Below are 137749 nucleotides of genomic sequence, written 5' to 3' on the forward strand. Positions count from 1 at the left end.
CTATGCTTTAACCACTTGGGGCACAAAACAGCCAGTCATCCAGGCAGGAAGCAAAGAGGCAAACAGAAGGGAACTCTAGGCTAAAAGGCTGAGGTACTTCACAGAGAATTATTGACAATGTGTAAAGTATTTCTGCAAATCGCCGAAAAAAAAGTATGATGCTCTTTATTTTAAATACTTAAAAAGAATCCCCACCTGAGGATATGTTTATTGATTAGAGAGAGAGAGAGAGAGAGAAACATCAATGAGAGGGAGAAACACTGATTGATTGTCTCTCATGGTACCCAATCAGGGATGAGACCCGAAACCTAAGTATGTGCCCTGATGGGGAATCAAACCTGCAACCTTTTGGTTTTTGGGAGATCGCTCCAACCAACTGAGCTATCTGGCTAAGTTTGTATGATGCTCTTAAAGCAAACCTCTGACCAACTTAATTTTCCCAGAATTGTTACCTTTTTCCATGTATATTTTCCACAGAGCCACTGCACATGAAGGCTTAATGCCTTTTGGATATTTTTAAAGAATTTCCAAATATTTATCTATTTAAATATCTATATTTTTAAGTAGCAAAAGAAAGATTCACTAATTGGGTATGCTGCAGGAAAGTTCAATTCATTACAAATCACCTGGGAGCTGCATGTGCCATTCCAGCTGTGGAGAATCAGGCCTTCCCAGGGAACTAATGAGCCTTAGCTTCTGCATTAAATCGGTGCCTGTCACTTAAAATTATACACGGATGTATACACACCTGCATGCAGGGTACATTATTTATATGTAAATAGTACGTATACTAGACCATTTTTTCTTAAAGCAATTCATTTGCTAGAGGCTTTAAAAAGCTATCTTGCACTTTTAAAATATTTTACCAGAGCCCAGATCTAAAGCTATTTCATCGATCACCAAGTAATGATAGAATGCAAATCCTTGAAGTAATATGTGCTACAAAAATACCATGACTGTTTAATTAAACCATACCTAGATTTCTGAGCCCAAGCTTACATGTCTCCAAATAGCAAGAGCAGTCTTCACCCCTCCCCTCTCCCTCCCAACCCCCCCTCCAAAATATATTAACACATTCGATTCTTTTTCCCTTTTCTCGCTTCATCAGTGCTGATATCCAGCTTCCACCATGGCTATTAGGACTACTGAGCACAGCCACATGACAGGATTTGTAGACTCCCGATGGCTAAGACAAAAACAAAGGCATAAATAAAAGAAGTAGGCTGCAATTTCTGTGGGCGAGAAAGGGTAGGGATAGTTCTAGACGCAAAGGCTGGCTCCCTCCACAGGAAAGCCCAGATCAGGGAGTACACTGACATTCAGATTACAGTCCCCCAAATCAGCAAGATTTAGACTTTTCGAGAACAATGATTCTTTTTTGTTTGTTTGTTTGTCAGTTGGTTTCCATTCCACTCTGTTTAAAAAATGCGTACAACTCCCTCACCTCCCCATATTTTTTAAACAGTGTAAAATGCCTATAAATAGAGGAGGAAATGATGGCCCATGTTTCCTCTAGAATTTTATATATATATATATAGAGAGAGAGAGAGAGAGAGACAGAGAGAGAGAGGGAGAGAGAGAGAGAAGTCTATATAGTGGCACGTCTCCTGCATCCTTCCTTTATGGGCGTTGCCATGTGATTGGCCTCATAAAATACAGAGCATCCACCGAAATTTCCAGACAAATGTTTATTCCCATAATTTACAACATCTGTGAAATGGGAAAGCCTAAAAATAACAGTAACAGAAATATTTAATGTAATGCCTCTAATTATAGAGCCCAAGAAAAGTTTTGGAACAAAAATGACTAGGACAATTTTAGCAACACCAGAAATCCTGAAGTTCCACACTTAGCTGATGCAGATTTTAAAATCTTCACTGTTACAATTTTAAATTTTCTTTGGGAGTTGAGTATGATATATTGGTGTCAATATACAAAAAGCATACGTGAAATAGATTAGTCTGCCGTACAAAAAATTTAGTAAGCAGTAAGTTTGCCTTGTTGGAAAATTGCCTCTTGGGGGGGGGGGAATTTTTCTCTGCATACCTGTAATGTCTTTTGTTCCAAGTTTTATTTATTTACTTATACAAACTTAATCTTAGACTTCTAGGCAAGATGGCAGCATAGGCAGACATGGCTCCCTCTTCACTCAATCACATCAAGATTACATCTAAAATATAGATCAACCATCACTCAGAACCATCAGAAATCGAGTTGAATAGAAATCTGACAACTACGGAATTAAAGAAACTACCTCCACCCAGACCGGTAGGAGGGGCGCAGATGTGGAATGGGCTAGTGCCAGCCTATGTGTGGTGGATAAAAACTCAGGAAGGATACCTTGGGAGCAAGGGGTCCCAGCCCCACACCATGCCCCTTAGTTCAGGATTCCAGTGCCAGGAAGATAAGTTTCCACAACTTCTAGCTACAAAAACCAGCGAGGTTTGAGTCAGTGGAAGAAACTCCTAGAGCCCCAAGCAGTTCCTCTTAAAGAACCCACACATGGACTCACCTTCACAGACTTGTTCCCTCTGAGCTCCAGCACCGAGGTAGGAACTTGAAAGGCACCAGTGGCACACTGGGATAAACTGAAGTGGCCAGCATCAGGTGAGCAGAGGCCATTTATTGTCCCCTTTCTAAACCCTCCCCTCAATAGATCTGGCAAGGTGATGCCATATCTGAAACTCCATCAACCTGGCTAACACTGTTTGACCGGCCTTAGAGATCCCCAGAGACTCAACTCTACTCTACCCAAATTATGGACCCGCCCAAGCTGCTTTTTCCTATGAATGGCTGGTCTTGACTTGTACTGCCGAACCTCCTAAATCCTCTCAAACAAGCAACAGCTGGCCTCAGTGAGCCCCACGCCCAGCATTTGCAGCAGCCAGCCAAGATTCACAGATTTGCTTCACCCGGGACTGTCCAAGCCCAGCACAAGTAGCAGCCGTCTCAGAGTGCTGTATAGTTCAGGCTGGGTGGCCCCAGGCAAAACACGGGTGAGGGCTGACCGTGGCACAGACAAGAGTCACCCAGTGAATGCCTGAATGAGTGGAACAGCAGATCAATGTCTCTCTCTCTTCCTCCCTGCCTCCCTCTCATGCTCTCTCTTCCCACTTCCTCTCTCTCTAAAATCAGCAAAATAAAATTCTATCTAACTTCTATGGTGAACTAAAAGACATTTTAGAAAGATCTCCCTGTCCCCAGTGGGATGCACGTGATGAAAAGCAAACGTGTGTGTGCATTTACAGCAGCATTTTTGATCCCACAGAAAACTGCAAACAACGTAAATAAATGCCCGTCCCCAGGGCAGCAGCAAACCAACCAAAATACAGGAGATAAATCATACAACCTGGGTTTGTTTACCTTTGGAGATTTTAAAAAATTGTGATAAAATATACATAACAAAATTTTACCAGCTTAGCCATTTTAAGCACATAGTCAATGATACACAACCACTTAAAAATGAGGTTGATGTGTGTAAGCTAAAATGATATAGACACTGAAGATATGTTGTTGCATGGAAAAAGTACAACACAGAGCAGTGCATATCAAATGCAACTTTTTTGCTTTTTATTTGAAATACATTTAAAAATAAGTAATGTACAGAGAAGAATTTATCACTCATAAACTTAGTCTTGAAACTGGCAATTCATTTTGGCCCCCAGATTTAGGTTTTGGGGTTTTAAAATTTTTTATGTTTAAATAGGGGGAATTCTTTCATTCGGGAAGAGCTAGTATAACTGATATTTGAAAGGAGAAATGACAGGAACAGAACCAGAGAAAAGGGCAAGGGGTGAGTGGGCCACCACGGCCTAGTGAAGCCACGATCCCATTTCCCACCCAAGGTAAAAGCTTCCCAAAAACAATATGTAAACAAGCCACTCATTACATCTTTAACCATCATCTGCTTTTTCAAATATCTGGTCTACATGAAAAGAAAGACAAGAAAGGCGAAAAGAAGAACAGAAGTAAACTAAAAACAACCCTCTCGAGAACAACAGCAAAAACCTCAAGCCCTTTTTACTATGCAAGACATGAGGTCAAAAGCACACGGGACAGTATCACCTTTAAACAATGGAAGGAAATCATCCACACAAGACCTTAATAGAAACTTCCGCTCTGAGGCTTCCGAAAATGCTGAAGACAGGGACCTGGGAATGATGCTGCCACCTTGGAGGCCACCCAGCTCCGTGGAGAAACGGTGAACAGCAGGTTGGATGCACCTCAGTGAGCTCTAGCCAGATGCCCCCCGTGGTCCGGGTGGAGACTGATGCTCAGGGCCAGGCGGTGCCTGACCCCCAAACTGAGCCACTTCCATCCCAGGTATCTGTTTGTCTTATGTCCACCTCACATTTTCAAACAGGAAGCACTGTCTTTCGGTAGTTTGCGTTTCCCATTCATCACAGAACATAACAAAGTACAAACACTTTGGTGTCCTTGATTATCAAGGCCATTTCCAATGGACCTTCTAACCCAGGCTTGCTCCATAAGCAAAAGGGGACACATGCGGATGAGAGGCAACATGTAGCTACTTGGTGGAGGGAAACAGCTCAGCAGGTAGGAGGCTTCACCAGTTTGCCACACACTGCCTCCGTGGGCCACGTCTGTACATGACCACGTGACCTCGTGCACACCCCAGACCTCCTTGCCTCTGAGTGTCAGTCATAAACCTCATCAACCATCCAGAGGCAGATCCAGAAGGCAGAAGGGTGAGAGTGTACCTGGAGAGACCGGTGCTAATCGATACTTAGGGGCGAGGTACCCCGATATTCCCAGAAGTGACCAGAATGACCACAGCTTTGGAACTGGAAAAAAACAATTTTTCTGAATGTAACAGTCATCCTCTGTTTTCCTTTTTATGGAACACAGAGCTGCAAATAGTAGCTCTTAAAATTGGTCACATATCTTTTGATATGTATATGTGTGTGTATATAAAGAAAAAGAAATTCTAGATAATTTTGAAATCATATGTCCTTCATCCCCTATCCCTTGCACCTAACTCACCTCTTAGAATCACAAGTTTCACCTGATCTTATTCATCTATTCCTTCAGACAAATATAAGTAACATGAATACAATATTATTTTGTGTGCTTTTTCACACTTGCCTAAATGTTATAACTTCTTCAACCTGCTTTCTTATTCTGCTATCATTCTGAAGCTCATTTTCTTCATTTGACATTGTTCTGATTGTGAATGATAATTGTGTTTATTTGTTAAAAGGATTAGTGTATATGCTTGGTTTTGCAAGACACCTTCCTGGTGGGGTGCACATGGCACCGTTAATAGTATTCACGTCCAGAAAGAAACACACGGGGGGAGTGTTTCAATGGGGCTAGGCAGGACTTTTTCTTCCATTTTACACCCTCTAAAGTGTTCAAAATTTTGTATAATTGTTAGGATTCCAATAAAATAATTAGTTTAAACACGTAAAATTTTTATCCTGTTCATGTGGCAAGGTACGTTCACGTGGCAGGTTGTATGGGTTAAATAATCTCCCTTTTACGTACTACGTCGTCCATGTGAAATGACTCCGGAGGGGACATTGCGCGTTATGATGAGAGCAGCAGAACTGGGAGAGAAGTTACGCGTTCTCAGGGTCCAGGGCCAAGGAATTACTCAAAGGTCACTCAACTCGTTTAGTTTAGGAAAACTGAAGAAACTCTGCCTACTGGGACTGCGTCAAACTGGAACGGACAGAGTGAAAGCGCTGCGTGTTAGACGTACCAAGAAAACACGCACTGGAACGGGAGGGCGCCCTCGGACTCCACGTCCTGCTGCTGTCACCAGCAATCACGTGCTTCGCTCATTTCAGTTTTTTTCTACCGTAAACTGAGAAGACACAGATTTCTCATGCATTAAGTCTAAGTCTCTGTGGAAGCTCTCGTACATGCCAGGCACTGCGTTGGGCACTGGAAATGTAAAGGGGAACACGACGGAGTCCCTCCCTCACAGAATTCCCAGCATCGTCCCAGAGGCTGGTTGACATTCTCGGAGTCTACTCTCCAAAAGCTAGAAACAGGCCGAGTGCCCACCAGGCAGTCTGCAAGTTCGGGCGTTTTCCTGGACGGACTCGGTGATGCTAAGTCAGAGGCCAGGCGACAGCGAAGAGAGTAGTTACTCCACAGGTCTCCACAGGAGTCGTGGGACCCAGACAGAAAAGGTCTCTACTTCTGTGGGACTTGGGAAACTTGGCTGCAGCTGGGGAGCGGCAGGGTGAACTAGAAAAACCACAGCCAGGACTGTAGAGAAAACCTGCAAGAACAATGTGCCAGGAGGTAAACAGAAGAGGGTATTTGAGTCTTTTAACGTGAGATAAATTAAACGGGGCTATTCTATATTGTAATAGTGTATAGTTTGCAATCCCCTTGAATATTTTTTAGTGTAGGAACTTTAAAATGGCTGGCCACATCAACTGTCTCAATGGGTCCTTCTCCATGATGGAGCTAGAGTCACTTTGGAGGGAGAAATCTCCCCTTTCATGTGGAAGTGGACAGTATGGTCACTGCAGTGATGCTGTGAGTCACCCAGAGGTTTCCACGTGCTGGGGACAGAGGGCTGCTCCAAGGAAGGAGGTCATCCTCAGGCCTCTCAATAAAGGATTTGCCACCAGAGGTAGAGCCAAAGTTGACAATGAGCAGAAAAGGGCTGACTGATCTGAAATTAGGTGTTGAAGCCTATGATATTAAGAAAGTAAATTAGTATCTTATAAAATGGGGATAATAATACCTACTTCAAGGGATTACCATGAGGAAGAATAAATTTTAAAATGTGGATATATGAGCTATAGAGGACTTTACAAGCATGAAGTTCTTTATTATTATTATATTATTATTTGGTGTTCTAGAAGATACAGGCAATATATTGGGTTGACCAAAGAGTCCATATGGGTTTTTCCCATAAAATAGAAGACACACTTTTCATTTTCACTAATAACTTCATTGATCTGGATATTTTGAGTATACAGGCTATCTCCCACTATGGGCTTCTGGCGAGGAGAGGCCAGTGGTGCTGCTAAACACGTGCCAGTGCATAAGGCAGCCCCACAGCCACTGCTTCAGTGCTTAAAAAATTAAAGGGCCCTGGCTGGTGTAGCTCAGTGGATTGAGCACAGGCCTGCGAACCAAAAGATCCCAGTTCGATTCCCTGTCCTGGCACATGCCTGGGTTGCAGGCCAGTTCCCAGCAGGGGCCAGTTCCCAGCAGGGGCCAGTTCCCAGCAGGGGATGCACCAGAAGCAACCATACATTGATATTTCTCTCCTTCTCTCCTTTCCTTCCTCTCTAAAGATAAATAAATAAAAAAATAAAGACAATCCTTGGAATCTTAGAGATTTAAAAACAAAACAAACCAGCAAAGAATTATTTGGTCAAAACGTCAGTAGTACAAGAAACTTTGCAAAACACTTTTGACATGTTCAATCAATCACAGCATCTTCTCCATACCCTGCACAAATCTTTTTTTGTGTTTCAGTTGCATTTTTACCTTTCTTTTTTTTAAATAAAGATTTTATTTATCTTTAGAAGGGAAAGGAAGGAGAGGGGGAGAGAATATCAATGTATGGTTGACTCTTGTGGGTCCCCTGCTGGGAACCGGCCTGCAACCCAGGCATGTGCCCTGACTGGGAATCAAACCATGATCCTCTAGTTTGCAGGCCCACGCTCAATCCACTGAGCTACACTAGCCAGGGCAATTTTTACCTTTCTCGAAATAATAAAGCATAATATGCCAACAACGTTACGTATCTTCTTCCATTTTCAATATTAAAATGGCTGTACAAAAATTCACCGATTTTGATAAGCTTTTTTTAAGTGCACGCTGATATGGCAGCTGTCACAATACCATGTAACAAAATTGGTTCAAATGAGAGTAAAGACAAAATAAAAATTACTATAGCCATTATACAGAAAAAAACTAAACAAACATTTTGGCCAACCTAATATTTCTTAGAATTGTTCCATTCCCTGGGCTCATGAAAAGGTGCCAAATGTGCAGTTGGCCCTGTCTATCTCAAGTTTCATCCAGGGTCTTCTCTCTTACTTATTAGTAAGAAGAATTGTCATTCCTCGAGGGTGTATTCAGTGACATAGTTCAGCAGAGGTCAGGGCACATTTAGTGAAATATGGTTTTGACAAAATCCAGGAGGGGAATTCAGATGGGCATTTAAGTCAGGAAACACACACACCAGAACTTTAAAAGCTTGTATGGAGTTTGGCTTATGATGGTAAATACAGAATTACAATCTCTATGTTCTTCGAGCCCTTCTCTGTTACTCCTAATTATAGAAAATATATTGTCAGGAGTATCTAAAACTCAAAATCTTCTAAGATAATAATGGCTATAATAAAATTTACCTAGTATTTAAAAAATATCCCTATAGTCTTTGTCATAAAAGATAGTGTTCAGTAGGTACACATTTAGAGAGAAATGAGCTCAAAGATAAAACACTTTTGAAATAGTACGACTCTTCTTTTCTGTACACACAGACAAGAAAAGCGATTTCTTAGCTCAATACAACCAAGTGCCTCAAAAGATTTTCCAGCATTTCAATGATGAGATGCTTTATGCATACATAACTGAAATGTAACAATTTCTAGTCATTATTTAAATGAGAGACTTGAGTATATTAACAATTTTGGAGAAATTTACATAAAAAGAAATCTTTACATTTTATAATTATCCAGTCCACAAAAAAATTATGGAAAGTCATCTGGGAAACAGGGCAGAACAAATAAAAAGAAAATGAAATAGAAGAAAACTAAAAATATGAAAAACAAAAAAGGGAAAGCTTGTCATTTGAAGAGGATGAGCTGCCATAATTCATGCTATAGCTTCTGACAACATTTCTCAGAATTTTCTGTGCATTGGATCCATGCACCTATCTTTGAAAACAGCTCCAGGCTAGAGAGTTCTCCCAAGGGACTCCTGAAACCTTAGGTGATATGGGATAAGCTCAAGCCCAACAGTTAAGATCAAAGGGAGGAAATCTCTGAAAGACAGTCATGGCCAGACTAGCACAAGTTGTAGAAACAAGGGACAAGAACGGGGACCACATGGAAAACACCCTCCGGGTCCCCACTGAGCAGCAGTACAGGGACAACAGGGCATCGCCCATGTCACACCAGCTGAGATGCACCTGGTATTAAATGGCCCTGGGAGGAATCTTAACTTATCCAAGTTCAAAAATGAAAGTTTCTATTTTTTGCTCAAAAACTTCTATTAATTTGCCCTACTAACAACTCTAGCACCTACTAACCCTTGCATGCATTTGTCCTGGTAGCTAACAGACTCTTTCTAAGACCTCTTGGTTATTAGGACAGGGTCATTTTTGTTGTTGTTGAAAGTTAATCTTTCCCACTTAATATTTCTATCTCTTACCTCCAAGGTCTCTTCTCATGCTCCTCCTCCTTTTTCCCGTTACCCAGCGTAGACTAGCTTGAGGATCCGGAGGCTTGGATAGGAGGACGTGGGAGGGGTGTGAAGGCAGGACAGGTGGAGATAGAAAAGTGTTGTGTCTTTATGAGGCTACACAAAGCAAGTTAATTTGCTTTTATTTTGCTCTCAAGGGGACAGCCGTCTGTCCATGGTAATACAGTTGCTTTCCTTATTCTTTTTTTTTAGATTTTATTTATTTATTTTTAGAGAGAGGGGAAAGTAGGGAGAAAGAGAGAGGGAAAAACATCAATGTGTTTCTCTTGCTGGGATTGAAGTGCACCCCTTGCTGGGGACCTGGCCTGCAACCCAGGCATGTGCCCTGATTTGGAATCGAACCACAACCGTTTGATTTACTGGCCTGTGCTCAATCCACTGAGCTACACCAGCCAGGGCTGCTGTCCTTATTCTTTTTTTACTATAGTTTCATTGTCTAGACTTATCCCAAACAACTTCCACAGGCACCATAACCCAACACTGGGGCCTCAGTCACAGACACACACATGGAACTTTAGGGACAATCTTGTCCTTCCTCCACCAGACTATGCCACTATGTCAACTTCCTTCCATTCGAAAACACCAAGCCCAGTGGCCAAGCAACCACCCAATCAGGAAATAAGAAAAACCAGTTTTCCCTTTTTAAATGAAACTATAGACCTTAAAAGTTATTCTCTTAGCTGGAGAATAATTAGACACTAGTACTGTACCTCCAAGGATGGGGTGGTGGGAAGGGTTTATTCCAGTGTAGGTAGTAAGGTAGTACATTATCCATAGAAAATTTTAAAAATAATAATAATATTGAGTTGAAGTCAGTATGCCTTTTGTCATTATCATACACTGACAATTCTAAGCAATATCAGTGATAGAATACTTCTCCCTGTAAATATGTTTTGTTGGTCTAAGTTCTAAACAATTATTGGTGGGCCAGAGGTGGGAGGAGAAGGAAAGAAAGCTTCAAATTCATAGATTTTTATTGCTTATTTTTAATAAATATTTATTCTGTATGGAAGTTAATTTGCAGCACTCCTAATTAATCAGCTGGCTCCCAGCATACAAAGATTCTGTAAGCCTCATTCCTTTCCTAAGTAAGATCATAAGGGTTCAGTTTGGACAAAACCACCACCGTATTTCTTATTCCCATTCTTAAACAGTGATTCAGATTTAAATAATGATAGCACACAACAATTGTAAAGAAAAGGAAATACAATTAGTCTAAGCAGCCACTTGGAGTTTTTATTTGTGTTTAAAATGTAAAAAAGTGAAACCGCAAACTGTGAGGTATGCTCTATCAGGTCGATATGTGCAAATTTCAGTTTGAACATGCACTATTTTACTGAATTTGAATATTATAGTTAAGGAATTGATATATATTCTCCTTTTTAAATTCGCCAACTGAAGAATAAATCAATAAAATAAAACATTAAATCAGTGGTGCCATTCGGTAGTGGCCGATATTAAGAAGCATAATACTTAGGAATTATTTTTGCTTGTACCTGCCACGTTTCACACATTGATCCAACGTGCAATGTGGTCAGATGCATCTGTATCAAGGATGGTCAAGTTGAAGTAAAGGAGTCATTCTTGAACTTCTTTGCTATTTCTGGGAAATTGTTGCTAAGCCCGCAGAAGAGATATTGAAACAACTGAATGATGATGGATGAGCGTAATCATCTGTCATGGACAATGACATGACAAAGCTGAAATTATGACAGAAACAGTGGTGACAGGCACCAATCAGAGAAATGACTCCCATTTCTCATATATGTCTTGTGAGAAGCACTCTGAACCTTCACAGAGCTCATTTCCTTGGGAAGGGTTGCTTTACGTGTGGCTCTCTCTGGGAAAAAATTTATTCATTCATTTAATTCTCTTCTCCTTGATGGAAAACATTGCAGAATGTGTGTAGAACACTGCAAAGACCTCCCAAGATTTTTAGTGGTGTGCTCATTATAAAGCTGTACAGTCAAAACAAGTTTGAAAGGTTAGTTTTAATGTCCAAAGTACTGTGCAATCCAACAGAAAATGTGGACCCAAGAGGATTAGCTTAAAATTTCTCCCTGTTGCATGCATTTTTTCTTTTCTGAGGGTTTTTTTTTATGAAGTTAATTAGACCCCAAAATATTTTCAGACGGCCCCCAAGTCAGCTTTGAACGTGGCACAACAGCAAGCTTTAAAATTGTGGGCTGAAGATTACACAGAAATTCTGAAGAAGGCTATAATTATGCCATGTAACATTGAAAGAACCAAAAACCCACCAAAATGGTATTGAATTAAATACATCTGAGCCGAAAGAAATACGCAGAAAGAAATCTTATCTGCGTTTTCCTTATCTGACCAATGCAGAGCCTTCTGAGAATCAGATGTCACCGAGGCAACGATCGTTGGGCACTGCAGTATTTCAAAAAATCCCGTAAACAAGCTTTATCAGAAATTTCCATGCTTTGAAACTAGATCAGTGGCCCCCTCCTCTTGCTAAGTTAGTGTATGAACCTTTATTTCTAGATGTTGCGAACTATTCCCACATGCATAATCTATTTTTGTCCTGTTAGTCTGTCTTTTCTCAAATAATTCACAGGACCCCTGACCTTTTGGACCTAAGTTGGTAGATAAAAAGCGTTCACTACCAACAACATAAAGAAAATGAGTATTGAAACAGAAAAAAAGTCAAGTTTTAGAGAATGACAGGAGAAATATGCTGGTCTTACATTGCAGGAGATGTAAAAATAGTTAGGATTGAACCACTTCATTGTTCTTATCAAGAACTGGACTTTTATTCTAAAGCAAGGGGTCAAATAATGCCTCTGATTTTTGCAGAAGAAAAACTTTGAAAGTTTTTGCAGAATATTATATAAATTTATGTTGAATTTACTAGTAAAGATGTTTTAGTAATTTTTTTTCTGATTGAAGATATTTGAAAGCTAGAATAAATCCCAAATACATTATGACATGCTCAGTACTACAATTTCTGGAATTTATTATCAAATGGGATTTTTATGAATTCTGCTGAAGTTATACTTAAGAATTTTTACTACTGTATGTATATGTATTGCTTCATGTAATAAAAGGCTTTGAAATTAAAATTAAGTAGTTTTCAACCAGCCATGAAAGAAGATACATTGACGAATTTGGCAAAACAAGAAGATGTGAAGATGTGTTTTGACACTAAGTTTGAAAATAGAAACTGCAATGTTTTTCATACCATGCCAGACCAATATAAAGATATAATTTTCCCTTTTATCAAAACAATGCATTAACCCAATGAAAACATATTAATCCATTACTTTTTCTATTTTCCTGAAATATTTTGTTGATATTTAATTTTTTCTACTGACATGATTATGTTTATAAACATCAACAAAGTATTTTTCACTATTTGCATTTTTTTCCTGTTGATTATTATTTGTTTCAGTTTGTGATCATTACTGAAATAATTTTGTTACGGAGAGGAGAGGTGGACAAAAAGCTATTCTGGGTGTCAGATATTTCAGGTGAGTCTCTAACCACTGCTTGAGCCCTTCCTCCTCAACCCCCTCTCACACACTTGCCTCCCCCCCAACCCCCCTGCTCAACCCTCCTGCTGCAGCTTCTCCTGCCTCCCTCTAGGTCATTCCATTTTAATCAGGGAGGCCAAGGTTGAAATAGAGGTTGTGTACCTACAATGTCAATCTACACACCCTAAGACACACTTCTACTTATTCTTAGAAATAGAATGTGGGAGTACTTAGTACTATTCGTCCTCAGAATTGACCTTTGTCTTCAACTCTGGAAAACTGGAGAGATTTTGATCAGCTCCTCACATCACCCCATATTTTCTTTTCTTTTCTTTTCTTTTCTTTTCTTTTCTTTTCTTTTCTTTTCTTTTCTTTTCTTTTCTTTTCTTTTCTTTTCTTTTCTTTTCTTTCCCTTTCTTTCTTTCTCTCTCTTTCTCTTTCTTTCTTTCTTTCTTTCTTTCTTTCTTTCTTTCTTTCTTTCTTTCTTTCTTTCTTTCTTTCTTTCTTTCTTTCTTTCTTTCTTTCTTTCTTTCTTTCTTTCTTTCTTTCCTTCTTTCCTTCTTTCCTTCTTTCCTTCTTTCCTTCTTTCCTGTCTTAGACTTCACTGTTACCTAAACAGAGCTCTTGACTTCCTTCTTAGAACCTTTTCAAATTAGGGTTGTTTTGTATTAAAAGCTGAGGGATGATTTTTTTGGTTGCATAAATGTTACAAAAACACTTTTTCTCAGCAAAATAGCACAGGAAAAAAAATAAAAAGCCAATTCCTAAAGGAGACATTGTGAAGTTTTTAAAAATTTTTTTCAATTTAATTTTTTATTTAAAATTATATTTTATTGATTATGCTGTTAACAGTTGTTGCAATTTTCCCCCTTCCACCCAACACCCCAACTCCATCAGGTAGTCCCCACACCTTGGTTCATGCGCATTGGTCTCGCATATAAGTTCTTTGGCTACTCCATTTCCTGTACTGTACTTACATCCCCGTGACACCACACATTTTAGAACAAATAAGAGATCAGTTCTTGAGTCACTTTATTGGACTTGATCATATCAGACTGACATTGCTTGATAGGAACATAAATGATTTTAGGTTAATGAGATAATTGAGACTTTCCCTGAAAACAACTTTTTAAAGTTCTCAGTTTTAATCCAACTATTGTACATCTTATACATGTAGTTTTATAGTAGAAAGGCAGAGAAATTTAAAATAAGTGATAACGCAATTTTAATGCACAGGAGAAAAAATAGGATTAATTAACTTCTCTGCAGCTGCTATAACACTGATAGGATTTGTCAGTAACGGGAAACTTTGTTTCCATTTCCAGTTGAAAAAGATAAAAATGGTTCTGATATGCAGTGTTGTTTTGCAAAGACTTATTCTTATTAAATTAGGTTTAAAAACTTGGGACTACATGACATAAATCCTCTCTGAAATCATAAGTTACTCTCAGGCAAGTCATATTTCAGTTTCTTCATCTGTTTTTGCTCCCCCAGCCAGAAGTATGAGAGTTTGAGGGTGAATGATTCTCTTTGTGGTTCCCTCCTGGGGAGAAGTCGGCAGCTCAGGACTGCAAATGAGAAGCTGAGGCTGGTTCTTGCCTAATGAGCCAGAAGGCTGGGCAAATGAAAGACAGCTTTTGTTTTTCTTTATATCCTGTCACTGATTGGTAATTTCAGGGCTTGAGATCAGCGTGTACTTGATTTTCTCTGTGTAAACTAACCCCTTCAGGTGGAGCCCATGAAATTACATTGCAGAATGGGAAAGAGGAAAACAAGATTATGAAGCTTAAGCGTTTTTTGCTTTGGAAGAAGTTTTATACATTGTTTAATGATTTCTTATAACATATGCTGCATGGGGAAAAAATTAGAGCTTTTGTTTGTCTGCTCTCCACTGAAAGAGAATATTGGTTTTAGTTCACCAACACAGGGGCAAGAAAATTAGGAAGATGAGTTCAATTATGATTGATGGCTTCTTGAGAAAAATCTCTAAAATTATGCATTTTTATCTTTATATAAAAACCTAGATTTGATTTTTTAAAAGTATTCCAGCCCCAACCAATGTGGCTCAGTTGGTTGGAGCTTTATCCCATAATCAAAAGGCTGCCGGTTTGATCCCTGGTGAGGGCACATACTCGTGGCAACCAATCAATGCTTCTCTCTCTTCCTTCCTCTCTCTCTTCCTCTCTCTCTAAAAGTAATGAAAAAAAAATGTCCTCAGGTGAGGATTAAAAAATAAAAAAGAATTCTAAAATATTTAAAGATTGATTCTTCAAAAGAAAATGCTTAATTATAAAGGTGATGGACAGATCCAGTATGATCTTGATACAGCTGTAATATTGTTTTTTTTTTATTGGACTGTACCACCAACATTAAGCCATTTCCTTCTTATCATTTTTGAAATATCAATACTTGAGTGAAATACACGAAAACCTGAAATAAATATTTTCACACTTAATTAAAATTGGCTTCCAGGTGCACAAGTCACAAACCACCTGGTTTGAATGCCTCAAACCTTTTTCTAAATATCTTTAACTAGCCTTCCAAATCAGTGTTTTCCTAATGTAAGGAAAGAATTGTGAAACTACAAATAAATATTGAGCAGAAATAATATGTAAGTCATGTTACTTTTATTAATTTATGGTTAATGAAATCAACTGAGTCTGTGATCAGATTTTCCCAAAAAAGTTTTTTTTAATTTTATAATTCTAAAAAAGACCCTAGTCCTTTTGTCAGCATAGGTAACTAATTATTTTTTTAAAGATTTTAGTTTTTCATTTTTAGACAGAGGGGAAATGAGGGAGGAAGAAAGGGAGATAAACATCAGTGTGTGGTTGCCTTTCACATGCCCACCACTGGGGACCTGGCCTCACAACCCAGGCATGTGCCCTGTCTGGGACGCAAACCAGCAACCTTTTTGGTTTGCAGGCCAGTGCTCAATCCACTAAGCCACGCCAGCCAGAACTGCTAGGTAGTTATTAATAAAGGAAGGAAGCGAAGGAAATTGGACACTAAGCCTCATTCACTAGGAAGCCATAGCACTCACAGGCTGTGCAGGGAATCACTACATCCTCTGCAGAGGGGACATAATTCCTGAAGAAGACAAAAAGAAAATGGTTACTGGTTATTAGCTGGGACTACCAAGGCAGGGATGAAAATAGCTGTGGAAATTTTTTTTGAGCACATGCACAATAAAAATCAAGAAGCCTCAGGGGTAGGTAAGTGCATGCTTTGTAGAAACCAGATGATGTAACTATATTTTGGGTCATGCACAGTAGGAGCCAAAATGGCAACAAGAAAGGCAGAACTGAATATGAGAAAAGAATCAGATTGGATGAGGGCACAGACACCCATGAGATCCAGGAAAGGAATTGGTGAGGGGAGGGCCCAGCACAAGCCACGGAAAACTCAGGAAGTAGGTTGGATAGTTTGAAAGCAACCCTGATCATTCTTAAAAACAAACAAAAATATATGGAGATTGTCAAGGATCTCGGGGCAGTTGCTACTGGAGCCTGCTCCACCCTCTACATCCCCTAGGGCACATTATTTCCCTTCACCCTGATAAACCTTGCCACCATATCTTAAACTCCCATGTACTTGTCCTTTGAAATTCCTTTCTTGACACCACAAGAACCCACTTTCACTGGCAACTCTGGCCACAGAGCTGGGATCAGCTAATCCTCCTGCTTTTTCCTTCTTGGCAACAGTGATTGATCAAGGTGTGAGTCCATGACAATGCAGGTCATTGTCTTTCCCTGGAGTTGATGAATAAACAGAGGAAAAAATCGCTTCTCGGCCTTTTGGCTAAGATCAAGTGTAGTAAACAGAGGAAAAAAGTCCTCTCTACCTAGCTGGGTTACTAAATTGGGACTGCTAGGGGGATGGGTTTCCTGCTAGGAGATGATCAACAGGAGACAGAGACCACCAATATAGATGAGAGCTAGGGGAGATAAAGATGCTTGGCCTCCGTGATCTCTAGGACACATCTCTCAGCTCAGCCCCTGAAGCACTGCCTTTAGCTTTGCCATTTACCAAAGCAGTTGAGCAATGAATCATCTCCTTTGCTGCTTAAAAATTACTTGAGTTACTACAACTTGCAAGCACAAAGTCCCAACTAATATATGTACCATTTTACAGCACTTATTTTTGACTTGTGCTTAAATTTAGTTTTAATTTACATGGGGAAAACTCACTTGTTTTGGATCTGCAATTATATCAGTTACGTCAGCTTTAGCAAGTACATAGAGTCAACCCAATCACCATAACAAGATACAGGACAGTTTCTTCACACCTGAAAATGCTGATCCTTTATAGTCAATCCCTGTGCCTGAGCCCGACCCCTAGGAACCAGTGATCTGTTCTCCATTCTAATAATTTTGCCTTTTCCAGAACATTATATAAATGAAACCATATGATATATGGTCTTTTGTGTCTAGCTTCCTTCACTTAGTACGTCTTAACCTAAAAGTAAAAAGTCCTTTCAAAGTAAGAGGTAATAAACATGTATTTGAGATCCAAGAATACCACATCAGAACACACAGGGACTGACCAGCTTTTTCTTAAAGGGCCAACTAGTAAGTATTTTTAGCTTAGTGGGCCCTATGTTCTCTGTTGCAACTATTCAACTCTGCCATAGTAGAGTGAAAGCAGACACAGACAATACATAGATAAATAGATGTGGCTGGACTTGGCCCGTGGATTAAATAGTTTACTGACCACTGACTTAGTATTATGCATTTGGGGTTCATCCTTCTTGCTGCCTGTATTAATAGTTTGTTCCTTTTGATTGTTGAGTAGTGTTCCATCCTGTGGATGTTCCAAAGTGTATGTGTCCATTCAACAGCTGAATAGCATCTGGGTTGTTTTCAGTTGTTGGCAATTATGAATAAAACTTATCATTTATATACATTTTGTATGTATACAACATACAACATTTTGTATGAAATTAAGTTTCATTCTCTTGGGTAAAATACCCAGGAGTGAAATTGCTGGACTGAATAGTTGTTGCATGTGTAGTTTTATAAAAAACTATTTTCCACTGTTGATATTTTTTATCTTTTTCTTAGATAAGTCCCTTTAACATTTCATATAATAATGGCTTGGTGATGATGAACTCCTTGAACTTGATCTTATCTGAGATAGAAAATAGATAGGGGGAGAATAAGAATAGTAGGGGAAATATAGAATCTAAAGAACTTGAGACACGTGGTCATAAACTAAAAGTGGGGAATGGTGGGGGAGGGGTGTGCAGGGTGGAGGGGAATGAAGGAGGGGAATAGAACAACCGTAATGGCATAATCAATAAAATACATTTTTAAAATAAAACTATTTTTCAGAGTGGTCATACAATTTTTACGTGCCTACCAGCAATATATGGCAATTGCACTCCTAATTTTGCTAGCACTCGGTATTGTTAGGTTTTTTTTAGTTGCCTTTCCACTAGGAGTGTCTTGATATCTTATTATTTTAATTTCAACTTCCCTCATGGATAATGATGTTGGATGTCTTTCCAGGGGCTTATCTATGTTCTTTACTAAGGTGTTTTTCAAATCTTTTGCCCATTTGTGTGTGTGGTGAGGGAGTTATTTCTTTGCTTTCTTTTGAAAAGTTTTAAAATTCTTTATCTATACTGGATGCAAGTTTTATGTCCTATGAGTGATTTATAAATATCTGCTCTGTGGCTTGTCTTTTCAGTCTATTAACATTGTCTTTCACAGAGCAAATGTTTTTAAATTTTGATGAAGTCTGGTTGAATATTTTTTTCTTTTATAGTCATGCGTTAGAGTCATATCTAAGGTATCTTCCTCTCATTTAGGATTATAAAAATATTCTTTTATATTTTCTCCTGAAAGTATTATAACAACATATTCTACAATTATGTTTATAACCTATTTTGGGTAAATATTTGTATGAAGTATGTAATTTCAAGGTTTTTTCTTTGCATATGACTAATGACCGTTCTTTCTTTGTTGAATTACCTTTGCATCATTGCCAAAAATCACCGGATTGTACTTCAGTTGGTCCACATCTGGGCTGTCTACTCTGTATCACGGGTCTACGTGTATCTCCTTTTGCCAGTACCCCACTAGCGTGTTCACTGTAGCTTAATAGAAAATCTTGGAATCGGGGAGTGTGCCTCCCCCAACTTTGTTTATCTTGACAAAATTGTTCTGCTTATTCTAGTTTTTGTTTTTGCCTTTCTAAATAAGTTTTAGATTTTTTTTGTTTTGTTTTGTTTTTGCCACCTAAAAACATCTTGTCAAAGTTTTGTTTAGGGTTTTGTTAAACCTGTAGATCATTTGGGGGAGAGTTAACTTCTTAACAGTATTGAGTGTTCCATTAACATGACACGTCTTGATTTATTTATGTCTGCCTTGATTTTATTCAGCAGTGTTCTTTAGTTTTCAGCTTGGAGAACCTGCAAATATTTTGATTTATACTTAAGTTTAATTTTTTGAAAATGACAATGACAGTTTTTAATTTTTCATTACTTGTATATGGAAATGCAGTTGATTTTTGTGTATTAACTTTGCATGCTGTGACATGGCGCACTCACTTATTATTTCTAAGAGCTCTTTTGTAGATCTCTTGGGGTTTTTTTTTACAAAGCTACCATGTTATCATTGAATAAAGACAGTTTTATTACTTTTTCTAGTCTTTATGCCTTGTATTCCTTTTTTTGCTATTTTGCACTGTTTAAAATTTATAACATTATACTAAATATAGTTAGAATTAAATATAGTTAGAAAGGATATCCTTGCATTGGTCCCAGCATTTGGGAGAAAGTGTCCAGTCTCTCTCCACTGAGTATAGTGTTACTTGTAGGGGGTTTTGTAGATGCTCTTTAGCAAGGTGAGGAAGTTCCCTCTATTCTTAGTTTGATGAAAATTTTTATTATGAATCTCTATTAATATGATTAATTAGATTGATTGATTTTTTATGTTGAATCAACTTTTTGTCATAGTGCTTTGCCTTTCTTATATATTATTGGATCCTATTTGCTAAGGATTTATTGAAGACTTTTGCATCTTTAGTCATGAAAGACATCATTGTGTGGCTTTGTTTTCTTGTAACGTCTTGGTCTGGTTTTGGTATTAGAATAATAATGGCTTCATAAAATGAGCTGGGAAGTGCAGCCTCTTCTATTTTCTTGAAGAGAATTTTTCAAAAGACTATAATTTCTTTTTTAACAGAGCTTCTCCAATAAAACCTCTCAGGCCTGGAATTTTCTTTGTTAGAAAGTTTGCAACATAAATTCGATTTTCCAAAAGATGTGGTACTATTTTTGAATGACTTTTTGTAGCCTGTATTTTTCAAGCAATTGGTCTACTTCATCTAAGTTAGAGAATTTATGGAAATAAAGATGTCATAGTCCATTATCTCTTAGGGTCTGTAGTAATAGCCCTTCTTTCATCATTATACTGGAAATATTTTTTCCTTGGCCAGTCTGGCCAGAGTTTCACCCATTATTTTTTAAAATTCTGGTTTTTACTGCATTGATGTCTTTTCGTTGTTTTTCTCTTTTCAACATCACTGATTTCTGCCCCTATTATTTTCTTCCTTATTCTTGCCTTGCATATAATTCTCTCTTATTTTTTAGTTTCTTCCACAGAAAGTATAGAGCATTAATTTGAAACTTCTTTTCTAACATAAGACTTCATGCTATAAATTTCCCTTTAAGTGTTGCTTTAGCTGCAGTTAAAAATTTTGATGTGGTATTTTTATTTCATTCAGTTCAAAATATTATCTAACTTCCTTTGAGTCTTCTTCTTTGATCCACATAGTTTTTAGAAGTATATTTCTTGAATTTCTAAATATTTGAGGGTTATCTAGATATATTCTTCATATTGATTTCTATTTAATTCTATTATTGTCAGAGAACATATTTTGTATTATTTCAATTTTTTTCAATTCATTGTTTTTATTTATTTATTTTTAGCCAAGGACATGGTCTATTTTGGTGACAAGAAGAAGTGTTTCTACTATTGTTGACTGGAGTGATCTTTGAATAAATAAATATTTTTACAGGATATAGAATTCTGGATTGATAATTATGTTTTTTAGCATTTTAAATTAGATATTCAGTTATTTGAATCCTGTATTTGAATCACAGTTACTGTCCCTGTATAAAAAGACTGTCATTTTTCTCTGGATCCTTTGAAGATTTGTTTTTTTCTTTATCTTTGCTTTTCAGCCGTTTGATTATAATGTGCTTGGGTGTGGTTTTCTATGGGTTTATTAGGTTAGAAATTCACTGAACTTTTTGAATCTGTAAACTTATGTCTTTCACCAAATTCGGGAAGCTTCCATTCATTATTTTTTCAGATATATTTTCTTCACAGATCTCCCTTTTCTCTCATTCCGGGGTTCCACTGGCAATGACTTAGACCCTTTGATATTGTCCACCACAGCCATGAAGCTCTGTTTGGAAATCTTTTTCTTTTTCCATTCTGTTTATTCTGCTACTGAAAAGAAATCTAGTAAATTTCTTTTCAGATACTCTATTTTTCAGTTCTAAAATTTCCATGTTTTTTATTGCTTGTAGTTCTCTGCTCATAATTTATACTTTTTATTTATTTCAAAAATGTTCACCTTTACCTCACAACACACAATATTTATAATAGTTGCTCTTAACTCTGATAATTCCTACATATCTATCATCTTGGGCTTGCTGTTTTTGTTTTTCTTAAGATTTTATTTAATTTTAGAGAGGAAAGGGAGGGAGAAAAAGAGGGAGAGGAACATCAATGTGTGGTTGCCTCTTATTCATCCCCAAGGGGGGCCTGGCCCACAAGCCAGGCATGTGCCCCAAATGGGACTCGAAGGCCAGAGCTCATCCACTGAGCCACACCAACCAGAGCAGGCTTGCTGTCTTTTGATTATTATTTCCTTTGATAATTATTTGGGTTTTCTTGTCTTTTTATATGTTGGGTAAATTTATACTGTATTCTCGACATTTTGAATATTATATTGTGAGACTCGGGTTCTTTTAAAATCTGTGGGATAGTATTGAATATGTTTTTTGTTTTGTTTTGTTCTGTTTTGTTTTGTTTTGCAGGCAAACAACCCAGAAAGGAAAGATGGCATGTTCTGTCTTACCATTTGTGGGCAGTAGATCCAATTTTATGTTTTCAAAGCCTATCTGCATGAAGCACTGAGGGGTTAGTCTGGAACTTGAGTAGTAAGGATAGATCAGGGTTTTATTCTCAAATATTTTACTAATTTTTGCATCTGTTCTGTACATTCGAAGCTTGGGAGTCAAACTGAGACTTGTAAATATAGAGAATTAAGGGATTCCCTTCTCTGAGGGTGTAATTCCTGGTACTATTATGGAATTCCATATATCTGAGGTTGCCCTTGGGATGGATTTCTGAGAGAGAGAGATTGAGAATGAGAGAAAGGGGGTGGGAGAGGAGAGAGAGCATGTGCAAGAGGAAGCCATGGCTGGGTAGACTATGGGTAAATTGGTTAGACTATGGTCCTGATTCCCCTACATTGTGGGTTGATCTCTGGTCAAGCCACACACCAGGAGCAACCAACGAATGCATAAATAAGTGCAACGACAAGTTTATGTTTCTCTTTCTCTCTCTTCATCTCTCTCTCTCCCTCTCTTTCTCTTTCTAAAAAAATTGAAACAGAGGAGGGGAGAGAGAAAGAGGCCCCCACAGAAGTTCCTTTTTCTGATTCCTCTAGCTGGAGAGATTAGATGTCTCTGGGATTTTAGGTGCTATAGCAGAGCAGCTTCACAGTGGGAGCTGGTGCAAGGCAGAGACAAAAAGAGGATCACAAGGAGGAACCCCTAGCCTATCCTCTGGCGAGACAAAGGTGGTTACTTTGAGTTGCTCCTCTCCAGCTGCACCTCACAGTTTTCAGACTTGGCTCATTATTAGGTCAGAACTGTCCAATAATGAAGGGAAAGAAATACAGGAAAGTGATCATTGGGCTGGTGGTTTGTGCTGCAGGTTTTGATTTCCTTCCCCAATTAGCCTGCTCTGTGTACCTTTCAAAGTCCCCAGGCAGTTACTGTTTGTATTCTGTCCAGAGTTTTAGTTATAATCAGTGAGAGACAGACTGGAGTGAGTTTACTCAATCTTGACCAACATTGGAAGTTCACATTGCTTATTTTTAAGGCTAGTCCTCATACTTCATAAATTATTCTAGAAATTGCTATGTAATCTTTTTCCCTTTTCATTTGGAAACTCGTTTTTACATCTTTTCCTAGTCCTTCTGCATATGATATCCCATTAAATCTGTCCAATGCCCTACTCAGATTGGGGTCTCAAACTGACGTTTAATAATTGTACCTATAACCTGAGACATATTTATTTTCTTTTTAAGTTTGATTTGGATGCTAGTAAATAGTTAGCAGTTTTCAGAAGAAAATGCTAGCTATATTGTATGGATTTTGAATTCCTTCATGAAATCTAATCACAAAAAACCACTAAACATTCATTATTTCCCTGATTTTCAAACTGGCAGAAGAACCAAACTGTGTTTGCACCCCCTGCTTTCCCATCATCCATGTTCCTGCAGCCTCTTAAAAACACAGCATGGGTTATACTCAAAATTTTCAATGTGTAAATCAAGAGAGCTGAACTTTAGTCCTAGTGCTACCATTGACTGGTTGTGTGACCTTCAGTAGTTTATTTAACTTCTTGAACTTAATATCCTCATTTGTTTAATGGACCCACTGGACATCATGTCTTTAAAGCCTTTCTTTTCCAAGGTCTGACATTCTATGAATTTTTAAGAGATGGTTGAAAATAGGATATGCCAAATGTGAGGCCCAAATGGAGAATTAGGAAATCTCTACCATTCATAGCACTGAGTGTGATAAAAAGGTGGGTAATCAGTACAATTCTGTTTTTAAAATAGGCAACAATCACTGAGTAATGAATCTAAATTTTTAAGAGGTAGTTACTATCCAAATTAGATTACAATTTGAAAATGCATGATCTGCAGTTAAGCTAAGGACAAAGCATGAATAATTCTGAATTTATGATTGCATTGGCATAACAGTATTGGATTTGTAGTGAGGCTGTGGGTTGTTGACAGATTTTAGATGGCTGAAAGAGGATAGCATTCCTTGGAAAGCAGAGTTAGTTATCATATGTTAAATGCAGCTACCCCTTCCCCACCCCCCACTCAAAATCTTTGGGAGAAGGGAAAAATGAAAACTTTCCAATGTACAAAGCAGAGCTGACATATCTGGCTAAAATTTTAAAATTTAAAAAATATATGAAAAGCAAATAATAATACTAAATAGGTATATGAATATTACAAAACTGTCTAAGCTTTCATTAAAAAAAACCAGAAAATTCTGAGAAACTGTGGCAAAAAATTACCAATTTATGAACATATTAATGTCAGACCAACTTGTGGGATTTTTGCTAATTTTAGTCATTCTCTTCCCTTCCCCTCTCACATTTTTATACCTTAGAAATTTAAGTAAATGTTATTTTACTTGGTATCGACTTCGCAACTTGCTTTTTTGTTCATTTTATCTTATTGACATGTGCTGTTCCAGTTCATTCACATGGCCTACATTACTCTTCACCATTGAACATGCTGCAGACACTTACCCATTCCCTGGGTATGGCTGTTTCCTCACTTACACTGTTACAGAAAATGCTGTCTTGTTCCTACCTTCTTATTTCATATTTTTTGTTTACTCATGTTTTTATTTTCTTTAATTTTCCTCTTGCTATTTTGGAAGCTATACCTTGTATTTTATGCATAATAAATTACCTTTTATTTTTAACTATAAGTATTTAACTATGTATTTTTCAAACAATACCCAAAGTTTTTCAGTATTTCAACCTTATTCTTTTATAGGACCCAGATCTTACCATGTGTTAGCTATTAGTCGAACATGACCCTCCTTTCTATCTAGTTTTTATCTAGTTTTTTTTCTAGTTTTAATTTTTTTCTAATTTTAATTTATATCTAGTTTTAATTTAAAATTTTTAATATAGAAAATAGTAGAAGTAGCATGTTCAATAGTTAATTAAGACTTATTTTAATCCCCTTTGTGGTAAATTTTGTTTCTTATAATTCAGGTTTTATGAATTTCTTTCTTTCTGCATGGTACATCCTTTTATAATTCTTTAGTGAGGGTTTATAAGTAGTATACTTTCTTAGTTTAGTTTGAAAATATCTCTAGTTTTATATCTCAATCTTAAATAACACTTTATCTAGGCTTAATATAATTCTAAGTTGATAGCTATTGTCCCTTTAGCACTTTAAGGATATTAGTATATTATCCTCTGTCATCCATTGTTGCCAGTGACAAATATGTCGTCTCTAATTTTCATTTCTTTGTGATAACAGCTAACATTTTTTGAGTGCCTGCTCTGAACAGTCTGCTAAGCACAAAATCAACTCATACTGCAAACAGTGCTATGAGGTATATTTCTAATGTTATGGATAAAGAGAGCTTAGAGTTGAAGTATCTTGATCAATAACCATAACCAGTTAGTGGTGGAGCTAGAAGTGTGTATTTAACTTTATTGTGTCCAGTACTCTGAGCATGCTTTCGGGTCCATAAATCAGGCCCTTAAACTCTGCAGAACTGTTGGCTCAGATCTCTTCAACACTACTTTGCCACTATTCCCTCCTTTCTCTCTTGCCACACTCCTATTTTGGCAAAGGCACTGCGTGTGCATGGTTGTGTGGGTAATGCATTACACAACACCTGGGGCACCATTTACACCACAGGCTATAAGCCCTTATTTCCAACCAATTCACCTAGAGACATTTTTGTCAATTCCCAATCAAAGAATTGATGTTTAAATGAAAAAATCTCTACTACATGTTTATAAATAAGCCATTAGATATCTTGTACTCCAGGAAAGAATATGGTTTCTGATGATTAATTAACAAGAAATTCAGGTAAATTTCAGCTTTCTAAATAATAATAATAATGACAATACCTTTCTCTTGTGTTGTGCTCTCCAGTGTTAGAAACGACTCATGTAGAATGCATTATTTAACAGATTCTTACCGTAGTCCTGTGAGATGGTTTGGGGGTATGGTATTGTTATCCACCACCCTCTGCCTCCGCCATTTGATAAATAAACAGACTAGATCTTAGAAAAACCAATGGCTTCCTCAAGGTTACAAAGCTATTGAGTGACAATTGGACACTTGTTTTCTGAATCTCAAAGTGCTCATGACACTCTCAGAGAACTAGCGATGTGCACGGTAAGGTGCAAAACCAAAGGAAGACCTATGGAAATCAATGAAGTCTGTTACACTGCCACTGGCTTGTCATTCCAATTATTAACTTGACATAAAGCAGAGATTTTCAACCTTTCTCATCTCATGGCACATATAAAGTAATTGCTAAAATTCTGTATCACATAAAAAAATATTACATTTATTGCCAATTTCACAAAAAATAGGTATAATTCTGATTCATTCAAAATGAATGATGGCTATTGTTGTGTTAGCCATTGTTATTTTTTTATTGGACAAGCTAAGGAAAAGAAGATCAGTGCTTGTAACTAAATAGTCAGATATCACACATTTAAAAAATCTTGCAGCATTATCAGGGGCCACAGCTCACCAGTTGAAAATTGTTGCCATAAAGTAAAGTGAATTAAGTAACACAATAAACTGTGGTACAGAGTAAAAAGTTTTGATTTGACATGGAATTACTTAACATAATATAACTGGCAATTTCCCATGACTGAAGGATGAAGTCTAGGCAATGTAACCTTTCCCATCTTGGCTCTTCCTTTCATATCTTTGGCCACTGTCTTTATTATTCTTTATTATTTCCTTATTATTCCAGGCACTGTAATTTTTCAACATTCTTAAACACCTCAAGATACTTTAGAGCTTACATTTCTCTTCTCTCTGGTTTCTACCTCCCCAGCCCCTCTGTAGAGCCCATGGAGCAAGGAACCACCTATGAGGTTACCATGGACGAGATGACTTCTCTCCTGTTCTGTGCCTGCTTCTTTCCTGCTAACCTAGAAGTTCCTAGAGAGTGGGGCCTAGTCCTTGAGTGTGAATCCATAATCCTTAGTGTGGGATATGGGTCATACACAATAAGTGTCCAGCATTTTGTGAATGAATGAATAAGTGGAAACACAAAAAGTAATTTTAGATGTAAAATTTTTATAAAGTATTACAGTTTGAAAACATTTTTTATATGTCAATATCTAACTTTTTATTTTCAAGCTTTCTGAAAACTAATGCTGAATTAATTTATGTCAAATAGTGAACAAATTCACTAATGAATACTTCACTCATAACAATAAAATAATGCAATACTTCCATGTGTGTTTAATAACTACTCTTATTTTAAAATTCAGTGCATTTTCATGTGCAATTAACTGTTAACCTTCACTGGCATTTAAATCTCTAAGCTCACAAACTTAATCCTTAAAGTAAATGTAATGTAAAATCTTTAAAATTTGTCAGAGAGTCTGAATGAAAAAGTATGGGCAAATATAACTTGTCATGTTAGATATTGATTCCATCATTTCTGACCTGGGAAAATAAAATCGATGTTTAATATGGCTGTGGATGACAAATGGTGGCGGCTAAATGAGCTTCCTGTGTGCATTCATTCTGATGATAAGTGAAACAAAAGGGATCCACTGTGAATCACATCTGTGGCTCAGTTGATTAAACCTGCCTGTGCAGTCACAGTGTGACGGAAATATCATGGGATCCATGATGAGTTGCTCTTCCAGATGCCGTTTGCCCGAGGGAGCAGCAGGCAGGCAGCTCTTCCTCAGTTCAGTGATTTTACTGCATATATACAATTTTAGCCAAGTGCAAGAGAAAATACTCAGAATAAGAGCAGCACTAGTAAGATAGCCAATACATAAATGACAGATGTCTGTTTCAGAGAACCGGGATGCAAGGAACTGGGCAGCTCGATAAGTGTGAAGAAAAGAGCAGGGAAAGCAGGATTCTATTACATTGTCAAAGCCAGACCAGAGAAAAGAGTGTCTCTGCTGGCTTTGTAAGCAGGCAAGGGAGGAAAAATACAAGCAAATATTCGACGAGAGAAAAATGTAGAAGGACTCTTTCACCTGTCTCACAAGTATACCATGCCAGATTAGAAGAGGAATTTAAGAACTGTAGGGGAAGGCAGTGACTACTACAGTGACTGAAAATTCTGTTATGTACTTGTTTGTGTAGTTTACTTCTCTTCTCCATTCAGCAGGTATTAATAAGGATCTTGCTAGGATAGGTAGAGAATGCAATGGGAAGAGGTCACATCTGAGCTCAAGTTTCCTTATTTGGCTACAATTCACTTTGCCATTATCAATTTGATTGTATTTGGGGATTATAATGAAGATCATCTGATTTCTGCATGAACACATTTCCCCACAGAATCCAGAGAATTCTATATTCTCTGGATTCCATTATTATTATGTTATTATGGAGATATTTACTTTTGGAGACATCTATCATCTTTTGGGCCATAGAAAAGTTGTTTAGAAAATGATTTCTTCAAGTGCCTGAGCATTAGTATCTGTTTCGACAGAAGGTAAGTGTTCTGGTGTTTTATTTACTCATATCAGTGGCATCAAAGTCATTTTCACTGGGGGCCACATCAACTTCACAGTTGCCTTCAAAGGGCCGAATATTATTTTAGGACTGTATAAATGTAGCTACTCCTTAACTAGGGGTAAGGAGCTCTACATTAGGCTCTTTGAAGGCAACCATGAGGCTGATATAGCCCCCGGTGAAAATGACTTTGACATCCCTGGTTTATATGTTCAAATCCATCAATGTACTTATTTCCTAAGGCTTTTTACTAATCTGGTATTCTCCCAGTTCATTTTAGAAATCTCTTTGAGACATGTCCATTAAAATTGAATTATACTTCCTCAACAGGTAGGTAAGATATTATTAATACTAGGTGTCAGTAACTTATAAAGTCTTTTCAGCTTTTATTCTAACATATCCATGAAAACAGACATGAGTCTGTACATTCATGGACTACAGTATCTGCTGAATGGAAATAGGGGGCAATGTTCTTTTTGTGGGATTCTGCATTTGTGAGTTTTCAGAGCAGCTGTATGCAAATATGTTAACATAATCACTTTACAAGTTAAAAATGAGGAACAGAGAAGGTAGGGGAAAACATTAAATATAAGTAAATGCTTGAGGAAACATATGCAAAAAATTATTACTTTTTGATGTTAAATAGTTTACTACCTAACTTTTCTTCTAGAAGCTTTGTGGTTTCAAGCCTTACATTTAAGTCTGAATCTATTTTGAGTCTATTTTTGTATATGGTATAAGAAAGTGGTCCAGTTTCAATTTTTTTGCATATATCTGTCCAGTTTCCGTAATACTACTTGTTAAAGAGATTGTCATTACTCCATTGTATATTTCTTCCTCAGTCATCATAGATTAATTGGCCATATAGGCTTGCATTTATTTCTCAGCTCTCTATTCTGATCCATTGATCTATTTGTTCTTCTTCCAGTACCATACTGTTTGATTATTAAAGCTTTGCAATACAGTTTAAAACCAGGGAGTGTGATACCTCCAACATGGTTCTTTTTTCCCAAGATTGCTTTGGCTATTCAGGGTCTTTTGTGGAATGTCATTGGTGTTTTGAAATGTATTGCATTGACTCTATAGATTGCTTTGCATAGTATGGAAAAGAAAAGCAAAAATAAATAGGAGCTCATCAAACTAAAAAAGTTTCTGCATAGTAAAGGAAACTATCAACAAAACAGAAAGACAACCTACTAAATGGAGCAGTATATTCACAAATAATATATTGGATAAGGGGTTGATATCCAAAAAATATAAGAAGCTCATAAATCCCCACCAATAATAAAAAGTAAATAATTCAATGAAAAATGTACAGAGGGCCTGAAAAAACTTTTCTCCAAAAAAGACATACAGATGTCCAACAGATGCTCAACATCACTAATGATCAGGGGAAATACAAGTAACAACCACAGTGAGATACCACCTCACATCAGTAAGAATGGCTATTATCAAAAAGCCACAAATAATATATGTTAGTGAGGATAAAGGGAACTTTGTCATGTTGGTTAGATTGCAAATTGGTGCAGCGACTATGGAAAACACTATGGAGATTCTTCAAAAAACTAAAAACAGATCTACCATATGACCCAGCAATTCTACTTCTGTGTTTTTATCCAAAGAAAATGGAAACACTAATTTGAAAAGATATATGTACTCCTATATACAATGAAGCATTATTTATAATAGCCAATATATGGAAGTAACCTAGGTATCCGTCAATAGATGAATAGATAAAGACAATGTGAGATTATATGTGTGTGTGCGTGTGTGTAATCTTTTACAGATTCACAGCTTGGCTTTACCTGGGAACCTCCAAGCCCAGCACAAATAGCAGTCATCTCATATTGCTTTATAGCTCAGACAGAGTGGCCCTGGACAGAACACAGGTTGGGAATGATCCTGGGCTGCACCACCCAGGAAACTCAAGAGACCACGTTGGAGCTCCACCATTCTGTCCCTGCACAGCTGATCCTCCACAGAGGGTGGAGGTTGGTGGTAAGTGCTCATAGTCAGTCCTTGCATCTGAATGGTCTGGGTAAGTCACTCCCATTGATTTGTCAAGAGCGACCAAGGCTCACCTATAAGAGGAGGGTGTACTCAGCCCATGCTAAGGGTGTACTTTGAGTACCCGGCTTGGGTGGTAGGGGAGGCTGTGCCACTGGACCCTACAGGACACCTACTACATTAGGTCACACTACCAAGACATGGAGTCAAAGCAGTTCTACCTAATACATAGAAACAAACATAAGGAGGCTACCAAAATGAGGAGACAAAGAAACATGACCCAAATGAAAGAACAGATCCAAACTCCAGAAAAAGAGCTAAATGAAATGGATATAAGCAATCTATCAGGTGCATAGTTCAAAACACTGGTTATCAGGATGCTCAAGGAACTCAGTGAGGACCTCAGCATCATAAAACAGATCCAGTCAGAAATGAAGAATACATTAATTGAAATAAAATACAATTTACAAGGGAACAATGGTAGACTGGATGAAGCTGAGATTCAAATCAATAATATGGAACATAAGGAAGTAAAAAACAATGAATTCAGAGCAAGAAGAAGTAGCCTCTCACACAATTTCAAGAGGTCAAATGTTCACATCAAAGAGTTGCCAGAAGGAGAGGTGGAAGAAATTGGAAATCTATTTGAAAAAATAATTAAAGAAAACTTCCCTAATTTGATGAAGAAAATAGATGTGCAAGTCCAGGAAGCACAGAGAGTTCTAAACAAGATGGATGCAAGAGGCTCACTGAAGACACATCATAATTAAAATGTCAAGGGTTAAAAATAAAGAAAGAATCTCAAAATCAGCAAGAGAAAAGTAGTTAGTTATCTACAGGGGAGTTCCCATACGACTGTCAGCTGATTTCTCAAAAGATACTTTGTAGGCTAGAAGGGATTGGCAAGAAATATTCAAAGTCATAAAAAGCAGGCACCTACGGCCAAGATTGCTCTATCCAGCAAAGCTACCATTTAGAATCGAAGGGCAGATAAAGAGTTTCCCAGATGAAAAAAAAAAACTAAAGGCATTCATCATCAGCAAACCATTATTACATGAAATGTTAAAGGAGCTTATTTAAGAAAAAGAAGATCAAAACTATGAACAATAAAATGGCAAAAAATACAAATCTCTGAAAAACTGAATCTAAAAACCAAGATAAGCAAACTCGAACAGAAATGGAATCATGGATACAGAAAATGTGTTGATGGTTGCCAGATGAGGGGGTGTGTGGGGAATGGGTGAAGAGGTTAAGAGACAAAGAAGTACAAATACATAGTTACAGAAGAGCCGTGAGATGTGAAGTACAGTGTAGGAAAGGGAGAAGCCAGAGAACTTATATGCATGGACCATGACATGAGCAATGCTGTGGGGATTCACTGAGGTAGTGGAGGGTACCGGGTGGAGGAGGGGCAAAGGAGGCAAAATTGGGACAACTGTAATAGCATAATCACTGAAGTATAATTTTTTTAAAAAGAGGAAAAAAAGAAAGATGTTCTCACAGGGGAGTTATCTTTAAGAATTAGCTAATTTTTTGAGGGGCAGTCAGTCCCTCTGGAGTCAGCAAGGTCCCAAGGAATTGAAGTATCAGAAATTAAAAGGCATGGTTACTACACCAACTGGGTGGAATTAGTGTCTATGTTAATGATATAGACATTAGTACTAGAGGAGATCATTAATTCAACCCTTAATAAGGGTTACAAAAGGAGTGGTTGAAATAACTTAATGAAGACCAATTAGAATAACAACTATAAACAAATTACTCTAAATTATCTTGGGCATAGTTCTCTCCTATAAACTATGAACACTATGTAAAACACAGTGCTACTTGTAACTTCTAATGTTATCTCACTGGGAATCCCTAGAACCCTTAACAGTGTGGCTAAAGAAAGTTTTTTGGGTTTCATCTTCTCTGCTTCAGTCCTGGTATCTGATCACCTGCTGAACCTATCTTTTTCATGTCATTGTGTTGACAGGGTCATTTCTTTATATTTCTTATTATTCAGTTCAAAATTTTTCATTCTTTAGATCTATTATCATAAAAAAACTTAAATTTTAAAGAATGCAAAGTTTCTCCAGTTGTACTTCTACAAATGTTATTGACCTTTTAAAAAAATGTAGTTGTTGCTCTGGCTGGTGTGGCTCAGTGGATTGAGTGCCGGCCTGTGAACCGAAAGGTTGCCAGTTCAATTCCCAGTCAGGGCACGTGCCTGGCACATGCATGGTCGGGCCCCCTGTCGGGGCTGTGCAAGAGGCAACCGATCGATGTATCTCTCGTGCGTCAAGGTTTCTTTTCTCTCCCTCTCTTTCTACCTTCATTCCCCTCTCTAAAAATAAATAAATAAAATCTTTTAAAAAATTCAGTTCTTCATGAAAGGCCCACTGACAATTACTAGAGAATCATTTTGATTTTCAGAGTGACAGAATTCCAGTGGTTTGTGTGGTAAAAGTTTTTATCTAATACTAGGTCATGAGATGAATGACAGTTCCTTTGATCAGCCTTCAAGTTTTACCTTTCATGTTCAGGACTAACCCTTTGGACTGCCCCTTGTGTAGTCTGCTTCCCTGTGCTCCACGCAGACTCACTTCGCCTGCGCTAGGAAATCGGCTACTATGTGGGGGCTTTAGTGTGTTTTCACAAGGGGGGCGGGTTTGTTGGTGACATTATTGCATTCTTCCAAATCAAGCCCCATGTTCAAATTCTGTTTCTGCCGTTTACCAAATGTTCAGCAAGTTAATCTAATCTCTATTGGCCTCCTTTCTCCCTCTATAAAATGAGGTTCATAATAAGACTCTTTTTATAAGGTTGCTGTGAAAATTAAATGAGATAGTGCACATAACTCAGTACATCACCTGGTATATCATAAATGCTTCATAATTATAATTACTATCATATATCCCCAAATTTTTTAATTCTCACCCAAGGACATGCTTATTTATTTTACAGAGAGGGGAAGAGAGAGATCTCCAATAGAGAAAGAGAGAAACATCAATATGAGAGAGAAAAATTAATCAGTTACTTCCCATAGGTGTCCCAAAGGGGGATTGAACCCAAAACCTAGGTATGTGCCGTGAGTGGGAATCGAACCCATAACCTTTTTGGTGCATGAGATGACACTCCAACCAACTGAGCCACCAGGCTGGGCACATCTCCCAATTTTGGTCTTCCTGTATTTTAAGCAGTTTTGTAAATTACTGCTCTCATTTATTATGTTGATTTACTAGTTTAACACTCAAATATAACTTCATTTTTGTGTTGCCACCAAGTACTAGCTACTGGACCCAGAATGCAGAGATGCCACAGTCTCTTCCAGGTTTCCTCTCATCAGAAGCTGTAAGGATTCCTGTTCATCAGGACCTGCAGTGGACAGGGCGGCATTATGACTTGTGAGTCCTCTCCTCCATAAAAAATATTATTAAAATTGTACTTCATGATTTAATTGGTAAAAAGACAAGTGCAGTCCAGTTTGTGTTAGTTATATTTCCATCATTTATGTTAATTTTTCTTCGGATCTTAAAAGGAATTAAAATTCAAACATTTTGTGGGCCCCTGAAATCATCATGTACCCTGCCGTGTCTTCTGCTGTGTATACAGGTAAGTCAGGCCTAATGAGACTCAGACCACAGTGAGAGTCAAGAAACCCCAGTGATGGCATTTCTGAAAACACAGCTAAAGATACTGCTACAGCTGTTTTGTTAACAGGGACAATAAAGCTATTGCCTATAAACCATTCTTGTAGTAATATATTATAGAATGACAAAGGTGTTAACCCCCCCTTACGACCACCTAGTTTAAGACCCGTGGTTCACACGTGAAAAAAAAATAAAGACTCAGTGTCCTGAGTGCTCAGTGTCCAAGTGAATTCATAAAGAGCTCCTGCTAGAACCAGTTCCCCTGACTCACCAGGCTTCCTTTTTTTCACCACACTATTCATTATTCTCTCAAGCTTAACTTGAACGCATGCCAAAATGTAGTCAAAAATCATCTCTTTTGTTTCCCCAGGAAAGCAGTACTCCTGATACTATATACTTGCACAGATATTTATAGACTATTGTGAAATTGGACATGAGGTATTATTTGTGGGGCGGGATTTGAAATCTCTCCTTTCACCACTGCATTACCAGCAACTATATTCTGATGTAAACTGACACAAGGTTTAAAACACAGTAGTTCCTTCTTGTTCAGAGAAGATACCTTCCAAGACCCCCAGTGAATGCCACAAACTACGGATAGCACCAAACCCTACATAGGCTATGTTTTTCCTATGCATACACACTTATGATAAAATTTAATTCATAAATTAGGCACAGTAAGTGATTAACACCAATACTCATAATAAAAGAAAATATTCCCAATACCCAACCTCTATTTCTATAGTTCATTGTTTTTGCTAACTCTTAGTTATAGTGGTTTATTTACTCCTGAATTTAGTGGTTTGAAATCTGAGGTCATGTTTTCTGGGACACTTCCTAGAACATGTTTCCTTGAGCATTCTCTGGGACATTTGTTGGTAAAATTTTTGTGTGTGTTCCAGGTTTACAACATCTACAGTAGAGAGGAATTCCATGTCCTACTGCTTGTGACTGTGTTTGGAGCAGCTCGGTCAGAGCCAGTTCTCACCTGTGTCTTGTCCCACAGTCCCTTTCATGCAGGTTGGTGGCCTGGTCATGACATTCCTGGAAGAGGCCTCCTTTCGAGGTGGCACCTTCCTGGGGTTTGCAGTCTCTAGGATAGGAAGCAAAGTCAGGAAAAGGGGCACTGACATTTGCCAGGTGATTATTACATGACGAGGTCCAGCCTGGGTGTTTTACATTTGATCTACCTTCTGACCTGGAAAGTAGTTACCAATATCTCCTGTCTTGAACCCTACACCCCCACCATTGGATAAGTAACTTGAACAACCAGGGAAAGCTAGAGATAACTGGTCTCCTGTACATGCTAACCCTCCTAGCTACCATTTTCTTTTAACCCATTATTTTGGAGTGAATTTAAACCTAAGATAGCCTTTGAGGTTTTAGATCCAAGTGTCTCAAAGATCCACTTGTATTTGAATGTTACCTTCTCTGGCAGAATATTTCAAGTGGCCCAGTAACCATGATTCCAACTTTGCTATAATATACAGGTTAATTATATCTTTGTGGAAATGCCTAAAGTTTGGTTTCTGTGCCTGAGAGACTGTGTTGCTCTACAGAAGTATCCACAGACATTTCTGAGAAGTGCCCTAGCATTTCAAAACCTTCCTAATATGGAGAGGTCAATCCTCTTGTGTGCAAACCGTATTTCCATAGGATAGTTTCCATATGGATCATCCTCATGTTAACATATTAAAACAGTATTTAAGATGAAATATTTAGTCTAAGTGGAGAGGTGATGAAAACAAAGCCCAGCTGTTGTGTCTATGCACTTGGTTAAAGAAACAACAACAAACAACAGCTGGAATCTATATACTATTTGGAGGCACAGCTGAAGATGTGCTTTTTGTATGAAATTGGCCCTTGGGAGAAAAGAACCTTTGTATTTGTGTGCAAATGAAGTGAAAAAAGGGAGAATCTTGAAAGCTAGAAACTATCTTCAGATACTTGAGAGGAGTGAAGAGTGAAAGCTTTGAACATTATGATTACAAGGAGTCCTGATAAACCCTGGAGTTTTAATTAAGTCCTGGGCACTGGCAGTGCGGCCCAGACCCAACTTGTACACATGTTACAAAGTGAGTATTAATAGAGCCACTGAGGGTGTGAACGTGCCCTGCACACATTAGAGCTGTGCTGTCCGACCAAGATGGTAGCACTAGCCAGTTGTGGCTATTTAAATTTAAATTAAATACAGTTCAAAATGCAGTTTCTTGGTTTCCCTGGGTGCATTTCAAGTACTTGGTGCTCACCCATGGCTGGTGGCCACCATATTGACCAGCACAGATTGTTCACATCATTGCAGGAAGTTCCTCTGAACAACACTGTACCGGACACTCAATCAACATCTGTTAAATGAGTGCATGCGTACCTCCCCAACATTTGAAGGGGGAGAAAATGTACCACTTTTATAAAAAGTTCAACTAGTCCTTGTAAAGAAAACAAAGTTCATTTGGAAAAAATAACCCAGTGGTGAAGTAATAGAATGTCTTTTTAGGAAGTGTAATGCCATGGTTTAGCTTTCCGTGATAAACCATCCTCTGCAATCTTCAGTTAAGTCTATTTTCTTCAAAAAAGGCTCATGCGGGATTTATTTTTAGGAGCTCAGTGAAGCATCTGTGACACATAACACTTGAGTCAGTGACAAATCCCACATCCAACAGCGGTCCCATTAAATTATAATGGAGCTGAAAGATTCCTATCACCTAGTGGTGTCATAACGTTTGCACAAAGACAGAATCACCTAATGATGCATTTCTCAGGAAGTATCTCCACTGTCAAGCAACGCATGACTGTATTTCACAGGAGGGTGTGGAAGAGAGGACGTGGGGAACGAGCAGTCAGAAGTTGAGAGCTCATCATAACATATACCCACCAAGAACAGATAGGGACTTTAGGGAATTCCACAGGTTAGGCAACTAGGCTGACGCCAATTTTAGCTTTAATTAAAGTACTTTGGCTGATCACTAAGCTGCACTTGAATGCACTATGTAGGCCAAATCTGGCACACTACCTGAATTATAAAGTTTGTATGCTAAAAGTGGCCTTTAGACCTTTCAATGATTATAAAAATAAATCAAAAGACTATTTCATGAAACTGAAAATAATATGTAATTCAAATTTCAGGGTCCAAAAAAGTTTTGTTGGAATATGACCACCTCGCTTGTAGATATATTGTCTATTGCTGGTTTCATGCTACAATGGCAGAGTTGAGTGGTGGTGACAAAGACCACATGGCCTGAGAAGCTTAAAATATTTACGGTCTGGCCTTTTGTAGGAAACGGTTGCCAACCCTTGTACTTGTCATCAATAGCGAGAAAAAGGATCTGCATCGCAGATATCACTAAACATCGAGGTCAAGAATGTGTTACACAAAAGTACGGCTCCTTCACGAGGAGCCAGAACCAAACAGGTTTTAGTAGATTACAGACAATGGGAGGAGCAGTGAACTGCTTAACAGGAAAAGACCCTCTGCATCAAATGTAAACTGCTAAATTTTTATTGATGATGACAGCAGAAAACTGGACAGATAAACAAAAAACTGTATAACTTAAAGCAATAAAGCATCTTTCTGGGGATCAATTCAACATCACTCATTTTTCATACCTCATAGGCTTATTTTCAAGTTCAAATGCAAAAATATATATAAAATGACTTTGTAATATGTGTCATACTAGCATTAAAGTGTAATTCCTACTGATAAATAAGTATGACTATTAAGTTGATTCTGAATACTTACTGAAGACAGAGAAGATGATGATCAATACTTCACAGAAGAGTTGATAGACAAAGTGTTCCAAAATACTTACTAAGAATATCACTGAGTTGCATTCGGGGTCAGGTGACCTCCATACATCAGGCAAATTCCAAGTATGACAAGCATTCAACTAAATGGGCAACTGCTGTGTGCTCACATGCTGTCCCCTCCCTCCAGCCTGTGGACCCTCCCAGCTGCCTACAGGACATCAGGCAAACGTCCATATGCAAGGCAGAATAATCCTGCACCAGATGCTACCGGTCATTTTCTCAACAAATGCCTATTTAGTGACTCCAATAGAAAGGCCCATGGCAAAGGCAATGAGAGGGAAGAATGGGAAGCCTAAATTGTGGCTCCTATTCTCCAAAATATATATTCTCCTTGGGAAGATAAGAAAACACATTGCATCGTTGGTGATAATCAAGTGGCAAATGAGACATTCTGAAAACAAGTTCCAGAGTTATTTAGAAAAGAATGAACTACGAAGAGCAGAAGTGATCAAGAAAGACCTCCTAAAGAAGGAAAGAAAGAGCATAAAGGCTGATAGGGATGAGGGGAGGGGAAGAAAGGCATTCCATGGGGAAATGGACCCGCAGTGGCTTAGCACTGGGTGGGAGAAAGCCACCCACCAAAAGAGCAGAGGTCAGCAGGGGTGAAGAGTGGGGATGATGGGGAGAAGCTGGAGAGGAAGCGGACAGGGGTTTGGGGATACCTACTCAACATCCGCCACCGGGCTCAGTCACAGAATTCCTGTATCTTGTGAGAACTTCTTTTTGGCCTTGCAGCTAATTTTACTGTTAAATTCCCTAATTAGTTAACTGTTTGCCATAGTTTCTTTTAGTTTATTTTCATATATAGACATGTCAGATGCGAATGACAATTTCATTCTTCCTTTCCAAGCTTCATACCTCTTATTTATCTTCCTTATTAAGTTGACTAGAACCTCAAGCAATGTTGAATAGCAGTGATGATAATGAACTCGGCTCTGTCTTGCTCCTGAATGTAGGGAGAAAAGTGTTGTTTCACTGTTAAGTATAACCTTTTTTTACCCCTTCCCCCTAATCCTGTCCCTTTTGACAACCACCAGCTTGTTCTCTGTATCTATGGGTTAGGCAAGTAGAATTAAATTATTAAAGCTGAAGGAAACTCTTCCGGAAGTAAATTTAAAAAATACAAACAACAACTTCAAATGAAAAGACAAACTGCTAGCTTGGTAAACATTATTGTGTAATTTTAAGATGAAAAAACACACTTAAACATCTAGCCTCTTAAAAAGGTTATTTTAAAAACCATGAAGTTTAGGTCAGTTCTGCAGTGAATACTAATAAGTGGCGAGTAGTTATTCTGGTAATTTCTCCAACTCCATAAATTCAACAATATTGCAATGTCAGAATAAAGGGGTATGTTTATTTGTCTGCTGAGAGCACCACTTCCTGAACCCTAATTAGAGGGCTAGGCATAAAACACTTTTTTTCTAACCAACCTAACATAGATTGAGTTGAGATACTGTCCAGGGAATATACATTTAAGTGGAAAAAGAGAAGTCATTTTAGGTAATGATTATTTTTGATTATTAAATGTCTCCCTCTTCTCTGCTTAAAATTGGATTGCTCTGAGAGAAGTGTTTATTTTAAAGCAGGAAATCAAGAATGGGAAGGTAAATGCAGCAAACTTCCAGGACTATTTTGAATACAAATAAGGAGCCCAGAGGTGGGACCAGGAGACGGCACGACTGCAGTCACAGTCCACCTCAGGCAGGGCTCCCTGCACAGCAGATGCAGCTGCGAAGTGGCCGACTATGGACCTGTCTTAGGGAGGCTCTGCCCAACCTGACAGAATGTGGAATTCAAGAGACTAGAATGATCTGATGGAAGGAACTCTGTTTTGCTGAGAAGAGTGTTTATGAACTGCATGTCACAACCCAATAGTGGACTGTGAAATTAAGTTACTGGGTAAAAATGAGAATGTCATGGACTGAATTATGTTCTCCAAAATTTATCTGTTGAAGTCCTAATCCCCAGCACTTCAAAAGGTGACTTATTTGGAGACAGAGCTGTTAAAGAGGGTCATTGGGGTGCGTGTCTCTAGAAGAAGAGGAAATTTGGACACAGGAATGCACAAAGACTACATGAAGATACAGGGAGAAGATGGGCCCCTGCAAGCAAAAAGAGAGGTCTCAGGAGAAACCAACCCTGCTGACATCTTTTTTTTTTTTAATCTTCAAGGGAAGGGGGAAGGAGAGAGGAGAGAAACATCAATGTATGGTTGCCTCCCTCGCGTCCCGTGCGTCCCCTCCCCTAGACCGGCCCAACCTCCCTAACGAACCGCGATCGTGGTTAGGCCCACTCAATCCACTGAGCCACACCAGCCAGGGCCCCTGCTGACATCTTGATGTCAGACTTCTAGCCTTCAGGAAATTTATTTTTAGCTTGCAAGAAAATTTCTGTCATTCTAGCCATGCAATCTGTGATACTTTGTTATGAAAGCTCTGCCAAGCAAAGACACAGGAATTTTAGAAATGAAGTACACTGAATTAAAGATGTCAGGGAGCTCTGTACATGGGGAGCTCTGTAAATAATGCAACCTTATTATAAGTATATAATGTGTTTGTGAGTGTGTGTGCGTTAGTGTGTATCAGGTCTTGATATGTGATGTATTTGTCCATATGGCTGATAGTTAAGAAGTTTGAAAGCCTCTGCTTTAGAATATAGTAGGTGCTCAATGTGTTTGCTGAATGATCACCCTGTCAGGTTCCTACTGGGGCTCACTGATAGATTTCTGCTCTCTGTCCACCTTTCTCTGTGAGGACTTCTCTTCTTTCACATTACTTCTGATATCATATTGTGATCAGTTAGCCTAGATCTTCTTTTATACTGTCATGTCTCTGACCCTGCCTTAAATAAAGTTCTATTTTTCACAAGGACTTATTCCTCCCTGATTTGTATGGCTTCTCTTCTGATTGTTTTTTAGAACTCCTACAAATGGCTAATTTTGCTCATTATTTGTGATGTAGTAGACATCTGTTATTTTCATCTGATCAGCATTGCTTCTGTCATCTGACAATAGCCCTCTGACTTTTTTGGAGGGGAGATAGCCCTCACTACTCCATGAGGTTCTGGTAGACTCTCCTTTAGACTGGGCATGTGACCCACACTGGCCAAAGTTTCCTGGCATTTGACATAGAGTCCATGAGAACATGGAGCTGTTTCTTCTTTTAGCTTGAAAGATCCTCTCTATGGAATGAAGCCAGATAAGACTCAGGAAGAAAGCTGGAGAGAAAAACTCCCAGCAACACGGCTGGAGTCTCCAGATGCAGCCACGCCTAAGGCCTTAAGTTCAGTTCTCAAATCAGTATTCTGTTATCACCGCTTGAATTTAACAATTCAATGGGTTGGTCCCATTGGCCTGCCTTCCAAAGTCATCCTTGGGCTACAGTTGACCACAAGTATGGGTTGTGTGAGCTGGTAATTGACACCAGGTACCCAGTGAGGAGCACTGGTATGGAGACCAGCGTAGGGTTAAGAAGAGACAATGGGAGCTGGAGTCAGCACCAGGAAGAAGACATAAAAACTGTGGGAAATGACAGTAAACAAGTAGTGTTACATGGATGGAAACCACGTCTGGGAGGTCTCCCTACAGGGCCAACAACTGAATTAAACCAATTAGCAGGCAATTTAAAAACTTTTTGGATTTATGTTTTCTTTAGAGTAGGGAATTATTTTATGTAATGATTGAGTAAAAATAAAGACTCCTCCAAGTCCTGCATTTTTAGTTTAAATTACTTTTTATAAAAGAGCACAAAAATTATGAGAACAAAAGGACAGCTTCAAATCAAGTTTCAGTGAGTTATTCTAAAAGAGGAGAAGGCAAAATTAGACAAAGCCAGTCACTCAGGCGTCTGAGGTTTTGTCATTCACCTGCAAGGAAGCCTTCCTGTGGGCTTTTCTTCCTGAGTGGAACAGATCCACAGAAACAGACAATTTTTGAAGACACTAAAAAAATAAATTACTGTGATAAAGAACCTCTCTGTGTAGCTCATGGGCTGTGAAGCATTAAGACACTACAAGGACATGATGAAGCCCCCCCAGTTTCTAATGCACCCAGGAGTGAAATGTGGAGGGGTCTCCAAGCAATAGGAGACCTAGTGCTCGGAGAGTGCCCAACACACTGTGTGGCAGGAACGGCCACTGAGAAGCTATTAGTTGTGCAAGACAATAGGCAGGATGAACTCCATACACCTGCTCTTAATGAGATGGCAAAACACTGAAGACGATCTTAATGATCCAAGTTTAAGAGAGTCACCCATCTCTATTACTTAGGTCCAATTTTCTTCTCTGTTTTCCTTCTGTGAAAAATTTCACAGAGCTTCTAACACCTCTGATCTCTATTTCTCATTTTTCCTTCTTGTTTTCTGAGCTTCCCATGCTGCAGTTGGCTTTTATAAGATTTCAGCTGAAGCATTCTCCTTTTCAAGTGGCTTGTCTGCTTCCATGAGAGTTTTGAAAATCACACCTGCTTACTATAAGCCCACTTGCCCCCACATATTTTTTTCTTCAGTAACTTTCTACATGCGTTTACTGGTCTTATTCCATTTGTATTCACTCTCTCCCAATTTCAGCAATTCTTTCTTATATATTTTTTGCATGCAAATAATTAAGGAACTTACCCCAGACTTCCAGAATATCAAGTCCAAAGGATGTGGTATGGTAGTTATTTCACCAGACTTTCCTTTGAAACTCTTCTCCCTCTCAGCTTTCCATACAATACTTTCCACTGGTTTTCCTACTTCTCAGGGTGGTCTTTCATTTCCTGTTCTTCCTGAAGTATCTTATCACAGCCACTGTGGGGTCCACCGGTAAATTTAATCACCTCTGTGTCGCACCAGCACCTCAAACTTGTAGTACAAACAAGCAGCCTCATCATCTCCTGCATTTTTGTTAACTACATCCAACAACCGGGCCAGAAAGTGTGGGTGTCACCCTTCTCCTCCCTCTCCCCAACAGCTAATAAGGCATTTCCATGTCCATGACCCTAGCTCAAGCCCTCTCATCTCTGCGTGAACTTTCTAATTAGTCTCTCAGCCTCCATTCTTACCCACATCACCCTTGCCTACACCCCATCTTCTCTTCTCACTGCTAACCCTGTAATTTTCAAAAAATGCAAATATCATTCTTTGACTTGCTTTAAATCCTTTAATGCCTTCTGAATTCTACAGCAGTGCTTCTCAAACCTCAGTCTGACTCTGAATCACCTGGGAGCTTATTAAACATAATTTTGCTGCTGCTCCTTGGACAATACTTTGAGCATCAAGAGTTCCTGGTTCATGTCCAAATGATAAACAGGGACCCCTTATAGTCTGCACCCTGCTTAACTCAACGCTGCAACTCCTGATGTTGACCAAGGAGCTCGTGATGCCTCCGTCACTCCAAACCTTCCCTCCACCTGCGTCCGGAGACTCTCCCAGTTTCCTAGCCACATCTCTCCTATCTTCTGTCAGTCAGTAAAATAAGCCCCAGCTGGGGATTAGTCCATATTCAAAAGATAAAAATCAAATAAAATTTCCCCGATAGCATGGAAATACGTGTGTTACAAGCTCTTTGTGTGAAATGGTTCAATAACATCACATTTCTTTCCCATTTCTTAACAATTCACTTTTGAGTCTTTACCATGGTAATCTTTTTTTCTTAATGAAAATCTCACTAAAATTTTATGAAGCCAGTGGTGAGAGAACAGACTATATTAAGAGCCTTATGAAAAAAATATATATCTTCCTCCAGATATTGCCTTTTAATATTTTCATTGGATTATCAAGTGCTTATCTTCATTCTGGCTTTACAGCTTGCTTTTCTTTTATGATTAGAAGTGTCTAATAAAAAGGTAGATTAAAATGCATTTGGCTGTATGGCCAGGGTTGAACATAATTTCCTATACCACTGGGAAGAAATGTTTATGCAAGGAATCAACCTTGGCTTTTTTTAAAGCCCAGAAGAGATATTATCATAGGAAGGACAATCTCATAATAGAGTTGAGCCATTAGGTTCAGGCTCAACTCCCACTACTTCCAGCAAGACAATGCAACATATTAATCCTGGAAATTGCTAAGCTATTTTACACACTTCTGTATTTTTGCATATGCTGTGCGCGCTGCTTAAAATTCCTTTCCTGGACTTCTGCCAAGATGGAGGGGTAGGTGGAAACACCTTGTGTCCGTGCACAACCAAATCTAAAAACAATAAAGTTTTAACAATAATAAACGCAACCAAACCACACAGAAAATCAAATACGGAGTCTGAAAATAATGAACTGCTCAGCTAAACCGGTAAGAGGGGCGAAGCCAGCAGTGGAGCAGGTTAGGCAAAAAAGATCCCCCAACGCAGGCGGTGCACAGGCAGCTGAGGGCGCAAAACCCAGGTGCTGGCTAGCTACAGGTGGAACCCAGGGAAGAGGCGTGGCTGGCTGTCAGCAGTCGGTAGTGCATTTTCACGCAGATAAACCAGTGAAGAGGTGAGTGTTAAGACAGAGCACGCAGGCCCCAGCGGCCAGAGCAGGGCAGCGGGCTTGCACATTTGCGCTCATATAAACAGGCGGGGGCAAGTGGAGGGGACCACCATTGCTCCCTCTCTGACCCCACCCCCACATACAGCGTCACAAACCAGTGACCCGGGTGGCCCCACCCTGGTGAACATCTAAGGCGCTTCTCCTCATATGTAACAGGCACGGACAGATAAAAACATGGCTCGAGAACAATTCAGAGCTCCAGAGCCGATAAATCTAAGCGATGAAGAAATAGCCAAACTTTCAGATGCACAGTTCAAAACACTGGTGATCAAGATGCTCACAGAACTGGTTGATTTTAGTCACAAATTGGAGGAACATATGAAGGCTAAACTAATTGAAATGAATGGAAATGCACAGGAAACCGATAGTAATGGAAAGGAAACTGGGACTCAAATCAAGGGAGCAGACCAGAAGGAAGGAAAAAATGACCAAACAGAAAAATATGAAGAAACAAGAATTCAAAAAAATGAGGAGAGGCTTAGGAACCTCCAGGACATCTTGAAACACTCCAACATCCCAATTATAGGGGCTCCAGAAGGGAAAGAGAAAGAGCAAGTAGAAAATTTATTTGAACAAATAACAAAAAAGAACTTCCCCATTCTGGCAAAGGAAATAGACTTCCAGGAAATCCAGGAAGCTCAGAGAGTCCCAAAGAAGTTGGACCCAAGAAGGAACACATCAAGGCACATCATCATTCCATTATCCAAGATTAAAATGAAGGAGAGAATCCTGAAAGCAGCAAGAGATAAGGGGACAGTCACCTACAAAGGAGTTCCCACCAGACTCTCAGTGGATTTCTCAAGAGACTTTCCAGGCAAGAAGGGGCTGAAAAGAAGTATTCCAAGTCATGAAAACCAAAGACCTACAACCAAGATTGCTCTATCCAGCAAAGCTTTCATTTAGAATGGAAGGGCAGATAAAGTGCTTCTCAGATAAGATCAAGTTCACGGAGTTCATCCTCACCAAGCCATTATTATATGAAATGCTAAAGGGACTTACCTAAGAAAAAGAAGATAAAAAAACATGAACAGTTAAAGGACAGCAAACTCACAGTTATTAACAACCACACCTAAAACAAAAGCAAATTAAAAGGACAGCTAGATCAGGAGTGAACCATAGAAATGAAGATCACATGGAGGGTTAGCAACAGGGGAGTGGGAGAAGGAGAAGGGGGGAGAAGGTACAGAAAATAAGTAGCATAAACAGTAGATAGAAAATAGCTAGGGGGAGGGTAAGAATAGTGTGTGAAATATAGAATCTAAAGAACTTGAGACATGTGTTCATGAACTAAAGGGGGAGAATGGTGGGGGAGGGGGTGTGCAGGGTGGAGGGGAATGAAGGGGGAAATAGAACAAATGTAATGGCATAATCAACAAAATAAAAATATATTAAAAAAAAACAACTCCTTTCCTTGCTCCTGTAGCTAACTCTTCTTGATCTTCCAGAATTAAGTCAAATGTTACCTGAATGAGGGAGCCTGAACTGATCGCCCCAGCTGAGCTAGCTTCTTACTGAGTTTCCTACAATTACCACCATTTGTAGTGCTTGAAAATCTGATTTACTTGTATGACCCTCATCCTCACCCATTTAGAGGCAGAGACTTACATCTGCTGTGCCTGGCTGAGAATATTGACTTACAGGGTGCTTCTGGCGGGCAGAATCCTCCCAAAATGCCGCCTCCTAATCCCCTGAATCTGTGCGAATGTGTAGCTTTCTGGCAAAGAGGACTTCGAAGACAGAATTAACGATCTGTAACTGGAAAGTGTATCCTAGATTATTATCTGGGTGGGCCCAATGTAATCACAGGATCCTTTTAAGAGGAAAGAACACTGAAAGTGTCAGAGACAGAGGAGGTGTGAGGTGAAAGCTGAGGTGGACTGATATGGCCTTGAGCTAAGGCAGGCGGGCAGCCTCTAAAAGGTGGAAGAGGCAAGGAAAGGAATTTTCCCCTAAAGCCAACAGAAAATATTGCATCCCTGCCAACAACCCGATTTTACCCCAAGACCCATTTTGGACTTCTAATCTCCCCAATTGTAAGATATATTCTTAAGAAACTAATACAGTGCTGAATCAATGTTCTTCTTCAGAATCCACGAATAGAATGTTTCTGGGCTCATTTTCTCTGTCTTTCTGTTCTTTTTTCTACCTCCTCTTTCTCCGTGAGCTGCAAAGGAAGCTGCAGCAGATGCTCTGATACCTGGCCAAGGCACCTTCCGCACCCACAGGCGTTTAGCCCCTTGCGCTCCGCAGGTCCCGCTGGGTCAGGACTGCACGGGGCTACCTACTATATCCCTCCGCCAAAACGTAAAGCCATGCTACTGGCGCAAGTCTCTGTGGTTGGTGATGTGAGATATTTCATCTGGGCCACTGCAGTTTACTTTAAAATTCTCTGGGACACCTTCAGAATGAGAATTGCAATAAGGTAGATTCAAACACGACACCTCTTGTCATCAGCTCCTGCTCCCCACCAGCTCTCCCCCGCCCCGCGCCACCTCCCAGCCACAGAAGGCAGGACCACCTACCTCCACCGAGAAGCCAGATTTCCTGACCCACTTAGCCGTTCTAAAAAATACTTCAAAGATTCCCCTTTCTTAGGCCTTTAGTACCAACTGAACGTATACGGAAAAAGACTTCTTTTTCAAATGTAGATTTCCTGTTCACCGATAACTTCACAGGTTTCTTTAACTGCTAGGCTTACAGTTAAAATGCAACACCAAGTCCCTTCTGTAACTCGTACGCTGCTGACAGGCCTCTAGGTGTCGCCACCACCCAAGTCCTGTAATCAAAGGGTTCGTGGCCGTTTTAGTATTTTTAAAAAGCATTATCCAGAAAAAAATACATATAATATAGATTTGTTATATAAATATATATTTTACCTGTTTTATATAATATATATTTTTCACTCGTGTGTGTATAGTAATCACAGAACATTGCCATTTCCTTTGTTTCATTCTAACCCTAATGTTCTGTGCAAAGTTCAACCTAAAAGAGTAAATGATGTACCCGAATGTTTTTCCAGTTTATTTTTGTTCTGTTTTCACACAAGCAGTAGAACGACCCGGTCTTTGATTGGCTATCAGAATACTCATGAAAGATGCACCCAGTTGCATTGATCTCTTTGGAGGACACACCGTTGCAGGGCTTTCCCTCCCTCTGGATTGCATACATTTTGGGAGGCTTCTGTGGGTTGATTGGGATTTCAAAGCAGGAGTTGTTCATTTAGAGGTCGGGAAATAGCCTCAAGTTCACTACTCACTAACATTTGGTTCTTCTACATTCTGAAATTTGACAACTTGTAAATGTAAATTTATTTATGGTATATCGACTCTGAAATAAGAGTGCCAAATGGGAGAATTTAGAAGGGTTCAGAAAGCGTGAAACACTGCTCTCCAGTACTGCCTTTCTGATTTTGTAATGTGCTCTATATGGCTAAATTGTTTTGATTTCAAGACATATGATAAACTTGGACAAAAATGATCAGTTCCTTCCTACTTTTTCTTTATGCTAGAATTGCCTTCTTTGTTCACGTGTCCTTATTTACACTGTGGTGTTGCTACCACTTCTGCAGTTCCACTGGCCACCCTTTCCCTGCGATTCTTCCTGTTACTGACTTTGTAATTATTACATTGTACTTCTGACGACTGCTGTAGGTCACATTTCACAGGCTAAGAATTAAAAGGCATAACTGGAAAGAACGTTCTGTTTAAAGATGGTCCTTGCCTCTTTTTTTTTTAACTAAGATTTGGTAGAATTAAACACTGAAACAAATTGCTGCTATGTGTATACTACACCCACAAATAAAAATGAAAGCTTCTAAATCTTATATTTAATATTTATGCAGTCATTTTCTGACAGCCTTGACTGGAACCAAAGCTATTGTTAGGCAAAGAACTCTGACTACAATCAAGGTTATTGTAAGACAAGAGAACATGCTGTTTTTATCATCCACCCACTTGCTCTACCCAAGAAAAATGCTGAACAGCAGTTAGCGCATATTGAGGCCTCCATCTAGTTGCTGCTAAACTGGCAGAACTCTGTCAGGTTTCTAAAAGCAATTTGTATTGTTTTCTGACTTTGGAGCTAAAATTAAGAAAGGAGCCCAGGAAGACCAGGATTTTTCCCTGGACAGAGAAACAATCCCATGGTTATATTAGTGACTAAATTGGCTATGCTAGTTGTTGTTTTTTTTAAATTTATGTATATAAAAGGATATCGATCAAATGGGAAAAGTGTGTAGTTACATAATAAAAGAGAGTATCTGATTTTGGTCTTTTTTCATTATAAGCTAAGTAATGATGCTTCCATTGGATTCTTGGAGAAATTAGAATGTATATTGAACTAATACTTTTATAAAATAACAGACCCAAACCTCCCTGGCATACCTGTTAACAGGTGACAAAGTCTGGGCAGGTGCAGTAAAGGTAATTAATTCCCAGAACTAATGCCAATGTCACTACTGATTTACAGACGCCTGTAAAATCCATGCCATGGAACCTCACAATTAACAGGGTGTGGAGGCTCTCTCTGCAGGTCCTCACTACCACAGAAACCATTTCCACATGTGGGCTTGGTGATGGTGGTTCCACGGTGACATCAACACTGTCAACTTCCATGAGGCAGCCAACATATTCCCAGCAATGTTCAGAGTGAGGCTGCTGGTCTGAATACGTTGCTCTTGACTTTGTAAACCTGTCTTAAATCCACACAAAACCCTCAAATACTGAAGAAAGTATCAGAAAATGGGCAAATCCAGCATTTCAGCAGCAATAGGAGAGGGTGTGAGAGTATCCTGGACTAGCCATCTTTTGAAGGTAATTACTTTCTCAGTAAAATTAATTTTTCTTTCACTTAAGGCTCACTTAAAAGTTAATAAAGGAAGGATATCTGGCAGGATCATCTGTTTCTCCATCTACCAACCCACTTAATAATCACTAACTGCCACAGACTGGGAGTGTGGGAATGCACAGAATCATTGGATTCGATTGTATTGGGCACCTGCCAATTCCCAATAACCTGCCTTGTTTTCCAGAGATAGTACCTTTTAGGGTGAGTGAGTAGATCCAACTTTACTGAAGATTTAAACTTTTTTTCTATTTGTTAAAAAAAGATAAAGAGCTAATAGCCAAGGACTTTATAATATTGGGGACTTCCAGTCAAGATGGAGGTACAGGTAAACACGGCTGCCTCACAAGACAGCATCAAAATTACAACTAAAATATAAAACAACCATCACTCAGAACTATCAGAAATTGAGTTGAATGGAAGTCTGACAACTATGAAATTAAAGAAATCACATCCCTCCAGACTGGTATGAGGGGTGGAGACATGGAATGGGCTGGTCCCACATCCACATGTGATAGATAAAAATTTGAGAGGGATATCTCAAGAGCAAGGACTCCAGCCACACACCAGTCTCAACAGCCCAGGGTTCCATGCCAGGAAGATAACTTCTTAGAGCTACAAAAAACCAGCAGGGATTAAGTTGGTGGAAGAAACTACTCGAATCCCAAGTTCCTCTTAAAGAAACCCAGGGTGGAGGAGAATAAATGGGGTGGGGGGGGATGGGACAACTGTAATAGCATAATCAATAAAATATATTTAAAAAATAAAAAAATGTTTAAAATTTAAAAAAAAGAACCCACACACTGATTTAGACTCACTTCCTCTGAGCTCCAGCACTGGGATAGCAGCTTGAAAGGCAGCAGTGGCCTACAGAGAACAACTGAAGTGTCTGGCATTGAGGTGGGAGCTGGGGGAGAGCCTTCTCTTAGACAGAAAGGCATGCAGAGGCCACTGTCCCTTTTATGAGCCCTCCCCGCACAGAGGCTGGTAGGCTGGTGCCATATCTGAGACTCCATCAACCTGGCTAACACTGTTTGCCCCTTCCTGGAGACCCCCAGAGACTACAATCCATCCAACTTATGGGTCCACCCAAACTGTTCATTGTGACTTTTCCATATGATTGGTTGGTCTTGTCTCATGCTTCACAACTTCCTAAATCCTATTAAGCAAGCAACAGCTGACCTCAGTAAGCCCCCAACCGCCATACCTCTTTCTAAGTGGCCCCGAGCCTGGCATAGCAGCAGCCAACCTAGATTCACAGCTTGGCTTTGCTTGGGAACCTCCAAGATCAGCAAAAGTAGCAGCCATCTGAGACTTCTTTACAGCTCAGGCAGTGTGGCCCTAGGCAGAACACAGGTTGGGACTGACCTTGGCCTGTACCACCCAGGAAACCCCAGAGCCTGCGCACCCAGTGGACAGCTAGAGACCACGTTGGAGCACCACCACCCTGCCCCTGCACAGCTGATCCTCCACAGAGGCTGGAGGGTGGTGGTCAATGGTCACAGCCAGTCCTTACAGCTGACTGGTCTGGGTAAGTTACTCCCATTGATTTATCAATAGCAATCAAAGCTCAACTATAAGAGAAGGGTATACTTAGCCCACCTCAAGTACCTAGCCTGGGTGATAAAAGAGGCTGTGCCACTGGACCCTACAGGACACCTACTACATTAGGCCACACTACCAAGACATGGAGTCAAAGAAACTCTACCTAATGCATAGAAACAAACACAAGGAGGCTGCCAAAACGAGGAGACAAGAAACATGGCCCAAATGAAAGAACAGATCAAAACTCCAGAAAAAGAGCTAAATGAAATGGAAATAAGCAATCTATCGGATGCAGAGTTCAAAACACTGGTTATCAGGATGCTCAAGGAACTTAGTGAGGACCTCAGCATCATAAAACAGATCCAGGCAGAAATGAAGGCTACGCTAATTGAAATAAAGAACAATTAACAAGGGAATGACAGTAGAGTGGATGAAGTTGAGAATCACATCAATGATTTGGAACATAAGGAAGCAAAAAACAATGAATCAGAACAAGAAAAAGAAGAAAAGAAGAAAAAAACAAGGATAGCATTAGCAGCTTCTGGGACAACTTCAAGCATTCTAACGTTCATGTCATAGGGGTGCCAGAAGAAGAGAAAGAGCAATAAATTGAAAATCTATTTGAAAAAAATAATGAAAGAAAACTCCCTTAATTTGGTGAAGGAAATACACATGCAAGTCCAGGAAGTACAGAGCATTCCAAACAAGATGGATGCAAAGAGGCCCACTCCAAGACACATCATAATTAAAATGCCAAAGTTAAAGATAAGGAGAGACTCATAAGAGCAAGAGAAAAGCAGTTAGTTACCTACAGGGAAGTTCCCATAAAACTGTTGGCTAATTTTTCAAAGGAACCCTTATAGGCTAGAAGGGATTGGCATGAAATATTCAAAGTCATAAAAAGCAGGGACCTACAGCCAGGATTGCTCTACCCAGCAAAACTATCATATAAAATAAATGGGCAGATAAAGAGCTTCTCAGGCAGGAAAACACTAAAGGCGTTCACCATCAGCAGACCATTATTTATGAAATGTTAAAGGGGCTTATTTAAGAAAAAGAAAAGGATCTAAACTATGAACAATAAAAAGGCAAAAAATACATATCTATTAACACATGAATCTAGAAAACAATCTAAGCAAACAAGAACAGAGGCAGAGTCATGCACATGGAGAGCATTTTGATGGCTGCAAGCTGGGAGGGGGTATGGGGGAATTGGTGAAGGGATTAAGAAGTACAATTATGTAGTTACAGAACAGCCATTAGGTTGTAGAGTATAGGAAAGGCAGTAGCCAAAGAACTTATATGCATGGACCATGGGCATGAACGATGGTGCGGGGATTGCCTGAGGGAGTGGGAGGTGCTGAGTGGAGGGGGGCGGAATGGAGAAAGATTGGGACAACTGTAACAGCATAATCAATACAATATAATTTTAAAAAGTATTGGGTTCCTGGTATTTATTGTTTTGGAATTAAAGAGAAATTCACTGCTAGGCTAAAACTGATGTTCTAAAAATAATTTGGTACGTAGTCTTTGAATAACTGATTACATGGACTCATTTCTAGAAGCTTTAAATATATATTTTAGCATCATGCTTCCTTTAAATAAAATTTCAACACCTTTATAAAGCCAGGAACCACAAAGATGACAAGAACAAGCTTTACATTTCCTGTGACATTTATATTTGTGACAAGACACTTACCAGCTTAGTTAACTGATTTGCTAGCTCTCACTCTGAAGTTTGAACACTTGAAAGCAAAGCATCTGTATTGTTTGTAAATCAAATTTTCATTTAAATTACCCATATTTCACAAAACACTAATACTCCCTGGCTAATTCCAGATGAGAAGTTACTAAAAGAATCCTTTTATGATGCATGTGAGTTATCAATTTTGGTGTCTTAGCTCCATATTTACCCTCTAGCACATGTTCAGAACTCCTTTAAGCATCTTTCCTGACAGTGGGCATGATTTTAGGCTTTCTCAGTTGAGGGTCCTGGAGGGACACTGTAGAAGGAAGGGGCTCCTCTGTGCGGCTCCTACACAGTCGGTCTTCATTGTGGGTCTGATGGTGCTGCCTCAGCTCTGGGGTCCCAGAACGTGCGGTTCCTTGGGGACCTTGCAGCTGTGGTGTGGTCTGATGATAACCATGCCGTAAACCCCTTGGCATGGACAACACATCTTCCAGGTTTCCTATCTGCACTGACAGCTCGACTCACTCTGTAAGCACACACTCTGGGCGTAGGCTCCTCTGGCCGCTGCCTGCACCCGAGGGTTGGTTCCTGCTGCCAGTGGCTATGGCAGTCCCTCTGCCATGCAGCAGGCTGCTACTACCATTTATCCAAGGAGCCTGGCCTCCCTTCCAAGTTAGTCCTTCCCTGGGCATTCTTCCTCAGTGCCAGGATAAAATATATCTGTTACTATTTTATCGGAGTTTAATCATTTTTATATTTAATTTCCTGTTCGAATCACCATGTGGTATTTCTCTCCTAATTGGTTACAGACTGATACAACACATGCATACTTAACAACTGGTAATTAATTGCCAGCAAAAGAGACATAAGGATTGCAAGTTACTAGTGATATAACAATAATAATAATAATAAAAACTATACTTTTCAGTACATGGCCATGTATTTAATTATCAAATAGACTAATGAACATATGCTAATAAATCATGTATATCATTTGACTGTAAGGTTAGCTTTTATATAACAAATTTGTTCTAAGTAAAAAGAGAATATACAAGTAATACAAAGCTGACCAAGAACAAATAGTACAAATAGATACTAAAGAGTAAATATTTATGCTCACAAAGGACACTACTCTTCTGCCCTGGCTGGCATAGCTTAGTGGATTGAGCCCGGGCCTGCAAACCAAAGGATCACGGTTGGATTCAGTCAGGGCACATGCCTGGGTTGCAGGCCAATTCCCAGCAGGGGAAGCTCGAGAGGCAACCATACACTGATATTTCTCTCCCTCCCTCCTTCCCTTCTCCTCTAAAGATAAATAAATAAATTTTTTTTAAATCCCAAAGAATTGTCTTAATGCAAGGTAAGAGATAATGGATCTGGGTTTTTATATCTTATGTGGGCTTAATTGGTGAATGGTGACTATGTCTTTACCAAAATAGGGAAGTGCTTCATCTCTCCAGGTAATAAAGGGGTTATTGTTCACCAGGTAAAAGATACAAGGCAGGGTACAAAAAAAAATGCCTTAGTAGCACAGAGGCATCTTGGGCTTTGGCTGGACAGCTTATTTGGTGATTCCTATGTCTGCCATAAGTCTGCAAAGCATGCTGTTCCAAGTAGCAAGAAACAAACAAAAACACCAACCACCCAGAATGTAAATTAAAATATGTATGAGGTCTGTCCATAAAGTGTCCAGCCATTATGAATATAATGAAAATGGTTTGTGCGACATCAGTGTAACCCGGCAGCCAAGGAATGTGCCAAGGACTGGAATGTGCATGTGTGTACAATGACGACTTCACTGTACTAGTTGGTGGGGGTAGTAGATGCCATTAAGTGAGCATGTATATTGTGGCTATCACAGTCAAAATGAGAGTAGAACAAATCTGCATTAAATCTTGCATTAAGCTTGAACATTTCTCCACAGAAGCTATTCAGATGATCCAGAAGGCCACAGCTATGGGCACGTGGTATTGGGCAGCTTCATCACAACAGGACTGCTCATCGTGCATCACGTCTGGTGTAGAGCTTTCTGGTGAAACATCAAATCACCCAGGGGACTCAGGTCCCCTACAGCCCAGATTTGGCACCCTGTGCCAAAGTCTTTGGTTAAAGATTTCTGGCTTTAACCAAAACTAAAATCACCTTTGAAATGGAAGATATTTTAGACCATTGATGAGATTCAGAAAAATATGACAGCAGCTGATGGCAATTGGGAGAACTGTCTCTTGCTTTGAAGGAGACTGAGGTGTCATGGTCCTACGTACATTTCTTGTATCTTGTGTCTTCTTTAATTAATGTCTCTATTTTTCATATTACATGGCTGGATATCTTCTGGACAGACCTCATATACTGAAAATATTACTGAACAGAAAGTGGGGTTCAGCTGTCTGCCGCCACCCATAGGCAAGTTCCAGAGGCAGAGGTTTGGTGAAAAAGAGGTCCTTTATTCAAAAAGTGCACAATCTGGAAGAACGGCAGGCTTCTGCCTCAGTCCAAGGCTGCATGTAGGGTTCCTTCTCCCATTGAAAAATACCACCCTTGGGGGACTGCAGCAGCTGCAGCGGGACAATCCAAACACCTCAGCTTCTTTCCCTGCTGCTGTCCAGCGTCAGGTTCCTCCCTGAAGTCCGTGTGTGGGGCTGGCATTGCCATGCCCCTGCCTCCTCCCACACCCTGGGAGCTGGGGACCACTTCCAACCACTGGGGCTGGCTACGCAGAAGCTCTGTCATGCCGGCTCCGGGTCCTGTGCCCACCAGTCCCACAAAGCCCTGGCCCACATGGCCACGTGGTAGATCCCAGAGAAGCACGTTTCTCCCTTCCCTTGGGTTAAATCTCGGCCACCCGAACTTCAGTGCACTGAGAGGGTCCAGCCTCCCCAGCCAACCCTGTCCTATTCCCAGGCTAGACTGACCAGACAGCACCTTCCGCTGCTGCTATGTTGACCTTTACAGTACATGTGCCACTGTGTTCCCTGGCCCCACCTTTGTCTGGGACTAAAAGGGGATAGGAGGTCACACTTGCTGGCCTCATTGCATTCTTGGCGCAAGGCATCCTACGCGTCTTTGACTGGAGGTGGGCAAATCTGTCAGGTGCCTCTTGGCCTCCAGGGTTTTCTAGGGCCCCTCTCTCACTCTGGGGCCCAAGCCAGTATCAAAAATACTACCCAATAAGAGGCCATCTTCAATGAGAATGACTAATAAAGGTTTTCAGTAATGTCAAAAACATTGGAGAAAACATCTTCACCAACACCTCAAGTCCATTCTGCGCTTAAAATGATCCATTTCTAGGAAGACCATCTGGTAGAAACCATTGTTTGGTAGGAACCACTACCACCCAAATTCCCCTGTCATTTTGCCTGCTCATCTAATTCCAGTAGCATCTGTCCATCCTCACTGCAGACGTAACTCTGTTTGGGGGTGTCTGTAAAGATCTCCCTAGAGAAGCAGGTCTCTCTGGAACGGTCTCAAAGGCACCCTGGTTCCTGAGTGAGTCAGTGATAGGGTGGAGCAGGAGGGCGGTCCCTGGAAACTGTCCCCAAGTCAGAATGCTGTAGTCATTTTACCTCTAAATATGTAACTAATAAATTCTGTTTGCCCAGTCACCTCAGCATTAGGACGGGAAACCTGTCCGCATTTAGTTTCTCATTTACGACTGGGACATAGGATAATATTTATTAGGCATGTAAAACAGTACAGTGAGGGAAGCTGCAGCCAGAGTCCTTCGTTCTGGTCATCAGTCTGGGGAGTGAAAATATTGCTGCTGTCAACACTTTTGCTACCCACTGTACTAGTTGGTTGGGATGTGGTTAGAAACAGATCATTTAAAAGTGGTTCACCACTAAAGACAGGGAAGGGAAAAGGCGCTGTCTGGTGGGATAAGAGTCAATGCCAAATCCCTGGTCTTTTTGCCCCAGGTATTGTTCTGAGAGTCACCTCTGAGCCCAGCTGTGGGCTGTCCCAGGGCCCAGAATCAACATTTCCACCTAGTCATGTTTCAACCATGACATTAAATGATTGATAGGGAGGTATCTTTCCATGGTTGACTGAAAGATAAAAGTATTATCCCAACTTAACAGATTCCCATCTGTTAATATCAATAGACTAAATCAGTGTTTAAAATGTTTGTTTATAATGTATCACAGACAAGTTGTTCTGCCCACCCCCAAAGGCGAAATCCTACATAGGTATGATAGATCATTAGAATGACAAATAATGAGCCCCGAACAGCATGCAAAGTAGCTACACGAAAACAGATGATTGGTATCTCTTAGCTTAAAAAGGCTGTAGTATAGTCACTCTCTCATTTCAGGGAAGGGTCCCAAACAGAATAATCCCCCCAAATATTCTTCCACTTAACCCAGTACTGTTTCCATCAATTAATTTAATACCACAACTAACACAGGTTTCCCCCCAAAACTATTTTGCTGAGAGAGTAGGTTAAGCACCCTGGGCAGAAAAAGGAAGATATTTTTCCTTAACACTTACATTTTGTTTTCATCTTTGGCAGTGAGATCAGAAAGAAAATTTTAAAAAGCAGATTATCCACACATTCTTATGAGCTCGAATGGGTTTTACAGATACAGAGTATTGACATTTTGGGAATCTAGGGCAAAATCTTATTAATATTCATCACTGTTCTGTAGATTATATATGGCATCTGTGTGTTTCATTAAATTCCCTCTTCAACAAAAGGAAAAACACAAAAGTGCCACCATGACTTAGTTCACAGATCTAGGTCGATGCACCAGGGGACACCAACTTTACAGGACGATAAACATGGGGACGGACACACAGAGAGATGTCCACATTATAATACATACACATTACTCTTTACTTCAGGAAAAACAGAATAGCTCCTCTCCCACACTATAAAAATGCTCGAATGGAGAGAAAAAGCAAAATGAGAAATGTGTCATGGCAGTATAGAAAATCATATTCCAAAAGATATTTATATTTCCTTTTATAACTACAAATGACAAAGAGATATTGTTGCCCAAACCCTAAAAATCTTGTAGAGGTATGAATTTACTGTAAACTCAGGTGAGGAGGCTGGTACAGAACACTACTGTGCAGCAGTACTGTAATGTAAGCCATAATTTAAAATTTCCTAGTGGCCACGTTAAAAGTTTAATGTTTAATTGAGCACAATATATTCTAAGTACTAACATTTAAAAAAGTAATCAATAGAAAAATTATGGAGGTATTTAAATTTTTTTATACTCACTCTTCAAAGTCTGGAGTATAGTTTACACTCACAGCACATCACAAACGCAACTAGGTAATTTCAAGTGCTAACAGTTCTATGTTGTATGGCTTGTTGGTACCATACTTGATAGCACTGTTCTGTACTATAGAGCTTTCATTTGCATAACGTTAATGATAAATATTTGCACTAGAGTTTCTTCAGGGAAAAGCTTGCTTATAGTGAATTTTATTATAGAACCAAAAATGATGTATATATTAAGAGTATGGAAAGCTGCATTTTATAAAAAGGTCTAAATCTTTGTGCAATTCACTATAAGCAGTATGAGGTTTCCAGCTGATATACTGTCAAATGCCAGGGTCCTTAGTCTATTAAAAATGCTGTCCTCTGGTTAGCAGGAACCTCACAGAGTAAGACTGCATCACAGTCTCTTGTTCTCACACCAGCCAATCAGTTTACGGCAGGAAACGTGCTACTGTCCCAACACACACACTGGGTCTCACTCAATGATGCTGACCTTCCTAGGTCAGCTTTAGAACTGTTCAATTGTTTAGAGTACAGGCGTAATACAATCTCCTATGACTTAAATAAGTGGTTTTTAAAATGTTCATTTACTTATAATGTCATTTTGGCCTATTGCTGTAAGCTTTTTATGTGATGACATACTAAGGAAATGTGCATACATAAACATGAAGTCTATATAAAGATTTCTTCCTGTGAAATTCTCTAGCAGTAAACAGGAATCATGACATTCATTTCCTACCAAATAACTGGAATTGATGAGCCTTAAAATAGCTTCAAAGAAGGAATACTTTTGGAGCACAGAGAGAGTTCCAAAGTACATCTTCTCTTGGCTGATAATACTGAAAAACTAAAAATTAGCACACAGTAAAAAACCACAGTATATGCATTTAACTTTATTTTCTCCAAATAGAATGAAGTTTCACATGCTCTCCATACTTCTGGAATGGTTTCAGAAGTTTTTTCTCCTCTAAATATGGTTTCTCTTTAATAGTTAGACAAGCATGAACTGATAAGAGATTTAAGTATAAATAACTATTAAAAACACAACACAATAGAAAAAAGGTGAAAGACCTGAAAAGGAATTTTCAAGAAGACATAAGAACTCCCATAATAAAAAATGTTCAAACTACGTGTAATCAAACACATGTAAAATGAAATCACACGATCCCAAAAGTTGGTCAGGATCTAGGGAACCAGAAATTCTATTGTATCAATGGGAGCATAAGTTCGTTCCATTACTTTGGAAGACAATCTGGCCATACATATTAAAGTTGATGATGTGTTTTATTATATGACACGCCAATTTATTCAAGGTATACATCCACGCTTGTGTATGTGCACCAGAAATCACATACAAAATGTTCATAGTAACATTTCCTTTTCTGTTTAAAAGATGCAGTTCAACATCCAGCAACAGAAGGGAAAAACTGTGACACAGTCATACAAGTAAAATGAAACTTAACAGTGAAAATAAACAACTAGGATACTTGTTTCAAAATGATAATACCTAATTGCAATGGACATACAAAAGAAGTGACAAGAATAGTTTAATTTTATTTATTATTTAAGGATACATACATGGAGGTAAAATTAAAAAGGACAGAAGGGCTGTGACCAACGAAGAGCTAGGAGAGGGGCTCTGCTGACAAACCAGGATGGGCCGGGGTCAGAGGAGAGCTCATGGTGCTTGAACGGAAAGGCAGTAAAGCTGGTGGCAGGCACAGGGGTTTACACTCTTTACATACAGATTTTATATATATATGTATATATGTATATGTATATATATATATATGTATGTATATATGTGTGTGTATGCATATATGTTCCATTGCATATATAATGCATATATAATGTAATTTTAAATTGGAGTGATTGTAACAATCATAGAAAAAGATTATCCAACACCTTTCGGATAATGCCCATCGCCTGGAGCACCATGCACTGACCTCAACTCTATCACTCACCACTCTGCTGTGACTGCAGTTTTTGCTTCTCTGTTTCTCTTGTCCTTCAGTGTGGAGACTACGGTCCTGCTCAGACAGTGCCTATAACATTCTAAGGGCTGACTGAAAAGATGACTAAACTAACCTGACCTGCATTTCTGGGAGAACTGGGAAAACTTCAAAAGTCAGGGTTCAAAGTGGGTGGCTTATTTGGTTTCCCGCTTTAGCACATTCTGCAAACTTACAGCCTGTTCTCTTTTACTCTTTTATCTATCTCCTCCTCCACCCTCCCCGTCTTGGTGTTCAAGGTTGGAAGTAGTTCAGTGATGAGATCAACTTTGGTCGCTGCCTTCAGAAAGGTTTTCTTCTACTTTCAGAGATGGCTGCATTAAGGGTGGCAGCTACCCTGTACTTGGTTTCTTCCCCCAATTAGGGGAACAAATCCAGCAGCCTGGGGCTTCAGTGCACTCAGGAAACCAGAGTCATCTACTTAAACCAACCAAAGGACCAGTGATTTAATGCCATTCTTGGTCCTGGTTGCTGTCTGCGATGATTCTGTGGTCACCACCCAACACACACACACACACACACACACACACACACACACACACGCACACACACACACACACACACACACACACACACAGCACCCACATCTCCTCAACTGGCCCAACGACATGCCTGCACTTTTACGACAGATCTGTGGCTGTGGGGCTCACAAAGGGGAGTGGAAACCCAACTGAACAGGAAGGTTCCAACCACACACAGAACTAAAATCGGAAAAGGTGTAAGAAATGGCAGGGAACAAACACTCCAGTTGCAGAATATGTGTTTTCTGGAATTTATTCCTCTTTAATGATGAATATAAAATCTGAGACTTCACCAATGCCTTTAGGACAATCTCATACAAAGTGAAATGTAAAAATAACAATTATGTAGATCAAGGTGTGCCCTGACACTTAAGAAAAACTGCTAAATGAAAACCATTTCTAGGAAAAGCAAAACCCTCTACAGCAAAATCAAATTTAAAAAGACCGAAACAAACAAAACAGAAAGAGACTTTGGTACCTTTCAATAACAGAGGAAAAAATAGGTTTAGTTCATTATAAATTCATGTAATACAAAAACATCTACATGGGATGTTGAATAAATCTATAAAACAGAAACAAATCTAAAATATATTAAATTCTGAGAAAAAAATCTTCCTTTTCTCCTCTTTGATTTTAGTAGAAAGCCAGAATTTGGAATAAACAAGTATTTCCCCAACTAAATCTCCTGGTCTGCATATACCTGGCAGGATGGCACTCTATTTCAGCTGAGTTTGAAACGCCATGCTCTGACTGCTGGCAGCACATGCCCTTTGTCCCGACACATGTCCTACAGGAAATAAAGATTCTCTCTTGAAATGCCCTTGAAATTACACCTATGCCTGCAATTCTCATCCAGTTTCCTTCCTAAGCTGTTAAGACTGTGATGACCTAAATCTACAGGCAGTTAGTTAAAGAAGGGGACATGAAAATCATTACATGTATGATACGTAGCTGGTACAACGGTACCAGGAAGGACACAATATTCTCTCACGACAGTGTGGTCCCAGAGAGCAACCCCTCAGAAGCCTGCAGAGCCTGGGTGTGCTTCCAGCTCACTCAGAGCAAGTACGGCCCGGACGATGCTGACCTCCTATTTCTTTGCTGATTTAAAAAACAAAAGTGGGGTGAGGGGTAGATGGTGTGTAACTGTTGTAGTGATTTAGCACTACTATTCATCTAGTCTGTTTAGGAGAATCATACTGGGCCTACCATAGCCACAGTCATTCAAAAGTTTGAAGAAAAATCTTTGTTTAGCAAGTATTGTATTGATCCTATGACCCCAGAATTTAACTTACAAACCCTCAATCTTCACAAGTTGGTTCTTGGTGCTCACTGGCAAGAGTTAGACAACATAAATTAGATCCCTAATGTAACATTAAAAAAATTTAATTGCTGGAGCCTAAAAAGAAATTCTGTCTTATCAGAAGACTCATTTACTCAGACACATTACGCAGTTTAAAAAAAATTCTTGGATAGTCCCTGGGATTTAGCAAATGGAATTTGACCTGGATCTTATTTAATGCCAATGAAGCAGGAATACCCATGATTTCACAACAGCTTTCCTTACACAAAAAACTGCTGATCATGTATCTATTCTAGCCAAGTAGAAGTCTGTGGCAAGCTTTGCTTCTGGTTGTAGCCCTGGGCTGCAAGTCTCAGGCTGGGATTTCGGCTTTAGCTTTTAACAAGTCCACATTTAGCAAGTTGGGGGGTGAGAGGACACAGGAGACAGGGCTTTAATACTTCTGTTCTTTTAACTTCTCATAAACTTGCTGCTCAGAATCTAAATGGCAGGTCTGGCATCACGATGCTGAGAATAGCAGAACACTTTAGGCAATCCTCCGATAGTTGATCCTAGTTAATCAAGACTGTTCCCATGTTTGGCAACTAAAAACTGTAGAAAATGTAAACAGGGACAAGGATGCAAAAAACGTAGGCTCTGCCCTAATACAATGGACATGTCCAGTGTTTATAAGTATCCACTCCAAAGGGAGGAAAGGTTTTGTATGCCAAGTATAATTCGGATTTATCTCAAACAGCCCCTTTCTCATGTATGCTTCTCTGAAAACTCACTGAGCTTATCCATGGAGTGAGAATGTGTGTCCACACTACTGTGAAAAATCTGGGACTATGCATTGGCAAGAAACATACACTAGCAAAATTAGAAAACCAATGGAAAGACAGGAAAAAATTAAATTGTGCAGCAATATGAGTATCTTTTGATATGCCTCATCAAGGGTTCATAAAATATATCCAACCAAGATCTTCCTTTCTAAAAAAAATATAATCCCTTCACAAAATAGAGTAAGCAGCTGTTAGTCAGGGTAGCTGCATTCAAAAATATATTGATATGTGCACCTACGTACAGTAAGTTGCCAGAGCTCAAAATGCCTTCAGGTATGAGTCGGATACTTTCCTTATAAATTTACTATCTAATTAGTGCACCTCTTAAAATATATCTTTTAAATAGTCTTATGCATTTAGATGAAACATTCCCCTTGCAAGAGATAAAGCAGCATCTATTTTTGAAAATAGCAATTATTTCCATCCCTACGAGTTGGTTCTGAACACACACTGTTGTAACAGTGATTTCTGGAAACATATGCAGGAGCTTGGAGGATTTAAAGGGGTAAGAGTTTACATTACCAGAAGGAGGAAAGAACCCCCGACTTTTTCTGTAGTGTTATCGTAAAGCACTAGAATAGTGACCTGTGTGATTCTGTAGCAAAAATCTTCATCCCTTTATCAACCAGCATTTTTTTTCTTTTTGAAAAAAAAAAATCAATAGATTTTAATAACCCAGCAGACTAACTTTAAGGACACAATCCAGGCAGCTTAAAGAGAAGCAGGTTTGAGCAATACTGGCAACAACTACAACCTAGGGCAGATCCAGCATTTTCTCTCTGATGGCACCACTTACTTATCTTTCAGTCATTAAGGAAACACACCTGTAACAGGGTATAGTACCTCCAGGTGAGTGAGGCAACCACAGGCAATTCTGAAAATAAGAAAAAACCCACCACAGTTCTGATTTGGTTTAAAGCAATCATGCAATCCCATTATACCCACATCTTCCAAAAACACCTTTTCCGAATGCAAGCAAAGTTACTGATGATGAATGTGGCTTTTGTCACAGTGATGCATTAGGTAAGCAGGTGTGTGCTGAGTACCAGGGGGCGCTCCAAAATGCATCTCCATCATCTTCCACTTGTCTTCTCTAAGGTTCTGCCTATTCATTTAAAAACAAACAAAAAAAGCAGTTATTGCACTGTATTAACAAGAAAATTCACCCTGTCAGTGAAATTTTAAATGTCAGGAACAAAGATGTTGGGAATCACAATAAATCATCCCCATGTGATTGGTAAGAACAAATCCTGGGTTCAGCCTCTCAGAGATACTGTTCCACTTGCACCCAGGTAAGCAGGGAATGTGGGGGTCACTGCATTCTGAGGGCCAGTGGGGAGTGACCTGAGGGGAAGAACAGCACTGCATGGCCATGCCTACTGCCAAAGAGCTGCTGCCCCAATCCCTGGGAGGGCTCCATGATTCAACCACCGAACAGACACCTGGTGCAGGGCCTCCCGCCTGATCCAGCCCTGGCAGGTCAGGGCCCAGGTTGCCATCACTCCCAAACGGCAGCATTCTGAACGCAGAAACTTCTACTTCAGTCCCTGCTTTGAGTCTGTTAAAAGAGTCTTGATGGTTTTCTACCTGAAAAATCACTGGTGATAAGGTTTCCTTTTTCTTAAGTAGGCACCATGGTGGGCCAAACACTGCTGGCCTACACAGCAAAAGAAGACAGTGGGTTTCCCCAGGGTTTTCTTACCTTTCAACTTTTTGAAAAAAGCGGGAAATCTGTTATTTTTAAATACTAACAACTCATTTAAATTCTTTTAAAAATTCTTGTGCAGACGAACTCATCCAGAGCCAGTGCGGCCTGCAGGCCACCATTTAGTGACCTCCCGCCTGCCCCGCCTGCCCCGCCTGCCCCTGAGAACTGCCAGAGTGTGCACTGCACCTGTGCCCTCTGGGCCCGTACAGTGTTCTTTTCCTACCATCTCTCCTCACTGTGTGAGAACAATTACAGAGGCTAATGGTGTCTTCCTATGTTCCCTGGCAGGCTTTCTAGCCCCGTCTTTTAGCTCTGTGTTGTAGCGAGGGGAGGAGAGGAGATGAGAAAAGGGGGCTTCCGTCTTCTAGTGCATTACACCTGTGGACACTCTGCCCAGGCCTTCGTGCACAGACTAGATAATAAATTACCACCGAGGTGAAAAACAAGTAACCAGAAAGGGTGGAAATGCTCTGAAGGGTACGTTTATTTCTCTTCTCTGAAGATGAATGTAGTATGAGTTGCCACTGACCCTTCAAGGCCTCTTTAAATGGTTAATGGTGGGGGTGGCACGAACCACACCATGCACTTCCACCCTGCTTCCACGTGTCCCTACTCAGGTACGCCTGACACAAGCACCTGTGCACGGTGGGCTGAAGGGGTGGGTGTGCCTGGAATCCTTGCTGCCTTTGGATTGGTCTGATAAAATCACGTCAATGTCAATGCCATCAAACCCAACTTTAACATGATGACCACAAGTCACGTGAGAATGTGTATTTTATAGGTCATAGGTTTCTTGAGAAATTTCTGAGATAATAAATATTTTTAAAGAGTAGAACGGTCAGCCTTGGCCAGTGTGACTTAGTCAGTTGGAGTATCATTCCTTAGACCAAAGGGTCGCAGGTTTGATTCCTGTTGGGACACATCCGCAGGTTGTGGGTTCCTTCCCTGACTGGGGGCCTATGAGTAGGCAACCAATCACTGTTTGTTTCTCTCTCTAAAAAGAGCAATAAAACAATCTCCTCAGGTGAGGATAAAAAAAACATATAAAGAGTAGAATAGTCAGTCTACAGTCTCCAAGGAAGAGGAAAATAAGAACAAAGCAGGCAAGTATGCATGGTATTTTTTAAAGGTTTTTGCGTAGACAGTGATGACCCCTGGGTTTATGCACCCATTAGATTACTTCTACTTCAGTGTTTTTCCAGTTCTTTGAAGATAAATCTGGACTGTTTGATACTCTTGGATGAAACCTGTTATAAAATACTACAATTTTCCTAGCAAGTATTCCAATGTTCCATCATTATAAAAAGAGTCTTTAAAACCTTTTAATATTATATGTGTGGGTTTTGCCTCTATTTAAAACGTGTACATGGAAACCGCCCACAACCATCTGTGGACTGACTGGTGCACAAACAAAGCACGACTTCACACTGGTTATAAACTACGGGGCCTGTCCAGTGGTTTTTATCATTGACAGCCCCTGCCTTCCTTCCCACAGGTGTTCTGGAAATGGCACAACTCCGAGGTAGCCTCAAAAGGCCTATTACTTACAGACATCAAAGATCCCAGCAAGGCACTTTCAATCCAGTGTGAAAAATGACACTTTAGAATTCGGTCTCACTGAAACACAGTCAAAACCTTAACTGCAAGGTATATAAAGATTGCAAGGAAATACAACAAAAATGTTAATGTGGTTTTTCTCTGGGTGATATGGTTTTTATTTTATAGTCTATACTTTTTTGTACTCCCCCAGTTTTCCCAAATGAGCCTAGTCTACTTTCATAATCAGGGGGAAAAAACCTCAAAAACCAGTGTTTTTAAAAGGGGAAATAATCAAAATATCTGATTTAATAAGGAAATGCTGTTTTTCAATTTTGAAAGAGAATCCACGTGTTTCACAAAGTTGTGATAATATGCATCATTTCTAGGCCTAAATATTAGAAAACCTTGAGCCTTCTGTGTTCTCTAAGACACACAGGACATGAGAGATTAGCTTTAAAAACATTTTGATTAGTTGAAGAATTGTAGAGTTTTTCTGAGGTTGACTATTTGTTAGTGCAGACCATCTCTTTTCCAATTTAAATGAGTTCAATATACAAAAGACCCTAAAAATATGGCTTTGAGGCTGCTATTTCAAAAACATAAAGTAATGTAAACATACATTTAAAAACTGAAAGCAACTACTACTTTTTGCTACCTTAAATTCTTCTTGGAAAAAGGGGATATCAATGATAAAATTATAAATAAAAGATTATAAATTATTATAAATAAATGATAAATTATAAAATAAATACTAATATACAGCAACAATTGAAAACTGGCAAGAAAAATTAGGCTTCTTTTTGTGTTTACACTGGCAGTCTCCAATTTTGCATTCAAGAAAGTGAAAGCTAAATATTTAGGATATATATGCATTCCTCTAACACCCTCAACCTCAACTGAGAACAATTAACAATAACGAAAGAAAAAGAAATTAAAAAAAAATTTTACTTATCGATGTTAGAGGAAGGGGGAGAGAGAGAAAAGAGAGGGAGAGAGAAAAGCAGTGACTCGATGCCCCTCCCACTGATGCTTTCATTGGCTGCTTCGTGTGTGTGCCCGGACTGGGGATCAAACCCACAACCTTGACATGCCAGCACGATGCTCTAACCAACTTTGCCCAAGAGGGCAAAAAACGACAAATTTTAAAACAAGAAAAAATTTACCTACCTTGGATGCCAACCGTGATTTCAGGCCTAAGAATGAAAAGACTGTGTTGCTTTCCTTTGATTCAAAAAAACTGTCATAATCCTAGAAAAAAGGGGGGAGGAGAAAATAAACAAAAGCAAACTATTATCTTTGTATCTGGTGCTTCTGACAATTCTTTATGGAAATAAAAAATATACCATTGCTCCATCCAGGCCAGGAAAGAGCTATATAAATATACTAATTGATCTGTTCTACTGCAGCCTAAAAATTCCTTTGAGTATGATGGTAAATGTAACAAGTTTTTAACCCAAAGCCTGTGACAAGATTAAAACATAAAACACCGACAAGAGAAAGTAAATTGAAACACAGTCCCTGTCTTTCATGTGCCAAACTAATATTTATTTGTGTGAAATCATTGTGACCTAAGATTTTATTTTAGCACTTCAATATGGAAGGCTGCCTCCCAATTCTACTCTTGATATTTTGTTATCTAGGGCTCTAAAAATATGTATCGCTGGGTAAACAGAAACCTGTAAAGGTCTCCATGTGTCAATATGAGTGCTTCTCTTCTGTTTTTGAAGTAGTCCACACTCTTTAAGACTGTGTCTTTAGAGAGAACAAAAAGATCAATAAAAACTAGAGAAAACTATATTCTCTATAACATTTACCTTCACCTCAGAAGCAGAATCATTTTTCTCTCCTTACTTTCACAAAAGAAGCCATTAAAGAATTCTGGTCAATATGTTAATCAATTGTTTCTTTTCAAAAGTCTGCATGTATAATACTATACAGTTTCTAAGTTGAGGTAAAGCAGTCTCAAAATTTGGTAGAGGTCCCTTTGATAACGTCACCCTAAGGATAAATATTGTAAGCAGACACGGATCAGAATCATTTCTAGGCATTTCCTTTGTGCCAGGTACCTTACAGTCACTCTGTCATTTAATCCCCACCATAGCCTACCTGGTTGGAGAGCAAGCCAAAAAAAAAAAAAAAAAAAAAGCCCAAGTTTGAAAGTCAATATATGAGAGAACTGAGATTTAGACCCAACACTTACTGATATTGTATTTGATGTTTTTTTTGTGCTTTCTGATGCTTCTCACCCAAGAGGAATGCAAGTGTGGAGCCCCCTGTATACAAGTCTCTAAGCCCTTATGAAAATCCACTGCTCAGCTGAACCAATGGCATCACAAGTACTTTTGAAACCTGTCTAGGAATCTAAGAGTCAATACTTATAGAGTAGAAATCATGTACAGGTTCTGAGCAAGGGAACTGAATGGTCAAGTTTCCTTTAAGAAAACAGCTAAGTCAACTCTGTGAAGAATGGTCCAGAGAGAGGGCAGGGGGAAGTCAGAAGAGTACTGTGGCAATTTAAGCAAGAGATGGTGGCAGCCTGAACCACTGCAAATGATAGTGGAAGATAGAGAGAAGTGGACAGACTGGAGGTAGATTTTGGAGGAAGAAATCATCATAATCAATTGTGGAATTAGTGGAGTGGGTTAGGGTGAATTAAAAATTAAAGCAACTCTGAGCTTTGTGGCTTGATAGAAAAGACCAGAGAAAAAGCACATTTTGAAACCTGCCTAAGAATTTAAGCGGGAGTTGATGACTTATAAAGTGGAGATATGCTTCTTGCAAAGCATGCCTCAGCTGATGAAAAATCTTTGAATTAGATGACTCAGTGCAGAGACCCTACTGTCCAAATGCTTTGTCAGGATAAGGTTGGAGTTAAATTTCAAAATGTTAAGTTTGAGAAATTGTATGAGACACCCAAGTGAAGAAGATTATAAACAGGGCTGTTGGAGGTTCCTAGTGACTTTACAGTATTACAGATTTTGCAGAATTTTCTTAAAAAACAATTTTTTAAATAAGAAAACTATATTACAAATAATACAAGTCTAAAGTTGATGTGGAATTTAGGCGAAATCCCATGAATGATACAAATATTCTTTATAACAAAGCTACCTCCTAGCAGTTGAGGGATATGATACTTCACTGGGCTCAGGAAATAATCCTGACTGATGCATGCATTTTCTATCTGGTCATTTTTGCTTATATTCAGTGTGGTAATGGGAGGGAGACGGCTGAACCACAGCCCTATTTATCTGATCCTTATGAACACCAGTGTACTTGTCCCTCCCCACACCAGACTTGGCCACTATTCATTCTATATTCTTTCCCTGGAGAACCTCATTTAGAGTCATGGTCCTAATCAAATTCACATCTTTACCTCTGATTTCTCCTCTCAGTTCTGGTTTTATATAAGAACTAACTGTTCACAAATTCTTAAACATAAGGGATCTAAATTGCAATACATGATCTTCCTGCCACACCACAAGATGGCCCTTTAAGAAAAATGGCACTGCCATCTAACAGATTCTATCCACCACGTCAGCAATTGAAGTACCACAGGCAGACTCCCCTCTTTCCTGAACCGGGAACTGCCTTACACGTTTGTTCAACCTCTCCCTGTTCAACACCCATTCCATTGCCCTAATCCAAGCCAGACTTCTGCAGTAGCACCTCAATTTATTACCCCTTGTCCAATCTAACCTGTTTCCACCGCATCATTTTCAAGTAAGGACAGACTGATCTTTTAAAAATGAGACACTGATCATGCTGTCCTCTTCTTAAATCCTTTCCTTCAGGACTTTTCATTGCTGTTATAACACAGATTCAAATTCTTCATGTGGCATACAGGTGCTGTGTAGTCCAGCTCTGACTTGGTCAAGAGGTCTTCATTTCAACATACCAAGCACCATCTGGTTCAGATTCAGTTCTGGGAAACTAAGTGGTATATACACTCAGTCCACTATGATATCCTGCAATCTACTGAGTTATGTGACCTTGATCAACTCATTTAAGCTCCTCGGACTATTTCTTTCTTTCTGCATCAGACACTACCAAAGTCCCTTGAAGCACCAATATTCTATGAAAGGATGGAGCACTGAATGTAGCTGCTCTTCAATGGGCTGTTTGGCTGTGTCCAGGGGTAAAGTCACTCACATATTCCAGTTAGTAAAATATCTGTTTGAAAAACCTACCCCTCTCTGGTTTAACTGACTAGGAAAGGGAAGAGACAATGTGAGTGGAAAAAAAAAGACTAGTGACTTAGTCATCAAAATGCTGTCCCTGCTTTGAATTTTCAAAGGTCTTTACCTGTTTCTATTTGATTAATCATCTCTGATGTCCGTTTGAAATGCAGGAATGAAGAAACTACTAATGTAAGGAATAAGAAATGAGAAGCAATGCCTGACTCAATCTCTGTAAATGCAGCCTGCTTTTTACTTTAAAAGACTAAAGTGCTAACATGAAAATATCTTGCATGTAAAAGATCAAAAGATAAGTTACAATGGAAATGTGTACAATTCAGGTTTCACTGTTTATATTAAAAACCTTAATTTACACCCTGGCTGGGTAGTTCACTTAAGTTAGAGCCTCATCCTGATAAGCCAAGGTTGCAGGTTCGATCCCTGTCAGGGCACATACAAGAATCAACCAATGAATGCATAAACAAGTGGACCAACAAAGTGATGTTTCTCTCTTTCTCCCCTCTCTCTAAAATCAATCAATAAAAACTTTAAATACCTTAATGTAAAAATAAGTACAGTTCTTCAAATCACAATATAGGACATGTGAAATTTATACATGTAGAGAATATGTAACTTTATAAACAATCCATTTAACATTGAATCAAAACTGTTCTCATAAATTCTCATCGTCAAAAAAGGTATATAGAAATTTCAGATATTCAGAAATCTCAGAAGAATAGCATTTCTCATTTAGATTAAAAAATCCTCTTTAACTGTATCTGTGTCATAAACATCATAAGCATTATCTTTATTTTATGAACCTTTAACTCAGTGCCATGTAAGTTTAGCTAGGGAGGTTCTTACCTGAATTGGATCCTCCCGACAGTTTAGTAATTGTCACTGAAGGTAATTAACTCCTTCCAAAGTGACAAATATACAATTTGGTAATTAACTTTAAAAGCAGAATAATTTAATGAAATCATTTTAAAAGTCAATGTTAGAACAGTACCTGACACACACCAGGTTACCAGTAATACTTGTCAAGTGGACGAATTTGTTCTCTGCTGATTGATGTCTGCTGTGCCAAGTTTTAGGTAGTCTCATGCTAGTACCATAATTTGAATAAATCCTACTTCTATGTTATTGCTTACAGGTTTTAAAGAATTATGCACACAATTCACTGTCTGATGTTCAAAAGCTTCTGAGTGGACTGATGAATATGAAAACGTAAAAGGTTAAATTATTTTCCTTGTCATGTTTAGGCAGAGTACATGATTGATACTTTAAAATCTAGGATTTCTAAACAGTTAATACTGCCTTCCAGAGAAAAATTAAATAGTATGATGTGAATTAATTTAAAATAGTGTTAGAAATTTTAAAATCACATCCTACTGACTATAAGTACAAGTTATTATGGCCCTAGGCGTTCCCCAATAAAAGAGAAAAATCTGCCTTCTTATCAAATTCATTTCACTTATCAGGCTTATATTTTAGAAATACATTATGGTTTATACTGCAAATGTGAAAAGCACTGTATTTTAAAAACTCGCTATAAAGCTTCTCAATGGGCTTGCTGAATTCCTTACAGTCAGACACTGTCTCTGAGTGTTTTTAAATACATGTCTGCAAATGACACATTTCAGGACAATCGACCTTCTGTTAATGACCAGTGAAGAGCACCTGTGGAGAAGGGCACAAACAGCACATGCAAGATCAAAACTGCCCGGTTCCCAATGCTGGTACATGTTCAGTACATTAAAGAAAAACGTTGCAAACTCCCTTTGTTTCTAGTGTTGACTACTTATGAAAAGAAAAATTTCTGGATTATACAGATATCAGCATAACTGAGCACTATTACTAATTTAACATTTATCTGAATGTTGCAATTTTAAGAAGAAAGCAAGCTAAAGAGCTGTTAAAAAGGAAAAAATAACTTCCGTCATCTATACTTCTGTTTGTGTTTAAGTGAAAACCAATATCAGAAACATTTATAAGCTCATGAAAAAATCTACAACAGGTAAAGTCCACAATAGTCTTATTCTTCCAAAGAGCTTACTTAAGGACATTGGCCGTACAGTGAGATTAGACTGTTGTGGACTAGACAAGCATTTGAGACAAAGACCTTAAAGTTCTTTGCCCTTTTAGTGTTTCCTCAGAGAACAGGGAGGGAAACCCACAGCAGCCACTCTGAAAAGCTGTGCTGCTTGCTTCCCACGCTAAGTCAAGGGCACATCCAAACAGGAGGTTGCAGGGAACAAAAATAACACGTGGCCTACAAGGAAAGGGTGGCAGCAATCAATTCTAAATGAGCCAAAGCAAATTGGGTTTATCCGAAAGAAGAAAATGTTTTTAAAAAATTCTAAGACTGTAAGAGTTGCTGCTGCCACTGCACGTAATGGGCTGAGGCCCCTTCTTAAAATTTCTTTCAAGCCTGAGGGCATACTCTAAGCAGAATTTCTTGATTTAGTGGTTAAAGACAGTTACTACTATATTTATTCTATTTCACGAAATCTTGGTATAGGAGGAAAAATAGTTGGCAGTTCCAATCCTGGTAGGAGATATAAGATGCAATTGTCTAAAACAGCTTCATTCAGCAATTTTTATGCCAAATACTAAAAATCTGAGTAAGCCAAAAGTTGAGGATTTTAAATGCCTAACTCATGTCTAACATTTCCAACCACACTGGTACGAGATGGCAAGGCAATCAAGTATGTCTAAGCACCAACTGGAACTGGATGAAAAAGATTTTGTGCTAAACATGGGAACAGGACCCAGCAATAAAATTTTAATAACTACCCAGAGGAGTAAGTGAAAAGGCTAAACTTAGTGACGATAATCTCTCAGGTATTGACATTTTTGTCACTCTCCTTGCACAGGGATTTAGTGAAACAGGATTACATACCCTCTCAAACGTGACTCCTCACAGAACTAAACGGTTCCATGGAGAACAGTATTTGTATGTTTAAAACAGTATAAACATAATATATACTTATATAATAGTTTTCATAGTTACAAAAGAGAATGTGACATTCTCTTTAGCAATGTTAACATGAGTGTATGTGTAAATCAAAATGGAAGGGAAATAAGAGAAGCAATGAGATTACAAATCTCTTTTTATCTTCCAAGGAAAAAAGTAAACACTGTCTACATTTAAAATCAGGGGATATAGATATTAGTATGTGAAACAGAGAGGCGATAACTTAATCTCATAGAAGTGGCTCCGTCTTGGGAATCTGGGGGAGGGCACACACAGAGAAGGGCAGAGGAAAACAGGCCCTCCTGTCCACAGGCTTTATTGTCTTAATACTGATATTAACATGGCCTTAATAGCTTAACAATTTTTTTCTTTTCATTAGTTTTATCTACATAAGGCTCAGAAAAAAAAATGTTTAACAAAAGGAAAACTGCCAGTTTGGCTATTAGTTAAAATATACTGCTAAACAGGCACCTGGGGTAGCCTGCAACCGTCTGGGTGAAGCTTTGCAATCTTCAGAGCACAAGTCATCTTTATGAAAGACATGTCCCAGGCACTCGTCACTGTCGAATATTTACTTAGTTTTTTTAGAGAGAGGGGAAAGGAAGGAGAAAGAGAGGGAGAGAAACATCGATGTACCATCAGTTGCCTCTCCCAAGCCCACAACTAGGGACCTGGCCTGTAACCCAGGCCTGTGCCCCGATGGGAATCAAACCAGTGACCTTTCAATCTGCAGGCCACCACTCATTCCACTGAGCCACACCACCAGGACAACTATAGAATATTGAAGCAAATATCCCAGGTGAAATGTGATGTTAAACATTTATAGACAGAAGAATAAAACCTAGAGTTATACAGAAGAGATAAAACTGCGAGGAGTATCTAATTAAATCGTGATGCTTCGGGCATACAGCTGATCAGCAATCAGTGAGAAAGGGGACTCAGTGTCACCCATATCCCAACACCCAGCCTTTCCTTTCCTAGCAGCTGTTAGTCAGGATGCCGTGTAAGATTATTTACAGTAAAATATCTAAAGGAGAAGATTCTTCTTGATTAGATAAGTGATCTTCTAGACAGAAGGACTTGGAATACAGATTTTCAAATTCAGATCGAAAGTTTTCTAAGGAAATTCTACCCATGGGATATGTGAGCTTCTCTATTAGAGGTAATTTCTGAAATAGATGTCATTGCAAAAGTTAGAAATTTCAATAAGCTCACTTATGAGATATTTGGCTTTGACTTTTATTAATAAAATGTGAATAGAAATGCTCAGAACCTTGACAAGGCAAGACCCAACATAATGGGGATAGCTCCCTGCTGTGCTAAACGCACTTGTGTAGTCAGTCACCCATTCACGGAATCAAATTTTGTTAAATATGGTCTATGTTCCCAGCATTCTGATAGGGAACAGATACTAAGATAAACATGCCATGGAGCCTGCAGGGCATGAGCACAAGGAACTCAGAGACTGGCTGAAGGCAAAGACATGGGGGGAAAAGAAAAAGAAAAAATTCTATGAGATAAATGTCGTAATAGCAGTAATAAGGCACAGGTTTGCTGGGCATGGGGGAGGGGGAGGAATAAGCAGAGTCTTAGTCAGAGAAAGCTCAATAACAAGGCCCTTTTAAGGTGTATGAGGGAGATAGGGCAGAATTATATAGGAGGTAAATTATAGGACTTGGTAACAAATTGAGTATTGAAATGAGGAAAAACAGGTGTATGGTGACTTTTAGGGCTTTGCCTTTAGCATTATGTCGGTGATGCAGCCATTAACCCCATGTTCTAGAGAGAACATAAATAACACCCACATTCTAGAGAGAGAGCATAATTTCCTGGGGATAACCAAAATTTTAAACTTCAACAACCCCCTGTCCTTTATTGACTCTCAATTGTTCTATTAACAATATTAATGCAGACAGGCTTCAATATAGGTAAAATTTTCTGTCTATCACTATAGTCTATTTTGCCAGAAGACACACTTAATTTTCATGAAGGAGGTTTGGGAAACACCTAATCCCATGTTTCTCAAATATAAGCCCTGAAGATCCCCAAGGAGGCAGAGGAAAATGTGAATGGACCATCTAGAGAGGGGTAAACTATGGAGGGGCCTGAGAGCTCACCATGGTGTTGACATTTTTAAAGGGTTAGAAAATAAGCAAAACAACCAAACAGAAAACAATATGCAGCCGAGAACTATGTGACCTGCAAAGCCTAAAGTATTTACCAGGTGGCCCAACCCATTACCTAGAGGATCGGAGGATACATTGTCAGGCAGCCACTGAAAATGTGCAATTTCCCTGAAGCCTTGTTCATCTTAAAACTTCATGGAAACTAGTCATCCTATCCCATAACATAGTAGTGTTTGTTCTGTTGTTTAAAAATATTGTTTGCCACAAAGCAGTGGCAAAATCTTCAAGCCAAATGGCTGCTCTTAGCAGACAGGGCGTCTTTATTCCATGACTTTAGGTGCATCCTCAGGCCCTGAGAAATCCCAATGGTTTTTAACCAGCAACAAATATAATTCTCATCCTGTTTCAATCTTTACTAGTTTTTGTTTCACCAAGTGACTTTTTCTTGACCTTGAACCCAAATTCTGGGGCCATCAACAATAACCCTTCATATCTTGATAATAGCATACCCCAACATATTTTCGTTGTTTGACAGAGGACTCCAAGGAAAGGAGGAAGAGTGGAATAGTCTAAAATGAGAATGTACTTTCTCAAATAACATTCAACCTACTGCACTCTTCAGAAAGCTTGCCAATTACAAACTATTGTTTCCAGTGGCTGGAAACAGCTAAGTAGCTTACTGAAGGGGAATAATTACGTTAATTTTAATAGTCCACCCAAGGCAACCTTTAAAAAGTAAGTTTATAATTACATGAAAACTTTTGGTTAGAGAACAAAGCAGGGCACAAATGCCATAGTATTTCCTGCCACAGTATGATCAAACCATGTGATTTAAAAAGGTTAATCTACTTGTAAGACAAGAGTGCATTAGAGAGCTAAAACTGTTCCCTTTCTATCTCATTCTCATTGAAAAATTTTTCTCCACTTGCATATTCATTTTAGTGCTGGGGAAAAAAAAATGATGATGATGGATAACCAGTGCAACATGAAAACTTTAAAAATCTCTTTCCAACAAACTTCTTGTGAGACCTTTGGCTAAAGATCATTTATTCATTTATTCATGTATTCATACATGAGGTCAGTCTAGAAGATATCCAGCCATGTAATATGAAAAATAGACACTTATTGAAGAAGATACAAGAGACACTGTACGTAGGACAATGACGCCTCAGTTCACTTCAAAGTAGGCACCTTGGGACCCCACACAGTTCTTCCAATCGCCATCACTCACCCCATCATATTTTCCTGAATCTCTATGACAGTCTGAAATCTCTCCCTCTTAAACGTGATTTCAATTTTGGGAAAAGCCAGAATTCGCAGGGCACCAAATTTGGGCTGAACGGGGACTGAGTCACTAGGGGTGACTTGATGTTTCACCCAAAACTGCACAAGTTGTGACGCATGAATAGGAGTGTTACTGTGATGAAGCTGCCAATCACCAGTTGCCCATAGCTGTAGCCTTCTGAATAATCTGAATAGTTTCCTCAGAGGAACATTCAAGCTTAACACAAAATGTGATGCAGATTCGTTGCTCTACTCACTCGGTCATTTTGAATGCAATGGCCACACAGTACATATGTTCATTCAGTGATGTCTTCCACCCCCACTGACCAGTACAGTGAGGTCACCATTCTTCACACAAGCCATTCCAGTCCACTCTCCTTGGCTGCCAGGTTACATCGGGGTTATGCAAACTGTTCTTGTTATATTAAATATGGTTGTCAATATAATAAGACAAACCTTGTATATGCACACACATATATTTCTTTATTAAAAATAAAATTATATGTATGAACCAGGGGTTTGTAAAATTGATAATTAAAGGACTTGGTTCTTCATGCTTCCAAAAAGACCCCAAACACAGTTAAAATAAATTATCCCACAAGTCTTCTCACAAGTCTTAAATAAACACTGCAGTTGGAAACAACACAAGTCATACACTTAGGTGTTCCTGTGCTGAGCTTCTGAGCCTCCACCAAATGGGATGTAATGCATTTCCTTGTCTCCTCATATTGGAAAGACAGCACAGGGGAGCAAATGCCACAAAGAACCACTGCTGGTCACTTAACTTTCCTGTGTCTCCTGAGATTAGTCCAACCCCCTCCAGTCCACTTTCAGGCTCCAATTAATGAAGATAATATGGGGAAAGGCCAAATCATTACTTAAACTAGTCAAGTGCTTACATTGAACCTTATTTGGTTAGCAATATATGCAATGTTCAGGTGCAAATTTAACATTCTGTAAGAACCATCTAAAAGTACAAAAGAGTAATTCAACAGTTTAAAACATAAGTAATCTCGTGGAAAACGATCAAAGTTTACGTTTCTATAGAAATTGTCTATCTCTCGGCTGGGCTGTCCTCTCTTCATTGTAAGTAAGACAGGGCTTTACATGAGTAACCTGGGCTACGTGTTCCACTGTACACCCATCTGTCTCCCCACCTTCTCCTGCTGAGTATTGGCATCTTCAGCCACACCCATACCCACTTGTCTTGACTATCTGAATGGTCACTATGTTTTCCCCCCTCGATGGCTAATCCACAGACTGGTTAATGTGACCTTGGTCAAATGAAATTTGGCTGCATTCCCATTTCTAAATACCAGTTTTGATTAAAAAATAAAAATTAATAAAATTAATTTGCAAGGTTATAGGACAACAACATATAGAAATTGCTGGTGTTTCTATACATTAACAATAAATAATTAGAAAAGGAAATTTAAAAATAATTGCATTTACAGTAGCACAAAAAGAATAAAATATTTAAGAATAAACCTAACCAAGGAGGTAAAACACTTAATACACTAAAACCTACAAAATATTGTTGAAAGAAATGAATGTTGACACACTCGAAATAAATGAAGACACTCCATGTTCATACTAAAGACTTAATATAGTTAAGATGTGGATACGACTCAAAGTGATCTAAAGATTCAACAAAATCCCTATCAAAATCTCAATGATATTTTTACAGAAATAGAAAAAAAATCATCCTAAAATTCATACTGAATCTCAGGGGACCCCCAAGTAAAGATTCATACTGAATCTTTAAAACTTTAAAAAAGTTTTAAAAACAGGACAAAGTTTCTATAAACTTTAAAGAACTCACACATTCTCATTTCAAAACATATTGTAAAACTATAGTAATCAAAACAGTGGGGTACTGGCATAAAGACAGACCTATGGACCAATGTTAATAGAACAGAGTTCAAAAAAGTAAACCCTCACATATGTGGTCAAATGATCTTCAACACAAGTGCCAAAACCCCTCAATGGGGAAAAGACAGTCTCTTCAACAATGGTGCTGGGAAAACTAGTTATCAGCATGCAAAAGAATGAACATGTACTCTCGTCTTACACCATATATAAAAATTAACTACAAATGAATTAAAAGCCTAAACATAAAGGCCCAAAACTATAAAACTGCTATAAGGAAAAAAAGTAGGAGAAAAGCTTCATGATGCAGTATTTGGCAAGTAATGACTTCTTGCACATGACTCCAAAAGCACAGGCAACCAAAGGAAAAATATACAAATGGGAATATGTTAAACTTGAAAACGTTTGCTCATGAAATGATATAACCAACGGAGTGAAAGGCAACCTAAGAATGGCAGAAAATATTACCAAGTAGATGTCTGATAAAGGGAAGTATCCAGATTATATAAAGAAATCTTACAAGTGAAAATTTAAAAATCAAATAATCTGATTGAAAAAAATGGACAAAGGATGTGAACAGACATTTCTCCAAAAATGATATTCAAATGGACAAGCACGTGAGATGCTCAACATCACTCATCAGCAGATAAATGCAAATGAAAACCACAATGAGATATCACATCACACCCACTAGGATGTCTACTCGCAAAACAAAACCAGGAAATAACAAGTGTTGGCAGGGATGTGAAGCTGGAACCCTGTGCACTGTTGGAAGGACTTTAAATTGGCACAACCACAATGGAAAACAGTACGGCAGTTCTTAGGAAAATTAAAAATTGAAATACCATCTGATGCAGAAATCTCATTTCTAGGTATATATCCAAAGAAATTAAAAGCAAGATCTCAAAGAGATACTTATAATCCCATGTTCATAGCAGCACTATTCACAATATCCAAAAGGTGGAACCACTCTAATGTCTAGCCACAGATGAACAGATGAACAAAATGTGGTATATACATACAATGGAAAGGAAAGAGATCTTGTCACGGTTTCAATGCTCTACGCTGAATGTGTGTATCCTGCCAAAATTTGTATGTGAAATACTGATGCCCAAAGGACTTTGGAAGGTGATTAGGTCATGAAAGCTTAGAGACTGATGCCCTCATAAAAAAGGTCTGAGACCTCCCTTGTCCCTCCTACCATGTGAGAACACTGAAGGAAGTTGGTAGTCTGCAGCCCAGAGAGGGCCTTCACTGGAACCCAACCATGCTGTCACCCTGTTCTTGGACCCTGTTCTTGTTCACAGCCTTCAGAACTGTGCAAAATAAGTTTCTAATGTTTTTAAGTCACCCAGTCTGCAGGATTGTGCTATACCAGCCTTAAGGACTAAGACGTACAACATGGGTGAATGCTGAGGCCATTGTGCTAAGTGAAACGAAGCAGTCACAAAAGGACAAATACTGTGTGAACTATGTTTATGAGGTGTCTAAAAGTAGTGAAATTCATGGATATAGAAAGTAGGATAGTTGCCAGGGACTGGGGCAGGGGTGTGAAACAAATAGGAGTTGTTTAATGAGCATAAAATTTCAGTCCTGCCAAACTGAAGAGCTCTGGAGATCTGTTGTATAACAATGTGAGTATATTTAACATGAGTGAACTATACACCTAAAGGTGGTTAAGACAGTGAATTTCATTATATATGTCTTTACCACAATAAAAATATTTTAGTAAAAAATAAAACAAAAAATATATGAAGAACTCCAAATACTTTTTTTTTTTGCTTAATAGGGAGGAAATAAAAAGAAATATAAGGGGAGTAAATATTTCCCTTTTGTATAGATGTAAGGATTGTCATTTCTAGCGCATTCCACACTTGCCAGTTCCACTGCAAAGTCTGTATCTTGAACATGATGACATGAACTTTCAAAAACCCCAATCCGACACAAACCATCAGAAAAATCCTGGGTGTTTGGACATGTACCGTTAGGTCCCCGTTTCCTAAGAAGACTCCTGACCACGGAAGGACACTCCAGGGAGACAGCATGAACAATCAGTCCACGCCTGTTTCAGTTCTGGATGACAAACAACAAAAAATGGACACTGACAACTTGGAAGGGATTTATGGAGATAATGTGGGGAGTTCACATAATCTACATTAAAACCTAAAGAATTCAGGAAAAAAAGGAGGAATTTCCACATCTGGGTAGCCAAGAATTCACCCAGGCCACACCTCACGATCAGCCTCATGAAGACATCAGCCATGGCTTTGTAAGGTCCCATCACCTCAAACGCTCAGTACTAACTCTCAACTAATCATGTATTTCTGCATTATCCCCTCCAAGTTCAAATTCCAGGGTAGGAAGAACTGATGAGGCATGGCAGGGAATTTCCATTCAATAGGGACTTCCCAATGGGCAGAACAAACAAAAGGCTGAAAAGAGAAGGCAATTTGTCCATAGTGGTTACCATGTAGCTTGGCAGCTGTCTATGTCTCAGCTGCCCAGCTCTTCCATTTAAGATAAAGCAGCAAGTTTCTAGTCAATTCCAGGAAGTAGGAGAATCTCCATGCTTACTGGGTCCTGTCACTTTCAATGTGGCAGTTTTCCACAGGTTATCTAATCAAGGAACAACACTCATAACTATCACTGCAAGGTGCACAGGAGTAGCTGGGATGTATGAGGCCATTGGTTATTAGTTGTCCTCTAATGCTTTTGCTTTTGTCAGTCAAATTTGCTTGACCTTTATGAGAGCAGACACTGTCTTCAAAACTCCTGCCAGAACAGACTGTACGTCAGAGTGCGAATACCAGCACTGCTGTGACCATCACCACGGGACTGACCCTGCTCAGGCAGGGAAGATGCAGTGTATCTGGCACAGTTTAATCAATCTGTAGCCTCTAGCCAGATACCAGTCTATCTGAAAACGTTTCCACTGACTCTAAAAGGCAAAGATACATAGAGATTCAGAAAGTCATAAACACGTAAAAATAAGATTTATTTCATAATGTTACATTCAAATACATTCCACTATTAAAAGGGCTCTGAAGAGTTCTGCTTTTATGATAATAGAGCAAAGATGTCTCTACCTCCTTTCTCATGCAAAGTCAACAAAACAACAAAGATTTAAAAACGCCAGAATCTCCATAAAAAAAAAAGAAAAAGCTAGGAGACATCTACAGCCCTGAATTACAGCATATGCAGGAAGTGGGTAGAGAAGTGGGGAGGGTTGTTGGCGTGCAGGGCGGCCAGACCTGTGTCTGCAGAGGCAGCACCAACAAGGCACAAGCTGCAGGGCCCCCAGGAAGCATCAGGAACTGGAGGCACCTGCTGCTGTGAAGGTGGGGTGAGTGGGCAATCGGAAAACGAGGAGACTGTCTGAAAAATAGTCAGACTCCCAGGGTGCCTCCCAAAGGAGCCAGAAGGCACACAGTTAATGGACATGGTGTCTGGGAGGCAACAAGCTTATAAACATCAGCAATGAAGACAGTGGGGTGAACACAGGGATAGGAAGTGACAATACGTGTATAACAGACAGTGAGACCCTCCGGTTCTCTCACTCTACACAGCCAGAACACCATCAGCAAGGCTGATATTTCCAAGGCAAGAAACTAAAAGGCCATTCTCTGAAAAAATTAACTATCATCTTAGGAAAGACTTACAGTTACTACTATAACTATATGCAGTGGGAATGTTGACAGGTTACCCAATCATCCTACAGGAAAGTGCAGTGGAAAACACAGGTTCTAATGAGTATTCTTGTGCCTCACCTATTAAACAAAAGACAAAGATCACCCAACAGCTGAGGAAAGCCCAACACACTCCAGAGAGAAGTCCAATACAAAGTGAAAAATAAGGAAGTTAGGGAAACAGGGGCAATACTGGCAAGAGAAGAAAACTTCAAAAAAAAACCGTATTAGTATGTCCATTGAGGTAAAAGCTTGAATTCATCTCACAAAAGCATAACACTATTAAAAAGAAAAGACCAGAAAGTAAGAAAGGGGGAAAATATGACATGAAAAACTGAAATGAAAGGATTCCAAGGTTAAGTTAAAGAAATCTCCCAGAAAGTAGAACAAAAAGTTAGAGAAGTGGACAATCCAAAAACCAAACCAAACCAAACTAAACAAGTGAACAACAAGAATATTAGAAAATCAGTGTAACAAGTCCAATATCTAAGTTAATAGGCACTCCAGAGAAAAGGTACAAGGAATAAAAGTCTCAAAGAAAATCATATAAGAGCATTTTTAATGACTCCATTTATAACTCTTAGATTATAAGAAGGTGCTGAGCACTCACTCTAATGAATGAAAAATAGCTTATATTGTAGTAATGCACCAAAAAAAGTCTAGAAATCACATATGTGTAAGAGATCTTAAAACCATGCAGAGAAGAGACTGACAAAAACGATAGATCTAGGAAAATGGCATTAGACTTCACAATTACAGAACTTGAAGCTGAAGTTGAAGGATACTGAAGCAAAACCATCAAAATTCTTCCCAAGAATTCTATACCCAGCTAAACTACCACTCAACTACCAAACCAGAATAATGGCACTTTCATACCTGCAAAGTCTGAAAAACAGAAAACTGTAAGGTTTTTCTTTAAGCCTTCTAGCATTATTTGACTAACAGCTTCACTTTAATTTCATACTGTACAGTTTCCACATTTTCAACTATTACCTCAGTTTGGGCTGTAGGCACAAGAGTACATTTTCTAGACTCAATAACCACGAATGAAATCTACCACATTCTTACCCTAATATTATATGAGATGATGATATTTAAAAATCCCGCAGAAAAATAACCTTCATTCTTATATAGTAATTTACTTTAAAAGCACTTTAGGAACCATCATAAATATTCTGCGAAGATAGATATTATCGTCCCTTGCTTAAAGATGAGAAAATTGAGACTTATATTTCCAAAAGCGCCACAGCCAGCATGAAGTAATACTAGAACTCAAATCTGTATCTAGTGCTATGGTAAGCATTCTCCTCTTGACATGTGTGTAAAAACTCTGTCCACAATCCTTATGTTTTGGTATCTCATTCTCCCTTAGGCACACTGGAGACTGTTTCCTTTCAAACCACCGAAAACACTCTGCCATCCCTTGTCTCCACCCTAACAACAACCCCGCTGTTCACTCCCCTCAAGCCCCCGGCCCTTCTCCAGGCCGTCCTTAAAGCACTGTAATGAGTCCCGAAATAAACACTCTGACTTACATAGTCAGAGCTCTGGCAAAAGGCAAATTCTAACTACTCATTAGAAAGAAACTTCTTGATTTTTTTCTTAACCTAAGGGTGAGAAGGAAAATAAATAATTAGACAAAAAGGACTTTATCTTCTCATACGCTACATGCGGCAGGAAGGCACCTAATATTATTTTAGATGTTCGTAATGATCCATCTGGCTCATTATAATAAAAAATAAAATATTGTTTATAATCAGCTATTAGCTTTTTATACCATAAAGGAATAAAGGTTCAAAAATAATTACCCCTTCCAGTCTGTCTCTGAAAATGTATTAATCAAAAAATATGCTTTGAAACTTAGAACACGATAAAAACATACACACAGCTTCCCTTCCCACCCCATTTTCCAAAGCCAACAGGGAGATAGGAAAACTCCCAGACATACACAAACTCAGACTCACACACTGTGATTTCGTACTCATACCCCTTCCTCCTTAACTTCACCTTCTGTTAGACTTGTGGACCTGAATAGGCACTGGATGAGGTTACAGTCCTCACTGAAAAACCCACTGTACTGTCGGTAACTCTTTGATGTGAGTAATGCAAAGAAATAGTGTAGTAACAGTTTAGCAACTTACTCCACAGTATCGGTCACCATTAAATATCTGAGGTGGCAGAGGGTTGCCCTGAGCAGGCTTCTTTTCTGGGGGGATATTTTTGTACATCCATTGCCTCTGTTCTTCTGACATTGTGATATCCACCTCCTCAAACTCTATCTTGTTGGCTTCCAGAAATCTAACCACATCTTGCTGCTTCTTCTTTATCTAAAGAGAGAAAACAAACAGTGAAATGCTCATCTGAAACAATATGTAGAAATTCCCAAACTAAACTAGATTTGATTTCTCCTTGTCAGAGGTCAATGATACAGAAAAGAGGTGATTTATGTAGGTGCTATGCACTGTCCACTCCGTGGGCATACATCAGAGGTCTAAGCGAGTCCTGAAACCATGACTTCGTCACCTGGACTCCCCAGAACCCTGGGGCACAAGTCGGGTTGCCCAGAAGAACAGACTAGGTATGAGATGAGAAATTCACATAGTTCTGAGAGGGCCACAACCCCGCCTCCCTCACACCCGAAGGAGGTAACATTTACAGTCATGAAAGCTCTCTCTGGTCAAAACCATTTAAAGACTATGCATGGCCTATCTGAGATGCCGACATTTCACTGATTCCTGGGACCAGCAATATTTTTATCCCTTTCAGAAACCTCCTTCAGATATTCCACACTGTAGCCACTGGCGTGAAAACATCCTTTCAACAATCACAAGAGAAAAACGTTCTCCACTTCTAAGGTGAGAGTCGGTAACAAGGGCCACTTCATTCTGAAATCTATTTGTTAACCCTTCTCATTCCTCTGATCTTTCATGTTTCCTTCCTCAGTCACTAGGGGTCAGGTATGTTCTTTAAGAGCTGAAAACATATTTCTTGTTCTCAAAATACTACCAATCTTCTTGATTTAAGTGTTTATATTAATAACTAATTTAGATGGCGGTGACAATATTCACTGCTTTAAACAGTGTGTAAAACGTGAGAAAACAAGCTTGCTTTTCCTAAATGACTCTGGACAATCTGCCCAAGGAACAAACTTAAGTGATGAAGTAAATCTTACAATGGCCAAAGAATCATTTTCAGAGGTCAAACAGCCTGAAAGACCTCTTGTCACAGGAAATAAAATGTTTCAAAAACAAACTGTCACACAGTAATTGCCTCTACTAACCCTTCCCCCCCAAACCTCAATGACAGATGTCTCTCTTGAGTTGGAAATCTGCCATATGCCATGAGAAAAGAGATTGCGATCACTGGGTTGAGGTCTATGAATGAATAACAAGAGCATAGTTGGTAAGAAATAAAAAGCTAACAAAATAGGACATCTTCAAGCTCAATGATATTGTTAAATGAGACAATTACTGTGTAAGTCCAAACTGATATTGGTATTATCTTAATTTCTTGAATTAAGCCACTTTTAATTTCTGAAAAAGTTTTTTTTTCCTGATATACGATTTCAGAAATGTAGTTATATTATTTCAAAACTTCAGCTTGCAAAAAAGTATCATATATCCTACTTAATCCCCCCTACAGAATAGATTTTATTATTCCTGAGGTCAAAGCAGTCACCTATTTTGATCAAGATCCCAGTGTGTTCTTGCCAAGATATGTTGGGAACCTTACACCTGGCTTCTAGCTAAAAACTTTGCATTGATTACAGGAACCTGTGCACTCCACAAGCCAATCGGCTACAGGTACATGAGGTGTGCATGCGCTCCACAAGCCAATCAGCTACAGGCATATGAGGTGTCCACGAGTACCAGTTGCACCCAAGTAATCAATAAGCGGGCCCTTCTTTGTCTCAAGCTAGCCAATAGCAAGCAACCTAATCTCCTTCCTCTCCCTCCCCCCTATATATATACCCAGTTCGGAAAAATAAAGTTTGCAGCTTGATCAGAATCTTTTGTCTTGCTGCCATTCTTCGCGCCTCTTGTCCCCCCAACTCATTTGTTCTAGGTAGGTGGTCGAGCCCCAGTTGATTGCTCCGCGGGCCGGAGCAAAGATAATCATGTCATTCCCCTATTGAAAATCGTTCTTTAGTAACCCTCACTATTTTTGGAAGAACACATAAGGTCTGTCCAGAAAAAGTCCAGCCATTGTTAATATAACGAGAACAGTATGCATGATATCAATGTAACCTGGCAGCCAAGGAGAGTGGACTGGAATATGCATGAATGAACAATGACGACTTCAGAGTAACAGTCAGTGGGGGCAGTAGACACTGTTGAGTGAGCATGTGGACTGTGTGTGTGGTTGTCACATTCCAAATGACTGAGTACAGCAACAAATCTGCATCAAATTTTGCATTAAGCTTGAACATTCCTCATTAGAAACTATTCAGATGATTCAGAAGGCTTTCGAGGATGATGCAATGAGCACAGTGCAAATAAAAGTGTAGCACAAATGCTTCAACAGATGATCAAGATGATCTGTTGTGAGTGATCCATGTTCTGGAAGGACTGCAACAAGCAGAACACCTGAGAGTGTTGAACATGTACAGGCTGCAATCAACGAAGACCTATGCCTGAGAGTATGAGAACTAGAAGCTGATCTAGGGATTCCAAAAACACCGCACCCAATATTTTCATGCAGGATCTTGGCATGAAGTGTGGGGTGGCAAAATTCTATCTGTGGTTTCTGCTACCAGAACAGAAGGAACATCATACTGCAGTTGCTAATGATTTGATTCAAACTGCTAACAATGAACCAGACTTCTTCAAGGTCATAACCAGAGATGGATCATGGGTCTACAGCAATCATGGGTCTCCAGAAACAAAGGCCCAGTTGTCCCAATGGAAGATGCCTGGTTCTCCACAATCAAAGAAAGTGCAGCAAAGTTGCAGCAAGATCAAGACCATGTCAACTGAGTTTTTTGATTGGGAAGGTGTTGTCCATCATGAGTATGCCCCTCCAGGCTAAACAATGAATAAGTAGTGCTACCTCAATGTCCTTCATGGGTTGACAGAAACAATACTATGAAAAAGGCTGCAGCTATGGGCAGCTGGTGACTGGCAGCTTTATCATGACAATGCTCCCATTCACGTATCACATCTCGTGTAGAGTTTTTCAGCAAAATATCAAATCACTCAGCACCCCTACAGCTCAGATTTGGTGCCCCGTGACTTCTGGCTTTTCCCTAAACTAAAACCACCTTTGAAGGAAGAGATATCAGATCTTAAATGAGATTCAGGAAAATATGATGGGACAGCTGATGGCAATTCCAACTAAGGATTCTGCAGAGTGTTCTGAACAGTGGAAGAAATGCCTGGAGAACTACGTGAGGTCCCAAGGTGCCCACTTTGAAGGGAAATGATGCAGCATTGTCCTATGTGCAATGTTCTTGTAGCTTGTATCTTCTCCAGTAAGTGTCTCTATTTTTCCTACTACAAGGCTGGTTTCTGAACAGACCTCTACACTTTTCTGAGCATAGAGCACAATGTCATTTGACTATAAAAGGAACGTATTTACATATTTAAAAGTGTAGAAATTGTAAAGCAAACAAAAAGTTACCTACAAGCCTATTACCCACACAACCACTGTCAAAATGTAACTAGAGGCAAGAGCCTGGATTTGCTGTTCCTGTATGGAAATCTACATATCCAGCACATTTCAAATGTTCATGAGAGTGATAAACAATGAAGCTGTTATTCAGTCAAATCTTGGCTTTCCATATGATGTATATACATATAACACCTACCTCTACCCCACAATGTGAGTACCTAAAAACTCATACATTCTCAATACCAGGATACACCAAAGACACTCATACGGTGTCTTTACGTACCCACCTGCCTGCCCTATACACATAGACAGATCTCTCTCACACACATACAGCATTTATCGCTGGACTATAATCCCCTACACAGCTCAACTGGTCTTTTCCTTCACAGGATCACACTGGGTAAAAAAATAGCTGCACCTTTTTCCTTTCACTGAGCAATAAATCATGAATACTGTCCTCTATCATTAAAGTTTTCAAGAGAATAAATTTTAGTATCTCCCTGGCAATTGCATCATGTAGATGTACAGTTAACTATCCCTCTATTGTTGGATACTTGGTATACTGGTAACTTTCACCACTAGAGATACTATCATGTAGTGAACATCTCTATTTATAAATCTCTTATTGTGTCTCACAATACTACTTTAGGGCAAAGCCCTACAAACGAAAGCCACATGAAAGGGCAGAGACATTTTTCAGGCTCCTGATGGATAAACTGCTTTTCAACTAGGCCACATTGGTCAAAAAGTGCAAACTTCCAGTTATAAAATAAATAAGTCCTGGGGATGCCGTGTACAGCATGGCGACTACAGTTCATAATACTGCATCGTATATTTGAAAGTTGCTAAAAAAGTAGATCTTCAGAAGTGTCATCAAACAAGAAATTTATAACATGATGGGGTGATGGAGGTTAACCAGACTTACTGTGATCATTTTGCAATATACACATATACTGAATCATTATGCTGTACACCTGAAACTAATGTTGTAGGTCAAATATACCCCAATAAAAAATACAAGACCACATCAATTTACATTCCCATTTAAATATCAGTTTTTAAAAGTATCCGCGTCTCAACACCTCTCCATGCTTACAGCCAATATATGAAAGTTGTACTGCAGAAGATTAAAGCTCAAATAATGGATGTTAACTAAACTTAACTATAGTCGTCATATCACATATATATATATATGTATATATATATATACATACATCAAGTCATTACACTGTATACCTTAAAGTTACACAATATTATGTCAATTATAGCTCAGTAAAACTAAAGAAAAAAAAAGAAACAGCTGTTCTAAAAAAATTCAAATGCAAAATTCCACACTGACAATGCTCAGGAAGCAAAAGACAGTTCCTCACTAACAATGGTGATGGCTGACAGTCGTGTGAGGAGTGAAATGTAAGTAACTGTACCTCCGCTTTTAAAGGGGAAAGTATGGGGAGGCATGACCAGGTAAAGACAAAAGGAGAAACTGTTTGTACTGTTAACAGTGCCATGAAAAGGTCTCCAAGATAAATATGTAAGTGAAAAAGAACAAAGAGCAGAACTGTGAGTAAAGTAGGCACATTTTTCTGAAAAGAAAAAAGGAGAAAAATAAAACCACTTGTATCTGCTTGTATTTACATTTAAAGAAAACTGTTGAAGATTATAGGGGTCGAGGGGAATGGAAACTGGGTAATGAGGACAAAGTGGGAGCAAGGGTTTTCACTCTCCACATGTATAAACTTCAAACCTTTTTGAACAGTGTGAATGTGTCAATAGTCAAAACATTAAACAGAAGAAACTTGTTCTGAGAGAGAAAGAGCTTCACACAGAGCTTCACAGCCCAGAGGGGAGCAGCAGTACACGGCCACCGAGATGCAGCATTTTACCCAAATCAGGTCTCCCCATACATGCAGCAGGATTCAGAGCATTCAAAATAAGATTTTTAAAAGGGGCTAAGGTTACAGAAAATTAACTAATACTACAGTAAATGACCCAAATAAACAAAAAGGAGAAATTTAACCTAGAGAAAGAGGTTTTCACTTGGATGTTTGTGACATGAGCATCAGGAAGGAAGATGAGTCATGCCGTCAAGCACTGGTTTTAAGATAAGCCAAGGTGAATAAGCCAAGGTGGCCTGAAACTGGGGGAGCTCCCGCTTGAGTGGCTGGGGGCAGACAGCCCCAGAGGCATACACTAGGAGACGGCGGGAACCCGGGCAATAGAAAGGCTTCCCCTGTGGCAACAGGAAGGCATCGAGGGCACTTCACGCCTGGGCATAAATCCACAGTTCAAATAACAGTAACTTATAGTCATTTCCTTACCACTGAGAGCTTTCTTCTCCCCACATCTGACTGTTCTGAAATGAAGTATATCTCACAACCAGTATCAGAATGAATCTGGGAAGCAAATGGGAAAGAAGAATTGTGGGACAACAGTCACTGTCTTCACTCACATCCATTCAGCCACGAGCGGAAGGCAGGGACCTGGAACTCCTAGTTGGTTTCTTCAGAAGCCATAGCAGACAAATGCTAGCTATTACCCAGTAAGTTCTCTCCCTTTCTTTCTTAATACAGAAGCCTGGTTTTGTTTAGGAAAGCAATGTGCTCAGCTACAAAATTTGTTTACCCACACTCCTCTGCAGCTTGGGGTGACGACCGCGTGACACAGTTCTGGCCCATACGAGGTCAGGCAGGTGATCCCTGGGAGGGCTCCCCTTAATGAATGGAAAGACAGAGTCCATTTTGCCCTTCCTCCCTCTCTGTCTCCCTTGCAGACACTCAAAGTGGTGCCTGGAGGTGCAGAAATGTTTGTTTTCACCGTTTTGCAAATGTGAAAACAAACGCCATATGCTAAGGATGGCCAAACAAAAGGGCAGGAGCCCTGGCCCGTGATGGCATTTTACCGTGTCAACCGGTCTGGCGCAGCCTACCCGAAACCTTCCTGTGCGGCAGCAAACCTGTCATTAGTTCACCCGCTCTTTATCACGTTTTCTACAGTGTGCATCTACATGCAATGCTCTCTGGTTAAATTCTTAATTGCTACTTACAATGTCTTCAGAAATACTGTAGTGTGATGGATTGAAAATAAAAGCTATCACTGCACAGCAGAGCCTAGAAATAAAAGCTGTAAGACATGAATTTAATATAAGTGAAGTGAGTATTTGTCACTGAACAACCAGATGGATTTTCATTTTTTTCATAAAACAACAACAAAGTTTCTGAAGCCAAAAGATGGAGGTATCTACAAAAGCACAAGAAGTGCATTTCATCTTTTCACTCAAACACATGCCGTTACACAGCATCCAGAGCAGGGAACACACACGGCTAAATCTCTGCAGCCAGTGCACAGGCAGGCAAACTATGGTCCACAGGCCACACTTAGTCTTTTTTTTTTAGATTTTATTTACTTATTTCTAGAGAGAGGGGAAAGGAGGGAGAAAGAGAGGGAGAGAAACATCAGTGTGTGGCTGCCTCTCGTGTGGTCCCCATGGGGGACCCAGCCTGCAACCCAGGCATGTGCCCTGACTGGGAATCAAACCGGCGACCCTTTGGTTCGCAGCCTGCATTCAATCCACTGAGCCGCACCAGCCAGGGACCAAATTCAGTCTTTATATTCTTACTTTTATTTTTTTAAACTTTTTATTTTATTTTTTAACTTCTTTTTTTACTGTTGTTCAAATACAGTTGTCCCCATTTCCCCCCCTTGCCATCCCCATACCCCAGCCATCCCCACTTCCCACCCTTGATCCTACCCCGCTTTGGTTTGTTTTTATATTTTTAAATGGTTGGAAAAAAATCAAAACAGTAATAGCATTTCATGACCTGTAAAAAGCACATGGAATACAAATTTCAGTGACCATAAACAAAGTTACAGCTACGCCCACTCATTTACAATGTTGTCTAGGGCTGCTTTTACCTCACAATGGCAGAAGAGAGAGGTTGCAACAGAGGCAGTATGGTCCCCAAAACTTAAAGTTTTCACTAGCTGCCCTTCACAGAAAAGGCTTGCCAACTCTGGGCTGATCCCAGATCTTCATTTCCTGCTCAAAGTTCATTTACTCAGCAAGGACTTTCCTACCCACGTGATTTTACCAGCCACTCCAGTATTCATACTCTCCTTCAATGCTTCACTTTTCACCTTAGCACCCAGCCTCTCACATACTGTATGTTGTATGTGTTTGTTTATCCACCTCCCCCACTAGAACATAAATTCCAAAGGGCTGCAGATTCTTGTCTGCTGTTCTGTTCACTGCTGAATCCCCAGAGCCTAGAATGGTGTCTGGCACACAGCAGACAGTAAACATTCGTTAATGAATAGACAGGATTCTCACAAGTAGACATGAGTGTAACCGCAGTGCTGATTTTCTCATAATTTAAGACGAGATACCTTAAGTATCACCTCTTTGGAGAGCCTCTCTAGCCACCTGAGCTGAAGTTTTGTCTAAACTTATTAAAACTTTATCTCTGTACTCATTTTTATGATCATCTCTCTCTCCACAATGTCAGTTTTGTAAGCAAAGGGACTAGCAAGCAGGAGGCCTTCAGTAAATATTAATTGAATGGATGATTAAAGAATTGTCACTCCAGTGCTGAGCATCAAAGATTTCCAGGTGATGTTTAAGAGATCAAACTCGGTAATTCATTCAGAAACAAAGGTACTAAAGTTCAGTCAAATAGAAATGTAGATCAAAAACTACTATTTCTCAGTGAATGCTAAAGCTGTACGAATTTAAAATCAGCGTGTCTAGCATGTTACATCTAACTCTAAATAACTCAGAAGAACTTCCAGACCCTGAATGTGAAAGTCTTCACTTCTAACACTGACACTGATACTGAAGAAGATTCTATATTATTTTGTTAAAGAAATGCTATTGTCAGTTAATTTCAAAAATTGCAAGTGCATAAGGTAGTATGTTATTTTGCCCACCTGTTTTTTGTTACATTGTTGATATATTTGCAAACTGATGGCAACTGAGAAGAAAGCAGATATTGCCCTGATTCCTCTTCCACTGGCTACCACAGGATTCTGTCACCCTCAGCCACTTCCCCCAACTATCTCCATCTCGAAAGCAAGTTCCTTCCGTGTGCCTTGAGGCCACTGCATCAGTAAGGGTAAGGTCTGAATGTGTCGCCCTCAAATTCACTTGTTGAAAATTAGCCCCCAAAGTGATGATGTTAGAAGGCTGGAGGGGTCAGATGGCAGCAATTAGGTTACAATGGCAGAGCCATCATGAATGGGATCAGTGTCCTTATAAAAGAGTCCCAAGAACTCCCCTGCCCCTTCTACCATGTGAGGACACGACAAAAAGTCTGCAGTCTGCACCACAAGAGTGTGTTTACCAGAATCCGACCACGCTGGTACCCTGAGTTTGGACTTCCAACCTGCAGAGCTGTGAGAAATGAATTTCTGTTGTTTATAAACCATCCAGTTTTCGGTATTTTGTTACAGCAGCCTGAATGCACTAAGACAATAAATCTTCACCCTTTCAACTCAGGACCCCTGCAAGATCCAGCTCTGCTGAAGACCCCAGTACCTGCACCCTGGTGACCCACCCTCAGTTGCCTGCATGATAAGCTATCTGGGCTGCTACTGCTAAATCTGCTGCTGTGGCATGAACACTCAGTGACCCATGTAAATCTGTGAAGATACTTCTATCTGGCAGTCTCCTGGCTCCACAAATCCACAGGGATTAGATCAGGCTAAGTAAACTGCACTGCACTTGACTGAGACTTATCCCCTACTCTGTGGCATTGACTTCTAAGTAAACTTGCCTCCTCCATTCTCTTCTCGTAGGATTAGTTCTTTCCTGGAAGGCTGCCAGTTAACTCACACAATTAAGCAACCCCTGCCAGATTCCTTCCATAGACTTCCCGACAGGTCTAGTCACGTTTGAATCCCGGGGTGTGTACACAGGTGGGGCAGCACCCTGGCACCTTGGCAGCCACTAGTAAATACAGAGACATAATCAATTTGAATTAAGATAGATTTTTAAAAATTGACATTTAATGTGAGCCATTCTGGGAAAGCAAGTTTAAAGACAAATGAGGCATAAATGGAGGACAATGAGAAAAAATTTTTTAAAGAATATGTATTTTAGCCCTAGCTGGCATGGCTCAGTAGATTGAATGCTGGCCTGTGAACCAAAGGGTCGCCGGTTTGATTCCTAGACAGGGCACTGCCTGGGTTGTGGGCAAAGTCCCCAGTAGGGGGCGCATGAGAAGCAACCACACACTGATGTTTCTGTCTCTTTCTTCCTCCCCTCTGTCTAAAAATAAATAAATAAAATTTTTTAAAAAATAAAAAGAATATATGTTTTAGAGTTAGACTGCCCTATTTTTAATTCTGGCCCTGTCAGATGAGTAACCTTGGAGAAATTACTTGGCTTTTCTCTCAGATTTAGTTTCCAAATCTGTGAAATGGAACTAATATCTTTTTTTATTGGTTCACTGAGAGGATTAAATAAGAAAAGAACCAAGCAATAACAGGCAGTTGCTCAACTGTGTCATCCATTCAAATTTATTACCTTCACTTTTTTGTCCTAGATGTAGCCTTCTGTGAAAAATATAAAGTGACTTCTGTGTGCTTTCAATGGCTTTAGGTATTCAATGCAACAGTTATTTCACCTATTTTCACACTTCAAATACAGTTTTCTTTTTTCTGACTTGAGGGACAGCTGATTAAGGCCTTTTATGTATCTCACATGGAAAAAGTCAAAGCCAGGCAAAGGAAAGAGAAAAAAAGAACAGATTTTCTCATAACTTGACAAAGTTTACAGAGAGATTGAACTATAGACTAAGAGAGATAGAGGGCCCTAAAATAAATTCTCCTTTCAACTAAAAAGGGAGGAAATGACTGATAATCTTCCCCTTTTTGAAACTCTCCAATGGTTGAGTAGGGTACCTCAAAATTATATAATTTCATGGCAAAATCTTCAATTGATACCTCACTGTTGGCCTCACTAGTTATTATACTGCAATCAAGAAGAGGATGTGATGGCAAGAAGTATTGTAGCAGACGCTAGATTAGTTACCCCAGAAGCTATTCACTTCCTTGCCTGTGGAGGCTGAAAAACTCAAGTTCGTTTTCCTATCTACCCTTGTAGCTGGGGCAGCCATGTGATCCAGATCTGGCGCTTGACACTTGAGGTGTGAGCCAAAGCCTGCTGATCAGGGGCTGTGCTTCCAGACAAGGCTTTCCTTTCCTGTTGCAACAGATGGATTAAGATGGTATGCACCCCCCCCTTTCCTTCCCCTTCCTGTTAGAGACACAAGCAAGAGTACTAGAGGTGCAAAGGCAACCTTTCCACTGTGAGGCAACGAGCATCGGGAAAAGGACAACCAAGAGAATCTGAGAAACACAAACCCTGAACAAATCAGCTTCCAGACTTATCAGGAAAGATAAGTCTGCCCATTTAAGCTCACAGTAGTCAGGTTCTCTTTTACTTGCAGATGAACACATTCCTAACTGAAACACTCACCACTGTGTCTCATTTGTTGGGAAGCAAGGCAGGGGTATAGAATAAGCCCCCAAAAGCCATCTGCTAACTGTCAACATTCCAATGCTGTTTAACTAAACATGAGGTTACACAAAAAGTAATGTGTTTCTAGTGTCCATTTCAGTTTATCTTACTTGAAAGCAAATACCAGGGTACCAAGCCAAAGATAACAGTAAGAGATGCTGTTTTGCAAGAGATTGAAACTTGAGTTTTAAGGAATCAGCGTCAGAAAGAGGGGATAGTGAAATACAGAGCAATTTTGAAAGAATTATTATGATATTTTGTAAATTAAAGAATACAACTTTTATGATGGAAAAGACTGCCTTTTCATCTATGTGGCCTTAGCACAGTCCCTGGTGCTTACCAGGCATTCCATTTGTATTAAACAAACAAACATTATTGAGCTTTAATAAATATTTTTAACATGTTTCGTTTTAACCAGTCAACATTTTTGGCCCTGTTTTCTTAATCAACTTACACTGTTTCTTTTTTCCCATGCTTATAATGCTAAGTCATCTTTTTAATTAAAAAACCCATAATCTCATCATCCTGAAGTAATTATTCATACTAGCTTCCAAGAATTCAACATTTAGAACATACACACTTTATTTGGTTGCTATATAATAACACAAGTGTCTTAGAGTAGGACATTGTGGTTGTGTTATAAGTACTTTGTTTTTATAATCTTCAAAGTTATCTTTTTGAATGCATAAATTCTATTGCATATTGACTCTAGCATTATGCTACCATTGGATATTTGAGTGCATTCTGGAGACTTTTTTCTTCTATAAAAAACGTTACCTGCCCTGAATGTGCTGACTCTTTTTTATGATGACAAATGGCATCAACAGTGTGCTGCCCAACAGACAATAAACCACACACATGCACACACACCTCCTCCCTTCTGGATCTGTCCCTTCGAGATGATAATTTATCAGGTAACTTTCTGTTTTTAATTTTTCTTAAATAGCTTTCTTGTTTAACTTTTACAAAATAAATTTTATGAAATGCTTGATACTTAGTCAATGAAAACAGTGCTTTGCTGTCTACAAAAACTGTCACTGTGAAAACCCAGAAAGATAATTTACTAATCTAAAAATATTTCAAATGAAAAATTTTAGTGAGTTCTTTAAATGTAAAAATATAACATCTTTTCATGTTTTAATTGGTTATCAGGAACAATTAATTAATATCAGGGAAGACGGTATGACCATAATTATAAAAATTCTGGCACCGCCACATGATTGGCAGGTGGGATGGACGATGGGCACCACTGTTCTTCAACCGCAATGACGGGCATCCTCCATCTGCATCTGTATATTTTACAGAGGTGCCTTCTCAACACTTTAACGACAGTTAAAAGCAGACCTTCAAACCATAGTATTCATCACTAGCTTACAATGTGCTCACTTTTGGAGGAGAGAAAAAGAAAATGTTTATCATTAAAATATAAAATGAATAATATTATTTCAACAGTGGCCCATCATTTTAAATGCTATTTTGTGGACAGTTTATAATGCACAAATTGTATAAGTATAATAATAAATGCATATATTTATTTAAAATATACAGATATTGGGAATAAATCCTCAAATAAACTTCCTATTACTGGGTTACGGGATCAAAACACATTGCAGTTGCTGCACCAGAGAACCGTGGAGACCAGGAGAAACATGCGTGTGCAAACACACACCAGCATATATTATTTTCCTCTACAGTGTGTGTCTAAATAACTTTTAGGACAGAAGGCAAATCCGTTCCAAACATTTCAGAACTACTGAATTCTATTATTCTCGTCTTTCTGTGCTTTTCTTCCTCATACCAGGTTTTAAAAGTCAATTTATAATTTCCTACTTTGCAAAATCAACAAAAATAATGGGGAAAAGATCCCATCGAATTTTTTAAATAACCTGTGTGTCGTGGTGTGGGGGCTGCTTTAGGTAGGTTAGTTAGTTTTGTAACAATGTTAGGTTTTGGATCTTATGGCTTACATTTTGATATTCTTTACCTGGAAGTATTCTAGCAACCTATGATTGGAAAAGTTACTAGACTCATAAAGAAATCCTAGAAAACTAACCTGGGTTTTGCTGTTAATATAGAATTAAGTATATAGCTAATATTTTTTCTATAGGTTAACATAAATGAAACGGTAATAAATCTCGAGGCAGAAAACAGGAACATTAGCACAGACTAATGTGCTTGAATCAGAGAGAATGAAGATATCATGATGTCTTGCAATATCCTTTATAATCTGTTTTCTCTTCATACTAACACCTTTGTTCTTGAAGACATCGCATACTTCCAGGACTTCAACTATTCACCTTTATGAAGGTATAACTAAAATTTACATTTCAAAATTGACCTATTTCACAAGAACCAATCCATAGCTCCAAAGCCTTTCTGAAAATTTATGCTTAAATATGTAAACATCACCTCAAACTTGATTGATAAAAAAATAGCAACAAAAACCTGTTTCACAAGGTCACCCCATCGATTCACAATTTACCTCCTCCTTTACTTCCAGGTTATATTAATAAAACACCGCTTTGTTGGTGACCAAACATGACAATAAACTGCCTAGAAATCCAAAACATAACATTGTTACATAGTCTACCTAAATGACAGTATTCACACACACACACACACACACACACACACACACCCTCTCTCTCTCTCAGTCTGGTTGCACTAAAACGGGGGTGGTGTGAACGGAGGCGGGCAGGAAGTCTGGCCGCTGCAAGCCGGACTCGGGTCTGTGTGAGGCCCTGGTTCTCGGTTCATGGTGGTCAAAGCACTCTGATAATGATGCCAAGGGCAGAGGGCTGATCCTCATCTGGGCCACTAAGAGTTTTGATTTATGTTCTAGTACGGGATGGTCAGAAAGGGATCATCTCGGGCAAGTTACTTATTCCATCAAAGTTTCTATTTCCTCATAGGTGAAATACAGATCATAATTCTGCCCAGAGCATGGTGAGAAAATTAAACGACAGAATACAGACTGTAGTGAATGGGACACTGAAAGAGCTCCACACGTATTAGTTACTATTATTACTATAGTAGCTTTTATTCTAACCACAGACCCACCAGCTATTCTGCTCTTTAGCAGGCACACGGCTAGTCACTGGGGGTACCTGACCCCACCACAACTCCATGGAGTTTGGCCTCTCTTCCTCCCTCCCATCACTCATGTACTCATTCCACAAGGATATATTGAGTCTAGCAAATGGCGGCACTGTGCCTGGCATAGGGCTACACACCCGCCTCTGCCTTACTTCAGCTTGCCCCCAAGAAAGCTGTGAATCACAGGTGTCGATGGTCAAAGCACTGGCAGTGCCCAAACTAAAGAACTTGATTTACAGAGAGATGACCTACTCTCTGGGAACACACCTTTGGTAAGAATGGGTTTCCCTTTAGCTATGAACACAATGCTGCCACACCAGCAGAACACGTTCTCTAAGGGTTTATTCTCCACCCAGGTTCATGCTAACCCAGCCACCGTCCCATCCCAGCCCGGGGAAGCAGGCTGAAAGTGATGAGGGCAGATCAGGGTCTGCCTGGCGCACCCCTGCACAATCTTGTCATTGGCAGAATGATGTCCAACTGCTCCATCTAGACTAGCCAAACCCAGGAACGAACAGGTGCTGTTCACTGTCGAATGTTCACAAGAGTAACCTTTGTGACTTTCCCATCTCTGTTGCGTACGGGGACTAAGAAGGAATGCTAAAAATAAAACTAGAAGTGGAACAAGGTACACCAGGGATTTCAGCCTAGTAAAGAGTAATTAACAAATGTCCCCATGGCAGTCCCCTAGGACTTACTGATTCCATCCTGGCATATTTTTAAACTGATAAACAGCATCAAATTAATACGTTTTTATTATGAGTACACTCACTTGTCTCTTAGAATTACAGATTAAGATCAAGAATATGTAATTAAAACCAATCACTTCGTTTAGTTCCTCAAATGAAACTTAGGCAGGTATCAAAATTTATATGGACTTTACACAGGTCTATTATTCTTGAGCTTAAAAAAAAGTTTCAGAACAGACCAAAGAGAGCTTACTTCTGCCCTGCTGTTGGCAGAATGACTTCCCATGAACTACAATCTAACCCACCATCAACGAAAATGTTACCTGTGTGGACTTTCTGATTGAGACCCAACACTTCCAGGTCATAGGTTCAGGAAAGAATATTGGCTTCTAATTCTTGGTATAATTTTAACAGATAGCTAAGTAGGACAATACTACAGTGGAAACAAAATAAAAACACAGATGGTTTCATATCCCTGTTTAAAAACATTTCAATAGCTTCCCACTATCCTTGAGATGAAAGTAACAATCTGTGCCGGGGCTCACAAAGCCCACCTCTCCAGCTTCGTGCCTCTCTCGCTCACCCTGCAGCAGTGGCTGTCGGCCCACACATGCAGGTGGGTGGCCGGGGGGCTTGTCAAAACACAGACCATGGAAAGGAGGTCAGCTCCAAAGTTACTGCTTCTGTAATACTTGGGTTGGGCTCAAGAATTTGCATTTCGTATCCACGCAATGGAATATTACATGGCCATAAAATGAATGAAGTACTGATACATACAATATAAATAACACTTGAAAACAGGCTCAAGTGAAAGAAGCTAGTTATCAAGGACACTATATTCTATGATTCCATTTATATAAAATGTCAGGGGCAAATCTATAGACAGAAAGAAGATCAGTGGCTGTCCAGGACTGGAGTGAGGAGGATGGTGGTATTAGGGATGTGACTAAGGAGTGCTGGAATTGGCATTTGAGGTCCCACCTTCTCCATGTAATCTCCCACCTCTCCTTTACCTACATTCACCTCCTAGTTTCCCTTGCCTTGAATGCCCTCTTGACTTCAAAATTTAAGTCCACCTCTTCCTACAAGGCCCACCTCTGACACTGCAACACCTTAGTCCCGAATATTCTCCACTTACTTCCAAAGAACATGATATCCATATTCACTTTGTGTTTTAGAGCTACTGGGTCTTGTCTAGTCAAATTCTAGACAGCCAGGAACAGATGTTATGCTTCTTTGACTGTAAAGTACCTCGCATGCTACCTCAGGAAACAGTGAAGCTGCAGAAACAATGGATGTGAAATCGCCAATGCGTGGCCCATAATCTGAAATGACTCATTTGTCCTACAACTATTCAATGACCTGTCCATCTACTCTTTTTTTTCCAGTACTTCTACTGTGATTTTATTTTATTTGAAATAAATTTTTATTTTTCCATTACAGTTCACGTACAGTATTATATCAGTTTCAGGTGTAAAACATAGTGATCAGACAATGACATAACTTATGAAGTGATCAATCACCCCAATAAATCTGGTACCCTCCAACACCGTACACAGTTATTACATTATTGACTATTTACACTTTATATCCCCACGACTTTTTTTGTAGTTAATTATCAATTTTGTACTTCTAAACCCCTTCCTTTTTCACCCTTTCTCCCCAAGTCCTCTCCCATTTGGCAGCCATCAAAATGTTCTCTGTATCTATGAGTTTGTTTCTGTTTTGTTTGTTCATCTATTTGCTTTTTTTGATTCCACATACAAGTGAAATCTTGGATTTGGCTTTCTCTGACTTACCTCACTTTAGGTCCATTCATGTTGTTGCATGTGGCAAGGTTTTATTTCTTATGGCTGAGTAAAATTCCGCTGTATAATGTACCACTTGTTCTTTATCAATTCAACCACTGAAGGACACTTGGGTTGCTTCTCTATCTTGGCTATAGTAGATAATGCTGCAGTGAACATATGGATGCATATGTCTCTTCAAATTAGTGTTCTGACTTTCTTTGAATAAATACCCAGAAATAGAACTGCTGGGTCCTTCTTCGTCTTTTATTACAGCGTTTGCTTTAAAGTCTATTTGGTCTGGTGTAAGTGTTGCTATCCCAGTTTTTGTTCCCCATTTCATTTTTCATGAAATATCTTTTTTTCTATAGCTTTACTTTTAGTCTGTGTGTGTGTTTCAAACTGAAGTGAGTCTCCTGTAGGCAGAATATGTAAGGGTCTTATTTTCTTTTTCTTGCTATTACATTTTTAAGATTTCATTTATTTTTAGAGATAGGGGAAGAGAGGGAGAGAAACATTATGTGAAAGAGAAACATCGACTGGTTGCTTCTTACATGCCTCCAACTGGGGACTTGGCCTGCAACCTAGGCATGTGCTCTGGCTAGGAATCAAACCGGTAACCTTTTAGTTCACAGGTAAATAAATGCTCAGTCCACTTAACCATACCAGCCAGGGTGGGTCTTGTTTTCCTATCCATTCAGCCATTTTATGTCTTTTAATTGGAACACTTAATCCATTTACATTTAAAGTAATTATTGACAAATATGTAGGTATTGCCATTTTATTATTCATAGTTTTGACCTTTCTTTTCCTTCTTCTCCTTAAACCGATCCCCTTAACATTTCTTGTAACACTGGTTTGGTGGAGATTAACTCTTCGAGCTTTTTCTCATCTGGAAAGCTCTTTATCTGTCCTTTGATTCCAAATGATCACGTCTCTGGGTGGTTATCTTGATTGTAGTTTCATGCTTTTCATAACTTTGAATATTTTGTGCCAATTCTTCCTGGTCTGTAAAGTTTCTATTAAGAAATCAGCTGAGTTTTATGGGAGCTTCCTTACAGGTAACTAGCTGCTCTTCTCTTGGTGATTTTAAGACTGTCTTTTTGCCTTAACTTTTGGCATTTTAACTATGATGGGTCTTGGTGTGGGCCTCTCAGGGTTCATCTTGCTTAGGACTCACTGTTCTTCCTAGGCTTTCATGTCTGTTTCCTTTGCCAGGTCAGGGAAGTGTTCTGACATTACTTTTTCAAGTAGGTTTTCAATTCCTTGCTTTCTTTCTTTTCCTTCTGGTACCCCTATAATGCAATTATTGCTTTGTTTGATGTTATACCATATGCCCCTTAAACTATCCTCATTTTTTGGATTCCTTTTTCTGTTCTAATTGGGTATTTTCTACTATCTCACCTTCCAAATCACTGATTTGATTCTCTGCTTCATCTAATCTACTTCTGAGTCCCACTAATGTAGTGTTAATTTCAGTTATCATATTTTTAATTTCTCACTGATTCTCTTTTGTGTTTTTATCTCCATTTTTTATATTACTTATCTATTTGTTGAAGTTCTCATTAAACACCCTTATAACCAGTGTTTTGAACTCTATATGGGAGATTGCTTATCTCCATTTTTATTTCTTTTTCTGGAGTTTTGTCTTGTTCTTTCATTTGAGACATGTTTCTCTGTCCCCTCATTTTGACTGCCTTCCTGGTAGAGCTGCAGTGCCTCCCTGGTCACCTGAGCCAGATATTCCAGGAGTATCCCTTTTGTGGGTTGCGTGTGCTCTCCTGTCATAGTTGAATGGACAGTTCTTTGACAAAATGATAAAACTCAGATACAGAGGTTAATAGGTAGCAGGAGTTGGGAGTGGAATTCAGATCTCCCATAAGCAACCCAATATCCAGATACTTTACATTTAGGAGATGGGAAACCAGGACAGCTTGTCCCACAACGTCATTCCAAATGAAAATACACTACCTTCAGCTCTGCTTATTATTTCAAGCCATTTATTTCAAGATATAAACAAGGAAGCAGTTAATATTAAAAAATTAAGCATTCCAGGAAATACACAATGCATCATTACCCAGAGCTATAAAAACAGAAGGGTGGAAAAAACCCACAAACACTTCACATACTGAAATGATCAGGTATAGAATTTAAAATAGGTATGTTTAACATGTTCAAAGAAAGAAAAAAGGGGCAAAAAAGTAGGGGCAGGTGGCATTTCAGCAAACTGAAGTTCTTCAAAGCTTCTAGAGAAGATGTGAGCCCAGGTCCATGGCCACAGGCCACGCAGCCAAGCTCCATGCCATCACAGCGATGCTGTCCCTGGGTCCAGACGGAAACCCGATCATGAGCAGTTACACACAGACCACCAACACTATCATGAAAACAGTGCCAAAGGCACAGACCTTTTTCTACTCACAGAAAATGCAAGTGAACCAAAAATGCGCTCTCTTTTTATTTCTTTAAGGGACAGCTATAAGAATCACCAAATAATCACAAAAGTTCCTTTGTGCCCAAGACATTAAAATGTTTAAAAATCCAAAGAGGGAAGGATACACGTAATTTGAACAAGTTCTAAAATGTACATATTAAAGTTTCTACTGAGCAATTATCAGTTCAAAATTATGGATGAAAGGCAAGCAATGAGAAAATGTTTTTAAGTGGGGATAAGCAGACGAGTGAAAGACTAAAATCACAGAAATAAACTAAATGCCATTAACATGTCCTTCTAAAAGTAACTTCCATTTCTAAAATATCTCTAGGTGCATTCTACTCTTATTGCAGGCTTTCAAAGTATTCATTCATTCATCTTAAAATTACTTATTGAGTACCAAGCCGAAGAAGATCTCAGGAACCTGTCTGAACTCATGGTCCATCTGGGCCATACCCAGCCCATCTTATCGCCCCTATACCACGCGTCCTAAATCCAATCTGGTCACAGCCTCCATGCTTCTCAAAGTATCAGTGGTAATGGACCACTGCTGCAGTTTTTGTTGTTTTAAGGTTCCAATCTGTCACAAACTTATACTTTCAGAAATGAATGTTCAGATAAAGATAGACAAAATAGAAGCCTGGAATTTTCATTTATAATAAAAAAACAAATCTACTGTGTAAACTTGCTATAAAAATGTTTAGTTTCAATTACAGTACCTCTATCAGTAACAAAGTGTGACCCAAAGGTCACACTTTGAACAGCTCTGCTTCAGCATTGGCTGGTGTAGAAACTGACTGGGTCTTCACGTAATGGTTCCCTTCCACTAAAACCATCTCAATATTGTTCACATTTCCTATCTAAGTTCTAGTCATTCTTCACACTTAGCCCCAAGCCCACGCTGTGCTCAATCAAGTCGACCCAGTGGTTCTCAACTGGGATTCTGCACCGGCTCCAGGGGACATCTGTCAATGTCTGGAGATATTTTTTTCACAACTAGGGGGCGCTACTAGCATCTAGTGGGCAAGGGCTGGGGATGCTGCTACCCCCACAACAAAGAATGATCCAGCCCAAAATACAGTAGTGCCAATGTTGAGAAACCCTGACTTTCACCAACCACTGCCCTCCCAGATCATCTCCTTTACCAAACTCCCATTACACCCACGGTCACCACCAACCCAGCCTTCAATGATACACAGCCCAGCACCATTCAACAACAGTTGATTGTATCTGTGCCTCTTCCCCCGACTTAACTATACATTCCTCTGGAGGGTGCAGACCCTGTGTGTATCACACCTACATCCCACAAGGGACTCAGCAGGGTAGCTTCAGAGGAGCTACTCATCACATACCTGTCGGCCGATTTGTCTCCTTTCCCACCTGCTTGATAAAATAGAAACGGCAATAACTAACATCAACACTTGTACTGAACTACTCTTGGTTGGTATTTTTAAAAAAAGAACTTGCATCACTTAGCAATGTAAAGCTATGATAAAACATTAGCAAAAACATTGAATGAAAGATGTGGGTGGTTTGATTTTATAGTTTTGATATTCTCTGTTAAGATTACATATTTACTTTTCTTAAGGAAAGAAGTCAGCCAAGTGCAAAATATGTTCTGAATGCCACCATGGAAATTATATACAACTGTTCATACACACGCTTCTTGTTAATTAGAGGACACTTTGCAGAAAAGCTGCTCTGGCAAAACTTGCTTTAATAATCAAAATCCTCTACAGTAAAGAGGAAATCCTGCTGAGCATAGTATTTTCCACAGACATCAGCCAAAAGCCATGCCTTTATCCACAGCTGGAAATGCTGCTGTGTATCACAGCGGGGGTCTGGAAGATGTTGCTCCCATTTCTACATTAGCCCATCCTCAAATGTGTGCAAGTGATCCTATAAGATGATCTAGAAATTACTTCTACTTACATTTGAAAAATAATTGGAGGGACGACAGATCATTTTCACAATTACATTTTGCAGGGGATCATATAATTAGCTCCTATTTCCACAGCAGGCACAAAGTGAGACCTCTAACAAGTGTGGAGGCTCTTACCTGCATTTGGTGGACCCGCCCCCTCTATTGGGTTGGCTGTGTCGTCAGCTTTCTCCGCCCTCCGTGGGCTGCGTACTGAGCTAGTATAGTATGCCTTGCGTGCTGAAATCCAACCATCTCACCTCAGCTGGACACTTAATAGTTTTGATCTTTCACAACCACCACTAGCTTTCACAGCTTTTGCAAATCTCCACAGGTTCTAGTCCTTCCCACAGATGACCCTAATTCCTGCATTCCAGGTAAGACAAAGTGTCTTGAAGAGTACCTCCAAATTCTGGTGTCTGTACCTCAAATTTCTCTATGCCTTCAGCCACAGACATATGCATTCTCTATGCATTCCATCTTGACTCAAAAGAGTAAGTATAGAAATTAATAAAAGTGAATTGAAGAGAGAGAGAGCGAGTGAGCACAGAGGGTCAGCACAAAGGAAAAAGAGAGACTCTTAAAAGGTCAAGGAGCTATTGTTCACTCAACAGGTTTTCACAAGACCTTGCAAAGACCTTTCCATGTGCTAGACACTGCCCTGGGCACTAGGGGAACATAGGTGACAAAATGAGGCCTTTAAATTGATGCAATGCCCAGTCTGAGGAGGGGGCAGGGTGAATGGATCTTGAGAGCAAGTAACTTCCAAACGAAACGGGCAGCAACACAGAAGTGCCTACGCACGGGGCCTGGGCAGCTGAAAGGCGGGGCTCTGTGGGGAAGGTGTACAGGGAGGGACACGAGGCGACAGCAATGTATGAGAAAAGAACAAAAGCACAGTATCCGACATAGAAAGAGAAGCAGTGTAAAATAAATACATGGCGAAGAGGAAAAAGAGTCTGCAGCTGTACTGGAGGGTAGAAAGAAAGGAAAAGAGAAGGCAAAAGAGGCGTTGCACCACGGAGACAGGAGCAGATAAGTCAGTTTCTCCTGGAAGTACAGATTGAGGCTTTCTGTATAATTGACGCTCACCCCTTCAAACACAAACTTGTTATTTTATTTTAAACTATTTTTAGTTGGAAATCTTTCTAAAATGTACCACATGTTCCTGCACTGTTCGGCAGAGTGCATCAAACCAAAATATGCCAAACCTGATTGAATCTGTTCTGGATGAAGAATCACCATTATGATCCATTTTTGTATTTGACGTGGTGTCCTGACATTCTCAGAGTCCACTTACGTGTGAAGCCTGCTGCTTTACTTTATATCAATCGGCCACAGCTGTGCTTCTGGAATTCTCCACGTCCGCCTTCAGAAGGTAGCCGTCACCTCTCAGAGCTTCTTCTCCATGGGGACAAAGACCACTGTGGCCTACGTCCTTCACACTGTACTGGGCAAGGCTGTGAAGGGCAGCCTGCAACCTGCTTAAGGTGGAACAGCCAACTGCCTCTCAGTGGCCTGTCTGCTTCCTTCTAGGTCTCCCGCCTCATTCCACCAGGGGATCCAGATCTGATATCTGGATGCGAGAAGTCATACTATAATAAATGACCTATAATAATAGAGATCCTTCATGCCGCTGATTTAAGAAGCAGTAAAACCGATCATGTCCCTCGCAGCCTTCATATTCCCCAAAGCACACTTCTGTCTACATGCTCTAGTCCAGTCCCACTTTGACATGGTCACGAACTCGACACAGCTTCATATCTTTGATGCAGAAGCTACAGCAACAGTATTTCTTTTTCACTTGTTCAATAAACACTATATGCCAAGTTTTCTAACAAGAAATGTGGAGGAATAACAAAGACAAATGGAATAGTCCCTAGCCTCAAAGAACTTAGAACTTGTAGTTCAAACAACCTGGGTAGAAAATAATTATAACCAAGGGTGTACTGTACTGAGGCCACAAGAGAGTTCACGGGCTGTGCCACAGAGGGCTGGGGAGGTAGAGTCCTCCCAGTGTGGAGGGCAGAGGAGGAAGGGGGGGTGTGGGTGCACTCCACTGGGAAGCTCCTGTGCTTCAAATGAAAGAGGGGACTCTGCCTAGTCCCAATGCAGGGTGAGCACTGTCAAGGCAAAGGAAATGGCAATGGGAAAAGACACACAAGGCAGGGAGAAAAAAAGCCTGGTGCATTTACACAGTAGCCCAAACGATACTGACAGAATCATGCTGCAAAGGCAGGTCAGAATCAGATCACAGAGCTGCCCGAGATACCAGGCTAAAAAGTTTGGTCTTGAGGCTATCAGCTCTCAAGGGCCAATGAGGTTTCTCTAAGCTTTCTGAAACTAACACACCAATTTAATCTTTTAAAAGGATGAGGCTTCCCTCCTTCCCCCTTTAATGGAAAAGGAATGCAAAAGGTAAATTATTAATCATCTCATTCCTGTTAATTATCTCTTGAACCAAGCTCGCTATTAAAATATCACTCAGGAGCTAACTATAGAGCATCCATTTGTCCTGCTCTTACACTACAGGAAATGCCAATGGAAAAGGAGCCATTGAGTCTAAAACAAAGGGCGCAGGGACGTACAAATCAAATCCACGTCTGAGGAAGAACTGGGAGAATGACACTCATTCCCAGTCACGAACTAATACAAAATATTTTGGAAACAAAAAGTCTTTTAACCAATATTGTATGTGCCCGGGGGAGCCTTTTATTTAAGGGAAATCTTCTAAAGTCTTAAAAACAGCCACCTTCCCAACTCGGGAGATGCTTTTTTCTGTCTAGCTTTGAATATGACTTTCTTTGCCTTCATCCCAATAAGTATACCTGCCCTTGAGACTTATGGACAGGTTGGGTCATTTTAGCACTATATTCACATGACTGTGTTGGCCTCTGTTTTCTGTGTTCATCTTTTTTCCCAGTCAAGTTATGAGTTATTTGTTGAGGGTGGGGAGGTAGAGTAACACCATGTACTCATTCTGCACCCTGAACATGAAACTGGGCAGTGGGAAGTTCTCATAAACATGTAAGAACTGATGAACTCAACTGATTTCCAAAATAGATATCCCCTAACAACTCAATTCTGTGTTATTCACATTGGTTTGTGTATGGAATGGAAGAGAAAAAAAAAAACCCTCAAAGCTAGGAAAAGCCTTTAAAAAAAAACCTAAACCAGCTGTTGAAAACACCAACATTATCGCTCATCAGGAAAATGCAAATCAAAACCACACTAAGATATCACCACACACCCACTAAAATGGTAATAATCTAAAAAAGAGAGACAACAACAAGTATTGGTGAGGATGAAGAGAAACCGGAACCCTCACAATTACTAGTGAAAATGTAAAATAAAATAGCCGCTTTGGAAAACAGTTCGGCAGTTCCTCATAGTGTTAAATACAGAGTTACCATATGAACCACTAATTCTACTCCTAGGTATATATCCAAGTGAACTGAAAACATATGGCCACACAAAAACGCATACAGAAATGTTCAAAGAGTATTTATAATAACCCCAAATGGAAAAAAAAAAGCCCAAACATCCATCAAATGATGAACTGATGTGTTATATTCACACAGCGGAATACTATTCACATGTACAAGGAAACAAAGTGCTGATGCATTCTACACCACACATGAACTTTGACTACATTACACTAAGTGAAAGACAACAGACCACAAGGGCACATACTGTATGATTCCATTTACATGAAATGTCTAGAATATGCAAATCCACAGACAGAGCAGATTAGTAGTTGCCAGGGGCTGCGGGGATGAAAGAATGGAGAGTGACTGCGAATGGACTTGGGGTTTCTTTCAGGGGTGATGAAAGGTTTTGGAAACAGACTGTGGTGATGGGTGCCCAACAGTGAATATACTAAAAGTCACTGATACAACAGAAAAGGGTGAATTTTATGGTATATGACATCACAGTCAGAAAACAACAAGAACAATATCATGAGAAACCTGAAGTCCAGAGAAGCTAACTTGTCCAAAGACACAAAGCTAGTTATACGGCATCAACAGAACCACACTCCAAGTCTCCCGCCCCCCATGCAGTATTCTAGGTCCACAATACACCACTTTAGAAGTATCAGGACAAGCAGTATAAACTTGACACAGACATTTAATAGCTCATACCTCATCAGAAGAGGAAGATGAATTAAATAATCTCTTCAGTTCCTTCCAGTTTTAAGGCAATCTGGGTTTTCTCATCTCATGTGCATTTCCTCTCTGCTCGTACAGATTAGAGGAGGGGTTCTCCATTGGGTGATTTTCCTCCCCAGGGGACATTTAAGAATGTCTGGAGAAGCTTTTGGTTGTCACAACTGGGGTGCTGGGAAACTCCCAGCACCCAGCAGGTAGAGTCCAGGCACACTGCTCTGGGACTGCAGTGCACGGGACACCCTTCCATAACACAACATGGTTATGCGATAGAACCATAAAATGCTCAGATCTTCTTATAAATGCATTGCATCAAACTCAGGACCCACGGTCTAATAATTTAAAGAAAACTGTTTAATTAAAGCTTAATTATTTAAAGTTGAGAATTCACAAAATAATTCTCTTGAAAATTACTGCTGGCTTAAACTTAGACTTAACTCATATTATTAATAGCTGGCATTTCACTAAGTTCCAGCAACTAAAATGTGGATACTGAGATCCAGAGAAGTTAAAAGACTTGCTAAGCTACCCTCCTAGTTTGTACCCAGGTCTTTGGGTTCCCAAAATCCACATCTTTTCTTCATACCTTGCTTGCATCACACAAATTTCTTCTGTTTACCAAATTTATGAGGCTCTGTCTGTAAATTACATGTAAAGTATCTGATCTGTGCCAAGTGTATGAACAGCGGCTCTGCATCCCCGCTCCTGTGGGCCCTCCTGCGGGCCCTCCTGCCTGCCTGTGGGTGTTGACCATGGTATATTCCCTTTAACCACAGCAGCAGCCTGCACTCCCACAGCCCTCCTTCCGTCCCCTCCAACCACTGACAGCCCTGACCCTGGCCTCCTACTTGCTGTACACTTTTGCTTTGAATTCCCACAGTAGACTCTGATATCTTAATAAACTCTACCAAATGGATACTTTATTTGCAGGGTAGAAAACTGTTGAGAACTGCTCTGCCTGGTTTCAGAAATTGTAACTACCCCCCATGGCCAAGGATGAGTGAGCGACCTCCGGAATGCAAGATGCAGGAGACAAAGCTTGTCTCTGGTAGCGAATGCTGCCTCAGTTTCCTCCCCTTGCCCCCAAAGCATGGTTGATGTTGATGTTAGGTAAGACTCCTCACAGTGTGGGGCAACCTAAGCCAGACTCGATCACCTGGCAGGCCATCATGGAAGGACTCAGGGAGCTGCAACAGAGCAGGAGCAATGGACCCTTGCCCCCTCTCACCCTGCCCTGCCCTGCCCCCCCCCCCCGGCTATGTGACATAGCCCAAGTCCCCATGTCCTCTGGGAGAAGCGCTTCCTGGCTCTAATCCACTTAAGCCTGAGAACCTGATGGGTAGGGGTGCAGCTCCTTGCCTTGTTAGAGCAGTATCCGGGAAGAAATCTGGCATAAGAAAGAATTCCTAAAAATCCTGTGAAACCTGCTTTGCTAAGAGTGCTTTCACTCACATGTTAAGGGTCCGAGCAGGAAATGAGTATGTCTCCCAAAGTTTCTGCAAACCCCCTTCCCTGACAGACGCTGACTCAGATTAAACCTTCAGCTTTCTTTGAAATGTTATCTACTGTTTGATCCTTACTGCCTACATTCCTGTGTATTACAACCCAATAAAGACCCCTGGAGGAAGGGGCTCCAGGCCTTTTTCCTCTGAGAAACTGGCCACCTCTCCTCCCCAAGCAGATCATGTCTTGGTAGTGTTTACTTTCATCCATCACGGAAGGGGGGGTGGGACTTGAGGGCAAAGTCACCCCCTCAGAAAATGGGATATCATCACCCCATGGAGAAAATGTCTCCCAGGAACCCAGGATCCCAAATAAATAGGAGGGCACACACTCCCACCACCACCACTTATCCTGGTACATTTCATGTTGCCCACGAAGTCTCAAGAGATTAATGATATCTGCCCTCGATCCCATCCCTGGATTCCAGCCACAGGGACTAAACCTTTCCCTCTCCCTTATGACCCTCCCTTCCCATCTGCTCCCTCCAATTCAACACATAAATCAGTTCCACTCAACTTTATCACACAAAACAAGAGAATCATATTTGAAGCAAATCTGGTTTTGGGACACCCCATAAACAATTCCACATTCCGTTCAGAGCACTGCCTATTCTAACTTCTCCTCAATCTCCCATACCTTCCTCTGGCTCTGGGACATGGCCTTTAGGAAATAGGATGGTACAGATAGGGGTATCTGGACCTCTGGAATCTATGAAAAGGCAAGCTATTTAAAGTTTCTGAACTTCAGCAGTTTCCTGAGAGAGAGAGAATACAAATATAAATGGCTACCATGCAAGTTACTTTAAGAAAGAAAAACAACAAACAAAAAGTCCTGAGTACTTCTTGCAATAGGTTTAAGTGATTGTTGTGATGATGATGATGACAACATAATTCTCTTTCCATTTCAACTCATATTCCTTACAGCTTTTATCAGTCTCTGCAGAAGCAAAGCCATTGCCTTCACATGCCCTGAAGACACTGTGACTACAATGACTTGCTCAATAGCTGAGTGGGGACCCCTGGAACTGTTCTTTAGGAGTCCTGCCCCTCCCCTTTCTTTAGCTTGACCTCACACACTGTAATCCTAGCCGGCTCTGTGGGTCGCACGATCCAGGTTCTCACTGGTCTCTGATTATGGGCTCTTCTAGTGGGCAATGTGGGCTAATGAGAAAAGTATTGAACACAAACTCAGAAGATGGGGATTCCAGTCTGGATTCATGGAGCTAAATGATCCTAATGTTACTTAAACACCTTGTACCTCAATATTCTCATCTGGAAAACAGGTATAATAAACCACAGTTTGTAGGGTCATTGCAAGGTTTAAACAACCTGCAGGAAAAATCCTATCACATTGCTGGGCCCACGTAAACACTCATTGTTTACCTGAACCTGACCTTTCAGTGCCCCAAGGCTCAGCATGGTGGATGAGTATATCTTAGAATCGACCTATTCCTGTATCTTTTTCTCTCTCCTGTCTCCACTACCTTTTCCTGTAAAGCCTGCATTACCTCATTTATGACCCACCCACCTGCCATCTACCAGGTGTGAGAGCGCCCCACATTCATGTCACAAGCACTAAGACTCAGCATTCAGTTTCACATCCAGGATAATCCCTATCTTTGCAGGGAAGTACCACTCATCTTCATTAAACACAGAGATCCTGGCCCTTCTCCACCACCTGCACCCCCAAATTAGGGGTGAGACATTTGCAGAGGATATTATCCATCACTTCAGTTTGGTGTCTCATATTCCTGTCATAGACTCAAAATAGACTACATTCAGGCACACAAATCTGAAAGACGGAGTCCAACTGCACAGAGTCTAAGGCAGAGCTGACATATTTGTAGCATGATCCCTGGCCTTCCCTCCTCTGGTGCCAGAGAAGACACCAGCAGTCAATCACTGTTTGTTTCCCAGACAAGGCTCCACAACCCAGCTCTCCAGGCAGCCACCATCAGTCAGAGCTGTCATTTGGGATGAAATCTACTCACCAAGTACAGGAAGCTTTAAATCAAGCCAGAACTCTACAATCATGCAGTTTATATTCATGCACAGCAAAGAACAGTGCCCATGCGCACACCAGTAGCACTTTGTAGGCGGTGAATAAATACGGTTTAGTGACTCATGTACAACATGCTATATAGCCATGAAATGTTCAAAAATTACAAAACTCTAATTAAATAGTTTGTATAGGGAATGACCTCAAATTGTAATGTTCTTATTAATTCACATTTCAACTAAAAACTCTTTATACTTAAATTTATTAAAAACTTTCCAAAAATTACACCAGCATATACCCTCAGCTAATAAGTACTATATACTGCAGATATTTGACGATTAATAATCTTACATGATCCAAGTTTATAATTTTTATTTTTTATTACTACTATTGCTGCTGCTAATGATGATATAATAGAAATAAGAGATAACATACACTGAGAACTTACTGTGTGCCTGGCACTCTGCTAAAAAACACATAGGGAATACTTCATTCATTCGGTGCTCATGATAATCCTGTACAGAAGGCAGCAGCATTTACAAACGAAGAAGCCGAGGCTGCCTACCTAAGGCCACGCCCCTCACGAATGGCAGAGCTGCGGTTTGGACTCAGTCCCTGCCTCACCCCAGAGTGAACCCCGTCCTCCGATGACAGATAATCCATACATGGGAAAGAAGGAGACACTGGGTTTACCATAACCTGACTCCAGAGTTAACTATATCAGCAGATATTCAACCCAAACACCTACTTTGGCCAGGACGTAGTTTGTCATAAAAGGACAGTACAACCCCAACTCCTCTCAACTGAGGACCCAGGCTTAAAGAAATGGCCAATTCCCACTTGCAGGAAGTGCCCTGATGAATATAATAACCAAAGTAGAAAACCAGTAAACTTCAATCCACATGGGAATGTCATGAACGAAGAAGACTACACTCCCACTCCTTATGCAACCCACAGAAGAAAAACAAACTACTCAAAAGCTATGCTGTTGTTGTTACTTTGGGGTTTTAGTGTTGCTTTGCTGTGGTTTTAATATGGGATTGGTATGCTGCAAGAGTTGCTTACTTTAACTCTGTATGCATTTACCAAATATCTCAACTGACCTGACAAGCAAGTCAGCTAACTGGGTCTCTCTTACACGCAGTCCTCCACTGCCAAAGCCAGTAGATCAATAATGACAAAAAGTCATTTCCTGATCTGGGCCATTACCAGTATGAAATGGAAAATGCATCCTATAATACTTAGAACCCTGTGCCCTCGGTCACAGCCAACATTCCATTTCCGGCTTCGGAGTTCTGAAGCAATATTGGCAGAGAGCCCGCAAAGGTTCCACAACAAGACAGACACACCCGAATGTACACATGTCCTGCTTTTCCACTTTCGGGGGTCAGTCCCAGGAAACCCCTCTGGGGGTCTGCCAGATACTGAGCCAGCTCAAAAGACTCAGGTCCTTTCAGGAATAAAAGATGCCAATGGCAACAGAGGTTCAGAACCATGGTTTCTCAGCCTTTTGGGCAAATCAAGGGCAGAGGGAACCAGATCCAGGGGACCAACTACATTGCTCTAGAGTTTCCCAGGGGCTGCAACAGCCTGAAAATACCCAGGTTTGTAGGTAGTGGGGCTTCAGTCTGCCAGCATCTAGTTCAACTTTTAATCTGACAGCAAAGCTGTCAAGAGTCCAAAAGGGAAATATTCAACTAAGTGCTTTTCCTAGATAGATTTCTTTTTCAGAGTTTAGGAAAAAACAATCAAACATAAAAGAAATAACAACACTAATTTTAAATTACCATAGCCTAGTGCCTGAGTAAGGAGCCAGTACTAGCAGATAAGCCCAGATAAGCCTATTAAGAGGCACAAGATCTTTGGATTTCATGAAATGTTAAAGGGACTCATCCAAGAAAAAGAAGATAAAAAAGTTGAACAGTGAAAGGACAGCAAACTTACAGTTATCAACAACCACACCTAAAACAAAAGCAAATTAAGAGGACAGCTAGATCAGGATCTTCATAGAAATGAAGATCTCATGGAGGGTTAGCAACAGGGGAGTTGGAGGAGAAGAAGGGGGGAGAAGGTACATAAAATAAGTAGCATAGACGGTAGGTAGAAAATAGATAGGGGGAGGGCAAGAATAGTATGGGAAATATAGAATCTAAAGAACATGAGACACATGGTCATAAACTAAAGGGGGGGAATGGTGGGGGTGGAGGGGAATGAAGGGGGGAATAGAACAACTGTAATGGCATAATCAATAAAATAGAAATTTTAAAAAAAGAAGCAAAAGAAGGGAAACTGTACTGCCTTAAATGAGATCACTTGGTTGCGTGGGACGGGTACGGGCTGCCGACCTCTTAACTCTTCTTCCCAATCCCCTTTCTCTCAGCACTGCAACCAACCCCCCAAACTAAGCAAAGGTACATACTGATCACTACTGGTCTAAAAAACCACTCAACAGAAAGGTTCAATGACATGTTTGTGAGCTACGATCATAAAGAGGGCCCTAAAACAATAACTGCACATAATCAGTGGAAAATTTCCAATGAATATTAATAAGCATTTGCCAGTTCATAGAAAGATATTCTCTAAATTTCTAATTTGGAAAGCTATGGTCTTTTTTTTTTACATAATGGATAAATAGTACAACAGAAATTAATTAAAAATGCAGGAATGTAATTTCATTCAGGACAAGGTAAGTTTCTATGAACTCTATACAATAACACAGATAAGAGAGGTTCCTGCTGAAAAATTGCTGAAACCGAAAAGGGTCTCATTCTGAGTTTAGAATATGGAGAATAATTTTTTTGAAAAAAGACATTTAGCACCTTAAATAATTTCTTGATCCCATTTTTAAGGGTGCATTTCAAAATAAAGTATTTTAAACTTTTATATATAATGGTCAGTATGTCACGTTAATTTTTATTTTTAAAAGTGATATATTCACTAAGAATCTAGACTTTTTCTACTCCATTACCCAATTCTAAGTTAACTGGGGGAAAAGAAAAACACAATTCATTTCTATATGCCAAGAAACTTTTTACAAATTAAACATTTAAAAAAATCTAAAGGAGAAATATTTTTTGGAATTAGTATCTTACACTGCTTCCTACTGAACTGTTGAGGTTTTTGTTTTTTCCCCCCTAAAGCTGCTTTCCTTTTCTGTTTTTGATCAAAAAATTGAAAAACTGAAATATAGACTCAAATTAGTCTTACATTCCTGTAACGTGGAAAGCATTTTATATTTCATATTATAAATGTTTGTCAACTCTTCATTTCCTCAAATATATGTTTATTGAAAGTGTCCTAAACCAAATAGGTAAAAAGCCCCTAATTTCATGAAGGAGTCCATGACCTTGATTATATTTATATTTACAAGTTTAAGATACCATTGTAGAATAAAAATATCGAATTTGGGGAACATTAAAATGAACTAGAAAAACTGAGGTGAGGCATTCACTTGGGGTCATGATAAATCTCCCCTCCCAGCAACAGACCTTGTTCATGGACCCTCATTCCATGTAATCACAGCCGGCTACTGTCTTGAAGATTCCAAAATCTGCTCAAAATCTTTTCAATTAAAGGGGGAAATTCCATCGATTAGTCTTTCTATTTCAACCCTCATATTACCTGCTGTTACAGGTACAACCATGTCCCCCAAAGATGCTGAAGTCCTAATCCCTGGTGATTATGAATGTGGCTTTGTTTGGAGAGAGGGTCCGGGCAGATGACCCAGTTAAGGTGAGGTCAGCAGGATGGGCTCTAATTCAGAATGACTGTGTTCTAACAGAAAGGGCAAAGGTGGACACGGACAGACACACACACAAGAACGCCATATGAACATGAAGGCAGGTATCTTGGTGATGAAGCTACATGCCAAGGAACCCCAAAGACTGCCAGCAAACCATTGCAAGACAGGCGAGAGGCATGGAACAAGAGCCACTCAAACAGCCCTCAGGAGGAAGCAACCCTGCTGACACCTTGATCTTGACCTCAAGCTTCCAGAACCATGAGACAAGTTTCTGTTGTTGAAGCCCCCCAGTTTTTGGTACTTTGTTAACGGCAGCCCTTAGGAAACTAACACACATGCCTTCCCAGCCTGACCTTCTCTTACAATCACATCCTCTTCCTTACATCCCAACTATTTCTGCTTCTGTTCATTCGTGTATGCTCCCACCTCTTCCAGACCCTCACTCCACACCCTCCCCTTTGGCACTGTTCCTCCTCAGGGGTCCCACTGGCATTTTGCCTGGGGCAGTTCTCATAGGGGACTGCCCAGCACACTCACTGCAGGATGTGGAGTAGCCCTGGTACGCCATTCACCCAGGGGGCCACAGTGCTCAGAACTTCTAGAACTTCTGGTCTAGAAGCTTTGGAGCCACCTGCCCACCTGAGTGTGGCTCAGGGTCCTACCATCTACTATGTATGACCTCATCAGGTCAGTTAACTTAGGTCTCTTCAACTATAAAATTGGAGTAATTAACTATCAAACCCTGGTCATACAACTCTGAACACTAAATCAGTTAAAGACGCTAAGGAGGCCAGGCTTACCCTTACTAACTCCTTCTTGCATTAGAATTGCTTAGGAAATAATGCCCAGTCTGTTCTACATAATCGCATCCTGACTTTGACTGCCTTGGAACTCCTTTTGGTAGCTTCCTCACACAGTGAAGCTTCACTAAATACATTCTGTGGAGGTGCAATTGCTTAACTGATCATTGCATGTTTAAGATAGTTGTAAGTATACAGAGCAGCTGGGTATGCCTTCCACAGTGGCAAACAGTGAGACAACTCAGAGTATAGTTTCTATGTGTCTTCCCACCATCCTCACCCTACCTGAAAACATACCGTATTTTGCTGCATCTAATGCGCACTTTTTTGCCTAAATTTTTGAGATAAAAATAAAGTTTCAAATTATACATGGGTATAATGATTACATGCCATGGATATAATAATTCTGTGTATAATACACACAAAACTGTGGGTGAACATTATACCCGGCAAATTATGGTATTCACCGCCCTGGGTAAGGCTCCATGTTTTCCAACTTGGCTTTCAATTTCTCTGTAACTTTTGTTCCCAGTGAAGGTTCCGCTCCAACATCCAGGGATATACTGCTGTCTAACTCATTTCACCAGGCCCATGGAAACAACCCCCAAGGCACTGAGTCCCTCATTCTCCTTGATTAAACGTTTATATCCCAAGTCTGAGCTGCAGAGCGTCAGCTATGATTTGTGCCACAAAGACAGAGATTAAATCTGTTCTCCTGACCATCACACACACCACACCTAGCACCTAACAACACCTCACACAGATCCTGGTACTTAGTAGGATTTCAATGAGTGATGAATGCAAGAATCAATCCATACATGAATGAATGCATTGCTGAATGAACACATGAATGAATACATTCAAGAGTCAGGAGACCTGGCTTCCATTTAACCCTCATCTCTGCACTGACTGATATAAATGACCTCAGGGAAAGCCACTGAATCTCTATTCCCAAATTTCCTTCCTGTGAAATTAGGTGGTTGGACTTCACTAAAAATCTCTTTGTTTTCTTCCTGCTCTAAAAATTGAGGACTTTAATGAGGAGTAAAAGACTTTATTTCTTCTATGAAAAATTTCAGTCAACACTGGTGAGTGGGGAGGGTACATTTTTCTGAAATCACATACCAGCAGCCCCTCCCTGTCAGAGAGCACCTTGTTCCCTGGAGGGGAAAAGGCTCCAGAAATCATTCGAGCTGCATACACTGAAGATATCTCCAAGACACTGAGTACGATGGAGTTTGTGTGTTACCGTAAGCTTCTTTCAAGGACTCAGAGTCTGTACTGTCCTCAAAAAGGGTCCATGGGGACCTCTGCCGCCTGCTGTCTCCCACCCAAAGCTCTCCCTTTCCAGCCTGAACAAGGTGGGCTCATGCACTGACTCCCAGGCTCCAAATCTAACTCAATCCCTCTCTCTGCCATCTGCCTAAGGCTCCCACATGCATATTTCATGATTTCTGGCACATTTCCTCCTTATCTGACATCCTGCAATGCATCCCTCTGCTGCTTATATTATTTCTATCTCTGGTAAGAATGTTCCTGAAAGAGGCATATGTCCTTGAGCTGGACTTCATTACGGGTGGTTTTACCTTTCCTATCTTATCTCCCCACCTGGTCCCCACGTGAATTCCTTGAGGACACAAACCACACCCTCTATTCTCTTCCGGTTCCCCACCATACCAAGGACAGAGTTAGGCAAGGAGAAAACCCTTGGAAAATAGTTACTGAATGAATTAAATAATGAATGAATGAAATAACTGGCTGATTTCAATGTTTTTAAATTAAAAATTCATATTAACATATTTCCTGCTTAAAGTTACAAGACCCCCCCTTTAGGTGTAAAACCAGTATAAGCCAAGTATACTATTGTCCTGAACCTGAAATAAAATATCCTTCACTACAATATGAAAGACAATAAACATTATCAGGTGTATAAGAAATCTGATTTTTCAGATATCCACTATCATAATAATGTGGAATCACTTTTATTTCCTAGTAAAAGTGGGTATTACCTGGAGCCCAGAGGATAAAACGGCAACCACCCTTTGGTGTTAATTATTTCAACTACCACTGCTATCTACATGTTGAAACCAGAGAGCCTGGGGAAATCGAAACAAGATATGAGCATTTTCTCTAAATAGAACATTTGAACCTATTGCTGATTGGGGCACAGCATCTTTTTAGAAATTCCTGGGACTTACTTAGCTAAGTCTAGTTCTAGTCACATTCTTCCCTTGAGGTTTAATAAACATCAGCTAAAATGAAACGGACTTGGGAATCAAATTATTTGTTCTCCCATGCACTTGCTAGACATAGCTGGTCACCGAATAAAAGAGTGTCAATGGTAAACACCACGCTGCTGGAGGGAAAACTTCACAGCCATACCATCAAAGCTTAATATACCTTAATGCCAGAAGCCCCATTAGCCTCCCCAGCCCAACAGCTGACTTAAACAACTTCATTATCTCTCAGAAATCATTATTCTTGCACATGAGCATAAAGTTATCATTGCCAAAAGTATCAATATTATATAATTACAGAGAAAGTATATGGATATAGGAAATACTACAACTGGAGAGACTCTATGACTGTGGATTAACTGAGAGTTGAAAAGAGTCCATTAAGTAGATAGTATTTATGAACCGTAGATTTGTGATAACAGTATGTCTTCCAGCTCAAATCAAACCATGTCAGAACACAGGATGGTGAGTGGTCCTGAGACACCACAGTAAAACACCAAAGGAAAAATAAATTCACTTTAAGGTTTATGTGTATATTGCTAAATTAAAAGAAGCTGTTTTGTGGGTTTATCCACATTTACCCAACTGATGAAGTCAAAGCATTTTAAAGCTAGAATACAGTTCTAAGTTATTAATCACACAATCCTTCATTCTACAGAAGACAGACTCAGGCAGAGATGAGGCACCTTATCTAAGCTTATAGCACTAAAGAGTTCATTTAAACTTAGGTTTCCCCCCTTGCCCATGTGGTTCAGTTGGCTGGGCATCTTCCCTCAGGCCAAAGGGTCACAGTTTGATTCCTGGTCAGGGCACATGCTGGGTTTCCCAGTTCAAGCACATACAAAAGGCAGCCAATAGGTGTTTCTTTCCCTCTTTCTCCTTTTCTCTCCCTCACTCTAAAATCAACAAGCATGTCCTCAGGTGAGGATTAAAAAATTAAATAACAAATATTTAGGTCTGTTAAGTCTAGCTTCATATGCAAAACAGAACATTAAAAATTAAAAAGGCACATAGCATGCTGGCAATAAATATTTGTTAACGGAATCCAGGAAACAGAGATACAGGGTTCCAGAACTATCCTGATACACTACCTATTGACAGGATAAGCCAAGTAATTGCCTCAAGTTTTGACTTTGACTTATCTAATATAGCCTAGGCTTCTTAATACTTTAAAGCATCCCTTATGCAATCAATAAAATGCTACTGGAACAATTACTGAAGCATGCTAGTTGGTGGTGAAATCGAAAGCTTTGTAGCACTCTTATGAAGGAGTGCATTTGTAAAACTCTACAAAACAGTATGGGTTTTCAAATACATGAAGGGTAGCTTCAGTGGAGAAAATCTATAAAAGACAGGTATGACTAAGCAACCACAAATAACTAGAAACACCACGACTACCAGGAGTCTGGGGACCAGAACATGCTTGCATATAAAGATAAGTTGGTATTTCCCATCTATTCCTAATGCAAAAGGGAGTCTTTTTTGCATTAAACACTACACAACACTACAGTGTTGATTTACTTTTAAATAAAAAGCCTCGGTGGAGGCTTTTATGGATTTATATGGATTTGCAAACAACACTTTATTCCACCCGCCATCCACCTGTTTCACAAACAAATTTTGGAACAATTGGGTTGAGTTGCTGGGCAGTCAACTGGCCAGGTCAAATTTTAAGCAATCAATACTGCACTTTTTGATGCACTTGTATATGTATTATATGTCTCACCAACAAGCCTCTTAAATTCATAGTTTAACTCTTAGCTAAGCAAACTAAGTCTTAATAATCATGTAGAACACCGCTACATGTCTTACTGATTGGGCTATCAAGTATACCACTGAATTTTCCTTAAAGTCTTAAATCTACCTATTTAACTTCTCTTCTTTTTAAGAATATTAAAGAATATCGACCAAACTAAGTAGCTTACAATAACTAAAGAGACCATCATTTATACTTCCCCCTGAGATGAAATTGACCACGGCATTACAGGGGAAAGAATCCAAACACACATTTACATAAAGATGTAAAAATATTTACAGTATTCGGGGCAAAACATTTTTTTCCAGGCACAACAGGAAAAACCTGGCTTACTTTCCTCTTCGAGCAGGTATAACACTAAAGAAATGCACTTGGTGGGGAAGGCAGGTAGAGAGCAATTTCCACTTAAACTTGTTTCATTCAAGAGGTAGGATAGCAAATCAAGCAGGCGAAAAAACTCCGGTACAAAACTTAATCAGGCTTGAAGTCCAAAATCAGGAGTAATTAACACCAAGGAAAGTAAGACCCCGAAGCTCTTAGACCACCCCTTCCCCAAATTTCCGAGCCCCACAACCGGAGCTGCGGGCTCTCAGCGCTGTCCCCCTCTTTGGCGGTGCAGGGTGAGCCTGGGGTCCCCCACCCACCTTTGCTCCCGCCCTTTTCATTGTCCAAGTGTGAATGGATCACCTGGCGGGCGCCAGCTCGCACCGCCGGACTGACGGACTGACGTGCCGCGCGCGGAGACGCGCAGAGACGAGCCCGGTGCGCCTCCCGCAAGACCCGCACCCGGTGCCTCCTACCCCGGCTAACCCGACCCTAGCCTCTACGGGTCCCCGCCCTGCTCACCGCCACGAAGCCGGAGGACGAGGCAATGAACACGCGGACGACCATCCTCTCGCCGTGCCCGGACACACCGTCTGCCCCCTGGGGCTCTGGGCTGGCTTGGCCGCAGAGGCAAAATTCGGCTGAGAACCGCGGGCGCCACCGAGTAGAGCGCTCCCTTCGGGTAAGATCTACGGTATCTGGATCCCTCCCTCCGGGTTTGCAGATAAAAAGGCTCAGCGGCTCTCCGCCGCCAGCCCAGGCTGTGGAGGGGGGAGGGGGGGGGAGGGAAGCAGAGGCGGGGCATGATGGGAGTTGTAGTTTCGATCCCTCCCTGGAGTAGCCGGTGGATTGAGTTTGTTCAGGTTTGTTGCTTGTCAATCCAGTTGGCTGGAAGGGAGCCCCAGGAGGGGGAAAGGGAGTAACAAGGGGTAGCGAGGATGCCAGCAAGACGAGAAAAAAGAAAATTAAGCAAAAAGGCTTGGCTCAAAGTCCAAGCTTAGGTTCTATGTTACGGTTTACTGGTTTGGAGCATCTCCACCCAAGGCCATCTACGTAGGACAAGCCCCAGGGACCTGTGGCCCTCGGGACACCGCGGGCAGGGTTCTCAGGAGGCGGCGGCGGTGGGGGCTGTGCGCGCCTCTGTTTTCCCAGCGACTCTGGAGATTGCAGAAAGGTGATTCTTTTAGATAAATGAGATAAAAAGAGATTTTCTTTTTCCACAGACACTGAAAATTAGAAACCCAGTTGAGAGCACAACCGATATTTTATTTTTCTTAGCAAAACTGTAATTGTAGTAGAAAAAATGAATACCAAGCGAAATTAGAGTCCTGCTATCAACATTGGAAATCAGGACCCCACCCGCCCCACCCCCTACTCTTACACAATAGCTTTGCTCTGTGCACCTAATATTTACAGTTGAGCCAAATCTGTGCCTTTTTCAGGCCTGCTGCACATTCCAGCGCAGTCTCCCTGGAGGATGCCATTAAATAAAAAGCTTTTATGTAGTTACTGATAGTTTAGGAATAGTTCTTTAGCAAGTGCTTCTGTTTAACAAAAGTGCAAGCCTCTCGCAGTTGAGTGGAAATGAACCAGTTTTCCCTGCAGCACTGTATTTACTTTCTTGCTTTCAGCAGGGGAGCTCTGCAGAGCTCTGGGCGCAATGTTAATTAATAATTCTAGACACAAAGAAATTAGGTGATGAGGTCTCTTGGAAATTTTCTCGCACAAATACTAAACTGTTTTTGGACCATTTGTTTTTTAGAGCAATTTTGAATATTTTAAGTTTATAACCTTTCCTATTACTTCTGTAGTCTTCCTTTTTAAATTAGTATAACAGAAGATCAGTCTTAATGGGACTTTATTTCTTCTTGGTATTCGACAATTTTAAATGGTTTGCTGTAATTACTTTCTTCAAATATATTTTAATGGCTATTGTAAGTGTGGAAATGTATGTTTATAAAGTTTAAAATAATTTTCTTGAATGTAGATACTTATTTCCTGCATAAATGCAACTTTATAAAAATCAGCATTTTTTGCAGTTTGAAGTTCTATAGCTTTGAAGATATGGTTAATACCAACAAATAGGAGCCCAGAGCCTATTGTCTGACAAGTACGAGAATGTATGAAAAGATGAATTAAGTCATTTTCTCAGTCAGTAGAGCACCTATTGTCTGCAAAAGAAAAAGGTACAGAAATAGTCACAGAACAAAAAACAATGTACCAGTGGAGAGGGAAAGGGTGACCTTTTAGACGAGACTTTAAAGGTGAGTAGAATTTCTGCTGGCAGATAGGGGAGAATGCAGGGTGAAACTATGCAGAGTATTTGAGAATAGCAAGGAGTTGGTTTTGCTTCAGAAACGGAAGTGAGGGGACTTATAGGGGACAAGCCTGAAAAAAGAGGTTTGAATGAATATGCCAAGGAAGTCAGGTCCTGAGTTTTCTTCCCAGTTCCTTGCCCTTTTCTGGAATCTGTACCTTCTCTCCGATCCAAGGGGGTTGTAGTGATGATGGTGCCCCAAATCTTGTTCCGACGTCCAGACCCTTGGACACAGTTGATTGGTCCAGGAGTGAGCACCTGACCCAAACAAGGGTAGGCAACATTCCTGGCCCTAAAGATTTGGAATTAAGGCTGGGAAAGAGAGAGAGAATTTGAATTTTAACTTGTGACATGGAAGCTCAGAGCTTTCAGAAGCCATGTTCTAACATAAGAACCAGGAAAGCTACAGAAGCTAGTCAACAAGATGAGAACAACACAGCAGACATCTGGAGGGTGACAGAGATGAGTTTCAGAGTGTCCTGACAATTCTTTAGTCCAGGGGTTCTAAAACCTGTGTGTCAAATCCCGCTGGTTGTCTGTTTCGTAAATAAAGTTTTATTGGAACACATTCCTTTTCATATTGTCTGTGGTAGAATGACAGAAACCACATAGCCTGCAAAGCCTGATACATTTACTGCCTGGCCCTTTACAGAAAAAGTTCACCAATCCCTGTTCATGATTCAACCTATTTCTAGAGCCCTGTGTAATGCTATCCTGTATCTGTATCATATATTCCTCATCTTAAGGCACCTCAAATCTGACAAACGGAAGGATGTGATCAGAGCATCACTCTGGTGATAATTAGCTGTTTTATCCACCCTGGGTGAAAAAGTTTGTCTCTAGAGCTTGCATGCAGGACAGAGTATTTGTTAGCAGTCAGGGAAATCTCAGAGGCCAATGTGGAGTTCAGATGCAGAGTTAATAAATGAAGTGGAAGAGTGACCAAGAGTGGAAAGCAATCTGGGATACAAGCTAGAGGTCCAAGATCAACACCAGGGTATCACACTACTGAGAGGATTAGATGCCCATCTGACAAGTGAAGGTTGCAGATAAAGCAGGCAGCTGAAACTTAAAGACAGAATGCAGAAAATGGAGTAGGTCATTAGGTTTTAGGGAAGTCGCTCCTATATCGCTGGAGATTTGATCTCCTTCACAAGACCACATTGGTAGAGTGTGTGTGTATGGGGGTTGTTAGCTTTATTGAGCTATAACGGATATATAATAACATTGTGTAAATTTGAGGTGTGCTGCATGATGATTTGATATACATATATGTTGTGAAATAATCGCCATAATAAGGTTAGTTAACAGACAAAGTGTTTTAAAGCAAGAGTTCTCAGCCTTTAGCAGTTTGATGAAGAAGTCTCTGGACCCTTTCTCAAAAAAAAGTTTCTAATTACAAACAATAAAAGGGACAAGATTACATAGGAAACTACTAATATTCCAAAACAGTTATCAAAATATTAAACAATTGTTCATATGATAATATACATACTTCTTTACTAATGCATTAAGTATCACAGTTTAGTAGTGGGTCAGATAACCATCATAAAAAGATTAAAATACTGCTATTTCTATTGATAACAAAGTCACAAATGCTTGCTGCTATTATAGTGGTTTGTTCCCTACATTCATAATTGGAGGAATTGGTAAGTTTTGGTTAGAGTTTAGCAAAAATACAACGATGTTATTTTTTTCCTATTCAAGTCCATGAACTCCCTGAATTTTGTCCATAAGTTCCTTGTGAAGTGGGGGAGGAGAGTGTTCAAGAATCCCAGGTTGAAAAATGGTGGTGTCTGACTCTATCCAAATCTGTAACAGCCAATGAATTTGCCTAAGAAGAAAGTACAGAAAGAGACAAGGAGCTGTGAAGAATCCCTTGGGAAACTGCTACATTTAAGAATTGGAAGAACAAGGAATTTAAGAGTGGAGGAATGATCAGAAAAGTCAAAAACCAAGAGTCAGGAAGTAGAGAACAGTAAAACTGTTACTCAGCCTGGAAATTAGGAAAGATGATAATGAAAACAGTGGTTTTGAGTTTGTTAGCTAGGCAGTCTGAGGTCACATTGTACCTTTTCCACTAAATTATGTGGGCAGGTTTTGTCACCTCTCTAAGTCTCAGTTTTCAAGTATATAGAATAAGTAAAAATAATGACTATCACTCAAGGTCATTATGAGGATTAATTATACTTAGGATGTTCTCTAAGTTACACCTTACAGTGTCCATCAACCCACAGCTCTTATGAAGGATACTCCCAACTCACCCAGGATGACCTATTATAGCCAGAAAGTAATTCGTAACATATATGACCAAGCTTGAAAATGCAGGTTTATCCTCTTTCAGGACTTGACAGAGTGTACGATTGGAAAATAGAAAAGCTAAGGCAATTAGCAGTAGAATATAAAGCAAGGTGCTGTGAAGGGCCCGAGGGTGGGTAGGAGAAGCTTTCAGCAAGTGTGAGACAAGGAGGGAACTGAAATGAAGACTAAGGAGAGGAAGTCAGTCTGTGACAAGAGGAGAACGGAGCCACCGAGGAGTAAAAGTGAAGACACTCATAGAAGGCTGGTGGCTGTCTGACTTCCACGTGTCCGTTTCCATGAATCCAGGTCTGCCACAGTTCCTGCCCTTGGGTTCCTGTTCAAAATCCACAGTCTTTAATCTGCAGCTAGTTTAAGCAGGTCTCTTTTCCCAGACACCATACACTCCTGACCAGATTATCCACGTAAAGCATGGAGAGAAAATCATAGTCCTATGGGGGTTGGGCAGGGGCCGCCAGTAGGAGAGGTGAGGAAGGCCAAGTGCAGGTGTATTCTCCGCGAGGACTGCAGCAAACTGGATAGGACATCACAAAAATTCGGATATTTGTCCGAAATATTTGGATGTTTCAATGTAGATTTAATTTTTAAAAAACTGAGCCAATGAAGCCAAAACTATCTGCAAGCCCTGGTGTTCTCCAGGTTTCACCCTCCAGTGTGAATAAAGCTCTGAGCCCAGTGTTTGGCATCCAGTAAATCCACAAGAAGTACCAGGGGTTCTTGTAATGATGGTTTGTTATTGTCACTGGGCTCCGGGAGAGCACTTCTAGCGGACGGGCGGAGGCAGAAGCCAGGCTGCAGAAGCCAGGCTGCAGCGGCTTGAGGACTGATGGCCACGGGCGCTGTAGAGTCTGTAGAGGCTACATCCAGTGATGCAGTCTTTTCTAATTAGAAGTTGAGGAGTAGGACGAGGGGACAAGCAGGGACATAAGTTCGAAGGGGAGTTGGGGAACATGGACATTGTTCATTAAGGTTTAGCGACAGATTAAGGAAAGAGCTCTCTTAAGCTGTCTGGAGCATCAACTGTCCTGATTTATTTATAAAATATGATTGAACCTGATTGACAGAACAGAAATTCTATTCTGTCAGAGCTCTCTGTTCCTAACAGCACTTAATCCAATACTGTCGGCTCCCCAAGGACTTAAGGAACTTCAGGCTCCACACCATGCCTGTCACCATCCCCGCTCTGCTCCAGACAGCCACTCCCGTGAAAGCTGAGTCTGAACATTTTGGCTGTTAGTGGGTGGCAGATTTGTGGGAGAGGAGGTTGTAAGCCAAAGGGCGGCGGTAGGTCAGAGTCATTAAGGAAGGGTGCCTCACAGGCAGACCCCATTAGGTAGCAGCCCTGTGACCTTCCTCGGGCGGTTTACTTAACTTGCCGATACCTCACCTTCCTCGTTACTGTTGCGGAGCTTATTGCAGAAGGAGTATGCAAAGTGATTTTTCACACAGTGCCTGGGACATAGTTAGGCCTCAGTAAGTATTAAACATACAAAGTAAATCAGGGATGGCCTTCATCTGTGTAAAGCATGTAAATCCTATAAATATTTCTGTGTCGTGTCTGTGATTTTAATTTTCTAAATAACAAGGATCTGGTTGTATAAACCTCTTTATACAGTGCCATGTTCAGTTAAAGTACTTAACAAAAAACTTTTTGATGTTGATGAAGTATAGAGGCCATATTTAAGGGAAAAAGTGAGTGTTTGTGAAATGAAGCAGAAATAAAGTCAAATAGTGTAGTTTGAATTCTTTATGAGAATTCATCCACTGCTTTTATGTTGCTTCATCAGGCCCCTTCTGTCTCTTCTTAATAAAATAAAATCCCTAATTAACAGGAACCATATTAACCAATCCCTGAATTGGATGGAACTTTGGGCACTTGTATTAAAGGCCTGGAGACAAATCATAAAGCAAGGAATTAAGCTTGAAACCGACATGCAGGACTTAGTGTTGAATCAGTTCACATTCAACCCAACCAATAGGGTTCCTCTCTGACAGGAGAAAACACTTCTATGTCCCCAGTGTCTATGCCCCCTAGAGACTGACAAAGGGTACGAGAAGAGAGAATAGCCCAAGCACCATCTTACAACTGTAACAGCGAGGCTTTGAGATGTGCTGGTGACCAGAGGATACACTGAAAACCCCGTGTGCAGTTCATCTCTTGCCACTTCATTCATTCACTCTGTGCCAGATGCCGGGGACCCAGCAGTGCATCAGACACAGGCCCTGCCCCCATGGAGACTACAGCTAACTGGGAGATGAAAAGTGAACGATGTGCTAAGTGCTTGAAGGAGAAGATTAGGTTTTTGTATTTTTTGTTGTTAATTTTGTAGGACTTTTCTAATCAACTTTTTTTGGGGGGGAGGAGATATACAATCCCCCTGCCCCCAACAAGATGGCATCATAGGTCAGAACACAATATCACCATAATAAAATAAGGGTTAAAAGTTGATATTGCTTAACTAGAGACAGACTCATAGATAGAGAGCAGGCTGACAGCTCTGGGGGGAGGGGTCGGCTGGGGGTGGAGGGATTGAGCAAAAATGAAAAAAAAGAACTCATGGACTAGTACAACAGTGTGGAGACGGTGAGGGGCTGTTAGGGGAGGTAAAGAGGGTATGTGGATACATAGTAATGGAAAAACACAAAATTAATTAAAGTCGACATTGCTTAAATAGTTCTAGGCAACATAAGTTAGAGGAACTTTTAATACTCGACAACATTTTGGTTGTTAGGTTACTACTTTAGAAATGATTACCATGTTATAATGAACAAAAATTTACATTTAGATTATTGTTGAATTCTGAAACATTTTGATTTCTCATGAATACATGCTAATGAGTTTTCTCATTATAATTTCTCATGCTAGGCATAAAGGCCATTTAGAATAATTACAACAGACAGAGAATGTATAAGAAAATGTTTATACATAGTACAGTTAGATAATGTGGAAGTTAAGTTAAATAAACATAAAGTGTTATTGTTGTAGCAGTTATATTTATTGTTGTTTCCTATCATTTCAAAGGGCCTACTGAATGGAAATTATGAACATTTGTTTTTAAGTACTTTTTGATACCTCGAACCATAGTGTTTTAGAAAATAATGGTTTTGTAAAGGTCTTTACCTTTGCCGTTAAATTCCTCAGCTCTTTTATAACAGTAAAATCAGAGGATGAGAAAAAACACAGAGCACTTTAACATTGTTACCAGTTCTTGTCCTCAGATATTCACACCCTCCTCTCTCCAGCCCATTCAGAGGCGACTTAAACTGAGGGTATCTGTCCACAGTACTTGGGTCTTCACTGCAATGAGAACCCCTGGGTTTAAACAGAATCTTTTGAGAGGAGAAGCAGTTTTTCACTAAGTGGAATTCCACTGAACACTGGTATCAGGGAGCAAGACTTCCTTATACATGCAGCTTACCGTACTCCGAAGCCATGAAGTGGCCCAGGTATCACAAAATACAGTACTTAAGAGTGGTATTCTAGTCCTTCCAGTGGTAAGTGCTCCCAGGTTGTAAACCAGGCATATTTTAAAAATTCATTGAATTCTTCTCGCACCCCCAACAATGTAGTGAAATGCCCTATTCTACCTTAACCATCGTTTACATTTGTCCAGAACATGTAGTTTTTAAAAGCCCAATCTGTTCAGTTCAATTTATTTATTGAACACCTGCATGTCACTAACCTATCAAACTTTCTCTTGTCAGCAATTTGCATTGATTTAAATTTTTAATAATTATTAAGAAATAACCTCTCAAATCCAGAAAAGCTTTATGTCCTTGAATTCCTCCAAAGCCTGTGACTTTGACAGCTGTTCAGTAGAGGGGGCGTTATGCAATTTTAATTCCATACCACAAACATTTATCTAATTTGTGCTAGGCACATGGCATTCTGCTAGATTCTGGGAATATGGAGATTAACTGAACAGAGAGTGTTCGTTGGGGGTGGGCTGAGGCCATTTTAGCACAAACTCAGGTCCTGAGTGGAAGCACGAAATCGACGAGTGAGCGGCTGTGTGAGAACAATGCAGGAAGACGTGGAATATGAATGAGTCCCTTGAAAGGAGTCATTGTAGTGTGATCTAAAGTTTACTTGCAATATGTATCATTATTTTTTCTGTTTGAGGTTTTAAAGTAGAATCGTATTTTAGTTAAAATCTCCTCAGCCTCTGTTTTCCTGTAATTTGCAACATTTTGCATTTGTCCCTTGGTTAAAAGTAACAACAGCATACTGGAGTCAAGGTTGAGAGTGAGAGGTGCTGGAGAAAACAGTTCTGCAGTACTGAATGGCAACCTGTCAGCCTAAAACAAAGACAGTCTGTCCAAAATCCACGTCCTATCTAGTTCATATAAATACAGCTGCAAATTGGCTAAACCTGACGAATTTCTAGCAGTCATAGTGGCGTTTGATTATTTCGCATAACAAGAAGAGTGCAGGGAGGTGAAGCTAGGTTTACTCTAGCAGTCCCACAATGCCCTGAAAGCCCAGGGCATTTTGACCCTTTCCATTCTGCCATCCTTAGCATAATGATGTTCTTCCTGGGGCTTGCCACCTCATGGTGGCAAGGTGGCTGCCACAGCTGCAAGTATAGCATCTTCATACTACCATCCTAGTAGGAAGAAAGAAGGCAAGCAGAAAGTGTGCTTTTTCCTTATCATAGAAGAAAAGCTTCTCCAGAAGACCTCTAGTCTAGCAGGCTTCTCCTCAAACCTCATTGCTCAGAACTGGGTCACTGGGCCACCTGAAAATGTATATTACGAAGGAAAATGTGAGAGCCAAGGTGGGTTTAAGTCTGTTACCATTCATCCCCTGGGAATAGAGTGGGAGGGTGGGTGTATTGGCAACTCAAACTCCTGGGGTTTCACTAATAAGGAAGACAATGGGGGCAGTGAGTGACAACACACCTCTTACCGTTGTTTGGTTAGTGTGACCTCAGGTAAAGTATTTAGCACCTGTGCCTCAGTTTCCACATCAGTAAAATGGAGATAATAACACAACCTAATCCTAGGCTTGGGTGAGAATTAAATGACACAATCCATGCCAAATGCTTGAGTAAACTAATGGTGCATGATAACTACTCATAAATATTGGTCACTAATAAAAAGAGGCACTGTACTTCCCAAAGTGCTTCATTTACAACCAAATTCCTCAGATCCCCTGGATAGCACTACGTGAAGAAGATAATGGAACTGAAAACATGGCTTCCAACCCTCAGAGAAGAGTTTTTTTCCACCAGACCTACGTGTGATACAATTTAGACCCTTTCCACTCTTCTCCTGCAACACCCCTATCCCTCTCCCTCGCTCCCATTCTCCTCCTCTTCCCCACTTTTTCTCTTCCATCTTCTTTTCCCATGCATGTTTCTTTTCTTGCTCATGACCCCCTGCCCATCCTTCAGGCCAGGAAATTATCCCAGTTTCACCCTAAAACAAAGAGAAAAGACTTCAAGGCTAAAAAGGATGCCGACTCTCACACAGGACTCTCCAGAGTCCTAGAGACAGTTATCCTCCAAGGACTAATGGGTAATATATTCAGAGCTAGGTTAATGTATTCTGCATGTGCTAAAGCATAAGTAATTCACAGCTGGGTGGAGGTAGGGAATGCCAGGTGCATGCAATAAGGTGTGCTTATCATCTCATCCACACAGGCACCTAGCATTAGTTTCTCTTTGCCATTCCACTGTCATAAAGGTCAGAAAAAGTAGGACAGAATTAGGACAAATAAGAAATGAACTTTGAACAAATAGACTTGCTAAAGAATTACGCTGCAGGAAAGAACATTTATTTATCATCTCTAAAAAGGCGAGCCTGGCTCCAGTGGTACTGATGAATGACGTAGCAGAAAGAAAACCAGAGGATGTGTGTTACGAGCTTTAGAGATGAGGGAAAAAGTCATCACAAATAGGACTCACATATACTATATATAAAGCTGTTTTGAAGGGGAAAAAGTCATCATAAAGAGGATACACATATACTGTATATAAAGCTGTTCTAAGAAATCTGAAACCTTTTTTTAAGATTTTATTTATTTTTAGAGAGAAGGGAAGGAAGGAAGAAAGGAAAAGAAACATTGATGTGCAAAACACCAATTGGTTGCCTCTTGTACATGCCCTGACCAGGGACCAAACCTGCAACCCAGGCATGTGCTCTGACTAGGAATCAACCTGCAACCTCTCACTTTTGGGGTTGAGGCCCAATAAACTGAGCCACACCAATCAGGGCTGAAACACTTATTTTTGAAAATGGAAGCTCAGCTTCAGTGGGCAATAAAATCTTTCTTTAATCAAATGGAATGACTTCCCAATGTTAGTAAAATCCCATGTCCTTTTTGTTTAAAGGCCTCTAAATTAGCATAAGAAGGAAATCACTCCCGTTTGTGCCTGCTGGACTAGGGGAAGGGAATAGATGGAGTTAAAACAAGGCTGTGTTAAAGCCACACCCTGCCCTCATTCGTCACTCCCTAACTCCATCTAAACAGGAAGACACCCAGGGTACCTAGGGCTAGACCTGAGGGAAAATAGCAGCAGTTCTGTTCTTGTTTACCTCATCTCCACCAAAGGCAAGTGGGTGGACAGGATGAGTCCTCTGGAAATCAGCTGTACCTGGCGTTCTCTGCCTCCACTCAGCTGGAGGGCCTTAGCGAGGTCAAAACCTCAAACGCCTGAGAGGATCAGAAGAGTATAAACAAAGGCAAAAATGGCCACCAGTGAGAGTATATAAACTAAACTGCTTGTTTTGAACTGAAGAACAAAAATATAGCACTGCTAAATAAAATGTGCAGTAACAAAAAAGAATGAGGATGATACATTCATACATAATTCTCAAGGATATACAATGGTTAATATTGTTAGTAAGGAAAAAACAAAGCCCAGAGCAGTGAATATAGTTTACTTTCTTTTGGGTAATAGGGAGGAAGAAATTACACATGCAGATGTAAAATATCAAACTAACAGAGGTAAAATAATTGGTTACCTATCGAAATCAAGTGGTGGGGGAGGAAGAGGGACAGGTGGAAGGGGTATGGATGAATATAATTGATTTCTCAGACTGCATTTTGATATAGCTTTGATTTGAGTCATAAATACTCAGACATGTTTTACCTATTCAAAAATAAAATTTAATCACAAAGAAAAGAAAAAAATAAAAGTAAACCGAATTTGAAATCAGACGGAAACAAATTACTAGGTGATATACAGAAAAATTAATTCTTTCAAGTGACTTTGGAACACAGTACTCTTATTGTTCATCTTTAATCAAATATATTCTAAGAACAGCAAAGAAATTGCACTCCCCGCACCTAAAATTCACCAAGTAATTCTCTGGTATTTCAATTTTAAATCATATATATGTATCTATCTATCTATCTATATATATATATACACACACACACGTATATATTAGACTAATACAAATTAAATGTGTTATTGGCCTTAGGAACTGAGATTTTTCTGTGTCAAGAAAAGAGGTACAAATATAAAATCTTAAAAGTTAAGGAAAACTGTAACATTAAATTTTAATTGGAAGTATTATGTTTAACTCATGATTTAAATAAGTACATTTCTTAGCTTTAGCTACTGAAGAGCTCAGAGGCAATGATACTGCAATGGCAATGAGCTCACTGAATTCAGAGATCTCGGTATTTAAATACTATTCTCCAGTAAAAGGTCCCAAGGCTCCTTGGAGCAATGGCTGATCCCCACTCAGGGGTGGAGAAGCTACAAGGTAAGCCTAGGACATTTTCGTGTGCCCAACACAGGGAAGAGCTCAGAAAAATGGAGATGTCTCAAAGGACGCAGGAGTCAGCCAGCTTGAAGGAGCTCCTGCTGGCCAAATTTGGGGCTGTTGGCCACCAAAAATGACTGCAACTAGTTATAAAAAAATGAATAAATAAAAATAAAGGCCCTGGCTGAGTAGCTCAGTTGGTTATAGTATCATCCTGATCCACCAGGGTTGCAAGTTCAATTCCCATTCAGGGGACGTACAAGAAGCAACCAATGAATGCATAAATAAGTGGAACAAAAAAAATCGATGTCTCTCCAAAAATTTCAATTAAAAATTGAATAAATAAATAAAACTTGAATAAATAAAAGTCCATAGGACTGTTCAAAGCAGGAGAGGCAGAAAAAAAACTAATTTGTCACGATCGAAAGTGACTATAGCAACTTTTTACTCTGAAAGTTAGCAAAGAGAAAGAGGCTCTCACCCTGCCTTTTGGAAAGGAGCTTTAATTCATCCCCCATAGGTATGAAAAAGCTCTCGTTTACTGAGGTATGCCTGCAAATAAACGAACAGGAAATGATAATTTAGAAAATCACCATTTTCCAACTGTCAATTAAATTATATGTGCAATTAAATAAACATCAACAGATGCTCAAATCATTAGGTACAGGCCCACCAAGCCCACCAAGCAGATTCTCAAGGGAGTCCCCCCAGCTTGACATTGGAAGGACCTGTGGGTCATCGCATTAACCAAGTGACTGCCTTTAGCATCATTATTGTCAAACAACCTGGCGTTCTGTGTCTCCTGAATGAAGTGATAGGAAATACCAATCACCTCTGAAGTATCCCTTCAGATTAAATAATAAAAAATGTTTAATTCCAATCCAGCCTTTAGAACCAACTTGCAGTTTACAGGAAAAATCGGGGTGGGGTTAAGTAAACATCACAAGGAAACTGTCAGAGAAATGCACAATATAGGCATTTCTATCAAACTTTGGTCTGCACTCTTCTAAAAGTCAATGTCATGAATCAAACGAACATACTAAAGTTTGATGAACAATTCTTATTTAACTTGCTTAACCAAATACAATGAGTGAAACTTGATTGGATCTTGGCCCCCCCAAAAAAAAAGACTTCTGAAGGTTTTCGGAGATAAGGAAATTTTAATCTGGCCTGGCAATTAAGCTTGCATATAAATATGAAACTATTATTAATTTTCCTTGGTATGATAATGGTATGTGGTTATGTAAGAAGGTGTCCTAATTCTTAGGAGATGCAGGAGGAAATATTTAGGAGTGAAATCTCAAGATGTTCACTACATAATTTCAAAAATTTAGATACATGATACATAGAAAGAATCAAATATGGCAAATTTTTTATAATTGTTGAATCCAGGTTGGATATTTTTCAAAATTGAAAGTTAGCTTGAAATTTATAAATGAATTAAATAGACAAATCTGGCACTTAGTAACTCTTCCATTCATTTTTCTTTTGCCCTAAATCATTGAGCAGAGAGCTTACCAAAGTGACAAGGGCAACATGTGAGAGGGGAAGGGACTGTGGAGGTCATCAGTGCAACCTCTTAATGTAACCGTAAGGAAGACGAGGTCTGGACCCTGAGCACAGTGTTTGGTGCAGATTCAGGACCAGCCTCTTGGAGGTTTTGTTGCTCTTTTCACTAAGAGAGTGAGCCCGAGCATCAGGAAGACATGGATACAAAGGCCCTGTGTGACCTCAGGTGAGTCACTTGACATGGCTGAGAGGTATCTTCTTCCTGACAGGATAAGAAGCCATCTCTCTCACAGTCGTTTAAGTGAGAAAAATGTGTATGAAGAACCTAGAGCAGAGCTGCCACATAGCCAGGAATCCCAGTAAACCAATGCTGGGTCTTGTTACTCCTGCCTCCAGCTCCTCACCACCCTTACCTCTATTTTTCTCCTTCCCCTAGCCATCTCTCTTGGGCTCTGTGAAAAAGGCCAGCGCAGGATCATAATGCCAGTGGGGCCCCCGCTGCTTCTGTGACTGTTCCCGCCTTGCCATCTGATGTGAGCCATGCTGTGTCCTTAACAGCTGTTCCAGGCCTCGTGCCTCCTGAACACGACAAAAGAAGGTGACTTCAGCCCACATCCTTGCAAAATAAAACCAAAGAAGTCCCGGGTGGTTTAAAATAGGTTTTTAGAAAAGAAATATAAGGTATTAAGAAAAATATACATTTGGAAATCATTTCATAATAAATAGGCACAGTTTATTCTGTGTGACAAGTCAGAGACAGGAGGAGCCTGTGGCTCTGGAAGGAAAAATAAATGGCCACAACTAGTGAGTATTTAATATGTACCAGCTGCTGCACTGGGCACTTCACAGGGGTCATCACACCTCATCCTCATAGCAGCTCCTTGAGGGAGATGCTACTGCCCTCGGACAGGTGAGGACGCCCAGGCTTGGAAAGATGGAGTGATTTGTCTAGCGAGCTGCAGAGCTGCATTTGCCTCTGGGTCCCACTCCAGAGTCTTCACCTTTACTAACAAATAACATGCTGCGGGCTGTAGAGTTGCCTGTACAGAAGTGGCCTCACAGAGGTCACTGTGGTAGTAGGGTGGTCCATGCTGCTGGACTCCAACCGCTGTCTTTCTGACCAGACCACATTAGCCAGTGAGGACAGTCAATGTGTCATTTCTTGTAGTAATCCAGCCTCTCTTGCTGATTGGCTGAAACCAGAGCTCCATTTGAGCCCTTCCTTCTTCTTACTCCAGGAGCTGTGATCCCGGCAGTGGGGTTTCTGAACTTAAAAAAGCAACCACAGGGCCTCATGGCCCCCAGAGCAGCGAGGTGGCTCCTCACCCAGAGTGTCTGAGAGCTACGCTGAGGCCACTGTCCACTGCAGTTGCTATCAGTGAGCCCTCTGCGCTGCCAGTGTCTGTATCAGTCCCCTGTGCAGGAGCCTTCGGGCTGAGCCCTGAGGGGCCCTCGGGGTGTCTTACTTGGAGCAGAACTGCTTCCCAGGGAATGAACTCCCCAGCCACCTTCTGTTTCTGTTCCCGAGCACCAAGTCAGAAAGTGGCTTTTAACCCTCTTCTCCACTTACCCGGGTTATATCTGTCCTGGGCTGTTGTCCCGGTCCTTCCTACAGCCACCCTCTCCCACTCCGGTGGCCATTGACCTCCATGGCCAGGAAATGCATGCTTCCTCTGTGATTCAGGTTTTGTCTCTGTTTGAATCAGAGGCTTTTCTGTGCAGTGTGCCAAGTATGTACTCATAAGCTCCCCTGAGTCCTTCCTGGAGCTAGTTTAGTAAATAAATGAGTGTCTACTCTCTGCTGTAGGTTCAGAGGGGGATGCTTAAAATCTAGCAGAGAGTAAGACAGAGGCAGAGGTGGTTACGGTGTGAGGCACAATGCAAATGCTCAGAACACCACCAAACAAAGTGCTATTTGGGTTCAAAAAAAAGAGAAGGAAGAAAGGAAACCTCTGGTTGTTAGACATAAAGAAAGAGTTCAAGGGCATAGCATTTCACAACATTTTGAGCCCTGAACATTATATGCCAAGGGACAAAAACAAATCAAATGTATATCCTGCCCACCTATGTCTTCCCATTCTGCATTGCAGCCAGGCTAAATTATTTGCTTTACTCATAAGGTTCTCTACCATTTTGAACTCTGAATCTTTGCTTTTCTACCTGGATTACCTCCTTTCAACCCGCGGTCTAAAACTGGTGAAATCAAAATTACCTCCCAAAACTCATGCATTGGTCCTCTTCCCCAGGATGTGCTCTGTTAGGTGCCCCCTACTGGGCTCCCTCAACCATATGTGCCTCTCTTTATCATTGGTGGTGCGAGATGGAGGTTAGCATGGCTCCTGAAGCCAGAATGTCTGTCTGGCTGTGCATCCTACCAGCTAAATTAACTTTACTTAAAAGGACTGAGTTTCTACCCATAAGGCACTTAGCATAGTGCCTGGTCATAGAGAGCACCAAACAGGTGTTAATTATCACTTCTATGACCAATGTTAGCACTGCCACCAGCAGCATCAAATATATCGCTCTGGATTGTGGTTCCTTATTTGTCTGTCTGTCTCATGACTGGGATCTTCTTGAGCACAAGA

General features: G+C 39.9%; 1 protein-coding gene across 3 annotated transcripts; it reads right to left on the reverse strand.

Moving 5' to 3' along the window:
• Window positions 1–60473: 60473 nt before the first annotated feature.
• On the reverse strand, window positions 60474–121656 carry SH3BGRL2 (SH3 domain binding glutamate rich protein like 2). Of its 3 annotated transcripts, none has more exons than XM_053664900.1 (4): window positions 121621–121656; window positions 83866–84051; window positions 66775–66855; window positions 60474–63465 (listed from the first exon to the last, which is right to left on the reverse strand). In XM_053664900.1, exons 1-4 carry the CDS (start codon window positions 121639–121641, stop codon window positions 63454–63456), a joined length of 300 nt encoding a protein of 99 aa, XP_053520875.1. In that variant the 5' UTR covers window positions 121642–121656; the 3' UTR covers window positions 60474–63453. The 3 variants fall into 3 exon arrangements, with proteins under 3 accessions (XP_053520875.1, XP_053520874.1, XP_053520873.1); XM_053664899.1 differs by lacking the exon at window positions 121621–121656 and adding an exon at window positions 104786–104882; XM_053664898.1 differs by lacking the exon at window positions 121621–121656 and adding an exon at window positions 104206–104283.
• Window positions 121657–137749: the final 16093 nt, after the last annotated feature.

Source organism: Artibeus jamaicensis, unplaced genomic scaffold (assembly GCF_021234435.1).
Source record: "Artibeus jamaicensis isolate MK-2021 breed Jamaican fruit bat unplaced genomic scaffold, CSHL_Jam_final contig_387, whole genome shotgun sequence".
NCBI classification, from domain to species: Eukaryota; Metazoa; Chordata; class Mammalia; order Chiroptera; family Phyllostomidae; genus Artibeus; species Artibeus jamaicensis.

Coding starts and splice junctions, on each gene's coding strand:
- SH3BGRL2 (XM_053664898.1), bottom strand. CDS start 104,268: ATGTTAGTTATTGCCGTTTCTATTTTATCAAGCAGGTGGGAAAGGAGA. Junction 84,052..104,205: donor GGAGACAAATCGGCCGACAG/GTATGTGATGAG, acceptor TTCTCTCTTTAG/ATAAAGAAGAAGCAGCAAGA. Junction 66,856..83,865: donor ATGGTGACCGATACTGTGGA/GTAAGTTGCTAA, acceptor CCTTTTTTCTAG/GATTATGACAGTTTTTTTGA.